This window comes from Amphiprion ocellaris, chromosome 23, assembly GCF_022539595.1.
Source record: "Amphiprion ocellaris isolate individual 3 ecotype Okinawa chromosome 23, ASM2253959v1, whole genome shotgun sequence".
In the NCBI taxonomy this organism is placed as follows: domain Eukaryota; kingdom Metazoa; phylum Chordata; class Actinopteri; family Pomacentridae; genus Amphiprion; species Amphiprion ocellaris.
Window position 1 is genome coordinate 18,512,190 of NC_072788.1, and position 144,179 is coordinate 18,656,368.

At 40.5% G+C, this 144,179-nt stretch overlaps 4 protein-coding genes, 3 long non-coding RNA genes and 1 other non-coding gene across 13 annotated transcripts in view; 7 read left to right on the forward strand and 1 right to left on the reverse strand.

The window, feature by feature from the left end:
- The first annotated feature begins 1,191 nt into the window (after positions 1–1,191).
- Positions 1,192–1,263, forward strand: trnaa-cgc (transfer RNA alanine (anticodon CGC)). Its single transcript has one exon. It is a non-coding gene; the product is annotated as a tRNA-Ala (tRNA).
- A 264-nt stretch (positions 1,264–1,527) lies between these two features.
- On the forward strand, positions 1,528–23,247 carry dtx4a (deltex 4, E3 ubiquitin ligase a). 2 transcript variants are annotated; one of them, XM_023294140.3, is made up of 9 exons: positions 1,528–1,744; positions 2,322–2,536; positions 4,019–5,189; positions 18,303–18,364; positions 19,090–19,251; positions 19,365–19,426; positions 20,513–20,833; positions 20,941–21,030; positions 21,122–23,247. In XM_023294140.3, exons 2-9 carry the CDS (start codon positions 2,329–2,331, stop codon positions 21,350–21,352), a joined length of 2,307 nt encoding a protein of 768 aa, XP_023149908.1. In that variant the 5' UTR covers positions 1,528–1,744; positions 2,322–2,328; the 3' UTR covers positions 21,353–23,247. The 2 variants fall into 2 exon arrangements, with proteins under 2 accessions (XP_023149908.1, XP_023149907.1); XM_023294139.3 differs by lacking the exon at positions 1,528–1,744 and adding an exon at positions 1,951–2,108.
- Positions 23,248–23,872: 625 nt separating this feature from the next.
- On the forward strand, positions 23,873–30,459 carry msantd1 (Myb/SANT-like DNA-binding domain containing 1). The gene is made up of 4 exons (XM_023294151.3): positions 23,873–24,865; positions 28,231–28,514; positions 28,598–28,891; positions 29,777–30,459. Exons 2-4 carry the CDS (start codon positions 28,261–28,263, stop codon positions 30,084–30,086), a joined length of 858 nt encoding a protein of 285 aa, XP_023149919.1. The 5' UTR covers positions 23,873–24,865; positions 28,231–28,260; the 3' UTR covers positions 30,087–30,459.
- A 2,716-nt stretch (positions 30,460–33,175) lies between these two features.
- Positions 33,176–79,438, forward strand: rgs12a (regulator of G protein signaling 12a). 4 transcript variants are annotated; one of them, XM_035940922.2, is made up of 18 exons: positions 33,176–33,225; positions 36,546–38,421; positions 39,858–39,950; positions 59,847–59,868; positions 62,658–62,827; positions 64,121–64,213; positions 64,656–64,799; positions 65,422–65,604; positions 66,076–66,226; positions 66,596–66,693; positions 66,857–67,048; positions 68,025–68,098; positions 68,199–68,325; positions 68,995–69,091; positions 69,411–69,469; positions 69,918–70,029; positions 70,248–70,811; positions 76,694–79,438. In XM_035940922.2, exons 1-18 carry the CDS (start codon positions 33,191–33,193, stop codon positions 76,975–76,977), a joined length of 4,374 nt encoding a protein of 1,457 aa, XP_035796815.2. In that variant the 5' UTR covers positions 33,176–33,190; the 3' UTR covers positions 76,978–79,438. The 4 variants fall into 4 exon arrangements, with proteins under 4 accessions (XP_035796815.2, XP_023149914.2, XP_023149917.1 ...); XM_023294146.3 differs by lacking the exon at positions 33,176–33,225 and adding an exon at positions 33,593–33,777; XM_023294149.3 differs by lacking the exons at positions 33,176–33,225; positions 36,546–38,421; positions 39,858–39,950 and adding an exon at positions 45,370–45,618.
- A 392-nt stretch (positions 79,439–79,830) lies between these two features.
- Positions 79,831–86,517, forward strand: LOC129348182 (uncharacterized). Of its 2 annotated transcripts, XM_055007962.1 has the most exons (4): positions 79,835–79,995; positions 80,076–80,148; positions 80,825–81,003; positions 82,361–86,517. In XM_055007962.1, exon 4 carries the CDS (start codon positions 85,591–85,593, stop codon positions 86,500–86,502), a length of 912 nt encoding a protein of 303 aa, XP_054863937.1. In that variant the 5' UTR covers positions 79,835–79,995; positions 80,076–80,148; positions 80,825–81,003; positions 82,361–85,590; the 3' UTR covers positions 86,503–86,517. The 2 variants fall into 2 exon arrangements, with proteins under 2 accessions (XP_054863938.1, XP_054863937.1); XM_055007963.1 differs by lacking the exon at positions 80,825–81,003 and having other exon boundaries at positions 79,831–79,995.
- A 6,276-nt stretch (positions 86,518–92,793) lies between these two features.
- LOC129348088 (uncharacterized) lies at positions 92,794–94,570 on the reverse strand. Its single transcript, XR_008600504.1, has 3 exons — positions 94,507–94,570; positions 93,017–93,158; positions 92,794–92,932 (listed from the first exon to the last, which is right to left on the reverse strand). It is a non-coding gene; the product is annotated as an uncharacterized LOC129348088 (long non-coding RNA).
- LOC129348087 (uncharacterized) lies at positions 92,840–93,916 on the forward strand. Its single transcript, XR_008600503.1, has 2 exons — positions 92,840–92,964; positions 93,061–93,916. It is a non-coding gene; the product is annotated as an uncharacterized LOC129348087 (long non-coding RNA).
- Positions 94,571–117,810: 23,240 nt separating the features above from the next.
- Positions 117,811–144,179, forward strand: part of LOC129348060 (uncharacterized) — a 27,499-nt gene continuing 1,130 nt past the window's right edge. The window contains exons 1-3 of the long non-coding RNA XR_008600476.1: positions 117,811–118,425; positions 138,933–139,013; positions 139,583–144,179. The exon at positions 139,583–144,179 is cut by the window's right edge and continues 1,130 nt beyond it. This is a non-coding gene — a long non-coding RNA (uncharacterized LOC129348060). The remainder of the gene's footprint in view (positions 118,426–138,932; positions 139,014–139,582) is intronic.

Below are 144,179 nucleotides of genomic sequence, written 5' to 3' on the forward strand. Positions count from 1 at the left end.
GTTATGGTTAGTCTGAAGTCTTTGTGTCTGTGCAGGGAGAGGGGGTGGTGATGGAGGACACAGCTCTGAGGTAGAAGCAGTTCCTTAGTCTGTTAGTTTTGGTCTTTATTGTTCTGAACCACTTCCCAAAAGGTAGCGGTTGAAACAGAGATGTACCTAGGTGTGTGCTGTCCATTGAAATGTTTCTGGCCTTCTTCCTCAGTCTGCTGGTACAGAGTGTGTCGAGGTGAGGGAGCTGCCGCCCAACGACACGCTGGGCTGCCTTCACCACTATGCAGGGTCCTCCTCTCAGCCACTGTATAGACAACCACACAAACCACACACTGACACAGTTTGATAGAAACTGAGCATTAGTTTCTGGGGGAGGTGGGCCTTTCTCAGCTTTCTGACAAAGAAAAGTCTCTGTTGGGCTTTATTTACCAGGCATGAGGTGTTGGCAGTCCAAGACAAATGATTTGAGACACTGACTCCCAGGAACTTGACAGTATAGCTACTTTCCACAGCTTCTCCGTGGATGTGGAGGGGTTTTGTCCTCCTGAAGTCTTTGTCTTGGAGGTGTTAAAGGCCAGGTTGTAGTCCTCACACCACCCAGCCAGATGTTCCACCTCATGCCTGTATGTTAACTCATTATTGTCCGAGTCCCACCACTGTGGTGTCGTCGGCAAATTTAACTGTGCAGTTAGATGTATGGATGGGGGTACAGTCCATTGTAAACAGTGTGAAGTTGGGTCTCAACACACAATCCTGTGGGGTTCCTGTGTTCAAGGTGAGGACAGAAGTGGTATGGTGTCCTATTCTCACCCGACGTGGTCTTCCTTTGAGTAAGTCCACAGTCCAAGAACAGAAGTTATGGTGTGTTTTCAAAATAAAAGCCTTTTGCTTCGTTCATACTTAATCTCACACTCATACACTGTATATACAGTCTATGCTCACACTACACCTGTCCTGTATGTATGGTTATATATTATTATGTATTATTGCTAGTTACATGGCCTAATATGTAAGTAAAAATGGTTACTGCCTTAATGAAAAGCTATATATTGGGTCAATATGTATATATCTTTGCTGTGTTAACATAATCATCGTAGAAAAAGACCACAGCAGTGTCACTATTAAAACTTACCTAAAATAAACTGTACTTTTGTTATCCAAGAGACTGTAATCCATTTACTAAGGGAATTGGGAGTAGATGGGGATGTAGCTCAGTGGTAGAGCGCATGCTTCGCATGTATGAGGTCCCGGGTTCAATCCCCGGCATCTCCAGATTCTCAGGAAGCGTTTCTTTTTCTGCCCATACAGGAAACCAGCGGTAACGACTGAAGGCAGTGAACCGTGGCAAAGTAATCCCTTAAAGGAAGCATTTTTCAGCACAGCACCGTATGGCACATTTTAATCGTGAGCGCTGAGAGACGCTTTTGTGATTGGAGAACAGGACAACTTGCTCGAATCTGATTGGTCGCTGGATACTCTCGAGGCGTGGTCCATGCACGCGAATATCATTTTTTGCCGGCCGAGTTTGCTCCAGTAGTGGATGAGCCACTCGATAGAAGCATTATGGTCGAGCCAGTGGGTAAACCTAAGTCAAAGTAGGTTAACTGGACTGAAGAAAGTCATCAGAGTAATTATGTAACCAGGGTCTGGACTTTACCTCAACACTGAAGCCATTCTGACTGACACATGGATTATTTCTGAGACACCAGAACTGTTCTACAGAGCTTGACAGGACTGGAACCGATCTAGCAGGGTAAATATTTAAGTTACTTTCCCAAATTTAAGCTTCCCTTAAACTGATTTTCTTTAACACAAGTGGAAGGAAAGAAAGAGGGACAGGAAGAAAAAGCAGCCTTGCAGAGCTCGATCAGATGGTTTCCTTCCAGTTACCTATATTTCACGTGTGCCGCTCCACCGTGAGCATCCAAGTTGCATCCTCTACTCTCACCCAAACTTGATTGTGGCTGAGAAATGATTCAGTAGACGTCACTCATCTGCATAGGGAATAAAATGCACCCAACCTGCAAGGCTTTATGCGCCCCGAAACCCTCTGTTTTTTCCCGTGCGATAAAAAGGACCTACTGATTGTTGCATGTCCGAAACTACAAACATGGAAGGTATAGTATGCATGTGTTGTCAGACACAAATGTAGACTTAGATCCAGATAGGAGACACATCTGGGCTGCGAACTGTTCAAGATGGATGCAGCGCCGCTGTGCGCAGGGATGCATGGCGGAGAGGCAGCGGGGTATCTTTAAATGCCCATCACCCCCGCGGTTTCTCTGTCTTTTATTGCACAACGTTGTCATTTTGTTTTTCCACCCTTGCAGGAGTAGGATGTTACTAGCATCCGCGGTAGTGGTATGGGAATGGCTGAACGAGCACGGACGCTGGCGGCCCTACAGCCCCGCTGTCTGTCATCACATCGAGGCGGTCATCCGGAGCGACCCGCGGAGTGGTAGTCTTGTCCTCGGCCAGGTGGACTCTCGCCTCTCGCCGTACATCATCGATTTGCATTCCATGCACCAGTTCCGACAAGACACAGGTGAGGAGCAGGACAGGGGCAGAGGCTCCGGTGGAGGGTGTAGCGGTGGAGCCGGGCCTGAGGTAGAGGCCTTTTACTGCTCAGCACTGTTTATCTTTTGCCTGGGGTGATTGTTCTCCACAATCTGATGCTTTGATGAGAGGGCTTTGCTGCAAAGTGGCCTCTTGTTGCTGTAATTATCTTGTGTATTGACATAAATGGCATTGTTTTATTTTAAATTCCCAAATATAATCTCTCAGAGGTTCCACCTGTTCAAATGTTCCAGTTTAACATTACAGACATGGAGGTATGTTGTACATCTGTGCTGGTGAAAGATGTCAGCAATAAAGTGAGTAATTCTGGTGGGATATGTCTATGTGTGTGTTTGCATGTAGCACCAAGGCCACAATAGCAGCTGAACTGTTTAGTCATACAGCGTTTTACTGTAAATACCGCCATCAGTGATGGAGAATATGGACACAAGAAGTCATCCTCCACAGCTTTATGAGCAGGGCAGCAGCAGACAAAGAAGGGAATGATAGACACCCCGACATTGCCTTTCTCTCTCAGCACTGGCTGCCAAATGCCATTGTGTAGTTTGTTTTCCCAACTCAGAGCAGCCTGACATGGGGGTACCCCAATCTAAAGGCAAGAGCTGGGGGAGGAGGAAAAGGAGGAGAGGAGTGTCGAGGATTTTCAGGAGTCTGAGGGCATGGAGAAAATGAAGTTGACAGAAGCAGACTTCATGAAAGAGGCCCTGTTATTTAAAGTGTAGAAATATTTACACATATAAGATAGAATTTACAGTTAAGTTCTGTTTTGTAGTATATTTCATGTATTTCAGTCACTCACTGAAATGTTTTTACATAAAACTACAGACACAGAACAATGGAGTGTTTGTCATAGGAAGTTTAGACAGTTTGTAGGTTGATTTTACTCATGAGAGAAAAGACAAAGAATACAGACCCAGATGTAGAGTATAAAAATAAGATGCATTTTTTTTACTTTCATCTTAAGCTCATCCATCTTATAGAACCTGCACTACTCATGGAGAAATAATTGATATGTGGAGGCTTTAAAGTACCAAGACTCTGTAGAGCTTCTCTAGACACCCAGGGAAAGCAAACACAGCCAGCTTTGGGTCAAATCAAGGCTGCAAGCCAATCAGAATTCAGAACACCGTGTGCTGTTACCAGGGGCAACCTGTTTGCCCAAATTCTTTGCAAGCAAAGCCAGACATGTTGAATTGTTAGTGTGGTAAACTACTTGTGCAGTGAAAATATTAGAGCTTTCACTTACCTTTTCTTGTAACAGCCCATCATCACCTGTTCAACAGAGAGGAAGATGCTCAGTATGTGCTCCAAAACCTTCTGTTTACAGTCTTCTTGTACATGTAAACAAATATACATTGACATGCAGTAAAGCCACCGAAACGTCATACCAAGTTCAAATATTCATATGTGGATTGTGGATCTTTTGCTTTTGTTGTGACCCCTACTTCAGGTACCCTTCGACCGGTACGACGCAGTTTCTACGACCCCACATCAGCACCAGGCCAGGGTTGGTTGTGGGAGTGGGAGAACGACGCCGGCAGTTGGACAGCGTACGACACGGAGGTGGGCATCGCCATCCAGGCAGCACGTGACCGTCAGCAGCCCTGGCTGGACCTGGCACCGCTGGGTTTCTGCTACCTCATTGACTTTGAAAGCATGACCCAAATCAATGGGCAGACGCAGCGCTGCCGACGCATCCAGCGTCGGTCTGACCTCGCGTACCCACTGGTATCTGGACCCCTACCCAAGTCCCATCATGCCTGGGGTCCCACGTCCATGCCCGCACATGGAGGACTTCTAGGCATTGATGTATCTGGAGTAGGAATGGGGCTCAGGATGAGCAGCAGCGGGACTGGAAATGGGAGCGCCTACCCCAGCGGGGCACTCCCCGCTTCAGCCATCACCTCCCTGGGACAACCCTGTGCCTGCCAGCAGTGTATGCTGGTGCTAAGTGTCAAAGCAGGCACCATGTCGACTGCTCACACTCTGGGCCGAAGACCACTGCAGACCAAGCCACCTAGTCCCAAACTAAGCAGTCACCCCATCCCAGGAGGGTCTTACTCGTTAACCCTCCCTCGACCTCCAGCCCTGTCGAGGTCACTTTCTCCCCACAGGACCTCCATAGTTGGGGCGACAGGTGGCCTCAGTATGGCTGGTATGGGCGGTGGAGGAGGTTTGAGTGCTAGTGGTGTTGGCAATGCCAGCCTCGGCTTTGGAGGAGGCTTCACCCACTCTCTTTCCCTTCTTGGGTCAGCCACTGCCGCCCTCTCCATTTCTTCCACTCGCCCCCCACCACCTCCTCTCCCACCTCCTCCACCACCTCCTCCCCCCCTCTCCACCGTACCCTCATCAGCCACCACCTCCCCACCTCACCCCTCCACCTCCTCCCTCTCCACTTCCTGTTCTGCTCTCACAGCATCCGCACAAGGCCCACCTCTGATCTCCACAGCTGCCTCCACGTGCACACCCTCGCCTTCTGCCCGTGTCCTGGGTCCAGTGTCTTCATCTGGTGCTGCTGCCTGCACAGCCCCTCTGCCACCACGGTCTAGTCTCGCAGGGCTGAGCCGTCCTGCACTGCAGCGTATCGCCATGGCTCAGTCACGTGCCCTTATCGCCTCTGGGTGAGTAAAAAAATCACTGTATCAGCATCAGGTTTTAACAGTAATTACCTTCATTGTGAACAAAACATACTACTTTCCTCACCCATGAGAAGAAAATGTCTTGGTCTGCCTTTTACATTTTTTTTTTCAATTTTAGCTCCATAATTGGATATTTCTTCACAGATCACAGTCTTGTGATCTTCCATTCTATTACTAAAACAAACTGTGTGACTTTCCTCTGAAGGCACTATATGGAAATTTAGCATATAACTTCCCAAGACATTTTATTTTCATCAGAATGCTCCAATACCATTCCACCACTATGACAATGAATTAAATGACTCTTTGTCACTTTTTTAGGAATGAGTTGTTTGTAGCCAGCCCACAACTCTAATGAGGATTAAGCAGTGTATAGATAATGGATGGATGGATGTTTGTAGCCAGCATCTTTCAGCACTTTGTTTCTTTCTGATGGAACTTTACTGTTTTTGTTCAGAGAACTGTTCCACAGTCTTCCCTGACATAAACATTCCACAGCAGTATGTAAAGCAGATGTATGTTGTACAGCAGCTTGCACGCTCCAAAGACTACTTTCAAGCGCAAACAGAATATAAATAGATAACTATTTTCTTAATAATAATACTGATTTGAGATATATTAGCAGAAGGTTTTGTTAAATATTGTATTTGTCAGATGAAATGTTCCTGTGTTTCCCATCCATGTCAATTTACAACCAAACAAAATAGGTGCTACTAATCAACAACAAATGTAAAATGATCTAAATTGAACTAGAATTTCTCTTTTGTTTGAAGCGTCTTTACACAACATCTGACGTCATGCTCATTGGCATTTATGAGCCTTTAATCCTTGTGGCCATAAGGATTAATCATTTCCATGAAAAAACAATGAAGGACATTCATACTGAACAAGCCAAGCTCTCAAAAGTTTTTGCACACATTCCAGACATTTGCCATGTGAACACTAGATGATGATAATACTTACAGTAGTGACAATATTACACATTACACGCTTTTAATTTATCAGTTAGACCTAGCCTAGCTAAATGTAGCAGTTTCAAAGCTTCTTAACATGGTATTTATCTCATTTGTTTTATCTGTACATAAGCCCAGTTGTAAAAGTATCACTCGATTGTTTAACTAGTTGTGGACCTTTGATAGGATAGAACCACCTGTTTAGTTTCAAATAGTCTTAATGTCAAGCTAACCATTAGACTGCTGGTCTCAGACACATATACTCCTGTTTAAAAGTTTGGGATCACTTAGAAATGTCCTTATTTTTGAAAGAAAAGCAGTTTTTTCAATGAAGACAACATTAAATGAATTAGAAATACAGTTTAGACATTGTTAATGTGGTAAATGACTATTATAGCTGGAAACGGCTGATTTTTAATGGAGTATCTCCATAGGGGTACAGAGGTTCATTTCCAGCAACCATCACTCCTGTGTTCTAATGCTACACTGTGTTAGCTAATGGTGTTGAAAGGCTGATTAATGATTAGAAAACCCTTGTGCAATTATGTTAGCACATGAATAAAAGTGTGAGTTTTCATTGAAAACATAAAATGTTTAGGTGACCCCAGACTTTTGAACAGTAGTGTATAAATGAACCAAAACCACAGTTTGCTGTAATTAGACTCTTTAAAAAAAAACATCAATGCTCCTTGTTCAACCGTGAAATGATTAGTGACTTAGATGCGACCAACAGTCATGTGACAAAAATTCATACTGGTTTCAGCTGAGCTGGGCTGAACTGCAGGCAGTTTGCATTGAACAGAGAAAAGACAAGCATGGAAACAAATTAAAAATGCAAATAATAAAATATATTTGATATGTAGAGTCACCATTTTTGTCCAGTATCGCTAACACCCGTGGGCACTTGGAAAAATTTGTACATGTTGATTCCAAGTTTTGTTTTTGTTTTTAATTTTTGTAAAATAAATAATCAAAGAAATTTGACTTTCGGTTTTCTTTTTTGTAATTGATGTCATCATAACTTTCCTATACTTCACAAAAGAGATTCTTGAGTCCTGTTTACTTCTTGCCATGGTTATCCTGTTTCCATAGAGATGCAGAAATCCATATTGCAGTGAAAAATGAGCCCATCGTGAGGAAAGATGTGACAGGAGCAAAAAATGCTCTTTGGAGTGTAGAGGTCTCGCATATGTGACTTACAGTTAATGTAATGAATAATTTTGCTGAATAAAAAGTTGACTTCTATCAAATCTATAATGTAGATCAATATTTAGCACAGTTTACATTTTACTCGAGAAATTGCATTTTGAATGTATCTGAAACACGTTCTGATTGTGTCAGTCAAATCAGTTGGGATGTCTAAACAACACCTTGGATGTTAGTGTGTAGATTTAACCCAAAAACTGTGTAGTGCTACTAATAATCACACATGTGCACAGAGTAGCTTTAGTCAGCTGTATTGTAAAATGTCATTCACTGTGAAATACTTTAAATATTTGCAACATGTCAATATGGATGGCGTCACATCAGCAAGTGTTTAAAAATAGGTTTAATATATCTTTGTTTACAGTGCTCTTCTTACCTTCATTAATAGCAGAAGAATATGTCTTGAAAAAGTGCTATGAAGTCCACTGTAAACTATGCAGAGTGATGTCCGTGCAGAGTTCGATGCTAGAAGACTGTTTTCACTTTCATCTGTTGAGGGTGAAAGTAGGTTGTGGAGTTTCTGATAACGGAAAGGGTGTAGGTGTAACAATTAGACTTTTTTCCACGTGGTGTTTAGGTGTTAAATAATGAGCTGTGCAGGATTCCAGCATCAGAGAAAGATGATCAGCGAGGGAAGTCTCAGTATCCATGTCTGATAGCCAGAGGGCGCTGTGTAGTAAAATGTCTGGGGTCTGAGCTAGAGGGAGGTTCACTCAAGTTCACTGAATTAATTACACTTTCTATAAACAGTCATTTTCTGTTGTGCAATTGGTTCAGTTTGTGGTGCATCTGCATCTGCTCTTTCCTATTATAGCATTCCTTTTTGGAACAAGTTCTTCACAGTCATTAAGTCTCAATGACCACACATTTGTTATACGCCGATCAGCCACAACATTTTGACCACTGACGGGTGACGTGAATAACATTGATCATATTGGTACTATGTGATGTTCTGCTGGAAAACCTTGGATTGGACACCCAAATAAACATTGTCTCAGAACAACCACACTCACTCATGCAAATGGCAATCCTAAATGTCACCGGCCTACCCCCACAGGAAAATGCACCCCACCACATCATGAAAACATCAAACAATCACAAACATCTTGAGAAACATGACAATCGCCACCTCCAAACTTCCAAGATCCAAGTTTGATTCAAAGAGGCCCCACTGTACAATACAGAGAACCCAAAGGATCCACTGCCAATGTCCTGGTCTAGACCCCATAGGACACCCCGAGAGGTCCTCTGGTCCAGGTCCAATGGTTCAGAGCATTTTTGATGACAAAAGGGGGACCAACACAATAGTAGGCAGTGGTCATAATCTTATGCCTGATCGGTGTATGTTGAAATGCATGCAAAAGTCTCATATTAATTAACTTACATTTAATCTGTTAGCAGTACTGCATGAAACGAGGTGCCTGTACTGTGATCAAATGTAACAATACGACCACATACTGAGGATCATTTTCATGTGACTGAATCCAACAGTGCCCCAGCCTAGTAACACAACATTTTGATTCCTCACGTTAATTAAAACCCCCTCCATAAAACACCAGTTTAACAACTGCTAAGCCTCAGATTAATACAAAATGCTGCAGGCATTTCATGTTTTGCCACAGTAATCTCTGTATTTTGAGTCAGGTGAGCTGTGTGACAGACTGGGCTTTACACACAGCAGGTGAGAGTATTCTTCTGTCCAACATATGGTTGCACCTGCTGCTGTGGTAAAACCACCAACGTCACAGATCTAGAGTCTCTCTGATTCCATCTGCTTTGGATTCTTTGCTGCTTTATCCCAATGGTCATTTGTGGTACCGCATGAACACTGATGCACACACGGAAAAACCCTCTAAAGCTAATGAATCCAAAGTAAATGTGCGTAGTAGGCCTCACTCACTTAAAAGGGAAGTAATTTAAAGACGATTTAAAAAGTGGGGTGAAGTTCAATAGGTGATGAGTTGCTGTTTTTGTGTCCCAATGTTTCTGCTGCTGCTGCACTTTTCACTTGCTGTGTTTGAAACTTCATTCATATTGTCACAAAATTCTGTTAAATGCAGGCAGTAATAATTATCTCTAGCACAACAATAAAATTGTGCTTGTTCATTTTAGTGAAGAAATAGGGAAAAAAATTCTTAAAATTTCAGTACTCTATCATTCAAAGTTCCCAGTGTTATTCAACCACCGCTGGACTCTGTAGTCTACAGTTAAATTCAAACATTCCTGGCGCATTTTTGTCTCCTTCCTCTGTCAATGACAGTAATTACACAAACACTGCCAATACATGCTTTTGAAGCATGCATTGCTGTTGATGTCTTTCTTTGTAGGACTGTAATCCTACCTCTGAATACGAAGTTTCACTTAAATATGACTTGTCAGAATTTTTTGGTAGACTCTTCCTCAATTTTCTGTCAAAATCCTAGTTGCAGTGCCATGGTTCATTTCTAATATCACAGTTGCTCCCCTCTTCAGCTCTGAGAAATACAGAGAGATTTAGCTAGCACTAAGGCTAAAGGCCAGTTAATGCTTTTTGCATCCTCAAGGGAACACGTGACCTAAATGTTGTCATCCACGCAAATCCAAACAAACAAATGGTGCTTGAAACAAATTCTTGTTGAGTATGAGTATAGAATAGATTCTCAGCCATCCACACTGTTATATTCCATCATTAAAAGAGTTGTAATTGAAGTCGTCGCTACAGTACTCTGCTTTGATTTGTTTTTCATCAGCGGAGCCCAAACACAGTGGAAAGTTCTACATATTTCAGAAGTGTTTGCTGTGTGTGCTTACTGTCCTCAGCAGACCTCGAGAATATTCAGTGACACAGTGCTACAGCTCAGTTTGGAAGCAGTTGCTTTATCCTGTAAAGATTGCCTGGTGTGTTTTTTGTGCTTGACATGGGTGGCAATGGGATTGTCTATGCAGACCAATGTGGACCTGTTCTTGTAGAAACAGAACCATGTCTGCAGGTCACTAAGCCCACATTGGTCTGGGCACGTTGACATAGACAGCTTGAGTTGGCCCGTAATCAGCATTATGTGAGCTTGATTGGCAAAAATGTAACAAACATTCATTTGTATATGCGCATATGTAGTAAGTCCTACTCTCTGCCTTTGGTCAACATCAAGTTGTTTCTTTGTACCTTTTGTCCATGTGGTGTGTTTTATTTGCTGGAAGACACATTCTGAGCAAAATAAGTAACCAGTGCTATTTTGTGGCACGTACTGACAACAGTCTCAAAAATACAGATTCAGAGGAACGTGGTTTCATATGCAAACAAGAAAAGCACTCATAGAGCGCAGTACTCTGCCATGGCTGGTCGGTCGTTGTTTGATTTCCGACGGATGAAATCTTTAAAAAATTCGTCGTCTGCAGTGGTGGATTTGTAGTAGGATCGCAATCATGTGACCATTAGCAAGCAGCTGACGTAGTACTGACTTGTAATCATAGTTACAATGATGCCATGCCGCTATCTCACAATGATACAGAAATCTTTAACAAATCCATGGATCCAGACTGCAGCATCACTGCCAAAATCTAATCACTTGGTCCTTGTGTTGTTTCTGACCTTCCCTGAAAATTTCATCCAAATCCGTTGGTTCATTTTTGAGTAATGTTGCTAACAGACAAACAGACAGACAGACAGATGGACAGACAGACAGACTGATGCCGATCGTCACCTTCCTTGGTGGAGAAAACATCAAAATCAGTTTTGTCAACTTACAGAGTGGGGCTTTCTGCATGATTATTTTTCTTCAAAGTCATTTTCTGGTTCGAATGTGTACGGCTAAATTACCCCAACATTACAACTTGCCATTGTGTCGTGTAGAGTAGTTTTCCAGAACACAATCGTTGGTGAGTTGGTATTTTCAAGCTGCAGGGAGGGGAGACTGGAGAGAGAGGCAACGTCTAAATGGATCTAGAGGCGACAATGGTGAAGAGCAACATGTAAAACACTTTTAGGCATTAAGGGACGACTTTGATGGAAAGAAATTCGAACTTTTACATTTTGATAGATATTTTTTAGGGGTTTAAACAGCAACAGAGAGATGTAAGGACAAGACTTCACTGAAACATATTTCTAGCAAAACAACACAATTTTGCTCATTCATTTTGGTAAAGTAATAATATTAGTAATAGTAATAGTAATAGTAATATTTCTTAAAATTGGAACATTGTCATTCAAACGCTCCTACGCAGTGTGGAACCTCTTCGGTGTCTGACAGTGAGAGTAGTTACACCAGCACAGGAACCTTGTGTTTATGATGTATGCCTAAACTTTGACTGCATTGTTTTTGAGAAACTTCTTCTGAACACAGAGATTTTTTATCTGGAGGACCGGAAACTTTTCTTGGATGCTTCCAAGGTTTTTGCCACCATAGTCTCCTGTAGCCTCCTCTGTCTCCACCCTTTCATTTGCATTCCTCTTCAGCTCTGGAAAACCAGTCATTGCTAGCTGATGTGAAGCATTGCTACGAGTCCACCAGCGTCAGACAGCCATGACAGACACCAGATTTTTAACTCCACCATGGAATACAGAGAGATTTGCCCACACATAATCAGCACTGTGTGAATTTGATTGGCTTGAATGTAACAAGCATTCTGTATGTAGGCTACACTACCATTCAAAGGTTTGGGGTCACCCAGACAATTTCATGTTTTCTATGAAAACTCACACTTTTATTCATGTGCTAATGTAATTGCACAAGGGTTTTCTAATCATCAATTAGCCTTTCAACACAATTAGCTAACACAATGTAGCATTAGAACACAGGAGTGATGGTTGCTGGAAATGGACCTCTGTACTCTTATGTAGATATTCCATTAAAAATCAGCCGTTTCCAGCTAGAATAGTCACATTAACAATGTCTAGACTGTATTTCTGATTCACTTAATGTTATCTTCATTGAAAAAAACTGCCTTTCTTTCAAAGACAAGGACATTTCTAAGTGGCTCCAAACCTTAAAACGGTAGTGTATTAACATTGTGCACTCTAACTTTAATTTTAATATTTTATTTGGTCACTCAGGCTCAGCAGAATAATCTTTGAACACACCTCAGATATTTGATCACCATATTAAGTTTAATTATTTTAGCAAATAATTGGAGATTTACAGATCCAAGACATGTGATACCATGGTGCTTAACTGTGACTTCAGCATTTAATTTCCTTTTTTCTCTGTTTTGGTATACACCAAATCAATGGAAACCATTCAACACTTCTTGCTGACTGAGCAGTTAAAGGGTGTTTTTAGTGGGAGCTTTTGCCTAGAGAACATTGAGTTTGAGGCACAACATTAAAGTTAGCATGATGTAAATTTAAAACAGTGAGCTGAAAGACCTTCAGTTATCTGCTGAGTTGAAGAGATAGCAGCTGAGTAATAATTTTCTGAGGGTTCATTACTACAGTTCAGTGGCTTACACGTAGCCATTCATTGTTTCCCATCTCTTTGAGGAAATTATTACTACACATCTCAGCTATAAATAGAATAACTCTGTTGGCACAACTTATCTTAATGTAGTGTTTTGTGTTATAATGAAGTGCAATAAATGTGTTGAACAAAACACTTCATTTGAATGTTTTTTTTTTCACATTTCTGCACAGAATGTGATCCTGAGGCAAAGATGGTAACATGAGGACATGAGACGTGTACATAGTCAAATATTCGTTTTCATAGTAATATTGATTTTGAGTCACTGGGTTGTCAATTATTCGGAAAAGACGGAGGCAAAAATTCTATCAGCTTGTGATTGTAGTCAGTGATAGGGATACACAATGGTATCATCTATATCATCAGTAACAGCCAATAAAGGCTGAAGAACCAAATATCAGCACAATGTTTCTACTTTTTTTGTAATCCTTGCTTCCAAATGGCATGAAACACGGTACAACAATTACAGCTTTCACAACTGAAAACAATTCCTTTAGACTTTTCTCCAATTTTTTTGAAAATTATCAAAATATTTTTTGCTTCTTTTTCCTCTGCCAACTACCGTAGCAATTGGCAGACAATTGTGCCGCATTCAAAACTGCATACTTTTTAGTTTTTATTTTATTTACACTATCGTTCAAAAATTTGGGGTCACACAGACAATTTCATGTTTTCCGTGAAAACTCACACTTTTATTCATGTGCTAGCATAATAAAAGTTAGCACGTGAACCCTTGCAGAAGGGTTATCTAATCATCAGTTAGCCTTTCAACACCATTAGCTAACACAGTGTAGCATTAGAACACAGGAGTGATGGTTGCTGGAAATGGCTCTGTACCCCTATGCAGATATTCCATTAAAAATCAGCTGTTCCCAGCTAGAATAATCATTTACCACATTCACTATGTCTAGGTTGTATTTCTGATTCACTGAATGTTATCATCATTGAAAAAAAAAGCTTTTCTTTCAAAAACAGACATTATTAAGTGAGCCTAAACTTTTGAACAGTATTGTGTGTACCACAGCCACCTTCCCAGAGTATTTACTGTTTCGTACAGTATGTATATGTACAGTTCGAACATAATACATCATCATGATATGTAAAGCTTGACAATAGTTGCGCGAGACACTGCGACGTATGTGATGTACCTGTATTTAGGGTTTGCGGGTGACCAAAGCATGCTGGCTTGCACACTACTAAATCCGACTATGTAGTACTACATTTGACATACTATGTACTGGGACATGCTAAACTTTAGTCTGGCATGGGACTATGTACTATGACAGGATGGATATTGAAACACACTCTTATTTTTTTTCCAGGTACTTGTACTTTCTCTATATAAGCATGGGTAACAAAGCCTACACAGAGACTTTCTATTGACACTACGCAACCTGGTATTAGTAATATTTGCTTAAAAGTATAGATAGTTCCAGAGCTATTAATGGAAACACACCTCATTTACTTTTGTTGTTGTTGTTGCAACATTTCAAAAGATGCCCTCAAATTCACCTGACCATTTCATGAAAACATGCCTAGGGTTTACATTTGAAGATAATCACACTTTATATGGGCCTTCATCATAACAGTGGACAAAATAATGTGTTACATCCACTTGATGGAGAGACCTGATGCTCCCCAGCAATTTATTGGAAAATATACACAACCATTCAAAAGTTTGGGGTCACTTAGAAATGTCCTTATTTGTGAAAGAAAAGCATTTTTTTTCAATGAAGATAGCATAGACATTGTTAATGTGGTAAATGACTATTCTAGCTGGAAGTGGATGATTTTTAATGGAATATCTACAGAGGAACATTTCCAGCAACCATCACTCCTGTGTTCTAATGCTAATGTTACCTAATGGTGTTAAACGGCTAATTGATGACTAGAAAACCCTTGTGCAATTATGTTAGCACATGAATAAAAGTGTGAGTTTTCATGTAATATATGAAATTGTCTGGGTGACCCCAAACTTTTGAACAGTAGTGTATGTGCATGTATCAGCAACCAACCAAAATTATTTGAAAAATATCATAATAGCAAATATCATGCACTCCTAATTGATAACCAATAAATATTTGAAAAAGATGGATCTTTTGCAGATGTGTTAGTGAGTTCATTGTCTACATTTTTTTTTATTGCTGAGAGAGTTTGCCGGCAGTGAAATGGAGCAGATGGTTTTTAAGTGAAGTGTAACATCCAAGGCAGCGTCACAGATTATCCCAGTCACCAGAGCTGTCTTTGGTCCACACGCCTGTTGTGGTCCTCTTGTTGCACTGTGTGTGATTTTCTTCACAGAACTTCAGGTAAACTATTTGTGTTTGATCAGAGGTTTTACTTTTTGCTCCAAGGGTTTATCTTTTGCTTTACACTTGATTCAAGGTGTGAGCTTGCATCTGTAGTGTGTAAGTGTTGCCTGGTGCAGCAGCTTGAGCGCTTCTTCCTTCCAGATGGAAGCTACTCTAATACCACCAGCTTAACTGGGATCACAAAAACGTGACTGACAGATCTTTTCTCTTCTTGTTTCCCAGCCTTTCTTTTCGTTCTCCCACCTTCATGGTTTGTGGCTTTAAGTCAAGTAAAGGACACGCACAGAGGGAGTTAATACGACAACTAGGACACTTGGTTTGTTGGTAAACAAACAGATATAGTGACTAAGTACAGTGTAAGCTGATTGACCAATACAAGAACTGGACATTACAGTGAGTCTTAATGTTCCATGTCATTATTACATCATTTATTTACAGAGGGAAAACTGTTGTTGACCAATAATAGCACAAGTAAACAAAAGAGACTGTTTCTCAACTTTCTATTAGCATAATAGAATGGTTAAAAAGGTTTTTTTTTTTTTTTTTTTAGGTCATTTGCTGTAAGATAACCTACCACAGTGTGAAATAGGAAAACCTCCAGGCAAATTTTGGCTTCTTTCCTGCAAAAATGTAACAACTGTCATCTATTCATTTAAGATAAGCAGATTTAACAGCAGAAACTTCTCAATGAATTGATCTAACACAGGGTTGCACAGTGGCTTGGTAGTTAGCACTTTCACCTTGCAGCTAGAAGATTCCCGGTTTGCGTTCCAGCCTTCCTGGGATCTTTCTGCATGGAGGTTGCATGTTCTCCCTGTGCATGCGTGGGTTTTCTCCTGGTTCTCCGGCTTCCTCCCACAGTTCAAAAACATGCTGAGGTTAATTGGCGATTCTAAATTGTCCGTAGGTGTGAATGTGAGTGTGACTGATTGTCTCTATATGTAGCCCTGGTGACCTTCCAGGGTGTCCCCTAAGTTCACCCTAAGTCATCTGGGATAGACTCCAGCCCCCTGTGACCCTAATGAGGATTAAGTGGTGTATAGATAATGGATGGATGGATAGCTGTAAGATAACCTACCACAGTGTAAAATAGGATAACCTCCGGGCAGATTTTGGCTTCTTCCCTGCAAAAATAACAACTGTCATATATTGATTTAAGATGAGCAGATTTAACAGCAGAAACATTTCAATAAATTGATGTGACTCAAACATTTGGCTTCCTTTTAGCTGTAAAAGATCCTTACTTCACAGCACTCTTACAATAGTCCTGGCTGAAAAAACAACCCAAGGTCTGGTAGTCTTATCTGTTTAAAGCTTAGAGACATAGATGGTTAAAAACACGAGACTTTTTAGTATGACATTTTTGTAAAGGAAGATCCGCTCGAAAAAAACAATGCACAGGAAAAGCCAACAGCATAAGTTAGCAGTATTACCTTGAAGAACAAATGAAAGATAAATAGTAGTTATCAGTGTAATGATAGAAAAGCAATTTGGAACCGGTTGAAATTCAACACAACAACAGCAAAGATGTAATGAGGTTAGAGAAAAAAAGAACATACACCAGACAGTCATGAGCAAAATGAAAGTACAAGAAAGGGCAACAGACACACTATTTCAAAAACAAACTGACTCACTAAATAAATCAAAGTTTAGTGGGTTTTTATGAATATCTCAAAAATACATTCAGGCTTTTGCTAGATTGTCAAGTAAAGGAAAACAAAGAAGATGGAATAAGACAGGTTTGTCCTTTTCTTGACAAAAAATATTCAAACCAATCAATCAATTATCTACACTGCTGTTCAAAAGTTTGGGGTCACTTAGATTGACTGCTTTTCTTATTTTTGAAAGAAAAGCAATTTGTTTTTCAATGAAGATAACATTAAGTGAATCAGGAATACAGTCTAGACATTGTTGATGTGGTAAATGACTATTCTAGCTGTAAACGGCTGATTTTTAATGGAATACTTTCCAGCAACCATCACTCCTGTGTTCTAATGCTACATTGTGTTAGCTAATCATGTTGAAAGGCTAACTAATGATTAGAAAACCTTTGTGCAATTATGTTAGCACATGAATAAAAGTGTGAGTTTTCATGGAAAACATGAAATTGTCTGGGTTAGCACAAACTTTTGAATGGTAGTGAAAATAACTGACCATTGATGTAATATTTAACAACTCATTGATGAATCGTAGCAGTTCCAGTTGGTACTGCATACTGTCATGTCTGTCACGTATGTCAGCCTTATGGCAGCGTGACGTGGGAACTCACAGGTAATCCGTCCCATGGTGACTGTTTGGCCTACAACCAGAGTTTAGTCAACAGATGGAAACAGGTGGATTAGCCCTATAAAAGAGGGAAGAGACCTGACAGCAGCTCACAAGCTGAGGAAGAGAGAAGAGAGACAGAGGGACAGAGACACTGAACTTCAGGATTGATACGAGATAGAAAAAAAGAGGAATTAAGTAGGAAGACAAACATTGGAATATTTGTGCTCCCTGGTGTTGTCCAGCAAGAACAATGACTGTTATCAAAACTGGCAGACCGTAAGTACACACCTCTAGATGCTAGACGTTTTTAGTGGTATCATCAGTGCTCTTGTGTGATTGTGTGATTTGCTTGGATTTTTCACCTGTTAAGGAGCAAAAGATCCTTAAGACAGCTGTGGTTGAAAATACTGCGGCATTTAATCAAAAGAAAAACATGTTTAACATCTATGTCAACAAATTTTTTTGTGTTTTAAATCACTAAAATTAAATTGGATTGCGCTATAAGCTTTTACAGCTATTTTAACTGGACAGGAGTTTCCTTGTTTTAAATTGAAAATACCTGCATTGTTTTAGCTCCTCCATTCTACAAGCAGCTAAGTGTCTCGTGGTGCTAACATTCCTGACCTTAAGCCTCACATGGCAGCAAACTGTATCTGGCAATTATAGGACAGTATGTCAAGTTGTGATGAGCAATATCTTGTTTGTTTCTCCTCATGACTCGGCAAAAGCTGCTTAACCTGATGACATGAACCAAAGTAGAAACTAGCATATGCTGCCGACAGCTGGGTGTAATTCCACCTGACTCATCTCATTTTGACGGCTTCAGACCGGACTGGGGTGACCTGGATGGTGGCATGTGGACTTACAGTGTGTCTGCACTTTACAAGTTAATACAAATTATTTTTTTGTGTGTGTGTGTTTCAGAGTGCCAACAGTTCCAGTGAAGAACCTGAATGGATCTAGCCCTGTACACCCCGCACTGGCAGGTAAGGAAAAGTTTGAATCCTTTATTACTATAGTTAAATCAATCAGAAATACTTCAACTAGAATATTATGTGTAAAATTTGGAAACATTGAGGCATCTAAAGTTTGTTCTTTGGTAAAAATAAACAATAAAACTTTGACTTGGCACTCATTTCTCAACACAGCTAATGACATTTAGCCTCATATTTAACTTGTATTTCAGTGAACATACTCGTGATGAATAGATCATTCCCAGGATAAAATGTTCATAAGATAGATAGATAGATAGATAGATAGATAGATAGATAGATAGATAGATAGATAGATAGATAGATAGATAGATAGATAGATAGATAGATAGATAGATAGATAGATAGATAGATAGATAGATAGATAGATAGATAGATACTTCCTTAATCCAGAGGGAAATTCAAGTGTTCAGCAGCTTACATACAACAACATAGAATTAAAAAAAGGCAGGTTAGTAACATTAACATTAAAGGTTAGTATATACTCTGAAAATCTTGCTGTACAATTCCATACTATAAAAAACACTTCTAATTTTAAAATCTGTAGAATACTAAATGTAATTAAAATTCAATATACAGTATTTACACATTTCAAGGCACAGTGATTTAAAGTGAATTTAAGTGACTGTGCAACTACTGAACAATGAAAACTAGTAAATAATGCAATTAGTAAACAATTAGTGAGTGTGACAAATCCCCCCTCTGCTGGCTGTACTCAGGAATTACAGGCATCCTGATGAGTGCAGCAGGACTTCCTGTCTGCCTGACCCGCCCTCCCAAACTGGTGCTTCATCCTCCACCTGTCAGCAAGAGTGACATCAAACCTGTCCCCGGACTAGGCCACTGCTGTCGTAAGACTACAAAGAAACAGGCACGCAAAGGTGGGTTTGAGAATGGTTCCGTATAAGTGTGCTCACAGTCACTCCTTCACATATGCTCATACAGTACTATAGTTCATGAAGTGATGACTAAACTTTGTGTTTCCATCTCTAAGGCAAGACCCCTGAGGAAGTGGTGAAGCGGTACCTTCAGAAAGTCCGCAATCCTCCAGAGGAGGTGAGTTCTTCTTTGCAGAGATTAGTATTGGAAGTGATTAGTGTGGAAAAGGCTTTTTTTCAGATTAGTTTGTTCACTTGGTGTCACTGAAACAGTGAACAGCTTTCAGCAGCATCTCCTACAAAATAGGACAACAAAACAGAAAAGTAACATTTAAATTAAAGATTTAAAAAAGCAGTCAGAGATCATCATGTCTTTGTCTCTAATTTTGATTGAATATTTTCAGTCAGCTTTAAGAAGGGCAGCTATAATAGGTTTGTGTCCCCACTGAATAAACAAAGCAGCAACTTTAGCTTGAAAATAGCAGTTTAATAAAAGTCTTTCACAAATATGCTTTTTCCCTGAGATTCTACAACATTTCATGGCCTTCATCAACTAATTTAGCTTGCCCAGTTGGCATTGAAATGGTTTAATTATTGCGTAGCGTCCATATTAAATGTGGCAGGTGGTTGAACTCAACTGACGAAGGCAATGAGACGTGGCAAAAAGCCCTGATAAAAAAAAAAAAAATCAGACTTTTGTATCTACTCTCAGATATACGTCACTTTAAAGTGTCTGCTAGCCGAAATTGTTGAATTGTAGAACTTTGTTATAAGAAAGCCTACACACACTACTACAACACCAATTTTAATACAAGAATTAAAAGATTTCTTTGTTGGTCAGTACCCTGCCAAACCTGCTCAGTTGTTGCATGATTTCCGACAGATAAGATCTTTAAACAATTCGTGATCCACAGCGGTGGATTTGTAGTAGGATCGTAATCATGTGATCGTCACCAAGCAGCTGACGTAGTGTTCACGTTGTCATAGTTTCAGGAACACCTTGCCGCTATCTCACAATGACACAAAAATCCTTACCAAATCCATGGATCCAGACTATAAGCGGCATCACTGCCAAAATCTAATCACTTGGTCTTTGTGTCATTTCTGACCTTCCCTGAAAATATCATCCAAATCCATTTGTCAGTTTTTGAGTAATGTTGTGAACAGACAGACAGATCACCGCAGATCATCACATAACTCTGCTGCGTTACTTGGCAGAGTAACAATCTATCTGACACAGATTGTTCTTGTCCTTCCATGTCAGGACTGCACCATCTGCATGGAGGCCCTGGCTGGACCATCAGGCTATAAGGGCCCCGGCGTGGGTGGCATCTCCCGGGCTGAGTCAGTGGGCCGCTTGGCACAGTGTGGTCACCAGTACCACCTCCAGTGCCTCGTTGCTATGTACAACAATGGCAACAAGGATGGCAGCCTGCAGTGTCCAACCTGCAAGACCATCTATGGGGTCAAGACTGGCAATCAGCCTCCTGGCAAGATGGAGTACCACGTCATCCCCCACTCACTGCCCGGCCATCCTGACTGCAAAACCATCCGCATCATATACAACATCCCTCCTGGCATCCAGGTACGGTCAGACAGTAGTGTTTCTGTGAAATTTATTGAAACAAGAAGCGTTAATGTCCCCTTTTAAATTTTTTGGATAAAGTAACAAATTGTGCTCTTGTTCTCCAGGGCCCAGAGCACCCAAATCCAGGCAAACCCTTCACTGCACGAGGGTTCCCCAGACACTGCTACCTCCCCGACAGTGAGAAGGGGCGCAAGGTAAATGACAAAATATTTCTTCTTTCTCATTGTGCAAGTAGCGTGATGATCATGCAGTGACATCCTTCTTTATCTTAACCCCTTTGTTCAGGTTCTGAGGCTGCTTCTCGTAGCGTGGGATCGCAGACTCATTTTCTCCGTTGGTACTTCTAGCACTACCGGCGAGTCTGACACAGTGATCTGGAATGAGGTGCACCACAAAACTGAGTTTGGCTCCAACCTTACGGGCCACGGGTATCCCGACCCCGGTCACTTGGACAATGTTCTGGAGGAGCTGAAAGCTCAGGGCATCACTGAGGAGGAGTGTCTACCCAGAGACTGAACACACAGAAAACCAGTCTGTAAACAAGTGATTCACAGCTGGACAGACAAATTGTTTTATCTGATGGCATGAACTGAGGGAACACGCACACCAGAGATGGAAAACAGCTTCAAAACAAGAAACTTTACATAAATAGTTTCAACAGAATTTCTCTTCTGACTGCATGAGTCAGCTTCGATATGTGGGAGATCATTTTCTTTCTTGATGCAGTAACAGTGTTGAGGTTGCAGATGTTATTCAGTGAGAACACTGTGCACATACAAGTCATTGTAAGTTTAAAAAAAAATCGGTCGTTTATACTGTGAGACACCATATCAAGAATGTAACAAAGTGAGTTATTTCTGAATCGAAAAAGTGTTTGTCACTCCTGCTGCTACATGGAACTGAAAGGAAGTTAAACTGAACAAATGAAGAGTTTTTTTTTTATCCACATGCAGATAAATCTTTCAAGTGTGTAACTGGATACCTGAGCATGGATATTTCCTGACCTCTAGTGGTACTTTTTGAGAACTACATTCCTTCTTAGGTTTGATTTTTAAATGGTATTCTTGTATATTGATTCGATTTATTTATGTTTCTATATTTTTTTTCTTTTCTATTGTGCATTGTTTTTGGAGTTAGGCTTGACAGAATGAGACATGGGTTGAAATCAGCTTCTGGTGTGCTAGAGTTTGCCCAACACTTTATATACCATTTACCAGCACCTTTCTTTAAAACAATCATTTTGTATTTGATAAGCTCACAAACTGACATTCCTTCATTGTTTGGCCCTCAAGGCATAGGCGCATTTAATAGCTTTCTATGTCTTCTTGTATCTGCGTTAATCCTAAAGACTGATAAAGAAAAACCTACTATGGAGGAGTAAATTCCCAAACAGCTAGGATTGGACGTCCTGCCGAGGTTCAGATCTGCACAGCGGTTTCCACTGAGTATCAAAGGGGAGCAGAAAAGCTTGTATTTACTGTATGTTTGTGTAGGACAGACACACCAGCCTCAAATTCCCTAATTACACTACAGGAAGTGGTCATCAGCTGTTTTTTGTCATGTTTAGTTTTTCCCATGAGCAGGTGCAAAAGACTATCTTGATGTGGATCCAACTTTGGTCAAAGTGGTCCTGTCATTCAGTCCACTGTGGACCGATTTATTATGAGATATGTTAGAGGAGATATCCAACTGTTGACATACTAGTGTAAGCCAACAGTGAAAGCATTTATACTTTATGATACTTTATGTGTGCACTGTACCGTATGTATGTGTTTTATGTGCACAAATTTGCATTAAATGTTTTTCTAAGGTTCAAAGAGAGAACTAAACCCCACTGTGGTTTTTATTTTATAAAGTGCTCGTTTGCTTAAGTCCACAAATAAAAGTAAGATCATGTAGCTAAATACTGGAGAATAATAAATGCTAAAACAGTTGCACAAGTAGATCAGATTCAGCAACAAGATCTGCAGTGTCTTTAAGTTTGCTATGACATAACTAAGTAAGAGCCAGTTTACTTGACAACTGTTTTAGGATGAAATGCAAAGGAGTTTTTTTTTTTTTTTTTTGCATTGTGGCCTCCTATTTTAGACAACCTAATATGGAATTTTTTGAGTATGGCCTCCAGAGTGGCATTTTTCTCCAATGCAACAGCCGCCATCACCATGTGAATCAGTAGCCTGCATGGCGGTAAAGCCCCTTGCCTATTTGTTTACTTACTTCTTCAACTTTTCATTTGTAAGAGCACTGAGCTATTTCATCTTTCACAATTTAAATAGCATCCCTTTAACATAAGATCATGTAAACCTGTGATCAGTACATCACATATCAGTATGAAAAACCAAAAAATTAAGGTCTAAAAGTCAAACTGTAGTTTTAAAATGTATGCAAATGTCTTCATATTTTTATTTTAGTCCCACAAGGAAAGACCAGACGATTTCCTTCATACTTGATGGAGGTTTCCCCAAGGACATGAAGTGAAATCAAATGAGTATTTGAAATGTTAATACAAAGATTATAGCACTGTAATGAAGTTATTAGATTACCTTTAAAAAAAAAAAAAAAAAACAACTTTGACCCTTTCATTACAATGCAATGTTCTACTGGGAAACACTGGGTCCTGAAATATAAGTGAATGTTACTTTGACACATAACACTCCCTTAAACATTGTTGCACACCAAGTAACCCCTGATAGGGACGACACTTGAATTGCAGCTGCAAATTCTGCTCACTAATGTCTCAGGGAACACAATAAAGAGACCAAGCGGTTGACCTGGCTTCCAAACTCTCAAGGTCCCATTCTGATAAAGCATCTGTAGGTGGGCCGAAAAAGATCTCGATCCATAGAGATACCATGCCGCAACCAACAGAACCTGTCAACAGAATGTTACGATTTCCCAGGAGGCTCAGGCGCAGGAAATGAACAGGCAGGTTAAATGCAAAAAGGAAGTTTATTTACAGAATCTCAAAAAAGGGTTTCAAGACAGAAACTTAAGTATTCTACTAGAAATACTACAAACCGGAAAAAACGTAAGCCCTCTGAAAATCTCCTGGCGACTACTTGAGGCAGGGACAACTAAATACAAAAACTCAAACATATGGACTCACGTTGGGTATAACCCAGGCAAGAAAGCTTTACGAATATGAGGAATGAAAATACAAAAAAGTTAAACTTAAAGCGAGGCATCAACTAGGAAGCCTGAATGATAGTCAATAATAACCAAGATTAATTGGAAGATCGTTACTAACCTAAAACTAACTCCAGGAACAAAACCAAATTCAAAATCTTCAATTCACGAAAACACTAGATACTAGGTATTAAATCAGAAGTCACTACTTACTAAATTTGAGACTCTAGATTATTACTTGACCCGATACAAAAATTCAAAAGCTGCTACTCAAATAAACAAAGCTAAACTCAGTTTTCTAGGACAGACTCACGGATACAAAATAAGATGCTCGGACTGGGCTCATGACTGTAAGCGGCAGGTGGATCTAGACAAGTGGTTCTTGAGTCAGGATGATGAATGGCGAGTTGCAGAGGCAGGTGAATGTGGAAGGACGCCAGGATGGAGGAGAACGACACAGGTAACTATTTCCAGAACGCTGAACGGAACAGGATACTAGAGGTGACGAGGAAACCAGGAAGAACTGAAGCAGGAGCAGGTGGAACCGGGACTGAAACGAAGGAGGACGAACAGAGTTACCAGGAGAACGAGAACACGGAACTTGGGACAGGAGTAACATGCAGAACTCTGTACTGGCTGTGTCACAATCCGGCTCTAAGAGGTGAGTGTCGTCTGGTTATATTGTGGCGAGAGTGGAGCTTGATTGGCAAATCTCCACCTGCTCCTGCACCAGCTGATGATGATTGTCAATGAGAGACACCTGCCACTGCAACTGCACTGCTGACAAACCTAAAAAGGAAAAAAAGGCGGAGAAAAGAGGGAGAGGGCACTATCCAGGCCTGGCAGATGCCACCCTGACACAGAACCCAACAGAACGTCTTGGTAACTTCCATAACCCAACAGGTAAGAGCAGTTCTGATGGCACAAGGAGACGGACACAAGATTAGGCAGGAGGTTTAAGATTGAACAGTGTTTGTTTGAAATAATTCAATTCAATTCAATTCAATTCAATTCAACTAGAATATTGTGGGGAAACGCACAATATTCTAGTTGCTATAGGTGAATTTAATTGAATTGATTACAAAAACGTTGCGATAAAGCACACTGAAGCTATGATAGCAGAAAAACAACAGATGAAAACTTTTTCTTCTTCAGTTATACCCTGTATATATATATATCCTGTTTTCTGTAGATGTAACTAACCAGCTTTACCCATTATCTTCAACAAAGATTTATTTATTCTTGCTAAGAGTGGAATTACTGTTGTTGAATTGACCATGCAAGCTCTTACTAATTAGGATGATAATACATCTAAATCCTTTTACTGCTTAGATCTATTTAAATGTATTGTCTAAATACAAATTTTATTAGTTTTCCAGTATGCAGAAGATGAAATTGGAAATCTATAAACAATTTTTAAAAAACAGATCCAGGTATGTTTAATCATATGATTAGATTTTTTCCAGGTGGATACATTTTGTAGATCACTCACAGGAGTAACTTCTGCTGCTATGGGTAGTGCTTGAGCAGTTTATTGGTAGATTAGTCTGGTCCCTGGATTAGTGGTCAACACCGTCACGAATGAAAAAATATACAGAAGTAACTAAACAAGATAGACCCAAGCAAGACGATTCATTTGAGAAAGACAAGGGTTGGCAAGTGACCAAAACCAAAGAAGCAATTAAGTTACTCTAAGATTCATTCAAGTCAAGGAACTGCTCAGAATCAGAATCAGCTTTAATGGCCAAATATGTACACAACATAGAAAGAATTCATTTTTGGCTGTTTGTGTCACTCTAGAAATAAGGAAAAGAGAATTTAAAAAAAATAATAACTGTAGAAAAAATGTAAAATACATATGGATATTTACAGATCTAGAAAATAGTATATATAGACAGTAATGCAAAGCAACATTTGTTAAAGTGAGGATAGTGCAAAAAACAAGAATATTGTTCTAAGTACAAAAATATTGTACAGGTGCAGTATTGTACAAAAAGTTAATAAAAACTCAGCAGAATTTTAGCTGAGAACGGCTCAGCTGTTTGGTAGGGTTATGGCAGTGGGGAAAAGCTGTTCTGGTGGTTTTAGTGGCTCTGTAGCACCTGCCAGAGGGTAAGAGGGAGAACAGTTCATGTCCAGGCTAAATGGGTCTCTGACGATGTTCTCTGACCTCTTCCTGGTTCTAGTGGAGTACAGCTCCTGGATGGAGGGCAGGGGGGCTCCAAAGATGTTTTCTCTCATCTGTTTTTGTCGTGCTCTGTTGCTGAGGTGCACAGGACAGATTTAATGACTGCAGTGTAATAGTGGATCAACAGCTCCTATGCTGCAGGAAATACATCTTCTGCTGAGCCTTTTTCAGGATGGATGGATGTTCACTTCAGGTCCTGAGAGATTGCAGTCCCCAGGAGCTTGAAGGACTCCACAGCTGACACAGTTATTGTTGCTGATGGTGAAGTTGAGCGGCGAAGTCTTGAGCGTGTTCAACTCCAGGTTGTTCTGGCTACACCAAATCACCAGCCACTCAACCTCCCGCTGATATGCAGACCCATCACCATCCTGAATCAGGCCGATGATTGTTGTGTCATTTGCAAACTTCAAGAGTTTAACAGTGGGGTGCTTGGAGGTGCAGTCGTTGGTGTAGAGGAAGAAGAGTAGTGGAGATAGGACACAAGGGTTAGGTGTGATGGAGGTTGTTGGTGTGGTTGTGATGTTGATGAGAGGTGGACTGTGGTGGGTGAGAGGTGTGGATGTGTCCCTTTCTAACGTACAGTAGAAGTTATTGAGGTTGTTATCCAGGTCTTTGTTTGCCTCAAGCAGGGAGGGAGGGTCTCCTGTAGTTGGTGATGTCTCTCAGTAGCTCTTTGCCACTCTGGTATTTGTTCAGTGTGTTTCTGGCTTGTTGTTGCAACAACAATAATGTTACAAAAATAATCAGTCAAAGATACCCAAAAAGACTACTCAAATTTCTTTGCACACACCTAGAAACCTTTCATACCAGCTTTTGCTTGCTCCTCCATTTCTTTCATTTCTTTAACGATAGAGATTAACATTTGTCAGAAGCTGCCAATTTGCAGTATGAAAACGCACCAGCTCCGTCTCACCTTTTAGTGAGAAGAATATGGTTTAAGGATCTAATCTAATCTAGCAACCAGTGACACTAATGAAGTAAGAACACATTACTTAAATATTTCTGAAATTTTCAGTTGGCAAAAGTAAAATTCAGTGTCAAAGCAGGAAGCAAGATGCTGCAGAGAAAGTGTCATTTAGGATTTTACTGTCTTTGTATTTGTGTGAAAGATTTAAGTGCAAAAATGCTCTTGAGAGAAATTTGAGAGCATAGAGAGGGGTAGAAAAAAAGGAGCAACAGACAGGGGAAAAATGCGCATTAAACTGTGGATTAAGGTGCCTGAGAATAGAGGGAGATCTTGCAGAGACCTGAATGGGGGAGGGTATATCTGGTCAAAGAATCCCCTCCTCCAGGGATCCATTGTCTGCCACAAACTGCTAGGAAAAGACAGCAGATTACAGCCGGCAGCATGCTGTTTGTACTACAGCCTACACTTGATCACAACACGTTGTCATTTTGTCTGATTTCTCCTTGTGTTGTTTCCTCTTAAAGTGCTGCCCAATTTTTCAGTGAAAAGCTTTTGCTTGCTTTTTAGGTCGAACTGCAGACTAGAAGTGCTTACTTATTTTCTCCGTCATGCCAGAAAAAGGAAATTCTCCTTCTCCCCATCTCAAAATGACTTCTCTATTATTAAAAGCTTTTAAATGGAACAGTATGTTGGCTGACTACCAAACCCACTGCCTTGTTGCCAGGGAAACACATCCCCGTGGTCCCAGCTCTCTTTTTTCCTCCTCTCTAGAGGCTCATATTTCAAAACTGTCAGCAATCTTGTACGCTCACACTGCTGCCTTTCAACTAAAAGCTTTTTGTGCTTCCACTGGAGCAGAACAGAGAAGAGAGCGGATGGGAGTGGTTAGACGAGAGGGGAGGGGAAATGAAGGGCCTCCCTCACTGTTGCCACGGCAACTTGATGTCATGGTGACATCATGCAGTACTAAAAGCTTTTAACCGGATTCCTCTCCTGCCTTAGGCCCCATTTTGAGTCCTCTTTCAGCTAGGCTAGGGGGAAGGGCACAGGCAGGACGGTGGTGTGTGCGCCTTCTTGCATGTTTCCCTCCCTCACTTCTGCTATTATCAGTCTATCAGCACAGTAAAAGGCTTTCAAAATCAGCATCTAAAGATCCTATTTCTGCAAAAACAGCCAGCACAGGCCAAGAGAACCATTTCAAAAATGGGATCAGAGGATGGTTTCAGCTACCTAATTCCAGGCCACAGTGAGAAACACAGGCGGGCCCCGAACTGGACTGATGGCGAAATGAAAGCCCTCCTGTATGTGTGGGAGGAACACCACAACGAACTGAAAATGAGCAAGAGGAATGCTAAGGTTTACGAGAAGATGTCCCAGAGGTTTTTCCAGCTGACTGGAGAACAGCGTTTCAAAGAGGAGATCAAGATGAAAATCACCAACATGTCTTTTCAGTACAGGCAAGTGTAGAACATGCAAAGTTATGACTCCAAACTCTAGCCGTTGCATGACTATAAACATCCTTTCTTATTTGCTTTTACAGGCGACTGAAAGCCACAGCTTGTCAAAGTGGGGAGATGCCGGATTGGCCATACTATAAGGCCATCGAAAAGATCCTCTCCAAGCCACTGGAGAACGGCAGGGTGAACTCTTTGGAGTATCAGGCCTCTGCAGCAGGTCCCTCCACGTCTTCCCAGTCCACAGATAACATGCTGCCCCAATCAGAGGAGGGAGTGATAGGATTCCTGCCAGAATACACAGGATCCTCAGATGAGATGGAGATAAAACAAGAGCTGGACTCCTTGAGCTCTGACAGCGAGCACACACAAGACTCCAGGTAACAGGAAATAAACAAGACACATGTTGTAAGGTAGTGTGTGCATGTGTTCTAATCAGTGCTAAAGGTAATAACAATTTGATAAAACTGACCTCTGTGTTTTGTTGTTTCAGCAAAGCCAAAACTGTCTTTTCCATTTAGAACACATCAGTTAAAAATTTGGTACATTTAAACTGGACGAAACAACAAGAAAATAAAACACATTTAACCTTAGCTAAGGCTAACCATTTCTATCTTTAGCTTGCTAGCTACAGCCCTCTTGCTATGGCTGTGGTGTTTGGTATTTACACTAACGTTCAATAGTTTGGGGTCACTTAGAAATGTCCTTATTTTTGAAAGAAAATGAAGATAACATTAAATGAATCAGAAATACAGTCTAGACATTGTTAATGTGGTAAATGACTATTCTGGCTGGAAATGACTGATTTTTAAAGGAATATCTCCATAGGGGTACAGAGGAACATTTCCAGCAACCATCACTCCTGTGTTCTAATGCTACATTGTGTTAGCTAATGGTGTTGAAAGGCTAATTGATGATTAGAAAACCCTTGTGCAATTATGTTAGCACATGAATAAAAGTGTGAGTTTTCATAGAAAACATGAAATCGCCTGGGTGACAACAAACTTTTGAATGGTAGTGTAGCATATAAATATCAGCATAACTACAGTTTCACTTTTAGTTTAAGTTTAAATCAGTCCCAGTTTCACAACAATATAACTTTAGTATGTTGAGTTACTTTAGAAATGCTTTTATTGCTTGTTGAATTGCGAAGGTTCAGACATTGCAGTAAAGTGTTGCTGAAGACCATGCTGCTAAAATGTGATCTTTTGAGGCCACATGTGATCTGTTCTGTCTGTTTCAAACGTTTCCCCTCTGTTCTCTAGCTCCCATCATATTTCAGCCCGGAAGAGACATGGCAACAAGCACATGTCCATAAAGAGAAAGAAACTCCGAGTTATGCAGGCCATGCTGCAGCAACAGAAGAGGTCGAGCCGGGCCATAGAGGAGACGTGCAGGGAGGTCCGTCGAGTCATGCAACAGCAGAACCTCCTCCAGGTCCAGTGTCTGCAGCTGCAGGAGCGCATGATGAACCTGCTGGAGAGGATGATTCAGTCTCCCTCCAGCACATCTGGGTCAGCCCCTCTGACCCACTCACAAGGTCAGAGTGGGGTAAAAGATCTGGGAACATCATGAAGCATAGAAGCGGTTGCTGTTTGGGAGATATCATGATATTGCAGCACCTATAGCCTTGTTGAAAGAAAAAAATAGATTTTATTTTGGATATGAGTTAAGCATCAAACATTTTTAAGGTTCATTATGCTAGATGTATGGCTGTTATCAGTGCAGAGATGGTATGGACAGACAGAAATGTATGCTTTTGTCATTACTTAAGGTGTCTGATGATCATTATTATTAGAAGATGACTATGTTAATAACTGTAATGAATTATGTTGACACAGCAAATCAGGCTCCAATGTGAGTTTTCATTTTAAGGATAGCTGTATCAGATCTTTCTTGATCATTTGCCAAGTATCCTAATAAAATAACTTTGGGAACACCAACCATGCAAAAACTTGTCACATCATTGCATCCATTATCTGTACACCGCTTAATCCTCATTAGGATCGTGGGGGGGCTGGAGTCTCTCCCAGCTGACTTAGGGTGGAGGCAAGGGACACAGATAAACAATCACACTCGCATTCACGCCTTCGGACAATTTAGAGTTACTAATTAACCTCAGCATGTTTTTGAACTGTGGGAGGAAGCCGGAGAACCTGGAGAAAACCCACACATGCACAGGGAGAACATGCAAACTCCATGTAGAAAGATCCCAGGAAGGCAGAATAGCGAGCTAGGGGTCTTCTGGCTGCAAGGCAAAAGTCCTAACCTGCAAACCACTGTGCAGCCCCACATCAATACATTTACAAAGAGTAACGCCAAAACAGGACAATTTGCAGCATTATAATCTCAAACTTTGCAATAATCCCTACCGTTGTTGAAGTATTTAGAAAGGACAGAGCTACCAGCCAATGGCAACACAAACTGCATCAGACTTGTAGGGAAAGGAAATTCTTACAACTCTCAAATATGGAATTTATGTGCAAAAAATAGCAGTACCACCAGTTCTGGTAAAACATGTTGACCTTCTATCTAGTGACGATGTGACAGAATGTAGCTCCACAGAAAACTGACTGGGAAAGACAGATGACCCTGACAGTGACTGCAATAGGTTTGTAAAAACAAGCCATTAAGGTGAAATAACATACTCAAGGTGACACTTATTCAGCTGTAATAAATGAAAATCTGACAAACGTTCAGTTGATTAGTTCATATCAAGAAAATTTCACATTTTTAGAATTAGTAGGTTTTCAATTATGAGGAGTTTGACTTGTTTTGGTACATAACATTAAGATGGAAAATACGATATCGACAAGTAGAGAAAATTTAAAGGATTAGTATTAAAGGTGAAATTGACAGTAAATGTTACAAGACAAATAAAAAGCAAGTGTAGCAATGCAAGATATTTTTAAATAAACAGAAATATTTACAATGTGAAAAACTGTTTGCCTGAGAATGTACAAGACTGCATAGTATGTAATGTAACTTGAAATATACAAAGGAAAAATTAATCCTCTTCAAAAAGCTGTGCATTAAGGTAAGGCACTGAATGTGAGTGGAGGTGGGTTCCTTCATCTTTAGAGCATTAAGCTCCAGTTTATTCTGACTGCACCAGGTCACCAGATGGTCAGTTTCCCTTCTGTAGGCAGAATCCCCCACCAATGCTGTGAGTCCGAGGAGGGTGTTGTTATCTGCAAAATTCAGGAGGTTGACCCACTGTTTACAAAAGTTGCAACCTAGAAGGGATCTGCTGCTGATGGTCAGGGAGTCAGAAACATGTATTCCCAGCTTTGCATGCCACCTTCTGTCAGACACAAAGTAAATGGTATCTATCAATCTGCAGCTGGAAGAGCCGATGGGATTGACGGCAAAGCTGAAATCCGCAAACAGAACCCTGGCATAGACTCCTGCAGATGCTGAAGGGCAAAATAAAGATGAATGTTGACAGCTTCATCTACAGATCTGTTGACTTTGTAAGCAAACTGCCAGGGATCCAGGAGTGGGTCTGTGATGGATTTGGGGTACAACACAATTCACAAATGATTTAGAGGCCAGGGTGATGGATCCGTAGTCATTCACTCCAGTGGTTCCAGGTTGGTGGTTCAGCTACTTTTTGGGGGTCTGTCTTGAAAAGTCTGTTGACCTATTTCTTCAGGATGGTGAGAGTTGTCTCTGTGGTGGGGGAGGAAGGGGACTTTGAGGTGGGTAATTTTGAACAAGCCCCTAGGCCCTGCTGAGATGGGAGAAGTAAAGCTGAAGGTGCAAGGACTGTCCCAGTGTCTTTCAAAAGGACAGTAAAACTTGTGCAGATCATTGGCCAGAGACAGGTTGTTTATGGAGCAATGGGTTTTGGGATGAAATTAGTTATCTGCCTGAGCCCTTTCCAGACAGAGGCAGGGTTGTTGACTTAGAAGTGGTGTTGAAGTGTCTCAGAGTGCAGTTCTCTTCTCATACCTCCTTGCTAAACCTGCACATTGACTCCTTAAACCTTTCTCTGCCTCCATTCCTCAACGCTTATCTCACTGTGACCACACTACTGGGAGTAACTGAGTAATGTTAAACAATTACATTGCACACACTTGATCGTAGGTAGCATTATGTTTTTTATAATTACATAAAATGCAGGCTTCAAAATAGAAAAAGAGAAGCGCAGGCTTTTTTTTTTTTTTTTTAGATTTCTACTTTATGTAAAGATGAGAATTTTCCTTGCTTTTAGCAGCATATGATCCTGCCGTGTACTGAAATGCAAAACACAGAATGTAAGGAATGGTAGAGCTGAAACATCAAAGTCTTTGTCTTTTAACCTATTTTAAGGTGATTCACAGAAATGGTGAATTAGGTCAGTTCCATCACATACAACACCAGCTCAATGGAAAGCCCTGCTGCTTTTTGTACACTTCAATATGCAATATGTAACTACATGTCACAGTAACACCAAATAATGAATGAGAGCTGCAACAGTTTACCAAGGTCCAGCATTAGATGATCAGTAATTCTGTTGTCACGACCTTTTATTCCTCCCCTTTATGCAAATGTGTAAACTGTGCTATACTTACTATGTGTAGTAAAGCCATGTGTGCAACCGTTGCAGCCCTTTGACCAGAGTTAACAACACACCAAACCCTGTTAAGTGCTGCATTAGTGTGAGGGAGGCAGAGGGAGACACACATGCAAAGGGAATGAGGGATATTGCAGTAATAGCGAAGTCCTATTGGTAAGACACACTTTAGATTTTTAAATTGCTTTAAGTGCTTACTATTGCATGTATTGTGCATTTTACATTTATTTTGCTACATCGTGACATATTCTATTACAGTATCCACAGTGTATGTTTAATCTCGCTATTTGTATTTCCACGTGGAGCTGTTTTGTTAATAGACGCAGGCTTTTAAATTTAAAATATATATATATAATTTAAAAAAAAACAAAGCTTCCAAACAGCCGTCGATGTCAGCCAATAACATCGCTCCAATCGTTTGAATATTGAATGTGACAGGCGTTTTGATTGGTCAGAACGAGACGTCACATGTCCGGGGACGTTACGCTGTCATGGTTACAATGAAAGACGCTTTGTGAGTTCCGCGGAGGGTGAATGGAAGAGGAGGTGCTCCCGTACAGGCTACCAAATCACGGCAGAGAAGTGCTGTTTTGAATAATTAATAGACAAATAACTATGTAATATTAAAAGAATGCAAACGTGTGGACTTCTATCAACGTGAACGTCAAACTGCGGGCGCTTTTGTGGAACTTTCCACGGCTGGAACAGGTATCTTCGTCTTCATTGTTGTAATAGTTTTGTGTAAACGTAACTTTGCTTTAATGCTTTAAAGGCAAATAAAGGAGCGGCTAGTCAGGAGCTTCATGTGTTGAAAGCAGTTCATGTGTGCGCTAAGTTGAGTTTTGAGACGTTTCGGTAAAGCCGCTGACCGAAGACAGAGCGTGGTTGTGTTTAAAGTGTGGGTGAGGAGGGGGCCAGCTGGCACTCTGTTAGGGTGGTCTCTGCTGGGTCTGGTCCATGTATCATCTCTGACAGATCTCAAGCAAGCATAAGTTATGGCAACTGGACTAACCTCGTGTGAGTCGAAAACGTCTCTGACAGATAACTACCAAAATACGATTAATGTCAGTAACATCACTTGGTTATTAAATTACTTTGTTGAGTTAGTAAAATAGTAATAGCAGAGTAAAACAGAGCTAGAGAACATCCAGTCACTTAAGTACTTTTAAGCATTTTGCAATTATTTTTTCCAATAAATGGTCTTAAAGATAGTATGTAGCGTCCTAAGACCCTAGCTTTGGTTGGGCTTGCATTTTAGATTTCTTCTAGTTATTTGGGATAAGGAGTAACCAATATATGTAATAATTGGATATTATCTAATATGTGATTATTATGTTTATTATACTTATATTATATTTATATTGTTATTATTATTACAGTGATATTATTATTGTTATCATTAGAATTATTATTATTAACAATACATTCTTTTAAAAAAAAATTTACGTCCCACCCATCAAATTTCAAATAATCCAGTTACAAACTACTAAAATGTGCAGTTGGATCAATATAATATAAATATAATTGCAGTACTTTTTGTAACATAGTTGACAGGTATCATAGTTGACATTTTTGCTGTTTACAGACCTAAAATCAACATGACCGTCTATAACCAAACACCACATGGCGTTTTTACAGAAATATTCTTCTAAATTATTATATATACAATCGAGTAGAATTGATATTGAAAGTTATTTATAAAGATATTGTAGTAAACCTGTTGACATGACAAGAGTCTTGCCATTCTTTTCTTCAGGAGGAAATGACATCATGTGGAGCAGGTCATGTGATCTGGAATTAATACACTTCCTTGAGAGATGTTTTTGTAATGGATAACTTAGTTGAAAGTAATTTCTCGGACACAGATACAATTAGTTATTTTCCATAAAAAAATTGATATATTGCCAAAAAAGTAATAGCTTTCATGATTATCTCAATTTAATCAAAAGAAGACAATCAAAGCAATTTCTGAATAAGCTCATTTTATTTTTGTTTAGCTAATTAGAAGGTGGTTGTTAATAAATTTGGACAATTATTTAGTTGACATTTTAATCATATCCAGTCATTTTAATAAGTGATTATGAATAAGTGATTGTTTCCATAATAAAGAATTATGGAATTTGTAAAGACATGATCATAATGAACAGAAAAAACATTAGTGTTTTTACTTTTAATAAAAAAATGTACGCAAGATATATCCCATGGACCTCAAAAGTTCCTCAATTATATATTGACTCAGTTGTTTTAAATGTACTTGTCCTGAGACCCAATTAAAAAAAAAAAACTAGGAGAAAAGAATGTTTGAAAATATTTTTAAAAATATCGAATAAATCTGGGTTCACCCTAAAATGCCTTTTTCCTGCAGTAACAGCAGAAAAATGGCATCAACAGCTACCTAAATGTCTAGCTTATACTCTGAGAAAAAGCTAACATTAGCATGGATTAGCAACCCTGTTACTGTGATTAGATTAGGGTTAGCAAACAACAAATAAAACATGGAATAAAAATGGTACCATTGATGTGTAAGCTGAGCCTATCAAGCCTTTGATAATTTATTACCTAATATTACTGAATAGGGAGCAGAACACTGCAAAAGACAAGGTTTATTTTTCAAAAATTTTGAAGCCCAAATGTCCTCCAAATCTGGAATGACCCTTAAGACTAAACTCCTTCATGTAATTAATATGCTGTTAGAGCAGATCAGCACCTACAAATGTTATCAGACATACTTTCAAAGTGTAGATTTTCCACTTTATTATTAATATTTTTTTCCTGGTGATGTAGATTTAATATCTTTGTGTGTTTTGAGCAGATTATTGGACAGAGACAGTAAGTGTTATTTGCGTCTAGGGCGGAACAACTAACTGGCTTCAGATTGAAATCATAATTTGAAAGTGCAATTAGTAAATCCCCAAAGGCTGCAGTTTGGTCTAGAATAGAATAGAATAGAATAGAATAGAATAGAATAGAATATCCTTTATTCGTCCCACAAGAGGAAATTTGCCAAGTCACAGAAGCAAAGCGACAGAAGAAAAAAGTAAGATGATGTATACACTCAATATATAAATATAAGTAAGAGGCATGAACAAGGTGTGGGTTTTAAACAATCAGACTTATGTGGTAATGCAATCCTATTTATTAAACTCACTGGAGCTGCAACTGACGAATATTTTCATTGTCGAATAATCTATGGAATATTTTCTTTCGTATTTGACTGTCATGCTTTTGATGGTACCTCCTGTGATATTGCTCCGGAACGTTTTAAATCAGTTACACGGCAAATATTGAACTGAAGCTTGACTTAAAAAATTGATCGCAAATCAAATGTTTGTCAGCAAAATCATTACTAAATATTTTTTCTGAAATCTTCAGTCTGGGTTGCAACAATTCTTCCAGTCATTTTATAATTTGGTATGTTGCAAGGAAACTATTTTACAAATTTCTTTTTCCCTTTTGATAATTGTGTGTAACTTTAGGATGACAACAGCACAAAAGTGTTGGCAACCTGCAAATGCTTCAGTTCACCCTCACTGGATCTCACAGCACCCAACAGCAAAGATGAGGATACAGGGACAGCCTGAGGACACGAGGAGGCGTCTGGATTTAAATGCAGTGGGTGAGGTCAGGGCTGTTGAGGTCATCCGTGGACGGACCGGATATGGCTTTACTATTTCAGGACAGAGGCCGTGTCTGTTGAGTGGCATCCTGGAAGGAAGCCCTGCTGATCGGGTGGGACTCAGACAAGAAGATCGCATCGTGGCCATCAATGGAACTGACGTGTCTGCTGCTTCACACGAGGCTGTGGTGAAGTTGATTGGCAGCTGCCGTGGACCTTTGCGTTTGGTGGTGCATGCTGTAGGTCGAATGAAGGGAGACCCCATCCTCAATGAAGCAAAATGTGGGTTTGGGCAGAGAAGCGGTATTTTCCAAAATGCAGGTGTTCTCAGAACTGTCTCACATGATTCAAGCAAATCCTCCTTAAACTCTACTCATGCTGATTTTTCCAAACAGAGGCCCGTTTCAGAGCCTGATCTGTCACAATGGTCCCAACAGTGGAGTGTTTTAGCTGAGCAGCGAAAGAAGGAAGCTTCCACTTTGGGAGACAGAGACTCTGTTTTTACAGACGCAGAAGAGGCCAATCCAGACTGGGGGATTTTAAATATGACCTTGGTTGTGGGCTACCTGAGCTCCACAGAACTGATTTTAAACACTACTGAATCAGAGGATGACTGTTTAAAAGCCATTCGGGAGAGAATACGACATTTGGGTACAGAGCAGAGTACCCATACTCTAGTGATGATGAAGATCATGTTTAATTGCATACGACTTTGTGATGATGTAGGTGCTGTTTTGGCAGCATTTCCTGCTGAGAACCTTGTCTTGGGGGCTGTATGTGCTGAAGACCCACGTTTTTTTTGCCTGGTCACAACAGCACATATTATCAATGGCCATGTACCAGACAATGGTCCACTGCGAGCCTCCTGCCATGTATTTTTCATTGACCCAGACCTGGGAAACCATGAGGACCACGTAGGGATTGCTGGCCGTTTTGGCTTTGTTTGTTCTCCAGACCCAGATGCCTCAGGCTGCCTGGAATTCCCTCTGACTCCCTCAGATGTTCTTCACTTTGTAACAGTCCTATACAGTGACTTGGGAGAGACTGTGGAGAGGCTTAGAGTTAAACTGGACACAGAACCTCAGCAGCAAGCCAAAGAGAGCGACAGCACTGTCAAACAAGGAAGTGCCAGCAGCAATGGTGACAGTGGTTTTGGAAATGCTTCTCCCATTGAGGAGAGAGCAGACAGGGATTTCCCTTCTGCAATCCAAAACCATCCTGGGGCCCGCCTCCCCAGCTGTCCATGGGATTATCCTCTGCCTGTAGACCTCACTCCAATAAACCTCTCCAAGAATGGCCAAAGAGTTAATCTGGAAAACAGTGCAACCACACATTCTCTTTCAGAGTCACTACCTGGCCCAGATTCTCTAACCACTTTTTATGGAGGTCCCCCACCTAGGCTAGAGTTCCAGTTTAAGCCCCCACCATCTCCTGTGCCTTTAAGTAGAAAAAAGAACTTCTTTGGAGATCATCTCAGGGGTAGTCAAAGGTGGTTCTCCAAGCCAAAGTGGCCTAAAGTCCTAAGTACTGATCCTGAACCTCAAGAAGTGTCCACCAATGGGTCTCTCAATGTTAACCTTAGCGCCAGCACAAATAACCTGCCCCCTCCAATGAGCCAGATACCTTCAGACAGGTACCAGTCAGCTGAGGTCCTGATGCTTCCTCCCAGGGAGGAATGGACCAAAAGGTTTCTTGAACAGAGGCAGAAACAGCGGAAGGACTGGAGTACTAAACATGTAAGTAAGGCATCTTTTTCATTTTAAAGCTGGGATCAGAAGCATTTAATCTGAAACATTTGGAGATACTATCCTTACTCTGCCACTGGTAACTTAACCTGTTTGTGTGTCAGAGTTTTTTATGTTATTAACTTTCAAGAGTAGACAATTCCTCAATACCTAATTACCAAAAATGCAGGAAAAACCTGAAAAATCAACACAGCTTTTTAGCGAAGATATATTTTATGATGCCTGGGTTAAGTTTTCAAGTTACTATGTGATTTTTGTTTTTGAATTATTATTGAGTTAGTTTCTTTTGCCATTTGTATCTTCACAGATTTCTCAGCGTCGTGCAAATAAGAAATCTTTACGCTCAGTAACATTAAACAGTTTGAATACAGGTCATGCTGAGACAAGAGCAGAGTAGTTTTTAACACTTGATACAGAAAGTATTAAATGTTCACAGGGAGTTCAGCTTCCAGACACTGAGGGAATTTGTTCTTGTTAGTAAGTCTATTTTAGGTGAAACCTAAAATACCTGTAATTTAACAATCAGTTGGTGTGGGAATTGAGGTCAGAAAACACCTGCTACAAGTCAATGATTGTAATACTAGTAAACTTGGTCTGTTGGTTTCCTCACGGCCCACAAGATGTCCCCATGTATCCATGCAGTCCTGGAAATTTCTCTCAGGAAAACCACAGTGCATGTACAGTTTCTCTGCAGTTGTTTTTGTCATTTGGCCACAAAGAGGGCTCTAATTAGTCATGTTGTTAAATTAGGCACATAAATGAATGTTTGTAAATGGCTTGGCAAAAAAAGAAACATGTAGGTGTATCGGATGAAGTTTGGTTATAATAATGTATTGCTTTTGAACTCACATTACTGAATTCATTGGGGTTTGGTACCTTATTTAGTTTAGAAAAATATTTGTATTTCATACTCAGAGCTGGAATGCATCCATTTCCCTTACCTTGCATTACATCAGAAATCTTGGACAGGAAGTCAAACAAATTACAGGGAAGAGCCCTTGTCCTGCAGTGGTGATTATCTGCAATTCTTAAACTCTTGTTTAAACATCCGACATAACCTCTCCAAATGTTATAAAATGGTGGCTTGGTAAGACATTGTCTTAGGTCAAAACCATGGTGGTCCTGTGTCATCTTTTATGGTAGGTTTTGACAGACTGTAAAGCTTTAGCCAAGAAATCAGTCAAATCTAGTAGAAAATTTGAGACCATTTCTTTGAAGTATTCACATTTCTCACTGTGATTTTGCTGTCACGTTTTCATTTCCTCTTACACTGCACGAGTGACTCATTCTTGATGAATGTATCGATGTGGGCACTAACAGATTTAATGAGTTTTCAGCTTTACTTTGTGAGAAATTCCAGTAGATGATAATAAAGTTGTCATTATTGGTCTTCGTGTGTGTGCTGATCTGTCTGCTTTTTCTGACAGGGATCCAGGTTTTGGGGTATCGGTGCTGTCCGTTCCTCCAAACCTCATTCTGCCAAACGTCTCAGCCTTGCACGATCACTGGATGACCTTGAGGTAAGCTCAAAATTCTTTTACTTGTCAGAATGTTTCCCCCAGAACTTTAGTTGGTTTTGTACATTTTCAAAACACATTTAAATCACATTTTTAAAGTTTTAGATTTTATTCATTTTTATTTTTTTCAAGTTAATTTAAAATGACAGTTTTGTGGAGTGCAGCATTTGGTTTTATTTTTGGTCTTTTGTACTTCCCATCTAGCTAGGCCTGTATGCAGTAATGTTGACATGCTTAAATAACGTGAACATTCAGTTTAACCATCCATTCTTATCCTGCTCCACTTACAGCTCTTTTTTAACCATTGTTGCCCTGAACTCTGTGTTTGCTACTACACTTGTGACAAGGGGTTTCACAAAAGTGGTCTTTGTGCGGGCCAGAGGCATGGTCCTGTTTGACTGGTCTTGCTAATGAGCACTGCTGCATGCCTGAGTATTGTGCTTACATTCTCTCATAATCAATGTTGCAGAGGAACTGATTTGAACACTGATTTATAACAACAAACACACACACACTGTCACTACATCTTGTAATTGCTCTGAAGTACACCATAAGCACAAAATCTAACCAAAAAATGGAATACTGCATTGTACCTTTACGCACACACAGACACACTCGCAGACCACACATGGCACTCACAGGGGCACACCACAAATCTGCCTCTCCCAGCATGCACTGAACAGTGCTCCATGTTTCGAACAGGTCTCCCTCAGATGCACAGCTGCAGGAATAAAAATGGCTATAAAGGTTAAAACAGCTGCAGAGTTACTGCTTGAATAGCACAATGTGTGTCTATCCCAATCACCAGCCACATTTGTTCTCCTTTACCTTCCTCATTGTATGTTTGAATGGTCAGAAACTGGTTTGAGTTGCATTGTTTCTATTCATTTCTGGGTGTCATGTCTTGTTAGCTTACACAATTTAAACAATTAAAAAATCATGTATTTTTGTTCTGTATCTTCGCTCTAAGTTCGTGGACATGTACAGCTCTCCTTCAATGCCTTTTTTGTTAATTTTGTGATGTATTTTATTGCAATTGCTTTCTATGGCTTCCCATTAATTGCCAATTATGTTGCATCAATCAAGAGTAAAAAGACTTCTGAGTTTACCATTACCACTCCTAGCAACTGATGCTGCTGTCTTCAAGATTAGAAGTTTGTATTTATCACATTCTCGTGCAGTTTGGGCAGTGAAATGCTTTCCAAGCAATGACATGAGAGATTTGTTCTTGTTCTCTGTTAAATTTTGAGCTGCTGCCATATTTTGTACTACAAAATAGCATTGGAGGAGTTGAATTCTTTCACACTTTCAGCAAGAAATACCCGAACTTCACACTTCTGTTCTATCATGTCCTGCTATAGGACAGACAAGTAGAGGCAAGTTTAGGCTACTCTAATATATGTTGAGTGAAGAATAAATGGCCCGCATTTTAAACAGGTGAAGTAGGCTGTGTTGGGTTTAGCATTTCAGTGTAGTGGAAAATAGAAAGTGCTTTTTTTTGTGTGTGTTAGATTAAAGAAGACTTAGTTTGAGATACTAAAATTAGAGCTTGACTAATACTAGATTTTTGGGACAGATACTGATTTCAGGGAACAAGAAATTCTGACACTGATATATTGGCTGGTGATGTTACAGTTGCTCGAGACTAAATAACATGACCTTGGTGGTGAGCTACCTGAGCTGCACAGTGTTGATTTTAAACACTACTGAATCAGAGGATGACGGTTTGAAAGCCATTTGGGAAAGAATAAAATAGCTGGGGACAGAGCAGAATACCCATATTCTACTGATGGTGAAGATTGTGTTTAACTGCGTACAACTTTGTGATGTAGGAGCTGTTTTGTGTGCTGAATACCCATGTTTCTTTGCCTGATCACCACAGCTGACAAAGCAACTATGAGATAAACTAACATGTCAGTTTCATTACTGGAAAACTCTATGCTAGATATGTCATGACCAGATCATTTCAATGTTGGAATAAACTTGTCAGTGGACTGTCTATGTAGATTCCAGATTCTAATATATATTCTAATATAAGTTTCTAAATAATTTTGAACATACATTTTGCATTTCTCTAGTATAATTTATTGGTATATATTTTATTTATTGGCCACAATCTGCTGCTATGACAAAGCCCATCCAACATCATTTCCAATATGTCTTTATATGGACTTACACTCAAAGAATGGTGATTTTACTTAAGCATCCAATTTTGTGAACTACTTATTTTTGTTAGAAGTCATACTTCTTTGGGGCTGAAAAATTAAGCCAACATGGAAGTACTAAAAACTTCAGTTTCTCAAATGGCCTTTTGAATGAGTCTCCTGGTTAAATATTTATTAAGTAATGTATAATTAAGGACATGGCTACATTGGATTTCACTGTTAACTCATCAACACTGAGACAGATTTTTCTCACTCACCGTCCAATCAGTGGTACAAGTGTTTTGAAAGACATCGGGATAAAATGTAAATCAAAATGAGAAACACAAGGCCTACAGTCCAAGCACCGACTGCCTGGGGTCTCAGACTGTCCACGAATCCATGTGTTGTAGCAGTAACTGCAACACATTGTTCTGACGTACCTCTGACAGTGTCCCAACCACTAAATGAGAAACCGGTCCAGGCATCACATTCCTGAGGTATGACCTGCCACGGTCAGGTATGACCTGACGAAGACACTGCCAATAAACACCCCCAAGGAGGGCGGTGAAGGCAGCAACGTCTCCGGTAGTGTGCACCCTGAGGCCCACTTTGGAGGTACATCCTTGGTCTCATATCCTCTGTGGATAGCACTGTATATGCAGTGAGTCAGCAGCTGTGATAGCAGTGACTCTCTGACTGTGCCCTTCCTACCATATGAACAGTTAAGTGAACCACCTCAGTTGACACCAGCTCCAAGCTCACCTGTTTCAGAGTCTCAAAAGATGGGCCAGCCATCCCATCCAGCACTGTCCGCAGGTCCCTCTAGGAAACCAATCACCCATGACTGGCCATCCCCCGTGGACCCCACAGAGGAATCACTTTACAAGGAGTGACTTCTGGCTGTGAAGCAACCCCAACCATTATGTCCAGCTGTGACAGCTGCTGTAAACACCCGCAAGGTGATTGCAGCATGGCCCTTCTTGGTTGGCTGTGTCTTGGGGCATGAGCTGAATATTGTTGACAGCTATTTCAGGCAGTCCCAACTTGCTTAGTCTCCGTCTCTCAATCGTTACACCATAAGTCACTGCCCCAGGATTGTTTGCAACCAGAGTACGCTCCCTGCTTGAAACAAGGCTATGGACAGATCTATATCTAGACTGCCCACGATGTTGTGTGTGCCATCTTTGCCAGGTCCTGAAACCTTGCGCTCTTGGACTCAACAGTGCCACTATGATGATCAACAGATGCTGCAACTGAACTTTGTGCAGCAGTAGGTGATGGATGGGAAAGCATACAACTCGGTCACTTGCCCTTACAGAGAACTAGGGTGAACACTGAGCGTTCTTCTTGCTTGCAAAAATGTCAACTACTTGTGGTTAGCTAAAGCACTACCAGGCTGTTGCACTGTTTCTGATGAGATGCATCACTCCTCTTTAAGTGGGCCCCCTCTATACATTCTGTCCTGTCTGCTGCCACATTAAGGACCTCGGGAACATTTTAGGCCCTCAGTGAGTCAAGGTGCTGATCTGCCTCTGTCAAAATCTCTGCATCAGCACTGTGCCAGTGGGGGAATTTCATGTCCCCCTTGCCTGTTTAGATATATCACCACCGACGTGTTGTCCATCCTCTCCATGATGCACTTGTGGTTTTGAGGTCTGCAAATCAGCACTGCAGCCATTGTAAAGCAGTCCTAGGTGCACCAACTGGGTGAGCTGCTGACATTATCCCAAGCAGTGACATGATCCTCCCCACTATCACCGCTGCAACTGTCTCCACCCAGCTGTGAGCCAGATGCATCACTGTGGAGATGCGTGGCACACACCGGTGCACTCCATGCCAATGAGTCATGAACACAACACTCATGGAGAGAGAATTGGAAGCGAGTGTTTCCTTACCTGTTATGTTTGCCTCTTCTGCAGCTGCTGATAAGGATGGAGACACATGGAAAACACAGTCTATGAGAAAACATGGCCAAAGAATAAGAGCTCCTAGCAGCAGAAGTTCAGAAATACAGGCATTTATACAATTCATCACACAGAGATCACCGTGATAACCAGGTTATGAACAATTCATGGTGTGCAATTGGCATGGTGTGTAAGCAATGGCAAAACTTCTTCTACTCTAGTTTGGTACCGTGGTAGACGTGTGTTTACGCTTACACTGTGCCCTGCAGTTTGGGAACAGACACCGCACGGAGTATAAAAGCTACACGAGTTTTTCCAGATTCAGAGTATCTCATTTCCACGCGTCACCTTCGTGTGGAAAGCAAAACCCAGGCTTTTGGGCGAAGGCTGGGGACATCCTGGACATGTCGCCAGTCTGTATTTAGAACTTGAACTTAAAACCATTTCTTTACACAACAAACATGTAGCTATTTTTGAACTTGTAGGTCAGATATGGTCTTATAAATCTATAGCGAATTCTGGATATTTAAGTCTTGAAAAGTATGAAAATTTGAAACTGCTACAGGCAGTAACAAGTAATTGTTTTTTGTTGTTAGTTTCTTCATACTCATGTAACATGTTGTCTGTTGCTTATTGATATGTGCCTTTTTGTTTCAGTAGAGGGAAAAAATACTGCTGATGTGTTTACTTGCATCTTATGGTGAAGACTGTTTTGATGCACGCTGAGCTTTTGTTGTCAGATCTCCTTCATGTTTGGGCATGAAGAATTTGCTGCTTTGTTCCTCCTCGTTTTATTTCCGTGTGGAGCTTGTCAGTGATCTACTGCAAATGCCCCCACTGTACAGCTCTACCACTACTAGACTACAGTCTATTTCTTGCTCATCACAGTAGCTTCAAACAGATGCTTTGTGCTTACAACAGTCAGCAGATGTGTGTTTACAGTGTGTTCAACTTTGCAGCGATGACACCATTAGCGAGCTGCTGTGCCTATGTTCACACTGACTGCCTTCTGAGGTGTTGCTGCATATGAAAACATCTGTTAGTTTGAGCCATTAGTTAAGGCACATAGTTTTATTCAGGCATACCCAAGGGTCCCTGCTGGGCAATTTGGGGCACCTCTTTTACTGCATGAGTGTGAAATTTCTCCTCTCCTTTTAGGTTTTTAGGTATGGAGATATTAGCAGCTCTTGTTTGCAATAGATCTATCCTGTGGGCGTAGCAGATACTAAGAGAAGCCATCAAGACACAGAGATGGGGAGTGAGGTAAATAGAGAGGGAAAGAGGAGGAATTCAGAGCAGAGAGAGAGAGGGAGCGAGAGAGAGAGAGAGAGAGAGAGAAAGAGAGAGAGAGGGAGGGAGTCGGAGAGAGAAACCAGCAGCAGAGGAAGAGGAGGGAGCTTTTGAACTCTCAGTAGCTGTCAGGATTTTTCGGTGCTTCTGCATGCGCTCTCCTCCCCCGTTCAGCTCTGTCTCTCTGCACTGCAAACATAGACTCGCACACACACTGCAGGGATTCAGTGGATGGACTCTTTTACATACACCAGGCGTGCGGAGCAGCGCTGAAGACAAGCCAAACACACGTACCCAGCACCATACATGGAGCAAACTTTAACTCTCAACTCTGTGAGTAATGAAATTTAGAGCGAATTATTATTTTATGTGTCTTCACTTCTCTATTTGGTGATGGCATCTTCATCTTTTATACTAGTGATATCTTCCTTGCCACCATTGCTTTCCTTCTTTGGGCTCTTTGTAGCTCCTGTTGTAGCCTTTGAGCAGCATACAGTGGTTAGCTTGTGTGGTCTGTCAGAGGAATGTTTTGACCGGTGCCAGCTGAACTCCCATGTGCTGTAGGACACACACTGCTGTATAAAGCAAAGGGATGCACACTGACTTTAAATTAGATGCTATACTGAAAGGGTTTTGTGAGGGTGACCTAGGATTATTCTTGTAAACTGCATGGGCTTTTGAATGAACTGCACTCTTTTACACTTGACCTGGGGAGTGACCCTTTATGCAGTCAACAGGTGGCCTTGTGAGAGGTTAGATACAGCCTGATTGGCACAAGACCTGGTTATTGTCACCAGATAGAGTTAAAATCTCAGTGAATGTTTAGTAGCAATGCATTCTGAGGTGATCACGTAACAGCCACAGTATAGTTTGAACTTGAAATGGTTTCTTGTGGTTTTACCTTGCCCTTATTTGCTTTGTGCAGGCATGTCTACAATCTGATTCATCAGCCCTCTTATTCATTTTTCACGAACAATCTTTGCTAAAATATCTTTCCTAAAATTATTTTCATTTCATTCCATTTCATTTAATGCTTTTGAAGCTTCATGACTACTGCATAAGCTTTGTTATTCATACGATAGTCAGAAAGAACTAATACTCAGTATATTGCCAGAGTTAGGTGCCATTCATGATATGAATTCTTCCCTGTGTTTTGGATGCGGGTGTTTTGACTCGAGAAGATGAACAAGAATGGTGTGTGTGTGTTCCCAGGGATTAGCTGTAGAGGCATGAGAACACGACGCACTTTTATCTCTCTGACATCACATGGCCAGCTCTGGAGAGTGGGTGGACAGCCCAAGAAGTGTGTCCTCAGGCTAGCATTATAGGATGCGAAGACTAACCAGCCTGACATTTTCAAAATGTCTCCACTATGATTCCTCTCCTTCTTTCCGCTTCCAACAAGATGTTTTATTGCAATTACATGGACTGCTCTCTCCAAACCCACAAAGTGGAAAAACAGCACACACACAGTTGAGTCGCAGTCATTTAACTGTCCAGCTGCTCAGTGTATGAATATGCAACAGCCAATAACTAAATGACCAGATGTGGCTGTGGTTGCTGAGTTTGCTGTTTGACCAAACTGCAACCACGGAAAATACCCACTGCCTCACAATCTCTGGACGGAGATTTTTGGGCAGTTCTGCTCTTGGCTGTTGCTACATTAACACTATTACATCATCTATTGACATTCAGAATTATGGTATATTTTTTCAGTCAATAACACAACTCGTCGTCATCCCCTATTGACTGGCTATATCTGAACCTGGACATCAACTTGTGGAAATTATTCATTCGCCACTCTCTGTTTACCTTCCTCACTACTACTATTATTATATTTCTCTGCTTCATTGAAAGGGAATCTACTGCCAAGGGTGTGGAGGTTACTCAACAAGGATTGGCTTCAGGACTGCTAAAGTCTTTTATCACCTCTCTGGTAACAGTTTAGACATGTCTGGCATGGAATGAATTGCTCGTCTTGTTAAACTTTTTACCTCACACCTGTAGCCAGATAATGCTGGAGCACGTTTGCTTTATGTCTGAGACATTGAGCAAGACAGCCTGTCTTGTTTAAACTGGAGGGGGGTTGTAGGCAGGCTCAGGAAGTGAATGTAGCTGGTATGTTTTTGGATTTGTGTTGCTGTAAGATGCTGCAGAATCAGGTCAAGGTCTTCTCTACTTCACATATAGAAGTCATAAACACGGATTGTTTGGGCAGCCAACTTACTCTCCCTGTAATATTGTGAAGGACTAGTTGTTACTCTGCTTTGGCAGTCTAAACTCTAACTGCCCCTTGTGAGTTTTTTCTATAACACCTTTATCCTGTGTTTAAACATTGGCACTTATGTTGACATAGCTTCTTCAGTGTGGGACCTGAGACCTACTTTACATTGTGTAAAATGCCACTTACTGTTCAGTTTGTGACATGCCCTGTTTGTCAGGGTTTCTAAAGGCAACAGAATAAAGGCTTGCCCTGAAATGCTGTTCTGTATTGCTAGATGAGTGCCATATCATGAAATATTTGCTTGAAGGTCTAGTGTGTAGAATTTTACTGAAAATGCAAAATGTCCTCTGGTGTTGGGTTTCTCTTTTGTGGGCTACTGTAGAAACATGGCGGTGCAACATTGGGGACTGTGGTGAAGAGGAAGCCTTCCTGTTGTTGATATAAAGGGCTCGCTCTAAAGTAACAAAAACACAGCGATTTCTAGTTATAGGGGTTATACACTAAGTGAAAACATGATTATGAATGTTGTATTACATTTCTGCCAGTAGATCCCACCTTTAAGCACATAGTGAACAGCAATTAGTCTTTTAGTGTCTTTTAAAAAGAACATGTATTGAAAAAAGTCATAACTTTGTTAGACTCAAATGTAAGAAATTCTGTTTTTTTTTTTCTGAGCTTTTCCATGACTTTGTGACCAAAAATGCATCGAGACTGTGCTGTAGCCCTTTGCCTAGAGGAATGAACTTAGCCTAAACTTGCCCCCACATTTTTCCCATCTCACTAAAATGGCTCAGGTTCCATGCATGGTCAAAGGGTTTAGAAAGTGGGGTGTTAGGTCAGTAGGAGTGTAAGATTCTTTTACACTTCAAAATTCAGATACTGTTTCATATCATGGTCTTGCCATCATACAACAAATGTAGCCATGCACCAAGACTTTTAAAGCACTGTACATTAAGCTTTTGTGTAAGCTAGTTTGGTGGACAACCAGTGGGTACTCACAGAGTTAATTGTAGGTATCATGTTTCAGGTTGGAAAGTCCATTTCTGTCTTTTTTATGGAAAAGAAAGGGACAGTAGGAGGGTGTGGTTGCATCTTATGTGGTTTATCCACCTCAAGTCCTCCAGGCTCATGTGAGCACAACCCTTCTCTATGATAATAAATTGCAGTGGGTGGGGTCATGCACGCTAGTTCTAGTTTCCCCTCTATGATGTTCTCCTATTTTTGTGGAGTTCAGCTGTTCCTTTAAAATAAAATATTTTTCCCTCATTTCTTAAAAAATTGTTATTCATTTGCATATAACATTTCCTCCAACCGGCCCACCTGTGGCATGCCATGATTTGTTTTTGTTACTTAATCACAATAAATGGAGTTAAGATTGTGGGGGTTTTTTTGTATGCTTTTAGGCTTAATAATTAATTCATAAATAGTGAGTCTTAGGAGTGAGCAATGTGACTGTCCTTTATCTTGGCAACGTTAAAGCTGGGGCAGGCAGTAATACTTGGTGTAATTGGTCAAAAATTTCACGACAATCTTTGACCATATTGTTTTCCAGTGGTTTGAGAGAAAACTAGACTTCTGCGCCTCCTCTTTGTCCAGGCTTTGGAAAAATTTGTTGAGAATGGGAAACTTTGGATAATCACAGATCTTTTCATAGAGAGGGAGTTCCTGTTGCCTGTAATGCTGTGTTGGTCTCCTTTATGCTGCTAAGGGTCCTCTGACCCAGTGGGGCATGGACACAGGACCTCTCCGTATTCGGGTTGCTAGCATACATACCTGGTTAGGAATGAACTACGAACCCAGCAGTCAAACCTTGTATTCCTTTGTCTGAATGTGATAAAGTTTTGCTGAATTCTTTTTTCTTCATCAACTGTTGTCAGGTGTAATATTTCTTTTGGACGTTTGCCTCTCTCCTTCATCGTCACCTGTGTGTGCCGTTCGAAGCTACTCAACACCTCTTACACAAGGTGTTAAGTCAGAACTCTGTTTTGGATTTGTAAAAAAAATGCACCATTGACACATATATTGTTGTATTGCAACACAACTTTCTTCTATGTAATATATTTAAAAATTGTATTAAAAAGATTTGCGCGGTGCTCATTAAATAAAGAGGCTTGGTATCCATCCCTAGCTGTGGGAGTTGGGACATACTAATTATGGTTAAAGGACCATGTTAATAATCCTGCAACAAGTGAGGGCAGCAAAGAGAAAACATAAACATATCCATTTAGAGGAACACTCCCTGTTAGCTTTGTTATAAGTAACCAGTGATGAACACCCACTGTCACCACTACACAAACCATAGTAATGGCAGTTAAGTCCAGACAGGAGCCAAGCTGTACCCATCTGCTGTGGCTGACCGGTTAGAGTTGGGGAGCAGGCTGTAGATTACTGCTAATCAAAGGGATTAAGAGATGAAACGCAGTGTGCCGATGGCTTCTGTCGGCATGCAAATCACTCATACAACTCTTTGAACAACTGATTTGTTCGCCGAAGGGATTACGCTAAAAAGCCACTTCAACACATGTCTCTTTTACATGGCTCTTGGCCAAGGACCAGACATGTTTCCACTTAACATCATTACAATGTCTGATACAAGATCCTTATCTGTTTAAGAGAAAGCTCTTTTATTTGATGAGCTGTTTAAATAGACTTCTTGGAGATCAGAATCATTGTTAAAAATGTTCCCACTTAGGTCCCTAAATCAATTTTCATCTTTATATATTAAATATCCACAGTAAGAGTTTTTGTAAATTATTTAGTTTCTGCTTTTCATGTAAATCTTTTCCCTGAATGAAACACCCAGTGAGGTGTGATTTTCCACTCCTGCATCTTTGTCATTGTCACTGTTAGTAAAATCAAAATGTTGCATGTTTAGAATAATTTGGCCAGTGTTGGTGAAGGTTTAATATCATGTGTTTTCCAACTTCACCTTTTTTGAGTCAAAGCAAAAATTTGCTTGATTTAAAAATGATGAAAAACTAAGACAAGTGGAGTTAAAACACTAACATCAATTCTGAGGCTGTCATGGAAAAGGATGGGATTTCTCAAAAGAGCATGACGATGGGTCACATTAGAATCTGCTATGCTTACAGCATGTGAATCATTACACATTTTGTCTGAAGGGACTCAGTATAGATTTTCACAGCCCTTGATCTATGCACATAATGTAGATAGCAAATCTAAGTGGACACTAATTGTGTTCATATTGTTTACCATTCTCATTCTCCAGTAGCATCACATAAGCATGCTGACCCGATCAGATCCTTGCTAACAAGATAGAGTTGATGCTATAAACAAGATTTCCCACAGTAAAAACACTCATTCTCTGAAATCAAACCCAAGGTTGTCTGTCTATGCTTAGTCAGAGGAGTTTCATAATTCTCCAAATCAGCCTGTCTCCTTTGCTCTACACTCCTTGGATGGTTGAGGAAGAAATGTGTTTTCTATCTTATCAGTTACCACACCCTCAACCTCCCTCCCTGAAAAGGAAGTTGCCTCCATGCAAAGCTCTTTCTTGATATTATTTTTAGGGAATAGTTTCTCGTCTGCTACAGATGGCAGGCCTAGATTATTTTTGTCTTAGGTCAAGATTGCCTGGTGGAGAATTTACCATGCAATTAGCCTTGTGACAAGCAGCACTTATTGTTACTGCGACGCCTGTCTCAAAGTGTTTCGCGAATGGATTAAATCAAGTAGAGGCTCCAAATTCAGGTGAAACCAAGTCACTTTGTGGCAGTGGACTGTTTAGTTAACAATGAAGCAAGAAACACAAAAGTGCCTCTCTTGAAGACATCTAGATTTTTGGGTTCAGACTTGCTCTACTCTTGTTTTGGTGCTTAGATAAGCTCACTTGGCTGCAGTTAGTTTTTTGCCTCAGGGAGGTCAAAGGACAGAGGTAAACCAAAAGGACTGAAATGGGCTGCTGTGTGTCTTGTGATTCTGTGACCTCAGTTATGAATTAGTCAGCCCAGCGCCAAGAATAGCTTATAGTTACTGCATGACGCATTTTATCTTCACATGAAAGCATATACATTCTTCCTTTTTGTGTCACAATTCTGCAGCAAATTATTACACAGAGAATGATACACTAAAACCCCCCATCTAATATTATATTTTTGAGGTGTTCCTGGAGTGAACAGCTGCAGCTTTTCTTTCTTTTGTTTTGCATTGCTGGACAATTGGGTCTATCAAAAGCATACTCATAAATAGAATTAACTGATTATGAAAAGATAACGTCGCCCTTTTTCTTTGTACGCACATAATGTATCTCAAAATACAATTTAAAGGAGTGAAAAAAGGCTTTTCTTACTTTTGTTTTAGTGAGACTGCTCCATTAAGACTTTGGGGATGCTGATGTTGAGATCTCCAGCAAAAAAATCATTATACTGGCAAATGTGGATTAACTAGTGATCAGCCAAATGTAACATAACATGCAAGTGCAATTCTTGGTGGATTACTTTGCAACAAAGTGGTAGATCCTCAAGGCTGTATAGGTGTCCCCTGTTATTGTAGTTAATATATGCACATCTGTGCAAAATTCAAAATAGCTTGGATTAGTGGGATATAAGTCGTAGGATGCAGTAAATTATATTCACTCTAAACCAGTTAAAACAGTTCCATTGCTTTGAAACGGTTGTGCCAATTACAGTGAAGCATGATGATAATATCTTAACAGATAGTATGGTGCTTCCCCATAATTACACCGCCAAGGAACATGGAAGAGTTGTGTGATGACCACCATTAATTTGTCTGTTTGTTTGTCTGTTAGCAACATTACTTAAAAACGGACGAACAAATTTGGATGAAATTTACAGAGACGGTCAGAAATGACAGAAGGACTAAGTGAGTAGATTTTGGCAGCAATGTGGCTTATAGTCTGCATGGTGTCACTGTAACTATGACTACAAGTGAACACTACATCAGCTACCTGACGATCACATGACTGAGATCCTACAACAAATCGACTGCTGCGGACCATAAGTTTAGTACTGTGCTCTCTGAGTGCTTTTCTTGTTTTCTCTGTGATACATATCAAGAATAAAATACTAAATGCTACGTTGCTCAAAAAACAAACACAATATTGGAAAGGAGGCAAAAAACACAGGAGGAACAGTGATAACAGACCGGCTGACGTGTACATTAGTTATGTCACCATCCAATCTCAAAGATCAGGATTGAGAGCAAATCATGACACTTTTTAGCTGATCAGAACAAACTTGAGCACAGCAAGGTACTATAGATCATCTACAATACATTTTCTGATATGCATATAGAGCATACAGGTTTTTGCCATCTTGTGAAGCCACGGTACACACCCTATTACCTCACACTAAATTTAAGTCCTACCGGAGCTTTACGGCAAGGTTTGTGACCACCTACATAACATTAGGGAACAGCTTAGATGTGGATATGCAGTTTTTTGAATGTATTGCAGAGCTACTTAGTTGTCAAAGCTATACACTAGATTGATTTGAATAACTTTAATTTACTTTAAACATTTCTTGTCTCAGAAAATGGTATCAGATTGGGACATGGTAATGGCAGACACAAAATAATAACTAAATATTTTGCAAAAAGAAAACATGATTGGACCATTCAGAGTGTGTAATATAAAAATAATATAAAATAATTACACAGCATTCTGGTAACGCACCTTCATCTGCGGTCTGCAGAAGGCTGTATGAATGCATTGAACTACAGAAGAAGCTTTTCACTCTGTGTAAAGCAGTTCTGGACAACAGGTAGTGGAAGAATCATTCAGACTAGTTTATAGATGAAGCATTGTTAACATTCCAGCCTCAGATACAATAAATGCTCATTTTAATGAGATTTTAATGCATTGTTGTTTTTTTAAACCCAGGATTTTTAGACTAAGCTTCTTTTGTAATGACAGATTTTGAAAATGTGTGACTGACTATTTCTATATCTGTCTAAAATCCACAATTTGAAAATCACATCAGGTGTGTTAAGGTATGAAAGCAGGGTTTGAACTCTTTTGTGCATTGTACCGGGTGCAATATACAAAAGACTTTGAGGAAAGACTGTCCAAAGGCATGTTATTTATCTGCATCTGTGCAATTGTCCCTCCTTCTCCATGTATTCTTTTTCACTAAATGTGTTTCTATACATAAACACTCACATTCCTGATGTCAATAGAGTTCCCACTCCAAGCTGTTAATGTAGCCAAGCAAATAAAATGAACATTTAGTTTCCAAAGTGATAGACTATGTGAAAGTCTAGTGAAACAGGGGAAATCTACCATCTACCACTAGGCTATAAATAAATACTGAATCTCATCCACTGTATACAGCAAAATGAGGTCCAAAGAATGCTAGCTCATTTGCCACAGAAAAACCTAAAAATGAGCCACCCATTCTTTCAGAATAGTAGCTGGTCTAAAAACAGTTGAGATGCTGATAGTAGAGATTTGCCAGAAATGAGGACAGCAGGACAGAATGCCAGAAAAAAGAACTGTTCTCTTTCTCTGGTACTTTTCTAGAAAAAAAACCCTACCGATTTACATGACAACCATTTGCAGTAAGAATGGTTCTCAGTAAGAGTGGATAATGAAGCTCAGAGTTTAACTTGTGGGCTACCAAACTTTTATTTTGATTAAACTTAACGCATATGGTCTCAATTTAAACTCACAAGGTATTTCTTCTCTCTTTCAAGAAAGCAGAGAGTGCCCCAACTGGAAACAAAAAGGGGGATGGTTGATGTGGTTTTCACATAGAGAGTGCATCTTTTTGTTAACGGAATAAAGGGGGGGTCAATTCATCTGATTCCTTCATGCCACTGTGGCATATGCTGTATGTATTGCCAGCCAGGTGTCCATGGCAACAGCTGCAGAGCAAGAAAATTCCCCCCTTCCTTCCCTTTTTTTTCATTTCTGTCCCGTACCTTGTCAAATTTCTGCCTCCTTCTCCCTCCCTCTCTTTCCAACTTGTACAGACATGGTTCGTGGAGTTTTGGGTGGGGAATGTTCAGGTATGCGTTCGCACATACACACACACATATTCTGTCTGTGTGCTGCTGGTGTAGCAGACTAGGGAACAATGAGTCTCAAAAAGAGACTTTCCTTCAAGAAGACCTGGAACTTCAACACTGTAAGTAAACAGTGGCTTACTAGCCGAGCCTCCTCTTTTTCCTCTGTATGAAGCGAGGACACTCTTTTTGTTCACTCAACTGTTTTTCTCATTAATATCCTTTTATTTGTTGCTTGTCTTTCTCCCACTTAGAACAGCTGTTTGAAGCGGTAGGTACTCATGCTAATTAGTTTGCGGGGTGCTAGAATCGGCCCTGACTTGTGTAAAAGTTTAAAAGAGGCTTGATAAAGTACTGAATAAGTTACATCTCGATTCAGTTTCTGAAGGCAGGGACATGTCTAAACAAGCCCAAAAGATAAAATAAGTCACTTTTCAAACATCAGAAATGTACTCTGTGAAAGGTGTTAATGGGTGACATTAGTATTTATGTGAATGAAGCAGGTCTTTTAACTGATTAAACACTGATGAAAGTTTGTTTTAGTTGTGGTACCTCACCTCACATCATAACTCTGTCTTGCTGTGATCATATATGTGTTGCTTCAGCATGTGGTATCTTGAGATGTTGTTGTATGGCATGTGGGGCTGTACCACAGCACAGCTGTTCTTCTCAGTGCCAAAGTCAGTCACCGCTGTGATTTCAATTGTGATTTTCTCTATTTGGTTAACAACTTTTAAGTAGAGTAAGGAGACATTTGCCATTTAGCCGCATATTAAAGGGATCAAAGAAGACCTGTTGTGCTCAGAGCCACCCACAGTGGACCAATTTGTCACCAGAGATGTGAACAGAGGAAGAAAGCATACGGACATGAGGTGATGGTCTGCCTGAGTCATCACCATGGCATCATTGTAGGAGAACTGAAGGCAAGGAAGCAATAATGAGTTGAAAAACCCATAGTTGTGTGTGTGGTCTAACCCCTGCCGCTTCATACATGCAACATACACTCAGTCATCACCTTCTGTGCATTTGCCAGCCCTGCGTGGTCTACTTTTACAAGTATAATGCCTAATGATGTCTTTGTATTTGAGTTTAAACAGTCAGTTTATTGATTAGTCTATCTATAGACTGACAACAACAATATTTTAATGGTATCAATATTTATTAAGCTAAGCAGCCAAACATTTGTCGTTTTCTGTCCCTCAAATGTAAGGATTTGCTACTGCTGCTATAATTTAAACTGCATACCTTTAGTTATTACAGTTGTACAAAAGTAGCTATTTCAACATATCACCTAGCATTCTGAAATGTTGTTAGCATTTTTTACTTTATTCTTTTTTATAACTTTCTATCAATTTATTGAGAAATTCATTGAAGAAATGCATTACTAGAAATACATGCACGCATGCACACACGTGTATGTATATATATATATATATATATATATATATATATATATATATATATATATATATATATATATATATATATATATATATATATATATATATATATATATTCATTTATTTGATCAGGGACCAGGCAATTATCATAGAACACATAAAACTGATGCATTACATATAGAGTGTGTAGCATTGAGCTAATTTTCAACTCCTGTCCATGGTTGGGCTTTTAAGTAAAAGTAGTCAAAGGATCAACAACACAAATAAAAACAGCACAGACAACATTAAAAATCTATAATACCCACCCAGCCACGCACACACACAAAGACGCACAATGACACAATCCACAGTCAGTCAGACCTTTTAGATGTCATAGGTGGGTACATTCTTGTTTTTCTTTCAGCCAATACTTAACTTTTGCTGTAAAAGTTTTTAAATCTGCTATCCCATTAATTTCATTTGGTAATGTGTTCCAAATGTGACAGCTTTGATTGAAAAGGCTGTCTGTCCAAATGTTTGGCCCACCCTGTACTGTCTATACATATATATATATATATATATATATATATATATATATATATATATATATATATATATATATATATATATATATATATATATATATATATATGAATAGGGTGGGCCAAAAGTAGGCTTACACTTAGTAGGGATGCCATCCATCCATTATCTATACACCGCTTAATCCTCATTAGGGTCGGGGGGGGTGCTGGAGTCTATCCCAGCTGACTCGGGCGAAGGCAGGGGACACCCTAGACAGGTCGCCAGTCTGTCGCAGGGCTACATACAGAGACAAACAAGCACTCTCACATTCACACCTACGGGCAATTTAGAATGATCAATTAACTTCAGCATATTTTTGGACTGTAGGAGGAAGCCGGAGTACCCGGAGAAAACCCACGCACGCACATGGAGAACATGCAAACTCCATGCAGAAAGATCCCGGGAAAGCCGGGACGTGAACCAGGGATCTTCTCACTGCAAGGCGAAAGTGCTAACCACTACACTACTGTGCAGCCTTAGTAGGGATGCACTTTACATTTTTAAAAAAACATTTTCTTGGGAGGGAGGGGAGCGTTAAAGGCTCCTTGCCATAACGTGTGCACCTGCTCAGCATTTTCACACTTCAAACAAATACTCCGTTAGTATCCACTTTATTTGCTCTTGATTTAATTTGTTTGCCATTGCTCACAATCCCTGTTAAAAAAAAAAAACAAACATAAAAATCAAAGCCAAAACTTTAAGAAATAGCTTATTAACATTTCAAAAATGTGAATAAGGGATATGGAATACTGGTTTGGAATTATGGTTTGGATAAAAAATATCTAAAACGTGAAACAGATAGTGAAACAACTGTAAGCCTACTTTTGCCCATCCTGTGTATATATACACTACCATTCAAACATTTGAGGTCACCCAGAAAATTTCATGTTTTCCATGAAAACTCACACTTTTGTTCTTGCGTCAACATAATTGCACAAGGGTTTTCTAATCATCAGTTAGCCTTTCAACACCATTAGCTAACACAATGTAGCATTAGAACACAGGAAAAAATCAGTTGTTTCCAGCTAGAATAGTCATTCACCACATTAACAATGACTGCACTGTGTTTCTGATTCATTTAATGTTATCGTCATTGAAAAAAACAGTTTTTCTTTCAAAAGTAAGGACATTTCTAAGTGACCCCAAACTTTTGAACGGTAGCATATGTGTGTGTGTGTGGGTGTGTGTGTGTGGGTGTGTGTGTGTGTGTGTGTGTGTGTGTGTGTGTCAGTCGTCAGTGTATATCAGTAGTAGGCCCAGAATGAATTAGCAGTAGAATGAAACATTACATCGAGTCATTTCTGTCACAGTTGGTCAGATTAACATTTCAATTTATTGAAATGCGTGCGTGTATTAAAAAGTGTGTGTGAGCAACTTCACACTTCCCTTGTGCGTGTCAAGACAGCATGATTTATTGTAACTCCCACTCTTTTCCATGAATGAATAAGTAAAAACTCTGCTCTTGCATAAACTAGATATTTATCATATTTGCCAATAATATAGTTTCAATAATAAGTATTGTAGCACTGACCCATGAAGCATTACCAATGTTAAAACAAAACTTCATAACTAAAGTACTTTTGCTTGTATATATATATTGTGTGACACAATGTCTTGTTCTTCAAAGGAACATAAATCGCAACACTCTATGTATGTAGGGTTTGAGGTATGGCTGTTTTACACCCAAAAGGGCAGACAGATGGAGTGGGTGTTCTTTCTTTTCTCTCTCTCTTCTGTTCTGGCTTCATGTTGGTCCTCGTTCCACCCACCCATGAGTAGTGTACACATGCAAGCCACCACAGAAGGGGTGGCTTTTGGGTGTTGACGATATATATATATATATGGGTGGACTCAGCAGCAGCAACAGCAGAACTGTAAAGACGCTGTGACAGGCAATTAGTGGTTTTGTGGTTTGTGTCTGATAGAACTTTTACATGTGGTCACTCCCAAAATGGAAGCAAGTGTCACATCAGTGCACATAACCCATCCCATGTGTCTTCAGATGGCCAGTTCTGTTAATAAACAGGGTGATGCACAATATGTCTCGACTTGTTCTACAGCTGATTGATTAAGCTGAAAACTACCAATTAAAAAACAACTATTTTGAATATATATTATGAATTAAATCATACTGGAAAAGGAAAATATGATAATGGTTCACTGTCAAAAATAGTTCCTTCAGCCTCAACTATTTTTGTTACCGTTCATTATTCTGATATTGCACCTCTACGGGCTATATGCACTGCTCAAACCACCACTCAAGCCCAGCAGTGAGAATCTTGTTTTGACATCTTATCAGCGTTGAATATTAACAGCTCACAAAACACTCAGTCTTACCTTGTCAAATTAATTCTCCAACACACAGATTTTTTTACTTTTCTTGGACCCAGATTTGTAGATGTGCCTCTCATACTCCCTTTGCTTGTGTGTTTGTGCATTAACGCTGCCTTTATTAGCCTTACCAAAGTGATGATTTGCAAACCACTAACGCTTTTTCAAATTGAAGTATTGCCAAGTTAATATTTGTTGGTCCTTCATACAAACTTTTAAGTATGATTCTTTGGCTATAATTAGAACCAATTGGGGCTACAGCTAACATTTTCATTACCAGCTAATCTACAGATTGTTTTCTTGATTAACCAATCAGTCATTTGTCTATAGGAAACTGCAAATAGTGTAAAATGGAATCAGGAATTCCCAAAATCCACAGTGACAAATTTAAAAGTTTTTTATTTTGTTCCACTAACAGCTTAAAATGCAAAGATTTTCAGTTTAGTGTCATGTAAAATCAAGGGAACCAGAAAATATGAACAGGATTTTCTATCATTTGAATAATCCGTTCATTTTCTAATTGTTGCAGCTCTATTTCCATGCTTGGACCAAAGGATTTGCATGCTCACTGGAGAGGTGTGTGCTGTCTGCCTATTGTTCAGGGACATCTACACATGCATAAAGCACTCGCTGCAGAGTTAGCAAGTGAAAAGAGGAGCATTACGACCAGTGATGGCCTCTTAAGCAGACTGCCCTGATAACTTCTGATCTTTGTGACTGCAGTTAGCAGGAATGTACACATTCAAGGCTGTGAATTTGTGTGTGAGAATAATGTAAAATGAAGGGTGGGTCCCAGTGTGGAGGTGTGAACAGTTGTGTGTGGTAGAGACAAGGAAGGGGTCCACCCACTTACCACTTTATGGTCTTGTGTAAGGTCCCAAGATCCAACCCTTTCCCAGTAACACACCCACATACAAACCAGAAGGACACGCACACACCTCCGAGTCACTGGTGTAATGTCTGAAGAGACGCTGCTAGCAGCACAGGCTTTGTCCTCCTGCTTTAGCACAAGAGGTCATGAGGGCAGCTTCTCACTCATGTCTTTCTTTGTTCTCTTCCAGTCTGCTGCTTCGTCTGATGGCGGTGAGTGCAATTTGTTTATTATCTACTTCAAACGACAGTCTTTAAGGGAAATTGAAAAAATCCAAACACCACGCTGAAGTTTGGATGAGGTTTAGTCAAGAATTCAAGCTGTTACTATTTATAAGAGTGCTATAAGAAGTTACAGGTTTGTAGAAGGCATTTTAAAGCTTTACCTCAGTCATGCCATTGTACTAACACAGACACGTTTTGATCTTGACTAGCTTGTTGTGCTTTGTCTATTGTTTTAGTGCCAGTGTTTTTATTTCTCATTTTGTTTTCCACCCTCAACGCAGAACTTTGTAGTTGCTCAATAAAATTATCTCATAAAAAGTCTTTTAGCGAGGGCTCTGTATTCACTGCATGCCTCATTAACAAAGGATGTTTGTTGAGCGTATTTTGGGTTATAGTTCGGGCTAGTGGGTGTGCTGTCTGGACCTCTCTTTCATAGCAGCTTTAACGACATTTGCTAACAGGCTGACGGTATGATTCAGTTGAATTAGAGTATACTGTACATTTGAAAGGTTATACAGAGCCTTAGTCATTCTCTCTTTGTGATGTCATGTACTATTTACAGTGCTTTTATTTCACAAAGTCACAGCTTAACTACAACTGTTGGTAAATCCATCCCACTTACACATGATTTGATCAGCTGTTCTTAAATGTAACAATTAATACTGTTACTTCCAGTTGCCCATGCCAACAAGTTGCATGTACACAGATAGACTTTTTTTTCCCCCTTTTTACTGTGCGCTTCTTGCTTGGTCTGCACACAGCTCTACAGTTGCCATCTTCTTGCAGGTACTGTGCAAGCCGAGGTTCCACTTTAGTTAACTAATCAACTGTGTCCTCTCTCTGATAAAGTAAACATCTGCAGTTTCACTTTGTGGGATGCAATCAGATATTCTGGTCCTGTGCTGCACACTTAATCACACCATAGGTTTTGAACTCTGACTTTCACATATTGTGTAATATTTACTTTGGAAAGGTGTAGCAGCTGGTAAAGATAATAGGCCTTTGTCTTATAGCCCCATCAAATTATCCTCGTGTCTAAAAAATTGTTTCCTCTTTCAACTCCAGCAGTGTAGCATCATTAGATCTAGTACTAAAATCCAATAAACTGTTCCAAGAAAAAATCATGGACATGACAATCTTTGTGAGGGCCTTTTGAGTATGGGTTATTCCATCTCAAATCATCAGGGCCCCTCTGCCTGACAATTTCTGACCCAGCAGTTCTTGCCATTTTACAGAAGACCTACAATAAATTTGTGAAAGAACCAAAATGCATGACTGTTTTAATGACCAAGACAAATGTTTCAATAATTCACTCATCAAAAATGAAAGGGAACCATTGGAAACTCAAGACTTCTGTAATAATCGGTCTTTAAAAGCCAGTGTAAACTTATGATCACACGAGAGCTCGACTTAAGTGATGAATTGTCTTCCTATAAGAATAATAAGTTCACTGTGTTTTCCAAGCCTACAAATGGGATCTGAAAAAGAAAAATATCCCCACATTAAAAATAACATCTTAGTTATATTTGGAGAACCATTTTGAAACTCCAGAACTCTGTTTTACTTCGATCATGACACTTATCAATATTTTTATTATGACTTGTCTTAACTGCTCTGTCAGTTATTAAAGTTAAACAAAAACGTTTTTTTTTTGCCATCAGGTATTTCATATCAAAAAGTATTCTACATGTCTTGTCTTGTTTTCCTGTGACGTGACAAATGGCTAAGAAAAAATCATTAGTTATCGTCTGCATCATCAGTTCTTTTTAATGTGTCTTTAAAATGGGACTTCTTTTTTTTTCCACATTTTCAACTTACCCATATTTAGAGATTATTTCATCTAATCATCATCCAGTATCTCTTATTCAGAATCAATGGCATGATGACAAACAGTAAAAGTTTCAGGCTTTCATTTGACCTTTACATGTAGCCCCAAATTTTAATGAGTTACCACCAATAAGAAAAAGATCTCGGTAAGTTTTAAATATACACTAACGTTCAAACATTTGGGGTCACCTAGAGATGTCTTTATTTTTGAAAAAAAAAACAAAAACTGTTTTTTCAAAGAAGATAACATTAAATGAATCAAATACAAATACAGTCTAGACATTGTTAATGTGATAAATGACTATTCTAGCTGGAAATGGATGATTTTTTTCATGGAATATCTACATAGGGGTACAGAGGAACATTTCCAGCAACCATCACTCCTGTGTTCTAATGCTACATTGGTAATGGTATTGAAAGGCTAACTGATGATTAGAAAACCCTTGTGCAATTATGTTAGCACATGGATGAAAGTGTGAGTTTTCATGGAAAACATGATATTGCCTGGATGACCCCAAACTTTTGAACAGTAGTGTATATTATATCTAAAATTTCTCAAGTATGTTTTAAAATATTAGGAAACTCAGAAATCTTTGAGCCAAAATTACTTTATAAAATTTGCTGATTTGTGATGGAATGGCCCATATGGGTCTTAGTAGTGTCTTTTTGTCAAATTGATTGACAAGTTGTTACCATATAGATGTGAATAGTTTCTTTGATGAGAAAAAAAAACACAAGAGCTCTGTTCACTTAAGTGAAGTAAATTCCAGAATAGCTGCAGTTTGCCTTCTGAAACACTCAGACCTGCTAACAACACACAAAAATCAAGTGAAATATTTAGAAGTGATGAGAGGGCATGTGGAAGAATGGCTCTAACATTTCTTCTGGCCTGAATTACCCTTTACCGTCAGAGCTCTCTAACCTTTGCACTGTGCTCTTCCTTCTTGCAGACTATAGTGGAATCCAGTTGCAGGGATGCTGCAGCCAGAGCAGTCTAAACAGTAATGGCAGTCTACCGGGAGCAGGCAGCTATCGAGGGGCTCCAGAGCAACGTGTGGCTAGCTGGGCGGCCTGCTTCGAGCGTCTCCTCCAGGATCCTGTAGGTGTGCGGTACTTCTCGGTAAGCACAGAAAAGTTTCATTTAATTTGTTACTTTAAAAGGCTGTCAAAAGTGTTGTCAAGCAGCTACTCTGAAGCTTTTCTGTATTAAATTTGTAAGTAAATGGGCTGGGTGCACAAGTCTTAGTAAGGATTTTATCAATTCTGTTTGGACATTAAAAGATTGATGTGGCCTCTGGATTTGGAAAACAAAGCCAATGTTGAAGTCTTTCAAATATGCATTCTCTCAGACAGCAGGGGAAGCATTCACTGATTGCAAAAAAAAAAAAAGTCAGATTCTGTAGAAGTCAATGAGAAAATAAACCATTTCTACTTGCTTTGTTGCCTCAGTATGCTATTTCCTTATGTGTTTATGGACTCAGTTGCTAGTTTTAAGTTATTGCCAATACAGAATGGTGTTCATTTGGTAAATTGTGGTCTCTCTAGAGAAAAATAAATAAGAAAGCACAGTATGCTTTCGGGCATGGTTCCAGCGTGATACACATATCGGTATTTATGGATGAGGATAGTTTCTTCAAATTCTCAGTCAAAACCACTCACAGGTCATGTCTAGTTTCAAAAGACAAGATGGTGACAAACTTAAGGTTTTAACAGTGGTCCACAAACCAGTAGGTGATGTCACAATGGCTATGTCCATTTCTTTCTTCTTAGTTCATGGTTTTATTTCTTGGCAACCAAAATACCTTGAATGCAAAACAGTCTTTATAAAGTCAAGGTGTGCACTTGGGAGCAGTGGGAAGAAGTTGTAAATGCAACACTGACACTTTGGCACATTTGTTTACCAACACTTGCTTATTACATATCCATCAGATTTGGCTTTCATCCAGAGTTACACTCCGTAGAGGTAACTGATGATGCTTGCCACAGGAGCAACACCTTTAACATGTATGTAGATATAACGTTTGGTATGTAACTTAATTAAAGGTTTATATAAATGTACGACTGATTCTGGTTCAGAACTGCAGTGAGTAAAGCACCTCCTTTTGTATTATCGTGTGCCATTTCCTCCCACATAAAAGATGTGTCTTTTGATTTTGGTCCACAACACCTTCAAAAAGCTCAATATTAAGTTTGGTATCATAAAACCACCTTCCTCTTCACCTTTCTTTAACGCTGATCAGAGCTGTACTCGCCTACACCAGTCTGCGCCTACACTTACACCAATCTTGTTACATTACACCTAATAATTTCTGTCCTTCCTACAGGTCTGAACAGTAACAGCAAAGGAAAGAGAAGAAATCAGTATCGCTAGTTTGAGATCATATGAAACCTCTTGTGCTGTGTGTTTCCACAGGAATTTCTAAAGAAAGAATTCAGTGAGGAGAATATCTTGTTCTGGCAGGCCTGTGAATACTTCAGTCATGTCCCTGCAACTGATAAAAAGCAGGTAAGTCCTCAGTGTGCAGCTACAGATGCAGTTAGTGTTTTGTATCGTGGTAAATGATGCTGTAATGCCCACTGTGAATAGGTGGATCATGTGAAAAGATTCCATTAAAAATCAGCCGTTTCCAGCTAGAATAGTCATTTACCACATGAACAATGTCTAGAATGTATTTCTGATTCATTTAATGTTATCTTCAATGAAAAAAGTTCTTTTCTTTCAAAAATAAGGACATGTCTAAGTGACCCCGAACTTTTGAACAGTAGTGTTTATTACCCATGTACCCATGACATTCATCTTGTGACACCATTTTACACTTATTACACTCCTCTAATGGGGATAAGAGTCTGTCCATATCAGATGACACGTTGATGCTTATTTAGTTGCATGTAATCCCAGTTTTTTCTACAGTTGTTCTTGAAATTCTCATCAATCCTTTTTACTGCAGCTGTCCCAGAGAGCTGGAGAGATTTACAACAGCTTTCTGTCCAGTAAGGCCACCATGCCAGTTAACATAGACAGCCAAGCCCAGCTGGCTGATGACGTCCTCACCTCCCCACGGCCTGACATGTTCAAGACCCAGCAGCTCCAGGTACCAACAATACAGCTGTTGACTTTATTTATTAGGGCTCCTCACTCTGTTACTTGATAAATAATGTGGTGTTCCCAGTTATTAAAATATTTCATATCTCTAGTTCGTCCCACATTTGAATTATTTCAGTTGTGTGATATCAAGCCTAAGATCAAGACGTTTTCTAGACAGTATTAATGGAATTCTGTGTAGTAGGGGGTTTGTTCTCATCTAGCCTTTAGTCGCTTTGCACAGCATATTGGGTTTTTTTGGTGGCCATCTGGGTTTGTTTACAAAAGGGCTCTGAGGCTTTACCACAGAGATAAACACAAACTGGCATACACCCACAAATAATCTGGCACATAGTGTACACACAGACCCATAGACATGCACTCAAAGATCTGTATGTTTTCAGGTTGCACAAGATTATGATTACATCCTTGCTGTTAGGACTCCTGTCGTAACAGCAGCTAACTATATGTTAACATTAGTAGATCCTTATCTCTTGTTTCACTCTGGTTCATTTTTGTCACAACCAAATGCCTCTTTGTGCATTTTCTTTTCCTACTAATATTTTCTCAATTTCACAAACCATCTGTCCTCAAGTCTTACTGTCTGACATCCATGTTTGCCACATTTACAGATCTTCAACTTGATGAAATTTGACAGCTATTCACGATTCCTCAAGTCCTCCCTCTACCAGGAGTGTATGCGTGCTGAGGTGGATGGTCAGCCGTTGCCGGACCCCTACCAAATCCCCTGCAGCCCCGCACCCTCAAAACACAGTGCTAGCTCTGACCGCTCCACTCTCTCCACTCCAAAAAAGGTACCATTACAGAAAGGAATTTTGCACTTTGATATACACTACCATTCAAAAGTTTGGGCTCAACCCAGACAATTTCATGTTTCCATGAAAACTCACACTTTTATTCATGTGCTAACACAATTGCGCAAGGGTTTTCTAATCACCAATTAGCCATTCGGCACGATTAGCTAACACAATGTAACATTAGAACACAGGAGTGATGGTTGCTATAAATTGGCCTCTGTACCTCTATGTAGATATTCCATTAAAATCATCCATTTCCAGCTAGAATAGTCATTTACCACATTAACAATGTCTAGACTGGATTTCATTTAATTTTATCTTCATTGAAAAAACTGCTCATCTTTCAAAAACAGGACATTTCTAAATGACCCCCAACTTTTGAACGGTAGTGTATGTGTTTGCTGGCATTGGTCCCATCTGTCTAGAATGACATATAAAATAGATTTTTTTTTGTCTTCCAACCTCCAGGAAGGCAGGAAGCACCGGTCAGGGAGGTCACTGAATGAGGAAAGCAGAGATGAAAGTGCCGACAAGAAACGTGGCATCTTCTTCTCATGGTCCCGCAACAGGAGCTTTGGGAAAGGTCCAAAGAAGAAGGACATTGGAGACATTAACCTCGGTAAGAAATTATTTAACAATGCTATAGCCTTCTGGTTGCAAAGTTCAACACTGTTTTATGCTTGTGCAATAAACAGTCACTGCCAGCTGCATGGTTGGCATGAGCTACATGCAGGAGAGACATGTAGAAATGCAGCAGCCCTACAGTGAGCAGGGCTATGCATCAACATAGTGATCTGCCTTTCTAGCTAAATGTAACTCAATCTGATGGTTTTTCAAACTACAATTATAAATCCAAAACATTGGTATTTCTCATGTTTAATCTTGACACTGTCTTGCTGTTACATTTTCTAAGTATCCTTTAATGTGAGTAGTGTCCTAGTGTAGCTTATCTCCATGAAATCATCATTCTCCATGCTGTTTTGTGCAGATTACTGGGGAAGTAATGGGAGGAGGGAGTCCCAGGGCTCCTTGTCGTCCGGCACCAGTCTGGAGATGGCCACTTCCTGCTCTGCTGGCAAGATTGAGGTAAGATTCCTCTAGAAAGATCACCATGGCAACACAGAGCCCGGTGCCTGCTGAAACCATCATAATAGGCCAGAGTATTTTTTTTCTGCTTGTCAACCCACTCATGTTTTGTTTGTGGATAACATAAACGAAAATGGTTAATTTATTATACCTGTGTCCTCAGACGGATAATCGCCACTCAGTTGGAGCGTGGGAACGTTCACCCAAACATTGTAGCGTGTTGCTACCTGATGGTTCCTGTTCATCTATCACCCTTCGGCCCAGCGCATCCATTAGAGAAGTCCTCCAAGACCTCTGTCACAGCATTAGTGTCAACGTTGCCGCCGTCGACCTGTTCCTGGTGGGAGGAGAAAAGGTAAGGAGGGTAGATGATACCAACACATAACTGAGAGATGCTAAGAACATCTAGTGCTATTATTATTAAGCTACAAAAAGCTTTTAAATGAATTTAGTCGACTGTACTTATTATAAATCAGTTAATCAGATATAAATAAAACTATAATCTGTGTATGGTTCATTCTTTGTTTTTTCCATTTCAAAATGAAATGAGAAAAAAAATAATTGTTTTGTTTTTTCGTTTAAAAATTAAATTTGAAAAACGAAAAATAGAGAAACGAAAAAAGGCTGTGTTTTTACCAATTTTGAGGTTTAAACAAAAAAAGGCTTTTCCCTTTGGAAGCTACCGGGCGCCATTTGGAAGCTACCGGTGGAAATCAAATTGTTCTCGATGCAGAACCTCCTGACACTCATTATAGAGCAATGTGGAGCTCCATGGCGACACGAAGTGTCGCTGATTTCTGCGTGAGTTTTGCCACTCTCAAAGAGCTTGCGAATGAAATTGGAAAAGGACTCGAGTACAGCCATTCTTGATATGTGTTTGCGGTCCAGATCAGCTCAAAACAGTTCTTTCTCGGCGACTTCTGGCATTTCCGGTGTTGCACCAGATTAAAACAACTGCCATATTTTTTTATTTCGGGTTTAAAAAGCTAGAGCAAAAATCCAACACTGTGGTTTTTTCATTAGTTAAATAGTACATTTCTACATTTAGGTTTTAAAAACTGAAAAACAAAAAAACAACGTGGTTTATAGTTTATTTTTAGATTTTATTTTGAAACGGAAAAACCATACACGGATTAACTACACTTCCCATTTAGCATGCTTTATGTTGTGAGGGCTCCTTGACCTTAAGGTGAATCTAACATTGAAGTGAATCAAGAAGAATTAATGATATGTCTTTAGATTACTGTATATAGATGGTACAGAATGCAGCTCTCTGTTGATTTGTAAAGTTATATGTGTTGCTAAGTTTCATGCGCTTTAATCCCACACAGCCTTTAGTGTTGGACCAAGACTGCATGACCCTCAGCTCACGGGACCTAAGGCTGGAGAAGCGTACCTTGTTTAGGTATGAACAACCAATCAAAGTTCACTTCATTTCAGTTTCTCATTTTTTGTTTATGCTTTTAATCCTGTCACATTTACTTATGCTCTTTGTTTGCTCTTAGATTGGACCTAGTACCCATTAACCGCTCCGTGGGGCTGAAAGCCAAACCTACCAAACCAGTCACTGAGGTCCTGCGTCCCGTGGTGGCCAAATATGGTCTCCACCTCAGTGATCTTGTGGCCAAAATAGTAAGTTGCTCCCAGTGGTTACAATGGGCTTTTGAAGCTCCCGTGTGTCTAGAGAAGAGCCTGTATAGCGTATGACAGGCCACAGGGTGGAGTATTATGGTTAGGGGAGGGAAACAACCGCATCCTTTTCCATCTCTACATGGTGGTTAGCACTCTGACTCAGCCCAGCCTGTGAAGATGGATCACAAGGGCTATAATTAAGAATGATGACATTCCTCAAACATGCCGACTCGTTCCTCCTCCCCTTAACCCCTGGCAGATTTATTTTAGTCCTATGGGTATGCAGGCATTATAGCTGTATTATACAGTATACCAGAGCTGAATCATTATACCACCCCAAACCATAAAATTTGCACTGACATTCTTGCACTGCACATCTCTGCACTTTTAAACTTTATTTTTATTTTTATTTTTTCTGTTAAAAAATTCTGCCACCCTTGTATATATTGTAAATAAAGCTGCTGTAACAATGTAAATTTCCCCTGGAGTGGGGAGAAATAAAGAACTTTATCTTTATCTTTATCTTTAAATTAAGCAAAAGCTCATGCACTCAAATATCAGCCATGTGCTGAGATGTAGTAAATAGCGCCACACTATGCTATATTTAGACATGTGGCCAACAGGTAGAGATACTAACATGCTAACCATGAAATTGTTTTTTTTTCTCAGAGTGGAGAGACGCAGCCTTTGGATCTTGGTGCCCCCATATCGAGTCTAGATGGCCTGCGAGTTGTGTTGGAACGAACGGACCCATCCTCAGGGAAAGGTAAAATACTGTAACCCAATATTTAATGCAAAATATTACAAATGGTAATACAGTTTAAAAACATATGTTTCTCAATGCAACCTATAAACAACTACACTGGGTTACCCTTTCTCAACTGGACACTAGCTTTTAGAAATTTTAAATTGCAAATCAAGTCTACCTCTGTTATTCCGCTGATGAACATATTCAAGTTTTGCACACTTTATCTCTTAGGTCTTGAGTGTTCTTTCCTCTCCTCCCCTTTCACTCACTATCTTCTCATCATTCTTAACCTGATGAATTTTTCATGTACACATTTCTCTGTCTCTCTGTCTAATAGACAAATCTAAGTCTTCCTCCCTAAAAAACCACCCTCCGACCAGGAGTTTTTCTGCAACAGTAAGTACTCCAGACTTCTTTATTCTCATCCATTTTGCTATAAAGTCCACGTGTTGGGGTTGTGTCCTTTTCTATTGCTATGCTGCTTCTGCGACATTGAGTGTCATTTTTTAGTGACTCACATGCCAGCCAATACTAAGCTATCAGTTGGTGTTCAATTCCTGTGTTTTTGGTGTTCTTCTCCCTAACACTGCCTGTCGCTGACTCACTCACTTATGTTTGCTGTGCTTGGGTTATCGGACCATATGAAGACAGATCAAACTTAGTCTGGATCATATCAAAGATGCCCAGTCAACAGATGGACCAGACTCATTTTGCGAAAAGGTTTCAGTAAATCTGGATAATGCTGAGGGTGCTTAGCAGCTCATGCTTAGCCTCCACCACACGACCCGCTACCCTCCCAACCCTCCATCTCCTAACAGAGTGCATTTTTTTGTTGCATCTGCAGGGAGATGAGAGGTCAACACCAAAGGACTTTTCTGTGAGAGCAAGTGGACCAGACTCTGCACTCCAAGGGGGAAACAGAATACAGAAAAAGATAAATATAGATGAAGCTGAAGGTAAATCCCCCTTATTCTTACTTGTCTTTCTCTCTTTTAACCTGGGGTGACTCTCTTAGCTTTGCTTTGCCTCAGCACAAACTAATATCTTTGGCAGCTCCCAAGTGTGTTTTTCTCTGTCAGGTGAGGCTGCTATGCTGCATGTTAAAACTAACTAATCCTGTTTGTACATTTCTTTGGAAAATTAAAATGAGGAAACTTGTCTGACCTGTTTCTAGAATTCTTTGAGCTACTGAGCCGGGCACAGAGCACCCGAGCCAATGACCAGCGTGGACTCCTGAACAAAGACGATTTGGTGCTTCCGGACTTTCTGCGCCTGACTTCAACCACTTCCTCCCGCTCCGTCTCCTCTGATCTCGCCTGCTCCACCCCTGACTCTCTGAAACAGACCAGAGAGAACGGCATGTCCTCGCGGGGGGCCTTCATCTCCAGCCTTCGCTCAGAGAGCCTGGACTCTTCCCTCAGCTCCAGTGCCAACGGACACTCGGGGGTCAGGCGGTGCCTGCTGCCCCCTCCTCGCCACCCAACCTTCGGCACCCACTTGTCGCCTATTCCCCGGCCCTCAGACACCCGGCCAATCCTCCGCACTGTGGAGGAGGACACCCACACCGACCTGACCCTTGTGGGTGAAGGTGATATCAGCAGCCCCAACAGCACTCTGCTGCCTCCTTTACCATCCCCCATGCGGTCCTTCGAGAGCAGCTTGCCTGAAGCCAATTTCACCCCACCACCACCCTGCTCCCAGCCACCAGACGCAGGTGGCGAGGAAAAGTCCAGTTCAGGTATTTCTGAAGTGTAACAAACCAGTGCTGTGTGTGTGTTTGCGTGTGTGTTTCAAGTGTGCATGTGTGTGCTCCCTGTGGTCAAAACTGGACCACTGTTATGATAAAACTCCTCTACACTGACTCTGATGCACTTTAATGACAAATTGATATTATTTCTTTCTCAGTATGCCTGATTTGTTTTTATTAAAGTCAGCAGCATGTGTGTTATTGATTTTATTTTCACTCAGATCGATGTGTAAATAGTGATGTGTATATTTCGTTCCGTGAGTTACTTGGAAGTTACTTTCGATGCTACAAATTGTTGAGATGACCATGTGACTGGCAATAGTTCGCTCCCGTTAAACATTTAGAGTTTCTTGTGTGGTTTTGAGTGGATGCAAATGTGACTGACTGCAGAGCTTATGGATATTAATAACATGCATAATACAGATCAAACATCAATATTTGGCATTACTGTAGTCAGTCAGTCAGTGTTGTACTGAAGATTAGAATTCAAAACAAACTGAACAGTACACAGTGATAAGATTAGCATTATGTACAAACATTGTAGCAAGCCCTGATGCTGTATTACAATGTTGGACCTGCGAATGCTAATCAGTAATAATCCCTCCACCTCCAGGAATGAGCAATTCAACGTCAAAACACTCTTTATCTTATTCGACTATATAAAACCACTGACTCATTAAACATTGTCAGCTCCTAATGTAGCAATTTGAGCAATGGTGAAAATAATTAGCCATTTGAGGACAAGTGCTCCTTAGTGCTAGTGACATTGTTGAAGTGCCTGTCACCCTTTATCTGTCTCATTCGCTCCCTCTCTAGGTGCCTGTTGTAGATAATCACTGCCAATAAACTCTGTATCTGTGATTGAATGGATCTAATAAATGTTAGAATTGGAAATCACTCTCGTCTGTCTTTTTACACGTCTGTGAGATTCTTCCTCCACCACCTCCGCTTCTCCTCTCCTCTTACCTCCACATGCCTTTTTCTTGCTCTACCATAATTCTGTCTCATGTTGTCCTTTAGCTTACCCCTCTTATCAGCTCCCACTCCTTTGTGTACATCCCTGTGTGCGCTTGTTTCATGGTGTCGCTACTCTCTATGTGTTTGCTGCTCAGATTGCTCAATGTGGTGGTTCAGCCACATCGCTTGGCTGACCTGCTGGTTGTATTGTGTTTTTTATGAGGGCACTACTCTGACCTGTGCAGCTTTATCTTTTTTGTGGATCTCTTGAGTCAGTCTCTTGTGCTTGCGATGCTTGTTGCAGTGTTGGTTCATTGTGCATGGACTGCAAGGTCATCTGCAGATGGTTTTCCTCTTCCATTTTCCACGTTTTGTGTCATTGTTTAACAGTCAGGTGTGATTTGTGGTGGTGATGATTAGATATTGTCAGAATCTCTGTGCAGTTGCAGTTCAATTAGAGACATGTTTTGACTCTGGCTTGCAATAAAATCCCTCAAAGCCCTTTATGAAACACTGTAAAGCTGACAAATGGGAAAAAAAATAACACACTCAACATGTTTGTAACAACAAAACATACACAGACATCACCCCACTGTGACTAATAGCTGGCTTTACGGTATGGAGATGTGTAAGCAAGATGATGAGGAAGAATCAAAGCCTTCAGCCTTTTTACAGTCTCACTCCTCTTATCTGGTTGCTAAGTGCATCAGGCTGGTTCTTCCCACCACCCGGCACCATGGTAACCTTATCCACAAGTTGACTGAGCTACAGATATAAACTGTCACTACTGGTTTTCATCTGTCTCCTTGCCTGTTTCTCTTCTCTGCCTCTATTTCTCCCGCTTGCTTAAACAGAAGCGTAGCAATGATTTAGCAGAGCAGTCGTTTTAACACCATTGTCACCGTGGTATTGTTGAGTCTGTGCTGGAATCTGCAAAATCCTGAAATGTACCAAGTTAACACGCCTCCACTTTCTCACTCTGTAGAGACTTTTTGAAGTTGTTCCATTTTAATTTGCGTGTAAAGTTTTGCTCATGGGCTTAATGACAACTTTAAGAGACAAACACCCACTGAATGGGCTTAAGTCTCTAATTACAGATGAGTCCAAATATGGCTTAATAGCATTTCTCCTCTTTTACTGACATTCTGTCTGTCATTCAGTTTGGTTATTACTGTTAGACTGACGCCCTCTGCTGTTACAAGAGAACAGTAATTGCTTGTCATTTTCATAATGTCATAAACGATGCGGTGCTTCCAGTTGTTTATTGCTCCTCACATGTAAGGTGGATTACACCAATATAGTTTAGTGAATTTATAATGCCTGTAATTCTCCTGCTCTGTCACCAATGTGCACAAATGCATTAAAGATTATGGGAAACCTTGAGGTATACGTATCAACAACACATCACAAAAGAAAAACGACATAATACAGTAATGCACATTTGGATGAAGAGGAGTAGTTTTAAGGCACAGGTCCTCTAATGATGACTCCTGGCCCTAGAGGTGGCGCTCTGCCTTTACTTGGCATGCTAGAGAGAACATCTGGTCTGTATCTAGAGAACCAGGACTAAGACCTGCTGATCCCTGTTAGCGAGATCATTTCTGTAATCACTACTCTGCTCTGTGGCGTCCACTAGGGGGCGACATCACATAATGTAAGTCCATTCACATGGCACTGATTCAGACTTAATACATAGTATGTTAAGTCAGAACAAAAGGGTGTTCTGCTCATAAAAACCGCAGGTTGAAGCATTTGGTTGGATACTAAGCCAAGGATTAAAGCAGTGATTAATTCAGTCATGTCAGTCGCCTAGGTGTTGGATAAATGGAATGTTTGCCATTACAGAGACAATAAAGGATTCCTCAGAGTGACTGGGGCTCTGTTTTATAACGATTAAGCAGTTCACACCTGAGGCAGCACATGCCTCAGTTTTCCTTCCGGCCTGTTTTACTGTCCTTCCCCTTGTGTCTAAAAGTCAGCTCTCAAAGGCAACAGCCGCTGACCCTGGGCCAGCCTTATCATCCATCTGGCAGTCAGAGGAGGACTTAACTCAGATATGTGGCAGTGAGCCTCAGTAAAGACTGTAGCTGGGAACGTTTCAGTCTGGCCAGTGTGTCTCAGCTCTCTGTTGCTGCTATGGTTGCTGACAAGACGGACCACAGGAGGCTCAACAGGTTGAGTGGGTGACCCATAAACAGTGGCTATAGTCCCTGATGCAGCGGTCATGGGTTTGAGTCCAACCCATGGCCATTTATTGCAAGTCTTTCCCCCACTCTTCTCCCCACGTTTTCTCTCTCTCTCTCCACTGTGCACTATAATAAAGGCCAAAAAATAGCTTAAAAAAAGACTGTCAAGACATCTTAAATAATAGTTCAGAAGCCACATTCACCCCAATTTGATCTCAAGTGGGCCGGACCAGTAAACTCACAGCATAATGACCTGTAAATAATGACAACTCCACATTTTTCCTTTGTTTTAGTGCAAAGAAGTAAATGCTGAAAATGTTCGCATTTAAAGAATTATCTTTTTATGAAAGATTATGAACAACCTGAAATTTATTACGAAAAATAAGTTCAATTTCAACAACATTATGCCTCATTTTATCATTTACACATTACAACCTACAGATCACAGTTTATCTGCAAAGGAACAAAACATTTAGTCAGCTATCTGGAACTGAATGATATAGTATTTTACTGTATGATCCAAACTACAGAAGTCAGACAAAAAAAGGACAAAACATTACAAAAATGAGACGCAAAATGACAAAAAATGAGACAAAAGACACAAAACAAAAAAGAGATAAAAAAATTTGACAAAAAAGTCACAAAGCGACAAAAAATAGACAAATGACAAAAACAAGACAAAGAAGAAACAAAATGACAAAAAATAGACAAACAACACAAGCGAGACAAAAAACAGAAAACGACAAAAATTATAAACAAAACAATGAATAAAGCAAAACACAAATTGACAAAAATAAGACAAAAAACACAAGCAAGACAAAAATGAAACACAAAACAACAAAAACATGAGACAAACGACAAAAGTCAGACAAAGAAACCAACAAAAACAATACAAAATATTACAAAAATGAGACACAAAATGACAAAAGAACAATGAGCAATCTAGTATTTTACTTGACGATCAAAACAACTTGTCATGATCTAGAAAATATTTTAAATTTATAGTTTTACTAATTTACAATCTGCAGTTAATATCTTCTCTGGAATTTTTACACTTTGAAGGTCGGATTGGATCCTCTGGAGGGCCGGTTTTGGCCCACGGGCCTCATGTTTGACACCCCTGGTCTAGACATTGTTAATGTGGTAAATCACTATTCTAGCTGGAAACGACTGATTTTTAATGGAATATCTCCATAGGGGTACAGAGGAACATTTCCAGCAACCATCACTCCTGTGTTCTAATGCTACATTGTGTTAGCAAATGATGTTGAAAGGCTGATTGATGATTAGAAAACCTTTGTGTGGAAACAGTGGGCTTCTAGCTCCATTAGTACACTTGCATGGGAACAATCTTAGAAGATGGCATACTTATCTTTATGTCCCATCCCTGATGAGATCATGCATCTCTGAATAGTCAATGCTCAAGTATACCACACCTGACATAAACAAAATGGATGACTAAACGTGACCCTGTTCCAAATTCATTCAGTTCTTTTTCATGGCTTGACAAGGTGGTAAACATATCTGAGCAGAATTAGTCATCAAATTTGTCTAATTACACATACTCTACAACTCATACCAACATATTACACTGAAGCGTTCATTCAAGGATCGTGGAGTTAAAATGCATCTGCATCTATGCAATGGGAGATAAAGTTTCTTCAATCCAGTCTGAAATGTAATAGTCGAATTAAACATCTGGCTGTCATGAAGTATAATGAGAATGAGTAAGGAAGAAGTGAAAGCAAAGTATGGTGGGCTCTTTACTCTGCCAAGGAACGCGGTGGAGTTATGTGACGATCGGCGGTTTGTCTGTCCGTCTGTCTGTTAGCAACATTACTCAAAAACGGATTAACAGATTCTGATGGGATTTTCAGGGAAGCTCAGAAATGACACAAGGACAAACTGATTAGATTTTGGCAGTGATGCAGTGATTATAGTCTGGACCCATGGAATTTGTAAAGATTTCAGCCACTGGAAATGATACGACTGAGCAACCCTTGGCGTGCCATCACTTCTGTGTAAAAGGACATTGCTGATAACAACATGACTAATGGAGATTGTCAGGAATTGCTTATTTAAAGATGCAGTAATCAATATTTTTGCCGAACAACAGATGAAATTACGAAGTGTAATGCTGCACATAGATTTATCTATCATTATATCCATAATTTTTCATTTTAGCCTCTTTAGCTTATTGTTTTATTTATTTATTCTTTATGATGTAAGCTCATGAAATGCAACATTAGCTTTCAGTTGTTTAGGCGAGATGTCACCAAATACACTACTGTTCAAAAGTCTGGGGTCACTTAGAAATGTCCCTATTTTTGAAAGAAAAGCTTTTTTTTTCAATGTAGATAACATTAAATGAATCAGAAATTTCCAGCAACCAACACTCCTGTGTTCTAATGCTACATTGTGTTAGCTAATGGTGTTGAAAGGCTAATTGGTGATTAGAAAACACTTGTGCAATTATGTTAGCACATGAATGAAAGTGTGAGTTTTCATGGAAAACATGATATTGCCTGGGTGACCCCAAACTTTTGAATGGTAGTGTATATGTATGTCTGCATGTAACTTCTGCTGCCTGCAAGTGGCCAAAATAATGTGTTAACTGTTTGCCTGTGCTACATTTTCCCCAGCCACCCTCAGAAACATTCAAATAGCTATATTAGTGATCCATATTGTATGACCTCATCTTTACTCTTACATGTCTTTCTTTTTTCCCAGCGGGAAGAGTAGAAACATCCAGCACCAAATCACCGACCGACCAAGCCAATGTTACACAGATGATTCAAGAAGTGATGGATGTTGAGGGAGTCCATCTAGAAGAGGGAAGACAGGAAACATCCCAGGGAGAAGAGTCTGAGCTGAGTCTGAGTTTCCAGGGCTACGTCGCCGAGCTGCGACAATGCCAGAGCAAAATGAGGAATGCCCAGATGCCACAGAATGGCCACAACCCACCAGCAAGCAAGGATTGCAAGACAGACCTTTACAAGGCCACAATTGTCTAGAGGGAACCCCCACTGCTGCACTTTTTGCACATGAAGCATTGTCGTTTAAAAGTAAATTAATCAAACAATTTGCTGCATGTACAAGCTGTCAATTGAATCTAAATAAATATATATATATATATATTATGGTGATAGATGTATATTTGCTACAAATTCTGATGTCTTCTTGTTGAGTTTTTGTAATGCTTGTAAATTTTGGACAGTGATATGTTTTTGTTATTGGTATGGTTTAATTATTAAGTGAAGAGCATTTCTATTATGAATCATATTAGACTGAAGACAACCTCAGAAGAAGCCTGAATCTCATTTTTGGGCAGTTTCTAGTAATTCAAAGTAAACATGATTAAAAAGTTGTAAATAATGGGTTTATTTTAGGCCACTGCTTGCTAATAAGTCATCAAGATAAATTAAAGAACTGGCTTAAAAGTGAGTCGTTACCAGCTAAAGGGATTAACCAGTACAACAATTTGTAGCATCAGTGTTCACTGAGTAGCTTTTAACTGGAAGCATTCTGCACAGGAAGACCATGAGTTGAAAGTTACAGAAATGGCTAGAAAGTGTTTCCCCAGCCCTCTTACGTAATACTAAATGAATTATTAACCATTATTTAAGCTATTCTGAAAAAACTTACGGGCACATCTCGTCTGACAAAAAGATCTTTACATCTGGATATGTGGTTAAAAGCTCCAGAAAACTTAAGAAAATCTAGTAAACAGTCATTTCTGACTATTTGTTAAATGCGACTTCTAGACACCAAATACATTTGGACAAAAAAGAGCTGAACCCAGTGTCCGTTTGCCAGTGTTTTTCTCAGTGTAGTGTAGATGAAAGCTCTGGGGAAAAGCTTGTAAATGTTTGTTTTTTATTTATTTTTTATTCAATATTGTATAACAGATTTTAGTATTGACAAATGATTTAATGAGATATTAATTAGTAAGTGAAACTTAAGGTATTTTTTTGTTGTCCAAGTGTTGTTGCCCTGTTAGAAAGTTGTACCGACCGTATGTTAACTGAAGTCTTTTGTTTTTAGAATCAAATGGGAGGCAAACTATCATTTTCTTCAAGATCCGACTATTTCTTTTTTTATGTTGTCTTCTTATGTTTTGCAATTAATACATGATGGTACCTTTATTGCCTGTACTTTTTGCTTCTGTGGTTTTGAGATTGTCCATACTGGTGGATATAAAGCTTTAATGAATGTAATTCCAACAAATTGACACTTTTGACTTTTGTACTACATATTTTACTAATTTAAAAGTCTGTTGAAGTTTGGAACCCAAAGTCTTACATTCACAGACTTAGATCCTCCTCCTAGGCATATTTGGCCAGCTCATTGTATTTGCTAAGTTAGTCAGCATTGTCAATAATTAACGGTATAGTTGTCTTAGTTGAACAATTTCCTCTCTGGAGACACTCTGTCTTCACATGGAGACCAGCTATTTACACAACCGTTGAAAAGTTTGGTGTCACTTCAAAATGTGCTTATTTTTGAAAGAAAAGCATTTTTTTCAGTCAAGGTAACATTAAATGAATCAGAAAAACAGTCTAGACATTGTTAATGTGGTAAATGACTATTCTAGCTGGTACTAGCTGGTCTAGCTAGTTCTAATGCTACATTGTGCTAGCTAATGGTGTTGAAAGGCTAATTGATGATTAGAAAACCCTTGTGCAATTATGTTAGCACATGAATAAATGTGTGAGTTTTCATGGAAAACATGAAATTGTCTGGGTGACCCCAAACTTTTGAACGGCAACTGCTAAATAGCACACATGCTATTTAGCAGTCCAGCCTCCTCTGTATTTTTAGCTTAGCATCTGGAGTGTGATTATTACAGCTGGGGAAAATTAGAGGTTAGATTCTAGGACTGGTGAGTTTGTCTTGTAGCAGCATGCCACTGCTGGAATGCTGATAACACATGAATCTTAGTTAGTTGGGCCATTTACTTTCATGCTCATGCCCTTATTTCAAACATACCGTGACCATTGAGTTGGTGGTTTCAACTGTAATTCCCTCAGATCCTAAACTCACCCTCTGACCAGATGTTCTCTCATCTTAAGAACTTACAAATACAACATACCAAGAGATTCTACGCAGGAACTCACCAGTAAATGTTTTACTGTACAGACTGCTTTCACCTTCTGTTTCTCTGCCTGTCATAGGCTAGCTATGGTACCGTGGCACAATGCATGTTTGGTCTCTTACTTTGAAAGCCAGACACACCTGTGTTACTCCATTCACATTTTGTAACAATTAACTGCAAAACTCATTATCAATATTTCATCACTTAACATCTTACATATATTTATTGAGGTCTAATGGATTGTAATGTTGATATTCATTGATGAGATAATTTATCAGGAAGTTGTTGAAGTTGTGTCGCTTAATTAGCCTTAACTGACTTAGCTTTGTGACATGGGTAAGTTCTGAGGGTCTAATAAATGTAACAGGAAATTCCATGAATTAGAGGCTGGGAAATTTTGCCTTTTGTCTTTAGCTTCAAAAATGTAGTGGTATAAATATTTTGTGATGCAGCAGAGGCGCAGATATACCACCGTTCAAAAGTCGTCACTTACAAATGTCCTTTTTTTTGGTAGTGTAGCAGGATAGTCCTGCCCAAGGTCTGTGTCTGTGTTCTTCTAGGCTGCACGGGGCCATAAGCCAATCGGGGCACGCCCACCAGCTATAAAAGCTGGGGAGCGGCCCCCTATACGTTGTCTCTCTCTCTCTCTCTCTCTCTCTCTCTCTCTCTCTCTCTCTCTCTCTCTCCCTCCCTCCCTCCCTCCCTCCCTCCCTCTCCCTCTCTCTCCCTCCCTCCCTCCCTCTCTCTCCCTCTCTCTCTCTCTCTCTCTCTCTCTCTCTCTCTCTCTCTCTCTCTCTCTCTCTCTCTGTCGCTCTCTCTCGCTGAGGCTGAAGCCACGCCCCCTTCCGGTTGCTCGCCCTGGTTTGTTACCGGTGTTTAGAACTTTCGGCGTGTTATCTTGATTGGCGTCGGGTAGCTCCGTTTAGTGTTACCAACGGTAGGTTGTATTGCTTCTTTTGTCTGGTTTATTCCAGCCAGCAGCCTGCCTGTTTGGTAAAATGTTCACTGCAATTGTAGGAAGCTACAGCGGCTGGAGCGGCTCCTGACGTGCTCTCCCTTGTGTGTATGTGTGCCACGCAGCTGCCCAGAGGTATGCTTGTTTTTTTTGTTGAACATAATGAATTGCCACATTCTTCTAACACAGCCTTTCTGTTGTGTCCCCATGCTGTTTAGTGGCAGCGTCAAGGACCCGCTGCTGTTTTGCCTTGCTGTTGTTTTGCTCCACTTTGGCCATGTATCTGTGATGGGCTTGCTATACGGCTAACTGCAGCTAGCCTCCGCTATTTCTCTGCCTCATCGGCCTGGTCTGCTTCCCCTCGGCGTCAGCCGGGTTAGACCAGGCAGCTTGGGAGTTGGATTTCTTTTGGAATTGAATATTTATGTTCTTGTTTTTAACATTCGTACTCTTTGTGTTTTTATTTGTGTCCACGTGGGGACACAGCTTTATGGGTAGATATTATTTGGGGTTTAGTTTCTTTTTGTTTGGCCTCATGGCCTATATTGGTTTGATTAATTAAGATCAATTTTCTATTTTATTTGTTATTTGGTTAGCTGTGTCTAAAGGATTGGTTTAGTTTTTTTTTTTTACTTTGAACTTTAAATGTCCGTGATTCTTGGTATTTTTTTGGTATTTTGTATTCTGGGTTTAAATGTTTCTTTCGTGATGTTTAGTTTATAGGATTTTTGTTCTTGTTTATAGTTTAATTTCTTACTTTGTTTATTGTTTATTTTGTGTTCCCACTAATCCCCCTTTTGTTTGGTTTCAGAGGCTGAGCACCTGTGGCAGGGAACGTGGTGTTGTCGGTGGTGGTATCCCTCCCTGTGTGATGTGTGAACCCTGGGTATTTTTCATTTAATCCATCACGTGTGTGTGTGTGATTTTATTCACCTGGTGACCTCTCCCTGGGCCCTGTTCCTCCCCTCCGGTGATACATCCTGCCACATGGTAAGCAACAGCCTCTGCCCCTTTGCACCTCCCTCCCTTTGTTTTATCTAGTTGTTTTAATTGATTTTAACTTGATTGTCTATAAAATTTGATTACTTAATTGAGCGACCACGTCTCTTGCCTGGTGGTATACGGACCTGTGTGCCTCAGATAAATTATTAAGAGGCAGAACTGTCCTTGGGGTCCCCCCCCCCCCCAAGGTGGTGTTGTCGAGCTTAGCTTAAGAGCTACTGGGCAATTTGACCCTGGCCCTAGCTCTAAGCGCTCCCTGTATTCTGCAGCCCTCCTAGCTTGCTGCTACTACCCTCGCCACAGTAGAAAAGCAGTTTTTGTTCAATGAAGATAACATTAAATGAATCAGAAATACAGTCTAGAGCCAATCAGGTCTTTCTTTCTCTTGATTCCCAAAGGAATAAAACCAGCCATCCATTCAGAATTCCAGTTAGGAAAATCGGGATATCATGCTTGGAAGATGGGGATGCTATTACAAACACTGTGGGGTTGGAACGGATCAGCTTACACTGTGGAAAAGGACACGACTTGCGGGGCGCAAAGGGGATATATTCTGTAAATTTTGTACACCGTCATGATAAAACACAGATAAACACAACTATATCGGACTGTTAGGTCATAGTTTCACTGTAAAACTACACTAAACTCTTCAGTAAACAGCCTTGTTTTAACCCCTGTTCATTTACCAGGACACGCAAAGGAGTAGTAAGTTCACTGTAGCTGGGAATGAAATGTCTGCTGAACCCCGTGAGTCCAAGAAATGACATGTCCTTAACAGTCAAGGGCTTGGGATGGCCTAGAATGGTCTATCTGTGGGAGCCAGAGAGTCCTGAACCTCTTTTGGAGATAATTCTACCGAGGAAAGAAACTTGTTGACGAGTGCATTGTAATTTAGAGCGAGAAACTCTAAAGCCACATTGGTGAAGGTGTAGAAGCACCCATTTGGTAGCTTCTAGGCAGGAACAGCTAGTTTTAGCAGCAATCAGAATGTCATCAACATACTGAACCAGGACTACATCATCAGGGAGGGAGCATTGTGCAAGCTGTTGCTTCAGAACTTGGTTAAAAATCCCAGGAGATAGGATAAAACCTTGTGGTAGTCTGGTGTATCTGAAACGCTGACCACAAAATGTGAAGGAGAAAACATCTCTCGGGTGTTCCGCCAATGGGAGGCAGAAGAAGGCGTTTGCTAGGTCAATGCAAGAGAACCACTGGTGCTCAGGTGTGAGAGCAGATATGGCAGTGTAAAGGTTAGGAACTGGAACTGTAGGAGCAGAGATTACACTGTTTATTCTCCTCAAATTATTTGCCATCCTGTATTTGCCTGTGTTCTGTTTTTCTACAGGAAGAATGGGTGTGTTCCAGGCTCCAGCAGAAGGTTCTAACACTCCAGCTGTTTGCAGCCCTGCGATAGTGTCAGCTATGCCTTCTTCCGCCACAGGTTTATGTCTGTATCGTGTCTGCCAAACTGGTGTGTGATCTGTCAAGGAGAAGGTGATGGGTGCAACATTGTGACAAAAACCAACATCTGTGCTGCTGCGTGACCAAAGAGTCTCAGGTAGTGTAGATAACATTTGGGCACTGTCCTCATGGTCACAAGATTCCTTACCATGGTCACGAGATATTTGTCTGTGTTCTAGCAACACAGTATCAGTTGCTGTAACCTTGATTTTGTAGGCTTTATTCGTGGGAGAGAAGAAAACATTGGGAATCTGCGTATGCACCCAATCAGTGGACTGAGATAAGATTTTAGACATGGGACCTAAGTCCTTGGCCTCATGTCCACTGTGTATCAGTAATGTTACATGAGGAACAGCTTCTTCTGAAATAGAGTACCAAAGTAGCTGTTCAGCAGTCAGTGCAACATCAGCAGCAACTCCCTGTTGTCCCACAGAGATATTATTGGAAGTGATGGGCCATGTTACGCCATCGAGTTCAGACATAAAATTCTGATAAAATTCTGTGCGGTCATAATTAAGAGTGACATGATAAGGATCTGCAGGAGGAAGATAGGGAGCCAGAGTGGAGATCCAAGGTTTCCAGGCCAAGAAGGACGACACCAAGCCAGAGTGGGAGCCCGAATCAGACTCCAAGCGACCCCAATAGATGCCAGCCCAAATCTTTGGTGCAGCTGGTGTAACGTCGGCTATGAGTAACATCTGTTTGCCCACCTTGATGCATTGGGTGGAGCAATTTATGGAATGTCCATTGGGGAACGTCAGGACGACACCATCAGGGGAACAAAGAATGGATGCACCAGCCTTAATCAAAAAGTCTCTGCCACATAGATTAGCAGGTAAAGTTGGTGAGTGAGCATAACAGTGAGTAAACTGCTGTTCAGCTACACATGTGATCTGCGGCTTGGTGATAGGCAGTCGTTCAGTATCCCCAGAAAACCCTGCGACCTCAACAGAGCGTCGAGAAAACATGTCAGGAGTGGTACAGCCAGTGTGGAATAAGTGGCTCCAGTATCAACTAGAAATGGCAAATCATGTCCATTCACTTTCATTTGAACCACAGGGTCTGCCAGCCCTAGGTTCTGGGTCCTCTGTGGGCATCTTTAGGCTTCATAGTAGTCAGGCTGGGCTATAACAGGATATTGCCCAGGTGGGGGCGCTGATGCTGCGTTTGGCGCCATGTATGTGCCTCTGCCTCGTCCAGGTGGACCCGCTGGTTGTTGGCCTGCATGTATGTACTGACCGTTGGGACAGTCTCTGAGAAAATGACTGAGCTAGCCACACCCATGGCAAACATACGACCCCTGACCCCGTCACCTATAGGTCCCACGGGCTCTCCAACCTCCTCTGCCTCTCCTATTCTGACCATATCCCGCTCTCATGGTTAATGGTTATGTGGAGATCCCATGTAGATGTACATTAACTATTATAAGCAATTTAGCAGTAAGCATCCAACATTATCAAACATTAATGAGTATATATTCCCACATAACGGACTTTAATATTTATGACAGCTATAAACTGTAATTTTTGCATATATGTCATTGCTAAAAGTACACATATAAAATGTTAAATATGCTAACTGATAATGGAAAAATGCACACAAACCTTATTTTGTTTTCATGTAAAAACAAACTTTAAGGTTGAAACTTTTGTAACAATTAAAGCTAAAATTTATTGTTTGTAAACACCTACTCCGGCTAGTTAGCTGAATATTTTTGTGTAAAATAAAAGACTTTTCAAAGCTGGTATGTTCTGATATGTTCTTACATCATGTCTTTAGTTCAAAATAGCTGGAAATTGGTTTTCCGTCAGTCCATAATGGGTTCACTGACTTCTGTTTTCAGCTGAAATTGATAGAATTCAAGAGTTCCACTTCTAAAAAAAATATATGAAAAAGATTTTGTGCTCAAAACTTCTGACTGACATTTGAATTTCAGCTTTTAACTTCCTCATATCTTCAGTTCTTACCTGGCGCTCAACAATAATAATAAACCTCCATCACGTTTCAAATCAGCTTCACAGTGAAAACAGACTTAGACAGACTTTGTTATTCAGACACAGAACGAAATTTCATTGCAATTTGCTCAGCACAGATTTGGGATATAAAAATAAAAAGTGGTGAGTATAAAAGCATTTATTAAAATATAAGCACATCAAAAATATACAGCAGCAAAACAGAATAAGGTGCAAGTTATATGATAAAAGTAAAAATGACCTTTGGCGTTAACGGTAGTGCAGAAAATTTCTACAAGTAGAAGTTTGTATATAACAAGAAAGAATGTAATTGAAGAGGTGGTGAACGGCATTTTTGATGATTATTCAGTATTTCTGGACAAGTTTCTTACATTTATGAACATTAATGGTTTACTTAAAACACACTTTGGGTCATTTAGGTCAAATGTCAAGTCATTTTGGATGATTACAGAGTATTTGTGAACAAATTTTTCACATTTTGGGACATTAATGGTTCATTTAAGACTTTGTGAACAAATTTGTGATAAATATTTGTGAAATATTTGTGAACAATTTTTTCACATTTTGCGACATTAATGGTTCATTTAAGACAAATTTTGTCTCATTTAGGTCAAATTTCATGTAATTTTCCATAATTATTGAGTATTTTTGGACAAGTGTATGATCATTTTAGAACATTTATGGTTCACTTAAGACAAATTTAGGGTCATTTAGGTTAAATTTCAGTCATTTTGGATGATTACTGAGTATTTCTGACACGGTTCATGTCATTTGGGACATTCCTCGGTCATTTTGGAAAAGTTTGTGTCATTTGAGTCGTTGTGATTCATCTTAGACATATTTACAGTGTTTCCCACATGCTGAGCACTTACTTGAACTTGGAGTTCTTCACTGTTTCGAATGGATGCTGCTGACGTCTGACGTTACGGTGAGCGTATTGCGTCACTTCCTGTTGTAGCGCTGTGTTGTGTTCTGTGACTGTTGTAGCTTGTCCACTCCATCTAATTTGATATTCATTAAATTTGTGTAGCGGTAATATTTGAATCGGAACATACACTCGTTTTCTTCACGTACCCTCTCAGTACTTAATTCTAAGTTAATCTATTATCTCTGTCCTCTAGCCTAGCACTTAGCAGTTAGCATGGCTTCTCCCGCTTCCTCTCCTTCTCTTTCCTGCTCGGTGTGTCACGTGTTTAGTTACTCCTCTGCCTCCTTTAGTGATAACGATAACTGTAATAAATGCAGTCTCTTTGTAGCTTTGGAGGCGAGGCTCTCTGAATTGGAAGCGCGGCTCCGCACCATGGAAAACACCCCGCTAGCTGTTAGCCAGGCCCCCTTAGCCGGTACGGACTGCAATAGCATAGCTGCTAGTGTAGCTTCTGCTAGTGTAGCTTCTGCTAGCGGTACCCTAGCAGCTCCCGAGCAGCCGGGAAGTCAGGGTAGCTGGGTGACAGTTCGTAGGAAACGTAGTCCTAAGCTCAAGCCCGCTGTCCCGGCACACCACAAACCGCTTCACGTTTCTAATCGTTTTTCCCCACTCAATGACACACCCGCTGAGAAACCAACTCTGATCATTGGCAGCTCCATAGTCAGAAACGTGAAGCTAGCGACACCAGCGACCATAGTAAAATGCCTCCCAGGGGCCAGAGCGGGTGACATAGAAGCAAATTTGAAACTGCTGGCTAAAGATAATCGTAAATACAGTAAGACTGTTATTCATGTCGGCGGTAATGACACCCGGTTACGCCAATCGGAGGTCACCAAAATTAGTGTGGCATCGGTGTGTAACTTTGCCAAAACCATGTTGGACTCCGTAGTTTTCTCTGGACCCTTGCCTGATCTGACCAGCGATGATATGTTTAGCCGTATGTCATCGTTTCGCCGCTGGATGTCTACGTGGTGTACTGCAAACGACGTTGGCTTTATAGACAATTGGAGCTTTTTCTGGGGAAAACCTGGTCTGATTAGGAGAGACGGCATCCATCCCACTTTGGCTGGTGCAGCTCTCATTTCTAGAAATATGGCTGATTTTATTAGAACTCCTAAAGCATGACAACCCAGAGTTCAGACCAGGATGCAGAGTTGTAGTCTTCCACACCTCTCTGCGGTTTCCTCACAGCTGTCAACCTCTAGGAATTCAGTTAGCTTTATTGAGACTGTCTGTCCCCCGACCACCAAATTTCAATAAATTAAGCAAATCAAAAATAAACAAAAGACATAGTAACCATAAAAATCTAATTAAAATTAATACCACTATTTCAACTGAGCGAAGAAACAGGACAATTAAATGTGGTCTGTTAAATATTAGATCTCTCTCGTCTAAATCTCTGTTAGTAAATGATTTGATAACTGATAACCAGATTGATTTGTTCTGAATATGTTAGTCTAAATGAATCAACTCCTACTAGTCATACTAACTGTCATGTTCCTCGAATCACAGGGCGAGGAGGAGGAGTGGCAGCAATTTACCTCTCTAGCTTAAAAATGAACCAGAGACCTAAACCTAGTTACAGTTCATTTGAAAATCTTACTCTCAGTCTCTCTCATCCAGATTTAAAAGCTCAGAAACCAGTTTTATTTGTTGTTGTATATCGTCCTCCTGCTCCTTACTCTGAGTTTTTATCTCAATTCTCAGACTTTTTATCTGATTTAGTGCTCAGCTCAGATAAAGTCATTATTGTGGGTGACTTCAACATCCATGTTGACGTGGACAGTGACAGCCTTACGACTGCTTTTAATTCAATATTAGACTCAATTGGGTTTTCTCAACATGTAAATAAACCAACTCATAGTTTTAATCATACCCTTGACCTCGTTCTGACTTATGGCATAGAAATCAAACAGTTAACAGTATTTCCCCGGAACCCTCTTCTTTCTGACCATTTTATGGTAACATTTCAATTTACAACAATAGATTGTATAGGAGTTAAGAATAAATATCATTACAGTAGATGTCTGTCTCACAATTCGGTGACTAAATTTAAGGAAATAATACCCTCTCTATTTAGTCCAGCACCACTTACTGATATAATGGAAGGGAAATATTATAATTTTACCCCCACAGAAGTGGATTATATTGTTAATAATGCTGCAGCCTCACTGCGTACAACACTTGATAGTGTTGCACCTGTAAAAAAGAAAGTTCTATCTCAGAGAGGACCTGCTCCTTGGTATAATTCCCAGCTGCGGACTTTAAAGCAGGCGTCCCGAAAGCTGGAAAGGAAGTGGTACTCCACTAATTTAGAGGAAGTTTACGTAGCTTGGAAAAATAGTCTAGTAATTTATAAAAAAGCTCTTCGTAATGCCAGGACAACATATTATTCATCTTTAATAGAGGAAAACAAGAACAACCCCAGGTTTCTCTTCAGCACTGTAGCCAGGCTGACAAAGAGTCAGAGCTCTGTTCAACCTTGTATTCCTTTAGCTTTGAGCAGTAACAACTTCATGAGCTTCTTTACATATAAAATTATTATGATTAGAGAAAAAATTAATCTGGCCCTTCCTGCAAATGTCACAGATGTATCATCGAGTACAGATACTTTAGAATTGGCTGTAAGACCAGATGGATATTTAGAAATTTTCACTCCCATACATCTCTCTGAACTAATTTCAATAGTTTCTACATCCAAACCATCGACATGTCTTTTAGATCCTATCCCAACTAGACTGTTCAAGGAGGCGTTACCTTTAATTAATTCCTCAATGTTAGATCAGAACAGTTGCAAATCAATTATGTGAACATTTACAAAGGAATAGCTTGTTTGAAGAGTTTCAGTCAGGCTTCAGAGCGCATCATAGCACAGAAACAGCTCTGGTGAAAGTTACTAATGACCTTCTCATAGCGTCAGATAATGGACTGGTCTCTATACTTATTTTATTGGACCTTAGTGCAGCATTCGATACAATTGACCACAAACTTTTATTACAGCGACTAGAACATTCTATTGGCATTAAAGGGACAACACTGCACTGGTTTAAATCCTACTTATCAGACAGGTTCCAGTTTGTGCATGTCAACAATGACTCTACTGAGCATACTAGGGTTAATCATGGAGTTCCTCAGGGTTCTGTCTTAGGACCAATACTGTTCACATTATACATGCTTCCCTTGGGCAATATTATTAGGAAGCACTGTATTAATTTCCATTGTTATGCTAACGACATTCAATTGTATTTATCTATGAAGCCAAATGAAACTAATCAGCTAGCTAGACTGCAAGATTGTCTTAAGGACATAAAGACCTGGATGACCTATAATTTCTTACTACTAAATTCAGACAAGACTGAAGTCATTGTATTTGGCCCCAAACATCTTAGAGAATTGCTTTCAAAGCATATAGTTACTCTGGATGGCATTACATTGGCCTCCAATACTACTGTGAGGAACCTCGGTGTTATCTTTGACCAGGACATGTCCTTTAACTCGCACATAAAACAAATCTGTAGGACTTCCTTTTTCCACCTGAGAAATATTGTGAAAATCAGGAACATCCTGTCTCAGAGTGATGCAGAAAAACTAGTCCATGCATTTGTTACTTCTAGGCTTGACTACTGTAATTCCTTATTATCAGGTTGTCCCAATAGCTCTCTGAAACATCTACAGCTGATCCAAAATGCTGCAGCCAGAGTACTGATGGGAGTTAGCAAGAGAGATCTTATTTCTCTTATATTGGTTTCTCTTCATTGGCTTCCTGTTAAATCTAGAATAGAATTCAAAATCCTTCTTCTGACATATAAAGCTCTTAACAACCAATCTCCATCATATCTTAAAGACCTGATAGTACCATATTATCCTAGCAGAACTCTTCGCTCTCAGACTGCAGGCTTACTTGTTGTTCCTAGAATCTCTAAAGTAGAATGGGAGGCAGAGCCTTCAGTTATCAGGTGCCTCTACTGTGAAACTAGCTCCCAGTTTGGGTTCGGGAGGCGGACACCCTCTCTATTTTTAAGACCAGGCTTAAAACCTTCCTTTTTGACAAAGCTTATAGTTAGGACTGACTGGGGGACCCTGACGGGGTGAGCTGGTGTTTTCATTTGCAAAACTGACTTCCCCTCTTGACGTCCCTTTAGTCTGCCCCTAGTTATGCTGCTATAGGCCTAGGCTGCTGGGGAACCTCTCTTGATGCACTGAGCCCTTCTCTAACTACCTATGTATTTACTATATATACCATTATTGCATTACATTCACTCTGTTTCTGTCTGTGTCCTTTCTCCGAGTGTCCCTGGTCCCAGAGCTGGATGCTTCAGATGTGTGGCTGTGTTTTATGGTCCTTGTGTCCCACCCCCCACCTCTCTATCTCTACCTCTACACCTCTATCTCTACCCCTCTACCTCTTCCCCTCTACCTCTATCCCTCTATCTGTATCCCTCTATCTCTACCTCTACCCCTCCATCTCTATCCCTCTACCTCTTCCCCTCTACCTCTATCCCTCTATCTGTATCCCTCTATCTCTACCTCTACCCCTCCATCTCTATCCCTCTACCTCTTCCCCTCTACCTCCATCCCTCTATCTCTACCTTTCTACCTCTTCTGTCCCTCTCAACCCGCCTGGCCAGCAGGCAGATGGGTCCCCCCACATTAGAGCCAGGTTCTGCTCGAGGTTTTTTTCCCTGTTAAAAGGGTGTTTTCCTTGCCACTGTCGCCTTTTGGCTTCCTCTGGGGGTCAGGCATATGGGTTCTGTAAAGCGTCTCGAGACAATTTGACTGTAATTGGCGCTATATAAATAGAATTGAATTGAATTGAATTGAATCGAATCGAATCGAATCGAATCGAATCGAATCGAATCGAATCGAATTGAAGGTGGCCGAGAGGTGCAAACCAAATTTACATAATGCAAAACACTTTTACAACCTCCAAGACAAATTTACAAGCGACAAAACACTTTTACATAATGCAAAACACTTTTACAACCTCCAAGACAAATTTACAAGCGACAAAACACTTTTACAAATCCAAATTTAACCGGAAAGGGAATGTCCCAACTCCGGGGTTGAACCGGAAGTGACAACGAGGAGCGGCTAATGCTAGTTTTGGTTGTTGTTGATGGTGAACCAAGCGAGCGGGTGATGTTTTGCCCGTTTTGTGGGGAACATATGAACCGATTGACGCGGTTTTGTTTTTTGTGTGCTCGGTCTTTAGAGTGTTTAAATGGCGCAGATCAGACCGACAGAGTGCATTAGCCGCTCCTCGTTGTCACTTCCGGTTCAACCCCGGAGTTGGGACATTCCCTTTCCGGTTAAATTTGGATTTATAAAAGTGTTTTTGGACTTGTAAAAGTGTTTTGTCGCTTGTACATTTGTCTTGGAGGTTGTAAAAGTGTTTTGCATTATGTAAATTTGGTTTGCACCTCTCGGCCACCGTAATCTTCAGACAACCTGTTGGTGACAACATGTATCCTGAAGTGAGCAAAGTGACCACTAGGTGGCAGCAACAGACACCTAAAACAGATAAACCCTTCCTGTACTAAATTCGCCTTCTTTTCTTTCATTTTGGACATATTTGAAGACATTGTAAACAAATTTAAAGTAATTTTTGGCAAGTTTATGCCTTTTTGATCAACTTTTAAATAATTTTAGATAACTGCCAAGTTATTATGGACGAATTGCAAATAATTCTGGAACAATCTGTCAAGCCAGTCATGAAATCAGCCATCATTGACCACTGCAAAAAGAAACAACCACATTATGAACTGGGACGAGGGCAGGATTATAGCATCGGAGGCCAACAAACATAAACGATGGTTATAGCATGAGTCAATTATAAATCACAGGTTATAATATCATACTGTGTTCCCTTAATTTGCTGTTATTCTGCCAGAGCCCCACACCTATGGCTGACTCAGGGATCTCATACCTCTATGATTCTTGACAGACTCTCTCTAGAACCGGAGCCAACAGGAAGTGGGTTGGCCGGGCCAAACGTCTGATTTAGCAGGTGACTCAAGGACTCACTGTGCCTGAAAACTACCTGTATTTGGGTTCCTGTTAAATGTTGCACTGTTAACGCTAAATGAACCCAAAAAAACAAAAATTAATAAAAATACAAACTCTTGTAATGCTTTCATTACTATTCTGATTGAGGACTGTGTCTATATACTTATACATGTATATATTACAGTATAGAAATATCCATTGTTTATTGTTTTTGCACACAAAGTCATGTGTCAGCTCAGGTCATGATACTATGGTATTGACTGAAATGTAAATTTGCCCAGCAGATGGCAGTATTCACTGCTTCAATGAGGTCTCCAGTAGTGAACCTTTAGGGCTGGAGAGCCTCAGGTTCATGGGGTTTCATTTGACCATCACGAGTGTCAACTTCTGTCTGCTCCATCGAGAGTCATTCTCTCCTATCTGTCCACCAAATCTCTCTTTAGGTATTTCTAGCCTCAGTCGTTGTCCAGCCATCTTTATCAAACACCATCATGACCTTCTGGTTGCACTTCTTCAACATAGCTACAGTGGAAGATGATGGGTTCATGTTTAGTTTTTCTAAAAGCACTGGTGTTTTGATTTTTTTTTTGTGTGTGAACCTGACAACTACTTGCAGCAAAATGTTTGAATGTCAAGTGGTCACAGTGCAGTAAAAGTTAAAGTTTTTGACTTTTCAGTGTCAGTTAAATCTCTTTGTTGGTCCATTTTAGTTGGGTAATAAAGTCATTTAATATTTAATCAGATCTTTATACAGTGTGTTAATTGTTTTAGGGCACGCCCTCCCTAATTATACAATCAGCAGGTTTTTATGGTTTGGACTTGGAAAATTTGAACAGAATAATAATAATATTCAATAAGTTTTGAATACTCACTTGTCTAGGAAATGTGCACACTGTACTTTTTTTTGTTAATGCTTCCTTTATTTTTTCTCTTACTCTTGGCCACTTTGTGACACACATTCTTAACCAAATGTCTTCGATTCATCTAAAATCCATCCTCTTTTCTTTCATCATTGGGGATAAAGATTCCATGTCAGTCTACTTCAGATGGTCTTCAGGCTCTCTGAATTTTAGCTAAAGGACCTTATCAGTTTGCATCAGCTCGGCTGACCTTCAGGCTTATATATAATCAGTTACAATTAGCATAAACTGTTTAAACTGAGCAATAAACTAAAATACGAAGCAAAAAGGAAGAAGAAGAGCAGGCAGGGGGATGATACCTCACCAATAAAAGACCATAACCACATTTAAAAGAAGTATCATGTCTGATTAGGATTTCACTGCAGAAAAACACCTTCCCACTGGCTGGATTTGATACGCATCTGTATAAAATACTCTTTAGAAAGAGCCACAACTGTATAGAAAACTTTTCCATCAACTGATATTAAACCTGTAAAACAAACAACAAAATAAAACAAAACGTGTGTAGCAGTTCTTGGGTATCACAGATCTCTGGTTCATGTATTCACAGTGTTGGCAGCAGCAAGGACGGAGGAGAACATGGAGTCTGGTCGTTGCTTCAGCACATCTGGATTGCCGAACTCTACTGCCTGTTGGACACAACAACACAAAGAAAGCTCAGGTTTACCATCACGTGTATTTAGTTTCTCTGTATAATCATGTTAGTCTGTTACCTCTCCGTTGTCCATGACCAGAATATGATCTGCTTGCATCACAGTGTTGATGCGATGTGCGATGGTGAGCATGGTGCAATCACTGACGGCGTCTTTGATGGTGTTCTGGATCAGAGCATGTGGCCTCATCCAAAAGAATGATCTGCAGGACAACAGGAGGGACGATTAGTGTGGAAGAAAGGACTGGTGAGGGAGGAGTCTGCCGATCGGCAGACATTATTAAATACATAACATGTTTAAAAAACCAAACAAGCAATCATGCTGCTTGAACATGTTGCTGATGGAAATACTGAAGAGGAATCCCAATCATTAGTCTGATTGGTGAACATTGTGCAGCCTGTAGCAGCAGGGACGCAGCAAATTCACTGTTTTAGCTGTCAGACTTTCAGACATTTTACACTGAAAACCCACTATAACATCAGCCTTAGAATAGAAAATCACTGAAACAAGTAAATTATGATTTCAACCATCATGACTAGTGAGTAGATAAAAACACACCTGCCAAAGTCTGTAATAGATCTGTGTCTGTAATAGATGTATTGTAATAGATAATAGTCTGTAATAGATAAATGTGTCTGTAATAGATAAATGTGTTGTATTCTTGTTTTCTGCTTGCTTCAGAAACATAGTTGAGATGTAAAAGATCCCTAAAATTCATCCCAAAACACAGATACGTCTGACACATTTTGAATGGGTAGAAAATTTAGAAAATGAGCCGAAAACTCTGTGAAACATATTTAAGCTTTCAAAAGTCCAGGGGTCAATGAATAATTCAGATAAATTAGTTTAACTATGATGTGAATTGTCATATTTAAAAAGACGACAATCCCAAATTCAGCAGAGAAAAAACTCAAAGACAAAAGCTGATCTACAATGGAATAAATATTTGAAATCAACACAGTTATGCAATAGATTTTATTATTTTGAATACATTTTGTCTCATCTTTCTGCATGGAGTTTGCATGTTCTCCCTGTGCATGCGTGGGTTTTCTCCAGGTACTCCAGCTTCCTCTCACAGTCCAAAAATATACTGAGGTTAATTGGTAATTCTAAATTGCCCATAGGTGTGAATGTGAGTCTGACTGTTTTTCTCTATATGTAGCCCTGTGAGAGACTGGAGACCTGTCCAGGGTGTCCCCTGCCTTCGCCCCAAGTCAGTTGGGATAGACTCCAGCCCCTCGTGACCCTAATGAGGATTGAGCAGTGTTTAGATAATGGATGGATGGATGGATGGATGGATGGATGGATGGATGGATGGATGGATGGATGGATGGATGGATGGATGGGCATTTTGTCTCCTGGTGCCTGAATTTTGTTTAAAAAAATAAAGACAATTCCACCATAAATTGATGCAGGAGAGGCACAAAGTGGTTCATAAAATTTGATCAGAATGCAGAAAATGAAGTGTTTGTCCCTTTGGTGGGAGTGAACCCCAGACCTCCCAGTTATATTTACATGAAACCTACACTCATGCATAGGTGTGCACAGACCTTGGAGTTACGGAGTAGTGCTCTCACCATACCCATCAGTTGTCTCTCGCCTACGGAGAAGGTCCAACACCTCTGCTTGTAGCTTCCCCTCCAGTCTGGAGATCTGATGACATGAAATCATATTTAACACCAAACATAGTTCAATAACAAGGGATGAAGAGGACAGACTACAAGCTTTAAAAAGAATTAACACAATAGTTTGCATCAATGTTATGACAGCTTTATGAGTTATGACAATTTCTGGTGAAATTATGTTGAACCAACAAAGTACACCACATTAGAAGAATTAATTCTAATTATTTTTTAATACCAAAGACAACCACCTGAAACTGTCCAGGGACGTTAACATCAGGGAGGGGAACTGAAATCCTGAACTCAAGGTGATGAAAAACTAAGTTATCAAGACAATTTAGGTAAGTAACCTCAACTGAACCTCAACAAAACACTTGACCATTTTTCTTTTCCTGCTCCTCCTCTTCTTCCTCCACCTCCTCCTCCAGCTCCTCTCCTTCCTCCCCATTCTCTAACATACAAACATTCAAATTTAGATTTGAATTAATGAATGCAGAAATTTGACTTTAAATTAACATTAATATGATATTATATAAGTCGATGAAATTACCAACATTATGCATTATGTCAACCCAACTTATCAAAAGTTTGCAACTCAGATAGTTTCTAAATCAGTGAGTGATTTATCTTACATAGTTTTGACGAATATATTTCTATTTATAGATTTTTCAGATTAAAATGGTGAAGAATAAAACAAGTTCTTTACTAAGTTCTATTTAAAGAGGATTTTTTTGTCTTTATGTTTCATCTGACTAACTGTTACTACTAGAACTATTTCTGTTTCTTTATTGGCTGGTTTTAGACAAGATTACTATTCACAAATGTACAGTGGTGGAAAAAAGTTTTTGGACACCCCATACATTTGCATGTATATTGCATTAAGAATCACTCTTCAAGTGCCGTTTCTTTTAGGTCAGTTGCAGCCATAATACTAAACAAATCCTAAAAAGCCATGAAAAACTTAAAATTGATTGGTTCCATGAAAATAAGAAATTTGAGTACTGGGTCATTTTGGTAGAATTTAGTTTTGTTAGTTTTTCTTGTAAACAATGATAAAAAAAATATCATTTGTATTTGTTTGTGTCTGTCTAATGCAGCCACACCTTTTGAAACACAAAAAGTATTTTTCCACAAATATTTCATGGTAATATTTGAGACTGTGTAAAATTTTAAGGGCATCTAAAAACTTTTTTCCACCACTGTATAAGATAAGATACACCTTTATCCACTTGATACAACAGCTACAGTTGAGAAAGAGAAATATTTTTAAAAATTTGAGTTCAATAAAAATAAAGATAGAGTGCAACACTACTGTTCAAAAGTTTGGGGTCACCCAGACAATTTCATGTTTTCCATAAAGAAAAGTGTGAGCACTTTTATTCATGTGCTAACATAATTGCATAAGGGTTTTCTAATCATCAATTAGCCTTTCAACACCATTAGCTAACTCAGTGTAGCATTACAACACAGGAGTGATGGTTGCTGGAAATGTTCCTCTGTACCCCTATGGAGATATTCCATTAAAAAACAGCTGTTTCCAGCTAGAATAGTCATTTACCACATTAACAATGTCTAGACTGTATTTCTGATTAATTTAATGGTATCTTCACTGAAAAAAAATGCCTTTCTTTCAAAAAATAAGGACATTTCTGAGTGACCCCAAACTTTTGAAGGGTAGTGTATACACAGAACATAATAAGGGAACAAATGTACAAGTATTGCATAAATTTCAATACAAACTGTGCAGATCGATTGTCATGGATGTTGTGAGCAGAGAAGGGGATAAACGTTGTGCAAAAAACAGGCAGGAAAAAAATTATTATTCCTGAAAACAGTCTCTGCTGTTAGGAGGTTCTGGGTGCTGTGGTGCTGGTCAAATGGCTCATGGGATGAAGGTGCTGCCCAATCGCTTTGAGGCTTGAAGTAATTTGGTATCACAAAGAGATGCCATTGTGGTTCTGTGCACTTGGATGTCTAAAGTCAAATGAGACCAAAACTTTGCAGTTTCTCAATAAAAACAAACAGATTAACCCAAACAATGTGCTGATAATGTGTTGTGCTTCATATTGTACTGGTAACATACTGTGTCCTTCATGTAGGTCTTCTCCAGTGTTGTCCAGATGTCCTCATCAGTGTAGTCATTAAAAGGGTCTAGGTTGTACCTGTAAGCAAGCACAGTTGGTTACTGAGTGACTAACTCACTCAACACTTTGTGCTTGTGTGTCAACAGAAACCTCGGTGGAGTTCTGGGCTAGCTCAGGTTATCTGACTGTACCACTAAACAGCACAGGGTCCTGGGGGATGATGGACAATTTGCTGCACAGATCCTGCAGGCCAATGGTCATAATGTCCACTCCGTCTATCAGGATGGTTCCTCCTGCTGGCCCCACTAGTCGGAATACAGCCACACCTCAAGAGGATTTCCCTAAATACACGAAGCACCGAGTGCAGTCGCTGAAAACTGAACTACAACTGCTGTCACAGTGTGTCAGAGTTACATAACATTGTGTCTGACATCAGGACTGGGAGGGATTCTGCTCTTCAGTCTAATCATTATCAACACTTTGCTTCAGCCGCTCAATTATATAATAATGTCTAAATTAACTTGATATTCTTCAAACATCCCAAATACAGCAGGTGAATGAATAACAAAGATATAGGCAACAAATAAAGGATTCAGGGCCTCACCAGAGCCTGTCCTTCCCACAATGCCCACCTTCTCTCCAGCTCGGATGAAGAAATCAAGCCCGTTCAGTACAATGGGTGTATTCTCCCTGTACCTCATCTTATAGTCCTGGAAGGTGACGACTCTACTCTTGGGCCAGTCCTCTGGGATCTGAGCATCCTTTATGTGTCTTGGGGCCTCACATTTGCAACCCTGCAAACACAGCAAACAAGAACTTTACGTGAAGGAACAGAAGAGATCTAAGAAGATAACTCACTGCAAATGGAAACTTTTTTGCCTTGTGTTTAAGAAGACCAGGGGTCCGTTTCACGAAGCAGGTTTAGTGAAAACTCTGAGTTTGTTAACCCTGAAATGAGGGAAACTCAGAGTTTTCCGTTTCACAAAGGGAGGTAACTCAAACCAGAGACAGAGGGGTAACTCTAGCCTGTTTCACAAAGAGGGATAACTTAAACTCTCGGTCAGTTACCGTAGTAACAGACTCTCTGACTCTAACCTGGTCGGGACCAGGTTTTTCTCAGTAAACCTCGAGTTTCTCTCAGTCACACACGCCATTTCATTTCCTCATTCATTCAGTCAGCTGGCGAGTTTTGGCATAGTCTAGTTCTGCCGTGTGTCAAAATGTCATGTCCTTTTATGAACGATCCAGTGGATGAAGGAGCAGCATTACTGCACAGAGAATTAAATATTCGTCGGGAGATTGTTATCAGACCGCGCATAGATGTTCTCGCATTTCTCGACAAGTATCTTTTAGAGCGGTACCGTTTCACGTCACAGTCCATAATCTACATCCAACCTCATCCGTCCTTACATTTACAACTTTACCAACCGCAGTCATGCTCTCACATCCCAGCAGATATTGTGTGTTGTGCTGCGGTTCTTTGCAAATGGAAGTTTTTTATATAATATCGGAGATGCAGAGCACTTCAGTAATGCAACTGTATGCAGGACGGTCAGAAAAGGAGAAATAAATGCTTTTAAAAAATATCTATATATCTATATGTATATCTATCTATCTATCTATCTATCTATCTATCTATATCTATATATCTATATCTATCTATCTATCTATCTATCTATCTATAGATATATATATATATATATATATATATATATATATATATATATATATATATATATATATATACATATATATATATATATATATATATATATATATATATATATATATATGTCACTCTGCATGTGAAGGTTCTGCTGGTCCTGTACAGTGTCTGTTTGGGTCTCTGGTGGGTCTGCAGTCTCTATGTCCACTGGCGCTGTTTGAGGTACTCCAAGAGCGCGCCTTAGGTGTCTTCGGTTTCTCCTGAGAACTGCACCCGAATCCATCTCAATCTCATATGATCTTGAGTCTATGGGTCTTTTCACTTTGCCCAGCCTCCATTTGGTGTGAGGCTCAAACGGCTGTACTCTTACCTCTTCACCTGGTTGTAGAGCGTCCAGATCTCTGGCTGATCGGTTGTAGTAGGTACATTGACGTAGTTGGTTGTTTAAGAGTGCCTGCTCTGCTTGAACTATTTTAGGCTGGAGAAGGCTGTTTCCCACCGGTAACAGAGTCCCTGTGTGGCGGCTCAGCAATCTCTGCGCTGGGCTGCTTTCCAGTCCTTGTGATGGTGTGCTGCGATGGTCCAAGAGTGCAAGGTAAGGGTCTTGTCCAGATGCTTTAGCTTTAGAAAGCAGTCTCTTTGCAGTTTTAACAGCAGACTCTGCTTTGCCATTGCTCTGTGGGTAACCTGGAGATGAGGTTTTGTGGTCAAACTCCCACAGCCTGCTGAATCTTTGGAACTCTTGGGATGAATATTGAGGTCCGTTGTCCGAAACTACTGTGTCGGGAATGCCGTATCGAGCAAACTGTGCCTTTAGCTTCTTTATCACAGTGGTAGATTTAGTGTCTGCCAAAAAATCTATTTCCCAAAAGTTGGAGTAGTAGTCAACCGTTACATGGTAGTTCTTGTTGTCAAACTGAAAGAGGTCGACCCCAACTTTGGCCCATGGCCTGCTTGGCACATTGTGTGGGTATAGAGCAGGGATTAAAGCAAAAAAATTTCATTTGACTGAAATTTTTTTTTTCATGTCAAAATCACTGGCCACTTCTAAAAATGTGGCAATACAATACTACTATAGCGTATAAAAGTTTGTATAGTGAAATTTGGCTGTAAAACACACTGAATGGAAGAATGAACAGGAATAGAATATTAATAACATGAATATAAAAAGTGTAATGAATGATATTGGTCGGGGGTCCTCCCCCAGAATTTTTTTAAAGCTAACAAGCCAATTTTGGTGCTCTCAAGTTAATTTTAAAGGGTTTGAAAATCTTTGAAACAAGTGAACATTAAATAGGGAAAAAAAAAACAAAAACTTACTGCACTAATTGAGTTAGGAAAAACTTTTATTTAGCAATTTACAAACTCTTAAAAATAAAAAAAACAAATAAACAAATGTAACCTGAACTAACTAATATTTTTTTCTAATATTTTACTTTCTATGCTTTTTGGCACTGAAACCAAAAGTTTCAAGTTTGGCCATGGCTGGAACAGTGACTGGAGAGGAACTGGAAGCTTTGTTTACCTTTTTTAATCTAATAGCTTGCAGTACCTTCACAGCTTGTTTTAGTTTCAGCTCCTTTTGTTTAATCACTTTCTCCCTTCTTTGCTTTAGATGCTCTTTATATCTTGTGTATGAAGAGAGACACATTCTCCTCATGGCAGCACTGATGTCAATACTGGGAGATTTTTTCCCAGAGGCCTTAATATGGGACTTAATAATGGCTAAAGCCTCATATGACTCAATATGTAGCCTAGCCCTGTCTGTTTCCACAATGTCATCCATTAAGTTGAAAGAGCCCTCCACAAGAGGGCCTGAAAACACAGACAAAAGAGCCTTTACTCCCCATGGTGGGAAATTTCACTTCCCCATTTGGCATCTTCTTGGACAGAATGGGACTCCACCAGTCAACATCAATCCGAGCATTTTCCTCCTCAATATGATGGGCTTTCTCAATAAGATCGAGATCAATCTGGTACGTCTGAACCTCTTCCAAAAGCTGACCAAGTTTTTCTGGCTCCACCACATTGGGCAAGGCTTGACCTAAGGTCTTGAACGCATCCAGGGTGTTATCTTGAGAAATGAATGATGGCACTAAAGCAGACATCGAAAGAATCACTTTGTTGTTTAGAGGCAGGTTTTTGAAAAGAAACGTTGCTGCCTTCACATATCCTGCTCTGAGACATTTGTAAACATCTGAAACCCAAGGTTTTCGATCAATCTTTGCCTTGTTCAACGCATTAAGACAGAAACGTCCCACACACATCTTTTTATCAGGGTAGTGCAGAGCTCCATTTCCAACATCTAATTTCAGTAAGTCCTTGACAGTGACGGGGATGGAAGACGGCCTCATGAACTTTGACAGCAGCTCCCTGATAAGGTTCACCATCTCCGCATGCAAGACATGCACAAGTGGCTTCTCACTCTGCAGCCTTTTGATGAAGCCTTGGAATGTGGGAAGTAGTCCTAAAGAACACACAAGAACAAACCAAAAGTAATATTTAATACTGTGGCCTTCTCAATATTAGTTTTAGGTATTTTGACTCAAGCTTTATATAAATAAGCACAGTTATATTTATGCATTAATAAATAAAAGCAAAAATGGTATACTCTAGCCAATTAACATTGAAGGTTTTATCTCTTCATACAGTCTGAAATGGGGAAGTAAGCTTGCATTGGTAACTTTTATATTTGTAACTTTTTTCAACGTATATGTTAATCTAAGACTGTGTAACTGGAAAATGTATCACAAAAAATTGCCTTTTTTTCCATAAAAGTGAAACCTTAATCTGAAAAAGTTATAAAGCTTCATAATATATATTTCATGAGTGTATATTATATTTGCACTCACACCCGTACCTCTGTACAAGTCGATCAACGTAGTGAGCTTTTCATATTCCCAAAAGAGAACACATATGCTTTCTTTTCGCCTCTTGTTCTCATTGGCTCCCACTCTGGCAGATTTCTGGATGCTCTGTTGAAGGATCCTGATTCTGGCCCTCTCATCCGCTGTAACTTCATGCTTCTGAAGGACGCGGTGAAGGAGCCCTCTGTAAATATACATCCATCTTAGCTTGGGAGTTTTTATCTTAACAGGGCATAAAATCTTCAATGGTGATACAATACTCTGTATACTGAAGTTTAAACTAAAATACCACAAGGTCAAGTCTAAGGTCTAAGTTATAATAAGAATATTACTCGAATATTAAAGTTATATTTTAGTGGACTTTAAAAAATGAAAGTAAGAATATTGTTTAACAGTAATCTAATAAAATACAGCTATTATTAGATAGAAATATTACCTGTATTTGTGCTTCTCCGCTGGTGCCAAGATGCTGTGATAGTGAACTATCAGTGGATACAGAAGCTCGTGGACTCTATTGCAGACATCAAGCATCTGCAGAAACCTGGTGTGGATTGGACGTATAAGAGACTTGGGCTCCAAATGCAGCAGAGACTGAAGTTCAGAAAAATGTTCTTTTTGTTTTGGGAATTTTTCAATGTCACAATAGACATGTCTGCAGAAGTCCTCCACAAATCCAGCAAATGGAGCAAATAGGGCCTTGGCACCATTTTGAAACCATATGAACTGTATCTCCACTGATGTCAAGAGGGGAAGGATTTTCTTTTCTTATGAGAGTTTCCACCCCAGATTTTTTCCCTCGGGTCACATTGCAGTTGTCCAGCAGAACTGAAATTGCCTGATCCCATTTGACAAAGTAAATTGCAAGAATATCTGACACTATATTAGTGATTGTTGCAGAATCTGCCACATTGGCCTTTCTTGAGCCAAGATGAAGAGTTAAAACTTTACCTTGCTCTTCATCAAAATATCTGATCAAAGCATTAAGAATTCGATCCACATAACCCTAACCCTAACCCTGCCTCATCAATATTTAATGAGAAATGCACTCCCTGTAGTTTGGATGACAGTTCAGCCTTGTAACGTGCGGCTAGGCCATAAGTGCAAAGGTATGAGGCATGCGAATTGGAAATTGACAATCTTGACAGTGCACTCCTGTCAGCGGCGCAGGACTTGATCAGATCCACTAGTGGCTGTGACATTGTAAGCGACAGATCATGTTCAGCAATGAAAGCACACACCCTCACTTTCAAATCGCATACACGGTCAGTCATCGAAGCATGTGCGTTTGTTGTTGTCTCTGAGGCGCCGGGTAAACGTGATGTGTGCTGCAGAGACCTCACAGCAGCCTTATGTGAAGCATCAGACTGATGGCGGATCAGGACTTTTTTACCATTGGAACCGTACGGAATAGTCTTGTGGCAAATTACGCACATGCACACACCAGGTTTCTTCATTTTTTTGCACCATGATCTAATTGGAGTTTCATCGTCTCCCTTCTCATCAAGCCATGCCCACCTCCATCTATTTTTCACGCTTTTATCGATAGGCCCCACGTCAGTCCCTTCCTCTACAAACGTGTCCATGCCTTAATTGCATGCTAGCCAAAATAATCTGTGCGTCGTCAAACCTGGGTCCACAACCCCCTCCCGCCAACAATATCATGTGATCTCTTGATTGGAAGAAATTACATGTAAAAACAGAAATTGTGATGCCGCCTTCAAGTGGTATCATATTTATGGTACCACTTAAAGTTGCACATGAATGCTCCTCGTCTCGTATTTTCTATCGGGAAACTGTGGATTAATACCCGATTTTACTAGAGGAATCTTTGACCTTTTTATATGGAATAGCCTACCGTGGAAATATTTTTGTGTTTGCTTTAAAGCCCATATATTTTATGTTGACACGGAACTGAACGAGTGTTTTCTTAACTTTATGGTAGTGTCACAAAAAATAAAAAGGCAATATTATGTTTTATCTAGAAAATACAATATTGAATTGTAGATTAGCATCTGCGGATGATTAATTACGATAATGTACTCTTTTACACGGTTAGCTATTGTGTTTGAGAGATGTTAAAATCCCCAAGCACACTGAAACGCACTCGCATTGACAACTGGACCTTTACCGAGGCTTCTGAGGTTATTTAAAATACAGTCGGTTTGCAAATATCAAGGGATTACATGTGGTATTTAGATTTATCTTCGTATTGTACCACACAATGCAAAATGGATCAAAATGCAAGATGCAAAATGGATCAAAAAAGGGGAGCTTACCAATACATCCCGGGCCCAGTAGATCCCCGCTGGCTGCTCCCGAAGTTCTATAGGCGGGGATCTACCGGACCCTAGCTCAATGGGAAACTCCTGTAGGCTATTTCTACATTTAGTTTAGACTAATCCTGGCGTTCCTGCATCTGTCTTTGATGTTAAAATAAGGGCAAAGACTCACTTTTTCCTCTGCTCATTCTATGTGCCTTTTAGCTGCTTCCCCCCCCCCCAAACAAGCCAAGGCCAATACAATTACTACAATTAATGTCAAGTTATCAGAGTCAATCGCAACTGACATAGGCCTACATCTCAAAAATATTGGCAAAGGAGGAACTGTTTTTCTGACCAGAAACGGTTTCATAAAATTAGGGAATATTAGACAAAGGCTGCTATTTATTATGTGTTGTTGTCTTGCTATTCTTACAGAAGTTGTCCCGCACTGCAGTGCGTAAAGACGCAAAGGTTGTTATATTGCAGGAAAATGATGAAAATACGTAGGACACACCAACTGTCCCTGTGGAACAATGTATTAATCAAGTACAAAATCACTATGTTGGGCTTTATTCTGTGTAAGAAGAGGTTTTCATTATAGGAACTGCTTCACTGCAGAATGTTTCCTAATTTATCCAAATTTCTACTATTTCAAGCAAATTCCGTGAACCTTTTTGGTTTTATAATAATATTAATTAATTAATAATCTACATATTTTTGTGATTATTATAAAGGCAATATATACTGCAAATTCTGTTTTTATGAGTTGTTATCATGGTCTGTATGTCACAGACTTTTAAGCATTAAACGGTTACGCACTGGCCCCAGCAGCTGAAGCTCGTTGGGTTACAATGAAGTATAGGCTTTATCCAAGAAAGAATTTTGCAATATCCTACCTTTAAAAATGCGTTGCGTCGTGTCTCTGTCATTATGTGTACTGTAGCTACGACGTTCATCCTGCGCGTTATTGTGAAGACAAAGCGGCGTCAAAAAGTAGCCTATCCTGATCCCGATATTCATAAAAGGCAGCTGAGGAAATCCAGGTAAATCCTTGTTTGTTCGTGAGCTCCTGTTTATCCACACGATCAAGGAATACGCAGGAAATGGCCATCAACGAATGGTCTGTGAAGCGTGGAGCTCTCATTGGGAGCTCTTCACTGCGCACCTGCGTTGGCGCCACTGGCGCTCCAGCGCGCGCTCCAATCAGAAGCACAAGGCGCAGCTATGACTAGCCTATCAGTGCTGCGCTCTTCACACACCTGATATCTTGGGCAATAAGCAGAAAAACGATCTGGGCACAAACTCATGTAGAACTATCCACATTGTATCACTGTTTCCCCCTCAATTTTTCCATTTGACGGAAATCCGTCAGGTGACGGAGGACTTTAATCCATGGTATAGAGTCTCTTTGTATTGTTTGTCATCCACTGACCTGCAGATATCACAACGAGCAATGTGTGTCTTTATGTGGTCATTCATGCCAATCCAGTGGACACATTCTCTGGCACGTCGAAGGCATCCTTCAGCACCAAGATGAGAGGAGTGAAGGCGGCGGGTGATGTCCTTCTGCAGAGTTGCTGGAATTACCGCACGTTCCCCTCGCAACACAATGCCATCCTGATAACTGAGTTCCTCCTGGAATGAGAAGTAGGGTTTTATTTCCTGCGGTATCACTGACGGCCATCCCTGCTTCATCATTTGGATGACAGTTTGAAGTGTTTTGTCATCTTTTGTAGCAGTCCTGATTTCCACTCAGACTGTCACGTGAGATAGGCAACTGCTGCACCATATTAACAGTCTCTATATCTGCTTCTGCTGAGCTCTGAGATGAGCATTCTGGCATTATGCCCTGCTTAATGTGTCAGCCAGTAACATGTCTTTACCAGGAACATAGACTACAGTCAGGTCATATTTTTGAATTCGCAACATCATTCTCTGAAGTCTCTTGGGTGCACTCAAAAGTGGTTTCCTCACTATGGTTTCTAAAGGCTTATGGTCTGATTGGACAGTAACTTTGCGACCATATGTGTACTGATGGAACTTCTCCAGACTAAACACCATAGCTAGAAACTCTTTCTCAATCTGGGCATAACCTTGCTCAGTCTGTGTAAGTGCTCTGCTTGCATACGCGATGGGCTTACCCTTCTGCATGAGTGCTGCCCCCAACCCTGTGTCTGATGCATCACATTGCACCACCAGGTCCTCCTCAGGGCAGTAGAACTTCTGGACAGGAGCCTCTGCAATAGACTTCTTTAGTTGCACAAACGCATTCTCATGCTGTTCTGTCCAGTCCCAATCTGTATCTTTGTGCGTCAACTGTCTCAATGTTTCACATTGGTCTGAAAGGTGTGGGCAAAACCTAGTCAAGTAATTTACCATACCTAACAGTCTCTGTACAGCTTTCACATCTGCAGGTCTCGGCATCTGTTCAGTGGCACGAACCTTGTCTGGATCTGCCTTTAGTCCATTTGCTGTCAGGCGGTGCCCAATGTATGTGCACTCATTTTGTCTCAGATTGAACTTGTCTGGGTTCAGTTTAATGTTCTTTTGTCTGCACCGCTCTAGGAACAGTCTCAACTTCTCATCATGGTCTCGTTCTGCAGCTTCCTGAGTCTCACCCTGACCTGTAATGAGCACATCATCGGCAATGATGTACAGACCAGGTAACCCGTGCAGTGCTTGGTTCAGTTTTCGCTGGAAAACCTCTGGTGCCGGACTTATTCCCATGGGCATTCTTAGCCATCTGTAGCGGCCAAATGGGGTGGAGAATGTTGTCAAATAGCTGGATTTCTCCTCGAGCTTGACATGCCAAAAACCACTTTTGACGTCGCACGCTGTGAACACTTTAGCTTTCGACATGTCGGGGAGCACATCCTCAATGGTTGGTAGTGGGAAGTGGCTGCGCTTGAGTGCCTTGTTGAGGGGCTTTGGATCAATGCATATTCTTAGTTTACCATTTTGCTTTTGCACGACCACCATGCTACTGATCCAGTCTGTGCTACAGTCCACTGGTGTGATAATACCTCTGTGCTCAAGATCGTGAAGCTCCTCTTTCAGCGGCTTCATCATGGAAACTGGAACACGTCGCTTTGGTAGTTGCACAGGTTTCACACTCTCATCCACTTCCATTCTGTATTCTCCTTCCAGACACCCGTCTCCTGTGAACACATCTGCAAAGTCTGTTTTTATTTTTTTCAGTGTCCATTGTCCATTTGTGTCTCTCTCTGTTGTCACAATACTGTCAATAGCCATAATATTTTCATAGTGCACTTTTATGAGTTTCATAGCCTCACTAGCTCTCTTACCAATCAGTGGTACAGTGCAATCTTTGTCAACAACCTGGAACTCTAGCCGGTACAGATTTTGGTTTCTAGGGTTTCTTTGCTTCACCTTACATTTGCCCAATGGCTTTACTTTGCTTCCATTGTACATCACTAACACGGTGTTTGAATCTTCGAGCTTAGCATCTGTGTTTAGCAAGTGAATAGGCAAAACATTACATGAAGCGCCACAATCAATCTGAAATTTCACCACATTGTTCCCTAAGAGCATGCCTGCAAACAACTTGGTGTCTTTACCTTTGTTAGCATCAACAGTATTTACATTTTCTGGTTCTGTTACCTCTCTAACACACAGTATGTCCTCATATTCACTTTCACACTCTGTAACATTATGCACAGATTTCTTCTTCTTTGGTACAGAGCGGGCTTTACATTTAGCCGCAAAGTGGTTTTCTTTTCCACACTTTTTGCATTTCTTTCCAAATGCCGGACATTTCTGTTTGTTCCTCTCGTGCAACCTGCCGCAAAACTTGCAATCCACTGTGGTGTCCTTCGTCTTTAAGCGCGAAGCTCCTTGCACAGCGTGAACTTCTTCCACGGTGTTCCCTGCGATGGCCTTGCATTTTTTCCGCGACAACTCGGCAGCTCTGCACAGTTGAATACATGCGTCCAATGTCATGGCTTTCTCCCGCAACAGTCTCTCTCTCATGCTGCTGCTGTCTATCCCACATACGATTCTGTCACGAATAAGCGAGTCTCTCAAAATCCCAAAGTTGCATGTTTTAGCGAGCAACTTGAGTTCAGTAACATATCCATCAATAGATTCGCTGTTACCTTGGTTTCTTGTGAAGAATTTGTACCGCTCCACTGTCTCGTTCACTGTGGGACTGCAGTAGTTAACAAACTTTTCAACAATGTCCGTTATCTTCCAGTCACAGATTGCGCTGTGTCTCCCATTAACGTGTCCAGTAGCTCTCTGCCACTCTCACCGACCAGGTAACTGACCTTCTTCTTCTCGTCAGCTTCAGCCACAGTTAATCCAACATAGAGTAGAAACTCGTATCTCCAAGAATTCCATGTTTTCGACAGATTAGCGCTGTCCAGACACAACGTCTGTGGAGGTCTCAGTCCGTCCATGCTGTTGCGTTAGCTTGCTAACTTCGATGCTAACTCTGCTAACCGTAGCACCTCACCGTCCTCGGACTCCGCAACAAAATCATTCAAAAGTTGGGCAAAAATCCGCTGCCACCATGTTTCAATGTGGGTTTTCTCATAAAACAGGAGTCCATACTCTTTAGCTTCCAACCGTGGTCGGCATTTATTGAATGTATAGCCATGAACAAGAAGTCTTACTCGCCGGTGCACATTGTCAGAAGCGCTGTCTCGCCCCATGGTGGCGGTAATAACGTAAACAATGCAACGCAATATTACATATTGTTACAGCTTTAAAAATGTTTTTATATTTCATCTTAAGCTTCTGCCACATGCGCTTCTCCCCCGCGGGATTGCACCTAAATGAAATAACTTAATAGTCTACTATTCAAATAGTTTTCCTGTAATATTATTGTGATTTAAACTTACGCATTGACCCGGGCAGCAATGTTCTCCCACACCGTCTCCCTCTCTTTTGCAGCTGCAGGTGCTGCACTTCTTTCTAAAAACGTGTTCAAACTCGCTATATAAGCGCATTAAGATTTCCAAATCAAGCGGTGTAGTCCTCCGCTTCCCCGTTGCCATGGTGACTTGTCGAATCGGCGCTCCATTGATACTGGCTTTTCAGAGTTGTGGTGCACGCGCTTAACTCCGGGTGAAACTACTCCGAGTTGATTAAACCAACTCAAATCAGCCGCTGTGAAACCGAAAACTCAGAGTTTTCTATCTCAGAGTAGATCAACTCAGAGTTCAGGGTTAAACTCAGAGTTTGTTGAACCTGCTTCGTGAAACGGACCCCAGGACAGATGATTTGATGGAAGGAGAGAGGTCTGACCGTGATGTATTCCTGAAGTCGCTCTACAGAGTTGAGCCTTGCCTCCACTTCTGTTGCCTGTCTCACTACATACTGAAGCAGGCCTGTCAACTAGACAGAACATAGAACAAAATCTGTTAATACACCTGCTGCAGCATGTCTTCGAGCAGTTGAAATGAGCTTCCTCCGTAGTGTGGCTGGGCTCAGCTTTAGAGATAGGGTGAGAAGCTCTGACATCAGGAGGGAGCTTGGAGTAGAGCTGCTGCTCCTTCGCACTGTCTGGGAGGAGACCCCAGGGCAGACCCAGAACCCGCTGGAGGGATTATATATCCCGTCTGGCCTGGGAACGCCTCTGGATCCCCCAGGAAGAGCTGGAAAATGTCGCCAGAGGGGAGGGACATCTGGAACGACCTGCTTCACCTGCTGCCTTCGCGACCCAACCCCAGATAAGTGGAAGAAAATGGATGGATGGATGGATGGATGGTGCAATATGTATGAGGTTTACTATAAATATTTCAGAAATATAGCTATCTGCTGTGCAGAGATAAAATGGAGTAACAGCGTCCTTGACAGTGGTACTCTGGCTGCTCTAACAACTGTGTTGTTGCGTATTAATGCATGTGAGGTCCTTCCTTTGAAACTGTTGGCTCTCGCTACAGCTATGAACAGACGTCCCACACTGCAGGTAAAAAATTAAAATGTAGTTCTGACACTCCTTCTCTGCTTGTGTCTGTTCTGCATCAGTCTTTGTTGTGTCTGCTTTCACACAGTCCACCAGACTGTTTTTTTTCATTGCAGTCCAACAAACCATCGAAACACACAGCAGAACGGATACTATTGGTTGTGGCTGGATTATCATTTGTTGGCTCTTGAATACACAACCTTTCTGGTTGTGTATTCAATGCGGGTCAATACAGCTGTTTGTTTGGGTCTAAGATGCTGCTGCTCTAAACAATGTTCAGTATTTCTAAACACTTACACAGCAATTTTTTATCTTTAGGTTTTAAAGCACTAAGCAATGAGTTTTTCATTCAGCCAATTAATGCACACATTTACACACCACAAGGTGCAGAGCTGGCATTGGAACACCAACCCTGTGATTAGTAGACAACCCCATCTACCAGCTGAGCCCTACATGAATGTTGCGCACGGAGCCTTTAAGGAACTCTGGTATCTTACATTTTGATGTGGCTGTCTCTTATGTTGTAGGCATGGATGGTGCTGAGGCCCTGCAAGGTGGAGATGGTGAGAGAAATGCAGGGAGAGCGACTGGTGTTCTCCATCTTCTTCATCTGACGAATACTCTTCTGGAATACACTGCAGATAAATCACAACAGACATTCAGCTGACCCAGAACCTCTCTTTACTGTCACAAGCCTGCTTTAAGACATAAAATAATTTTAGAAATCTCGCAGATTGCACACATTTTCTGCAGTCCCCATCGTAATGAATTTGATGATGTTTAAACTTAACTGGTACAAACTCACAAGAGAACGAGGGCAAAACAAAACTTCCCTGTCTTGCTGGTGCAAGACAGGGAAGATGACCGTGATGATGGCAATTGCGAATATGACAAGCAGACAAAACTGTAAGAAAGAGTCCATGTGGAGGGGAAGCACAGTGTAACCTCCTCCTGGTCTTTAGAGAAGCGGTTCAGGATGCAGCCTGTTGGCGTTGTGTCAAAGAAACTCATTGGACTGGCAATAATCTGAGGGAGGAAAACAATAAACCCTGTTCAGCACTCATTTGCTGCTACTTCATGCTCTTTTTTTAAATTATCATGTATTCAGTTTACTGGTGATGAATAAGAAGTATGTTTAAAATTGAAATCTGTGTTGTATATAATTTGGTTGGGTTCAGACAGGAACAGGTAGTTGAATAACTACCTTCTTGAACATTGTGTCATGGAATTTGCAGGCAGCATTCAAGGTGACATTAGTGAACAAGAAGCATTTGATGACCACAAGCACCACCATGGTAATTATCACCCGCCATAAATCATTTGGTAGAACTCTAGGTCAGGGTTTTGTGAGACGTCACCCTGGTTTGAAGTTGTGTTGCTGGATGACTGGGACAAAACAGAGAAAACATATGATGTTAGTGGTGACCAGGGTTGGAGAGAAATGAAACAACTCAAACCATGAATAATTAAAGAAACTATTTTGTCTTATTGCGGATATTGTCACCACACACACGACACAGACTTAGAAACATTGAAACTCTAGTTATGACCTGTAAAATGAAAATGAAACATTCTGCACTGTTTTTGGTCAAAAATCAAATTCATGCCAATTTGTGACATTGATCATGTGACCTGAAAAAGGTCACATTTCTTTGAGATGCATCCTTCAGTTAAAGCAGAGAGACACTCAGATGGATGTGATCGAGTCATCAGAGGCTTGATAAAGTAAAAAAGTGATGGTCTGAAAGGACCACTGGCATCTTTGTACAACTTTTCAGGAGTGGAAACAAGATTAAAAGCTTGGGGAGGGAAACACATACCAGGATTTTCCAATGGAAAATCCTGGTATGTGTGTGTGTGTGTGTGTGTGTGTGTGTGTGTGTGTGTGTGTGTGTGTGTGTGTGTGTGTGTGTGTTCATGCTCTTGTTCATAGCATTCATTTGACAGTTCGTCATTGTCACAGTGTTTTCTTAATGTAAATGAAACATATTTGAATTGAACTTAGAGAGAGGTGGAGTGTGGCTGTAATTTACAGTCAGTACAGTAAATTTGAATTAAATACTCAGAGTCCACCAAGGAGAGACACAGAGGGAGGAAGCTCAGAAACAAACACTCAGAAGGTTGGTGGTCTTTTCACTTTGAAATCAATATGATTTAAAATTATCAATAGTGTGAATGTGTGTAATACACCGAAAAGCTCTTTTGGACACTTGAACAGCTGATGCAGTATTTCCTAAACATGCCAACCCCTGATCTATTTTTTTAAAAATTTGTTTTTTTCAAATCACATATTAGACTAAAATCCCCAAAGTATTTGCAAAGTTAAATGAAATATCAGTGCTTCAGTAAAGTTGAGAACATTATCTTTTCTTGTTGATCATGTTTACTTGCCTGGTTTCCTGCCAACTGGTGGATTATTTTTCTTCATTTGTGCCCGTGTGTTTTGCCCGTGAAGGTTATAGGTTCACTTTGGTTTTCTTCTGTTGGGTTCTGTTTAACGATCACAACTAGATGGTCCACTTGTCTGTTACTTTTGTGAAACTGCATGTTCATTATTTTAGTTAGAAGACAACTTCTCTCAAATTTAACTGTTTATTTTCTAATATCAATCTCTCAAAAAGCTTGTACAAGGACCTCTTCTGTTTGAAAATCGCCAAGAAAAGGATAATGTCACTTGTGAACACAATATTTTACTTGGTATGGTGAAATGTGACTGGCTATAGAACACAAACATATAATTAAAATATTGAAATGTGATTGGCTATAAGGTGGGGATAATCCGTGGTTTAGACTTAGTTCTCTCATTTGTTGGTGCCCAGACAAGTCCACACGATTCATTCAATCTGCAGCAGCCACACCCTGTAAAAAGAAACCACCTTGCAAACATTTCCAGCTCTCTAACTGCCAGTTCTGTTCCATTGTTAGCTGTTGTGATGCAGCAACTGCTGATATCTCATAGGGATGATGTTATGGTTACAAATCTTAAAACAACCTTGAAAATTCCGTTTCAGTGCAATTAGTTACTACCTTAAAAGGAAATAAGAATATACTGAGACAAAGCAGAAACTCTATGTTTTGGTGTGTGTGTGTGTGTGTGTGTGTGTGTGTGTGTGTGTGTGTGTGTGTGTGTGTGTGTGTGTGTGTGTGTGTGTGTGTGTGTGTGTGTGTGTGTGTGTGTGTGTGTGTGTGTAAGTAAACACTACGTTTTGGTGTGTGTGTGTGTGTGTGTGTGTGTGTGTGTGTGTGTGTGTGTAAGCTGCTGTAACTCTCCAGCGTGACCGTCATGTATTCAGTCTTTCAGAGCTCGAGACTGATGCTTGATTCCTGTCTCTCCCTATATTCAGATCAGCACAACTCATGCATTAATTGCATCATAAATGGTATTAATATCAATGCTATATTATTCATAAATGATGTCAATTTCAGTGTTAAGAAAGCAGTGCCTTCAAAAAAAATAATGAATCCTAACACTTTCCTCCCTTGTAGCACTTTTTTCATTAAATTTTTGTTTTTAATACTACAACCTACCTTCTGTCAGTCACTTGCACTTGGGTCCTTCCAGTGTCATCACAGGTAATATTAATAGCCTACATGATGGCTTACCAGACATTTAGATACAGGGATGATCCTGCTTCAAAGTTATTAACAGGTGATGTTATTTTTGTACAGGCCAAAAACATGAAATTGTTTTACAAAACATAATCTCTACAACATACAGCATCATTTAACCCGAGACCAGTAAAAAAGACTAAACGTTTACTGGGAAAACAACTGGATGAATCACAATAATGTACGTCCCTCTTCTTTCCCATATCGGAAGATAGATGTAATTAATAGATTTAATCCATTTGATTATCTCATTTTGTGTTCCAGACATGTCAGTAAAATTCTCTTCATCATCCAGTCCATCCTATCTTCAGACAAACTCTTCCTCCATGAACTCCAACAGCCTTTTTTACATAAATTGCCTCAGGTCAAGACCAAGCTCCATCCACTTCACCTTGTATACCATCGTCAAAGTCCTCCTCCTCCCTCTCTCCATCTTCATTATCAACCATGGTCTCCAACAATGGAAGCACTCCACCTCCTCAGCAGCAACCATGAGTCACTCTGACAGCTTCATCTACAACATGGTCATCATGGATCTGCTTCGTGTCTTTAGTTGTATCTTCTGCTGTTGTGCTATCTACAGAGAAGATTTAATCTTAATAGTCGCAGGATACTTGCTTCTATGTTTCACTTGGTTTGGAGAGATCTTCTTCCATGTCTTGACCTGTGTGGAACGCTACCTGGCTGTTGGTCATCCCATCACCTACATGAGCCTGAGAAAAGAGAGAGGGATCAGAATCAGAAACATCAGCATTGGCTGTGTCTGGTTGTTTTCTGTTGTAGGGGGGAGTTTGATGCATGTTGAAATTTTTATCACCATTGCAAACTTTTTCATCACAATATTTCCTTTAACAGTTGTCTTCTTCTGCAGCCTTTCTGTTCTCTGTGTTCTTCCAGGTCCAGGGGAACAGGGTGGGCACAGGACAAGGGTTGACCAATCAAAGCAGAGAGCATTCTACACCATTGTGGTCATACTGGGAGTGCTGGTGTTGAGGTTATCTTGGAATCTGGCTGAGGCTGCACTCTCTGTTTTAGGAAGAAATGCTGATTGTGTGCTAACGACAAGTTCAATCTGGTTTAATGTTCCCAGTGCTCTGGTTTCACCTCTGCTGTTTCTATACAGAGCAGGAAAATTAGTGTGTTGTAAGAGCAACGTCCAGCAAAAATAAGAGTAAGAGTTACATTCAAGAAGATACAGAGAATGGCAGAAATAAATGATACAGATTTAGTGTTGATTAAAAAAAAGAGAGAGAATGAATTGAGAATGTCACAATCGACTTGGTACCAGAGTGTCAGTTGTCATGACATCCCTAAAGTGGAGCATAGTAAGTTAAATGTGATTAAACTCAGGTTACAGCAGTTTAAATAGGCCTCATAGGCAATACATTATTTTCAGGCCTCATAGGCAGTACATTATTTTCAGGATGGATTAGTCTACTATTAAAAGCCACGAATTGCCCATACATACTGTGAACAATCACCACAAAATAACACGTTTTTTTCATATCCAAATCTCATTGGGTCATAACCATTAATGCAGGAATAACTGTTTTCACTTCAAGTTCTTATTCAGCTGGTTTTGTTAAGACATTTTTCAACTCATCTGGGTGCGTGTAACATGCAAATATATCAGGTAGAAAGGCGCTATGTAAGTGTAGACCATTTACCATATATACTTCCATCCATCCATTATCTATACACTGCTTACTCTTTATTAGAGTCGCAACCATATATACTTAAGAGAATTAAACATTTATAAATATAGAAAATGTTATTCTTGCGCATACATAATATTTCAACGCTTCCAGTTGGTTTGATTCCACTATTATTTATTTATTTGTTTTATGGAGAAAATAGTTATACAATATTAGAAATGTATGAGTGCATAATAAATTGATTACATTCATTAATCAATTAATATAAAATATATAAACATACTGCATGGCTTTAAAGAGTGCATGCTGGTTATGTAACATGCAAACACACAGACAAAAATTCAAATATGAACAGCAAAATTAGAACGAAAACTATGGACAAAGTGGGAAAGTGCATTTTAATGACCCTACAGATTGATAAATGGAATTAAATCATATTTATCATGTTAACATGAATATTCTTATTCTGGGTAGTCTTCAACATTCAGTCTGTTGTTGGTCATTTATTGTATAACATACAGCTTGACAAGACTGTAATGTACATAAAGTCAAGTGCTTCTGTAAGTTGTTAACAATTCAAATAATCTAAAAAAAAAATATTGTACTGATGTACATGAAGGCCATTGTTATGTAAAATATATACACTGCAAATTTCCCATCAAAAAAAGAAGCTCAAGCACATGAAAAACACCAAGAAATAATCTTTATTTGTACAAAGTGCCAATGTTGCTAAAATGTGGCAGATACAGAAATCCAAAGCTTGACAGATCCACAGAGCAGTTGTTCATTTGATTGCACAACAGGGTTTGTACACATTGTCATTTAAAAGTGTCTGACAAATGTTAAGATTAATGCTAAATTTATATAAGAACTTCTCAGTTTGAATGTGATGATTAGAGATCAGTAATGATTAATAGGACTGTTGATCTCAGACACATTCTGTCGATGTTGAAGTTGGCAATGTAGGAGATTGCAGAGTGCAGATCTGCATATATTGTGATTAAAACAGAACTATGTAATCTTGTGTGAGAAGTGCTATTTATTGTCCTAAAAATGCAAAACTTACTACATTATTATATTATTACTGTTAATTCAGTTTGGGTTTTTGCAAAGTTTTCTCTATTCATGTGGTGTGGTACATAGTTATTTAACTCTCCCTTTAGTTTGTTGAGAGGTAAACTCAGGCGTTAGTGGCAAATGAACCAGCAACACATCAGGCCGATACTTGATTGTTCAGCATTTTTTTGTTTTGAGGTAATCCTGGACCGTCACATGTCCTTGCTGGAGGTTTAGTGCAGAAATGATGGTTAGGCATAAAGTCGTTTTCTGTACAGGTGTGAGGGACTATGGCTTGATTTTCATTAACTTTTTGTTGACAATATGGCATTGTTTACTGTGCTTTTGCATTTTTATTGACCATACTGTTGTTCATACTTGAGTTGATTTGTGTGTATGAACTTTCTGCATTACCATGTTTTCCTTTTATTAGTTGTTATTTCAGCTAATTGCTTAATCAGAAGCTAGGGTCAGCAACACAACAGCACCCCTGAAACAGGGTTCAAGGTCTAATTGTGGCAGGTTGGCGGTGCTTGGTCTTAAACCATCGACCTTCCAGTTGCTTAAAACCGTCACGCCCCCTTAAAGTTACATGGAACAATGAAAAAAAGCTGTTCCACTAGGGTGTAGTTTCATTGTCCTAGGTTATCCCAGCTGTAGGATCCAACCACCTGGACCAGATTTTGCTTCTCATGTGCATCAATAAACCTTGGGAACTATACTGAATATTTGCCAATGCCACTGCTGTACAGCTGACCCTATGAATTCAGCTTCAAACCTACATGTGTATTAGTCTGAAAGAAAATTTGTCCAATCCAATAATGTATTAGATATTTTCGCCTGCCCTCATCTTTCTTTTGCATACATAGACAAATAAGACATTTCACAAAGACATGCATAACTGCAATTACTTGGAGTAGATTTTCTTGCACACCAGTCCAGTGTCTTTGAACGCGCAGATGTCAAAATCTCCTGGAAAGGTGAGTTCCTCTTGTGAACCACATAGGCAGCTGAGTAACTAAGAAGCTGCGGGCTCACACAATTAGATACTTTTCCAGCATCCAAGACATAAGAGAGAAACAAATTATCTATGACAGTAAGAAGGAATAACTAAATGCTACTATGTCTTATCTTGTGCCTGTTTATTGATTTCACATTTGGAAGATGGAGAGAAGACATCCGGCAAGGGTGACAGGAACATTGTGAGACATTTGGTTCAACAGAGAAGGTGACTGTTTAAACCTGTCAAACACTGAAAAAAGTTTGCATGTATTAATTAATTTCAGGCTTTTCTCAGTTTCATCCAAATATAAACACTCTACAATCACTGTATTTTTCTGTTGCTACAGAAACAGACACACAACAACGAGATCTCACTACTTTGATCACTGTGAAAAAATATTAATTAGAAAAAATATTAATTAGATCAGACACATTAAAGCTTCATCGGAGACTATACACCAGGGGTATTCAAGCTTCTTTCACCAGGGACCACATATGGAAATATACACAAGCAGCCGGGCCACGCTGGAATATTTTGCTTTTGCCATGCTTCTGCAGACAGGGAGTCATCTTGTCAGCCAGTGTTTTAGTATATCCACGGGTGCTCACAATACCATCTGTAAATGTATTACCTCCCCAACATTTTTTGCACTCAAGCAGGCTCATATCATCACACTGCCTCCCTGTTGTACACTGTTGGGACTGTGCATTAACTGTGATAGTGCTGGCTAGGTTCACGGCAAACATACTGGACTCCTTCCAAGCCATACAAATTTATGCTGGTCTCATCGAACCAAAGAATTTGTTCCCAGTATTCATCAGGCTTCTTTTTATGTTCCTTAGAAAAGTTTCATCTTGCAGTTTTGTGCTATAGAGCAACTAAGGGTGTTGTTTCTTGGACATTGTCCAGAGAGTTTGACAGTATGCATCATCCAATTGTGTTGGAGCCAAAATATGGTTACTTTGTTTTGATTGTTGATAGTGTCGGTATGACTGTGTGGGTGTGGCTTCAGGAGCCACAGGGTTGCCCACTGTTGGGAGTGGACTGCATATATGATGGCTAATGAATGAATGAATGCAGGTGTGCAGTTTGGAGAGGGAAACCGAACAGTTTTCGACCGTGCTCAAACGCCGTGTCAAGCAGGTGAATGTTGTCAGGTTGTATAATATTGGTTTATTGGAAACTTAATGTTGACTGAATGATAACTTACCTGCAGTGCCGTAAATAAATGAAACATCAGTAAAACGAGCAGAGACACTGTTTTAATTTGAAGCCACACGCGTCAGACTGGAGGACACTAACTGCCACCTCAGTGACTACAGGTAACTACAAAAAAAAAAGTCACTACAAAAAGTCGAAAACTGGCTTATTGTTGAGACATGAACTATTAAGTTTAAAGCCAGGAAGAGGATCAACGTTGGACGTTTCAGGCTCCAGAAACTGCCGATCGCTGAGGACATCGCTGGATTTATTGTCCTACAGAACAACTGCTGATCGCTGAGGACATCGCTGGATTTATTGTCCTATTGAACAACTGCTGATCACTGAGGACAGCGCTGGATCGGAGCAATTCGGAGCCGCGTTGTGTAGCGGTATGTGAGGACGACGCTGCTCGGCCTGCTGTTTACTTCAGATAAGCGCCCGCACGCATCGTTTGGACGACGGTAAGCGCTGGTTTGGACACGGACAGTCGGCACATACAGCGTATGGACAACAGGTATGTTGCGCTACCAACACAATACATGGCCATAATTAACTATAAACAATTGTGTGCACACACAGGGCCGTTTTCCTGAAATAAAAGGAAAGAGACAAATCCAGTGCATTGGTATCGAACTGAACTCGAACTGAGATAATTGTGACTTGTTCTATTTGTGAACTGAGGTGTGTATTATATGGGTGAAGGTATTTGTGATTCAAACTTGAAACAAAAAAAGTCTGGTGTAACTGATCCAATGAAAGGTGGTGTTTATTATATTTAATTTGAGGGTATTGTGACGATGGAGTCAGAAAATGTACAGAGTGAAACAAATGATCAAGCATTGTTGGTTGAAGCCACGGCTGAAACACAGTCCACGCAAGCGACAAATAACGGTGGAAAGGAAACACAAGTCCTTAAAAAACGCACAATCAAACTAACCCCGAAGGCCTTAATGGAAAAGTTGACCACACTACAAGAGGTTCGAGCCTCCAAACTAAATAAGGCAAGTAACTTGCAAAAGGTAATGCGCGAGTTAATGGAAGACGGAGGATGTGAAACAGAGGTGCGATGCTCCTTTCAGAAATATTTGCATGTATGCAAGGAAGCTAGAGAGGCACATGAGTCTCTTTTACCGTTATTACCTCCGGAGGAAAAGGACAAACACGGAGTATGGTTTCAAGCAAAGATGCTCAGTATTGATAAATTTATTGATGACATGGATAAAATGTGCAGATGGCCGGGAATCTGTGGAAACCGTGAATGAGGAGGACGTGGAATATGAAATTAATCCCCATGACAGCATTTCTAATGTGGGCAGTAAAAGGTCTACTGGGAAAAGTCATACAAAATCGTCATCCAGCACATCTAGCAGATCCTCTACGTCATCAGCACGCTTACAGGCGGAGGCAGAGAGAGCTGCACTTGCTATACGTGCTGCAGCCTTAAGGGAGAGGCACGCACTGGAGGAACAGGAAGAAATGCTGCGAAAGAAAAAGGAAATGCTGGAACTTGACACACAGATGGCTGCTGCTGAGGCTAAGGTAGCAGTACTAAAACCCCCCAGTCACCAAGCTCCATTAACCACACACTCGGATGGAATGGACTCATATTATAGAACAGGAACAAGGCCAAAGAAACCTTCAGGCACACTCAATCCTCATGCCAAGGATTACCAGCCATCCCTATCACAACCACCTGAATCACAACAACCACCCATTCAGCAACCACCCATTCAGCAACCACCCATTCAGCAACCACCCATTCAACAACCACCTTGGCAAGAACAACAATACCAACAGCATGTATATTGGGATACAGAACAGGACAATAAATTGAAACAATACAGAAAACCCTTGAGCAAACTTCCTGTGGACCCTCCTGAGCAGTCAACCAATCCAACCAATATTTGTATTAAAAACAATGATGAAACATCAACTGTATGGAACTTACTACAAAGACAAAATGATATAACAGCATTGCTAGTGGAGCAACAAACTTCTCATCTGCTGCCACCGAGAGAGATTCCATATTTTGATGGAGATCCTCTCCAGTATAGAACTTTTGTCCGAGCATTTGCACATTGTGTAGAGCGTAACACGAGCAACAGAGGTGATTGTTTGTACTTCCTCAATAAATACACCAGGGGTCAGCCCAGAGACTTAGTACGTAGCTGTCAACACATGCCACCTGACAGAGGTTATGAAATGGCAAAGAATCTGTTGGAACAACATTTTGGTGATGAATACAAGATCACTGCAGCCTACATGGAAAAGGTGCTCAGCTGGCCACTAGTGAAGGCAGAGGATTTAAAATCTCTTCAAGCTTATGCTCTGTTTCTATGTGAATGTTGCAACGCCATGGAACATGTACAATACATGGGAGAGCTAAATATGCCAGCAAACATGAAAACATTGATCTCAAAGCTTCCATACAGGCTAAGAGAAAAATGGAGAACCTCTGTTTGTGAAGTCATTGAAGAATACAATCGTAGGCCACAATTTACAGACATCGTCACATTCATTGAACGTCAGGTCAAAATCATTTCCGATCCTGTCTTTGGAGACATTCAAACCACACCAGCAAATACAGGAAGTAAATCTGTGAATAAATTAAGGTCAAACCCACAAAGCAAACCCAGATTCAAAGGAGACAGCTTTGCAACTGTTACCACCATTGAAACACCAATAGTGGAAGATCTAGGAAGGTTTAAGCAAAGCAAGGCATCTGCTCACACTCCTAACTCTTGTATATGCTGTTTTAAAGGTCACACATTGGACCAATGCCCACAGTTTGACAACAAAGCACACCGGGACAAGATTGCTTTTATAAGAACGAAAGGAATCTGTTTTGGCTGCCTTCACTTTGGACACCTAAGCAAAGATTGCGAGAAGCGCTTGACTTGCATAAAGTGCAACCAAAACCATCCCAGTGTTCTGCACATTAATCAAAAGGAGAAAGCAAGCAGCACAGATACCAACCAACAAAGGAAACCATCAGTAAGCAATGCACTAGTCTCTTTAAAACCATGTGGACAAACAGGGGCCGGCAACAGTGATGGGATTTTGTCAATCTTGCCTGTACAGGTGAAATCTAGCAAGGGAGGCAAAATAATCCAAACGTATGCTTTTCTGGATCAAGGCAGTACCGACACATTTTGTTCAGAAAATCTCATGCGAAAGCTGAACCTTACTGGAAGGAAAGCTCAAATTAGCCTGTTAACCATGGGAGCAAAAACATCAGTATCCAGTTACATGCATACGGACCTGGAGATCTCAAGCCTCACTGGAAAGCAGTTTTATGACCTACCCATGGTTTACACCCAGAAGAGGATGCCAGTGAGCACAAATAACATTATAAAAGAAGAGGAATTGGCCAATTGGCCATATTTGAAAGATGTTATATTTCCTTATATTCAAGCAGAAGTAGAGTTGTTGATTGGAACCAATGCTTCAAAACTGCTTGAACCATGGGACGTAATTAACAGTCGTGGCAATGGGCCATATGCCATTAAGACCCTATTGGGATGGGTTATTAGTGGTGACCTTTCAGGACACAGAGAGGAACAGTGTAAGAGTGGCTACCCTGTTGCTTCTGTGAATAGAATCTCCATTACAAACTTGGAGCAGTTGCTGATGAATCAGTACAAACATGATTTTAATGAACGGTCATCAGAAGACAAAGAGGAAATGTCAAGGGATGACATGAAGTTCTTGGAAATCATGAAGGATTCATGCGAGATTAAAAATGGTCATTACACCTTGGAACATAAAGATATCTCTCTGCCAAACAATAAATGTGTTGCTGGGCAACGCATTCTTGGATTGAAAAGGAGGTTTGCGAGAGATAAGAAGTTCCACCACAAAGTCTCAAAAGGAGTCAGAGTGGATGACTTGCTGACCAACAGAACATTGATTGAAGGCCCTGAGTTTCTGTTGAACCCAGAGGAACAACGGCCATCTATTAGCTTGGAGTACAACATTACTGCTAATGACCCTGAGGTCAAAAAGAAGCTCACCACCAATGCAATTGTAAATACACTAAGTCCCACACACCAACTGATCACATACTTCTCCGACTGGAAGCGGTTGAAGAGGTCAGTTGCTTGGATCCTGAAAATAAGGAAGACTCTATTGGAAATGAGTCAACAACGAAAGGAACTGGGTCATGAAGATGCAGATAAAGTGGAACAGGATATGCAAAGCATTAAAGCGAAATTAAAAAAATCAGAGTTTGACTCCAGACGACCTGTCAAAAGCAGAAATGGCAATCATTCGCTTCACGCAGCAAGAAAGGTTCCATGAGGAACTTTCTGTGCTGTCCTCTGGAAAGGGTGAAGTGAAGAAGGAGAGTTCCATCTACAAGCTGGACCCCATCCTGGAGGATGGCTTAATTCAAGTAGGAGGGAGATTGAATAGCAGCAATGTCTGCAGAATCTAAACATCCTGTTATCCTCACAAAAGACCTCCATGTATCCAATTTGCTACTCAAGCACATCCACGAGCAGGAGATCCCAAGGCTCTGGAAGCTCTCACTTCCAATCATATTCTCACCATGAAAGGAAAGCCAATCCTACCACCCAGCTTGTTCGAGAAGTCTGACCTTTACCTCAAAAGGAGGGGGAGACAAGTTCAGTACATCTCAGACCTTTTCTGGAAACGCTGGTTGAGAGAATACTTACCTTTGCTACAGGAGCGGCAGAGGTGGAGCAAGAAGAGACGGAGTCTTGTCCCAGGAGACATTGTGCTTATCGCAGACTCTACAGCGCCACGTGGTTCTTGGCTGCTTGGAAGAGTCCTGGAAACCTATCCGGATAGGAAAGGATTGGTGCGTTCTGCAAGAGTAAAGACTAAAACTAGCACACTGGACAGGCTAGTAACCAAACTTTGTTTGCTTCAAGAAGCTGCAACCAAAACAGTTTAATATATACAAGACTGTTTATGAATTATTGGCTCCATTATGAAAGTAATTTATGTTGAATTGTTCATGCCTCCTGCATTCTCAATTAGGGGCCAGTGTGTTGGAGCCAAAATATGGTTACTTTGTTTTGATTGTTGATAGTGTCGGTATGACTGTGTGGGTGTGGCTTTAGGAGCCACAGGGTTGCCCACTGTTGGGAGTGGACTGCATATATGATGGCTAATGAATGAATGAATGCAGGTGTGCAGTTTGGAGAGGGAAGCCGAACAGTTTTCGACCGTGCTCAAACGCCGTGTCAAGCAGGTGAATGTTGTCAGGTTGTATAATATTGGTTTATTGGAAACTTAATGTTGACTGAATGATAACTTACCTGCAGTGCCGTAAATAAATGAAACGTCAGTAAAACGAGCAGAGACACTGTTTTAATTTGAAGCCGCACGCGTCAGACTGGAGGACACTAACTGCCACCTCAGTGACTACAGGTAAAGTCACTACAAATTGTGTCAACTGAGCTGTGAGAGAATGCCTGATTTCCAATGATAAGGGTTTATGCCAAGTCTGAGGTACATGCCTATCTGTTTTTCAGAGCTAGATTGTGCAAGTAGTGCACTGTACATGGTGTCAGTTTAGGAGGACGACTACTGCGGCACTGATTAGTGGTATGATAGCTTGTTCTGTACCTTCTAATTACTGCTACAACCGTGCTTCCACTAAGCTTTAGTTGGTCACTGATCATTTTGTATCCATTTCCATCATTGCAAAGTGTCACAATCTGATTTTTTAAGTTTTGTTTCATTTTATTTTTATTTAATCATTTATTTTTAAAATGGGACAATTCGTATTAATGTAAATACGATAGATTGTAGCCATATGGCTAATTTCCATCTCAAGTCCCATTTGCAGATCAAAAATAGAGAACATCATAAGTATTTATGGTTGGTTGGTTAATCTACTGTTCTCCTCCTCCACGTCGCTGATCAGCTTTCTCAGAAGCTGAACCATGCTGAACCATGCTGCCAGGCCCACATTCAAAAGGTCTGATATCAAAGTCGTGTATGGTATTTATGTTCTATTAAGTTACTCCGGCTTGTATTTTCTATATGTGGAGCCATGATGCACACATGCAGATAAACACAACTCACAACTCAGTTCTGCTGTGCAGTTAATTTTATTGTCACGTTCAAGCAGTTAGGTTGATTGAAACTACACTGGATACATTTTGGAGCTTGTATTTATCAATATTGTCTTTCAAAAGGTTTCTCTTTTGATTATTCATATAGGAGAAAATATTTTATTCATTAACATGATCATTATATAATTGTAGCGTAACCACTGAAGTAGTTACATTTGCACTCGTTAATAAAAGGGGACACCACCTCAGTTTGCCTGAGGAAATTATTAAATTAAGCAAAATCTCAAAGAAACTCTGATGAGAATACAGTTGATCTGTCAGATATCTAAAAGTCTAGAATTCTGATTTAATTGACTTAATTGAGTTCCCACACACAGAAACACACAAGACCGTGAATTGGTCTAAATGAAGGTATTTATGAACTATTCTACTAAAACAATACAGGTGAGTTATATACAGTGAGAAAAGAATATACTGTGTGTGTGTGTGTGTGTGTGTGTGTGTGTGTGTGCGTGTTGGCTGCGGGAATCAAATTAACATATTAAAGGAAGAGAATGATGGTGAACGAGGCCAGATGGGGGACGAACTCTCGCAATGAGCTGGTAATTTGGATTATAGTCGATACGTTAAAGAGTGATTAGATTTAGTTAACCAAGTTATTACTGGCATCAACCCAAAATCAGGAGTAGCAAGACTTCAGCGATTCTTACTGTTACGGAGGGCTGTTCAAAACCCCCGTTCGGGTGGGACGTGATATGGACCAGAACCGTCTTCACAATGTACCTAGGCTTTCCTTTTCCCAGAGCGTTGTGTGGTTGCCAGGCAACGAGTCGAGTCTTGCCGAGAAGATGGTCCAGCGCGGTCGGCTCTTTCCGCCGACCTCCGAGGTGTTGGCACACTGGTGATGGAGATCCGGTGCTGTTCTTCCAGGACTGATGAAGAATGACTTGTTTAACGGTGGCTCTCGTTCTGTTTTGAGAGGGCGTCCGCCGAGTGATAAAACGGGATGTTAAAACTTGAGAGCCGAGCCGTGATGTAATTTAGAAAAAGTAAAACTTTGATTCCAATTAATTCTTAATGGCAAAACAGATTAAAATGTAAGCTCAGGCTTGTATTGAGAGTGAGCAACGTCTAAATTATGCCGCAAAAATGAAAAGGGCGACAAGAATACGTTAGCAAAAAGAAACGGAGAAGAAAAAAATTTCAAAGTAAAGTTAAAGAAAACGACACGTGTCTAAAGAATGGAGATAAGGCGTTGAAGCAGCTGTGTGGACGAAGCGTTCTGTGTCAGAAAGAAGAGGTTAAGAGAGTGAACAAAGGCGTTGTCCGGCCTTTATCCTGGCCGAGAGACCTGGGCGTGGAGAGAAATTTTGGCGCGACTTTTAGTAATCTGACTACTCTGTCTTTGGTCTCAGAAAGAGAGGAGACCGATGTTTATTAAAACGAGTTAAAAACGTGATATTATGCGCGCAAACGCGATCTGTCCATCTCTCACCATGATCTATCAATAGAGCATAATCAACAGTCGTGGTTATATATTTTAATAAGCATGGGAGTTAGCATATGCTCTAGATACTAAACTATATGTCATTGTGAGGATATGTGTTACATTTCATGCGTACGGTTATGAATGGTACCAATTTCATATTTTACACTCTTAATTGGAGACAATGCAAGGGTTAATATATAGAATTCGTCCCAACATCGTCGTGTCCTCCGACGTCGCTGGTGTTTCAATGTGGGTTTTCTCATAAAACAGGAGTCCATACTATTTAGCCAGACCCAACGTGGTCGGCATTTATTGAATGTATAGCCATGAACAAGAAGTCTTACTCGCCGGTGCACATTGTCAGAAGCGCTCTCTCGCCCCCTGGCGGCGGTAATAACGTAAACAATGCAACACAATATTACATATTGTTACATCCTTTCACTTTTTTGAAAGTTTTCCCTCTCGTTCCTTTTTTTTTTTTTTTAAATGCTAGGACTGAATATTTTCAAAGATATATATATAACAGTGCTGAAACAGTTGTAAACTCTTTTTTTTTTTCCTTTTCAACAACACTTTGGTACAATTTAAGTAGTAAAGTCCTTGTAGCGTTGTGGTTTATGCACAACTCTGCCGTATCTGGTCATTGTCCCCTTGCTGTTACAGGTGTCACTCTGCATGTGAAAGTTCTGCTGGTCCTGTACAGTGTCTGTTTGGGTCTCTGGTGGGTCTGCAGTCTCTATGTCCACTGGCGCTGTTTCAGGTACTCCAAGAGTGCGCCTTAGGTGTCTTCGGTTTCTCCTGAGAACTGCACCCGAATCCATCTCAATCTCATATGATCTTGAGTCTATGGGTCTTTTCACTTTGCCCAGCCTCCATTTGGTTTGAGGCTCAAACGGCTGTACTCTTACCTCGTCACCTGGTTGTAGAGCGTCCAGATCTCTGGCTGATCGGTTGTAGTAGGTACATTGACGTAATTGGTTGTTTAAGAGTGCCTGCTCTGCTTGAACTATTTTAGGCTGGAGAAGGCTGTTTCTCACCGGTAACAGAGTCCTTGTGCGGCGGCTCAGCAATCTCTGCGCTGGGCTGCTTTCCAGTCCTTGTGATGGTGTGCTGCGATGGTCCAAGAGTGCAAGGTAAGGGTCTTGTCCAGATGCTTTAGCTTTAGAAAGCAGTCTCTTTGCAGTTTTAACAGCAGACTCTGCTTTGCCATTGCTCTGTGGGTAACCTGGAGATGAGGTTTTGTGGTCAAACTCCCGCAGCCTGCTGAATCTTTGGAACTCTTGGGATGAATATTGAGGTCCGTTGTCCGAAACTACTGTGTCGGGAATGCCGTATCGAGCAAACTGTGCCTTTAGCTTCTTTATCACAGTGGTAGATTTAGTGTCTGCCAAAAAATCTATTTCCCAAAAGTTGGAGTAGTAGTCAACTGTTACATGGTAGTTCTTGTTGTCAAACTGAAAGAGGTCGACCCCAACTTTGGCCCATGGCCTGCTTGGCACATTGTGTGGGTATAGAGTCTCTTTGTATTGTTTGTCATCCACTGACCTGCAGATATCACAACGAGCAATGTGTGTCTTTATGTGGTCATTCATGCCAATCCAGTGGACACATTCTCTGGCACGTCGAAGGCATCCTTCAGCACCAAGATGAGAGGAGTGAAGGCGGCGGGTGATGTCCTTCTGCAGAGTTGCTGGAATTACCGCACGTTCCCCTCGCAACACAATGCCATCCTGATAACTGAGTTCCTCCTGGAATGAGAAGTAGGGTTTGATTTCCTGCGGTATGGCTCTCTTAGCTGACGGCCATCCCTGCTTCATCATTTGGATGACAGTTTGAAGCATTTTGTCATCTTTTGTAGCAGTCCTGATTTCACTCAGACTGTCACGTGAGATAGGTAAGTGCTGCACCATACATACCAACAGTCTCTATATCTGCTTCTGCTGAGCTCTGAGATGAGCATTCTGGCAGATATGCCCTGCTTAATGTGTCAGGCAGTAACATGTCTTTACCAGGAACATAGACTACAGTCAGGTCATATTTCTGAATTTGCAACACCATTCTCTGAAGTCTCTTGGGTGCACTCAAAAGTGGTTTCCTCACTGTGGTTTCTAATGGTTTATGGTCTGATTGGACAGCAACTTTGCGACCATATGTGTACTGATGGAACTTCTCCACACTGAACACCATAGCTAGAAACTCTTTCTCAATCTGGGTATAACCTCGCTCAGTCTGTGTAAGTGCTCTGCTTGCATACGCGATGGGCTTACCCTTCTGTATGAGTGCTGCCCCCAACCCTGTGTCTGATGCATCACATTGCACCACCAGGTCCTCCTCAGGGCAGTAGAACTTCTGGACAGGAGCCTCTGCAATAGACTTCTTTAGTTGCACAAATGCATTCTCATGCTGTTCTGTCCAGATCTAATCTGTATCATTGTGCATCAACTGTCTCAACGCTTCACACTGGTCTGAAAGGTGTGGGCAAAACTTAGTCAAGTAATTTACCATACCTAACAGTCTCTGTACAGCTTTCACATCTGTAGGTCTCGGCATCTGTTCAATGGCACGAACCTTGTCTGGATCTGCCTTTAGTCCATTTGCTGTCAGGTGGTGCCCAATGTATGTGCTCTCATTTTGTCTCAGATTGAACTTGTCTGGGTTCAGTTTAATGTTCTTTTGTCTGCACCGCTCTAGAAACAGTCTCAACTTCTCATCATGGTCTCGTTCTGCAGCTTCCTGAGTCTCACCCTGACCTGTAATGAGCACATCATCGGCAATGATGTACAGACCAGGTAATCCGTCCAATGCTTGGTTCAGTTTTCGCTGGAAAACCTCTGGTGTCGGACTTACTCCCATGGGCATTCTTAGCCATCTGTAGCGGCCACATGGGGTGGAGAACGTTGTCAAATAGCTGGATTTCTCCTCAAGCTTGACATGCCAAAAACCACTTTTGACGTCGCACACTGAACACTTTAGCTTTCGACATGTCGGGGAGCACATCCTCAATGGTTGGTAGTGGGAAGTGGCTGCGCTTGAGTGCCTTGTTGAGGGGCTTTGGATCAATGCATATTCTTAGTTTACCATTTTGCTTTTGCACGACCACCATGCTACTGATCCAGTCTGTGCTACAGTCCACTGGTGTGATAAGACCTCTGTGCTCAAGATCGTGAAGCTCCTCTTTCAGCGGCTTCATCATGGCAACTGGAACACGTCGCTTTGGTAGTTGCACAGGTTTCACACTCTCATCCACTTCCATTCTGTATTCTCCTTCCAGACACCCGTCTCCTGTGAACACATCTGCAAAGTCTGTTTTTATTTGTTTTAGTGTCCATTGTCCATTTGTGTCTCTCTCTGTTGTCACAATACTGTCAATAGCCATAATATTTTCATAGTGCACTTTTATGAGTTTCATAGCCTCACTAGCTCTCTTACCAATCAGTGGTACAGTGCAATCTTTGTCAACAACCTGGAACTCTAGCCGGTACAGATTTTGGTTTCTAGGGTTTCTTAGCTTCACCTTACATTTGCCCAGTGGCTTTACTTTGCTTCCATTGTACATCACTAACACGGTGTTTGAATCTTCAAGCTTAGCATCTGTGTTTAGCAAATGAATAGGCAAAACATTACATGAAGCGCCACAGTCAATCTGAAATTTTACCATATTGTTCCCTAAGAGCATGCCTGCAAACAACTTTTGTGTCTTTACCTTTGTTAGCATCAACAGTATTTACATTTTCTGGTTCTGTTACCTCTCTAACACATAGTATGTCCTCATATCCACTTTCACATTCTGTAACATTAAGCACAGATTTCTTCTTCTTTGATACAGAGCGGGCTTTACATTTAGCCGCAAAGTGGTTTTTCTTTTCCACACTTTTTGCATTTCTTTCCAAATGCCGGACACTTCTGTTTGTTCCTCTCGTGCAATCCACTGTGGTGTCCTTCGTCTTTAAGCGCGAAGCTCCTTGCACAGCATGAACTTCTTCCACGGTGTTCCCTGCGATGGCCTTGCAGTTTTCCCGTGACAACTCGGCAGCTCTGCACAGTTGAATACATGCGTCCAATGTCATGGCTTTCTCCCGCAACAGTCTCTCTCTCATGCTGCTGCTGTTTATCCCACATACGATTCTGTCACGAATGAGCGAGTCTCTCAAAGTCCCAAAGTTGCATGTTTTAGCGAGCAACTTGAGTTCAGTAACATATCCATCAATAGATTCGCTGTTACCTTGGTTTCTTGTGAAGAATTTGTACCGCTCCACTGTCTCGTTCACTGTGGGACTGCAGTAGTTATCAAACTTTTCAACAATGTCCGTTATCTTCCAGTCAGATTGCGCCGTGTCTCCCATTAACGTGTCCAGTAGCTCTCTGCCACTCTCACCGACCAGTAGTGATGGCTGGACGAGGCTTTGTTGAAGCTTTGACACTTCATTCAAAACATGGTTCATTACTCGAGGCCTCAATGACACACAGTGCTCGAGTAGGACATCTAGTGGTCAATAAAATGAAGTGCAATCAAGACGTGGTCGTTGGTTCATGGATTGTTTTGGATTTGATTCGCCATGCACACATTCCTGTTTGACTACACTAGATGATTGTATGGGTTCTAGTGGACACAAAAATAATATTACTAGTAATAATAATGACAATAACTATTGAAGAGCATGTTTCTTATTTGCCATGTTTGTCTGTAACCCTACATACTCTTCACTTATATTCTGTGTTATGAAACATTTAAACGGTGCTGCTACATTCATGCTCTACAAATACAGACTGATGTCATTTTCACATGGGGCTGGTGCAAATAAAGATTATATGGATTGTTACGGATTTTTGGCAAAGTATGTCTTGGGGTTTATTGGTAAAGAGGTCAGTGAAGAGGGTGTGTTTATGTAACTGGTTATGAGTTTTTATTGAGAAATAATTTATCAACAGTTTTGGGACTCAAGCAGTTCCTTCTTTTACTCACTATCTCCCCAGCCTTAGAAAAAAAAAACCTGTTCACACGGCACAGATGAGGCTGAGGTACACAGGAAATGTTTGGCTCCATTGTACAAGTTTGGGTAAACGGTTTTGTGGGTGGCCCAACGGCGGGTCTGCCGTTCTTTCTACAATTGCATTCGCTGTGGCGCTTTGCATTTGCCAGGCTCTACTTGCGTCTTCGTCCAATAGGCTCCACAGTTGAACTGAAAAATATTGAAGATCATCATCATCATCACCAGAAATGTCAGTCATTCCCTATTCAGAAGAGAAAAAAAATACCTGTGGAAGGTGCTGCTGGTGGTGGAGGACGAGGCTGCGGTGGTGCTTGTGACGTAGATGACTGCTGCTTGGTATTCTTTATGTTAATTGTTGTGCATTCTGTTATTAAACGTTCTTTCACACTGGCTGCCACTCTGATTGGTGAATCCAAAAGTTTTGAACTGCAGAGCCACAAGTGTAAGCACAACTGTCAGCTAAGCACCTGACAAGGTTCTGTGCCAGGTGTTGTGTCATGGGGGTGGTGAGTTGGGAAAAAAAAAAAAAAAAAAAAAAAAAAAATATATATATATATATATATATATACATATATATATATATATATATATATATATATATATATATATATATATATATATATATATATATATATATATATATAAGGGCTGCACAGTGACGTAGTGGTTAGCACTTTCGCCTTGCAGCAAGAAGGTCCCTGGTTCGCGTCCCGGCTTTCCCGGGATCTTTCTGCATGGAGTTTGCATGTTCTCCCTGTGCATGCGTGGGTTCTCTCCGGGTACTCCGGCTTCCTCCCACAGTCCAAAAAATATGCTGAGGTTAATTGATCATTCTAAATTGCCCGTAGGTGTGAATGTGAGAGTGCTTGTTTGTCTTTGTATGTAGCCCTGCGACAGACTGGCGACCTGTCCAGGGTGTCCCCTGCCTTCGCCCGAGTTAGCTGGGATAGGCTCCAGCACCCCCCGCGACCCTAGTGTGGATTAAGCGGTGTATAGATAATGGATGGATGGATGGATGGATATATATATATATATATATATATATATATATATATATATATATATATATATATATATATATATATATATATATATATATATATATATATATACTGTAGTGGTGCAAACGTCATGAGTCACGTGACCAAACCACGCCTCGGCACAGTGGCTCGATGTTTGCTTCATGAGCTACAGCGCATGTGTCGAAACCTCGGGTATCAGAGGACCATCACTACCGACCAGGTAACTGAAGAGCCTGACCTTCGTCTTCTCGCCAGCTTCAGCCACAGTTAATCCAACATAGAGTAGAAACTCGTCTCTCCAAGATTTCCATGTTTTCGACAGATTAGCGCTGCCCAGACACAACGTCTGTGGAGGTCTCAGTCCGTCCATGCTGTTGCGTTAGCTTGCTCACTTCGATGCTAATTCCTGCTAACCGTAGCACCTCACCGTCCTCTGACTCCGCAACAAAATCATTCAAAAGTTGGGCAAAAATCCGCTGCCACCATGTTTCAATGTGGGTTTTCTCATAAAACAGGAGTCCATACTCTTTAGCCAGACCCAACGTGGTCGGCATTTATTGAATGTATAGCCATGAACAAGAAGTCTTACTCGCCGGTGCACATTGTCAGAAGCGCCCTCTCGCCCCCTGGTGGCGGTAATAACGTAAACAATGCAACGCAATATTACATATTGTTACAGCTGGGGGGCACTGTGGGTCCATGAAAGAAAACTGATTATTTCATTAAAACATCAACTTTGTCCCTATATCACCTACAGTTGAATTTTGGATATGCGATACAGGAACTCCTTACTGTAACTTTGGTACGTCTCAGAAACACTTAATTTGACCATGTATGTTTCCAGTTTAAACAGTGACACTCTTAACACAAGATTTCGCATGTGGGTCATAAAAATGTACGACCCGTTCTTATCAGATGCCCCTCTGCAGAGGAGGTAGGAACTACCATTCCCTAGAGGAAGGAGGGGGGTTAGACATGAGGTGAGTTAGATCAAAAATATTCACAGCAGAAGTGAGAGTCTTTTAAGTGTTCCTGCCAAGGTGTTACTTTTCGGAGAGAAACGCCATTCCTCTCCAGGAAGTCTGAGTGTCACTTTTCTGTGAAAGGAATATTTTAACTTGGTTTTCTTCCAGAAACTGAGTGCTACGAAGCAGATCACAGCCGTCCTGCTGTAATTTCACTTGTGACATTAATGGAGTCTCTTTCCTGGGAAAGAAGAGTTCCTGGTCCTGCAAACTGTCTAAAGTGACAGTTTGATGTGGGCCTAAATAAACACCCAAAAAGGAAAGGATTCCTTATCTGATTTGGTCTCTCCTCTGGCATTCCAAAGACCAAGTTGTGTCCGCTACATAATTATTGTGAGGCGATTTAACTATATAATTTGCTAATTAGTGTCATGATAGTCAAGTATTCTCAATTCAGTTGTCTACTATGTATCAGTTACACTGAAGTTTATTTATTCAGCCCATGACAATGAGCAGAGGTTAATATTTAAATTTGTGTGTGCATTTTAGAGATGCTTGTCAATAACATATTATTATCATATTATTATTGCTACTATACGTTTTAGAGAAAGCTGAAGTTCTTGTGAACAAAAAGTTTAACAGTTACTAGTTAGACAAATAACCATTCAAGATCGGTTTCGAAGTTATTTATTCACGATTATTTATTGAAGCAGAAGCAACATAACAGGTTTCATATTTCAACAGCTGAAATCAATTAAACACAAAATAACAATGAGTCAGCAAAAGGTCATAGCAGAATGACAATAAGTATTTTTATACAAACAAAGACAATCTGAATCACACCACTTTCTGCCATGTGATCATCATAAGTTTTAAACAATAACGAAACTACAAAGACAGATAAAGAGAATGCATTTTATATGTACAGATATGGGAGCAGCCGGGGTTTGGACAAATGATGGACAAATGTAGGTTATTTTCTAGTTTAAGCGGCCAGAGGGTGTTAAACAAAAAAAAAAAAAAAAAAAAAACATTTGTCAAAACAAAATTGTAGGACACTATTACATTCAATTTGTGTCTGTCTCCTTTTTGTTAAATCATTGCCCCCTCAAGGCAAAACATCATTACCATCTTGTAATGCGTTTTTTCTGTCATACTCTGTATATTATTGGAAGAAAATCTCACTGTTATACTTGTTGAATGTTGTTCTTACAACAGACTGATTTTTTTTGCGCTATGTAGAAACAGTAGAGGTAACACCAGAATACCAGGCAGATTAAACCAGGTACCAATTGTCCTCCTCACGCAATCAGTATTTTGTCCTGACACATACAGTACAACCCAACCCAGATTCCAAGCAAACCTCAACACCAGCTCTCCCAATATAACCATAATAGTGTAGAATGCCTTCTGCTGTGATTGGTCAACCTTCTTTCCACCCTGTTCCCCTGGACCTGGATGAATTAGAACACAGAGAACAAAAAGGCTGCAGAAGAGACAACTGTTAAAGATGATATCAAGAGACAGAGATCCAGAATGATGAAGATGTCATCGATCAGCAAAGTACTCATCGTTACAAAACAAAGCAGCTAGACACAGCCAATGCTGATGTTTCTGATTCTGATTCCTTTCTCTTTTCTCAGGCTCATGTAGGTGATGGGATGAACCAGATAGTGCCCCACACAGGTCAGGACATGAAAAAATATCTCTCCGAACCATGTGAAAGTCAACAGAAGTGACCCCGCTAACATTATGTTTAAATGATCGCGGTAGATACAACAGCAGAGGATACACCCAAAGACACCAATCAGCTCCATGGTGACCATGTGGTAGGTGAAGCTGTTGGAGTGACTCATGGTTGTTGTTGAGGAGGTGGGACGCTTTTTCCTCCATTGCATTACCATGGTATATGATGAAGATAAAGAGAGGAAGGTCAAGGAAAATAACAGTGATGAAGAACGTGGTGAAGGTGAGGGTGCCTGGTCTGGACATGAAACAATACTTTCTAAAGGGAGGTTGTAGTTGATGGAGGAACAATTTGGACGAAGAAGGAAGTCATTGGAGAATGAGGATGAGATTACTGACCTAGCTGGAGGAGAAAAAGATTTGACAGTGAAATCAAATCATATGATTACGTTGTCTTTTTTATCCATTTCCACACTCATCCCTTTGTACAGAGGTCTGGCTTTGTAGAGTATACATGATGTACACTACCAGTCAAAAGTCTGGACACACCTTCTCATTGAATGGTTTTTCTTTATTTTCATGACTGTTTACATTATTGATTCTCACTGAAGGCATATAATGATGAATGAACACATATGGAATTATCTAGTAAACAAAAAAGTGTGAAATGAGTCAAAACGTGTTTTATATTTTAGATTCTTCAAAATAGCCACCTTTTGCTTTGATTGCAGCTTTGCACACTCTTGGCATTCTCTCGATGAGCTTCAAGAGGTAGTCACCTGAAATGGTTTTCACTTCACAGGTGTGCCTTTTCAAGGTTAATTTGTAGAATTTCCTGCCTTCTTAATGGGGTTGGGACCATCAGTTGTGTTGTGCAGAAGTCAGGTTGGTACGCAGTTGACAGCCCTATGTGACAACTGTTAGAATCCATATTATGGCAAGAACTAATCAGATAAGTAAAGAGAAATGACAGTCCATCATTCCTTTAAGCACTGAAGGTCAGTCAGTCTGGAAAATTGCAAAAACTTTGAATGTATCCCCAAGTGCAGTCACAAAAACCATCAAGCGCTACGATGAAACTGGCTCACATGAGGACCGCCCCAGGAAGGGAAGACCAAGAGTCACCTCTGCTGCTGAGGATAAGTTCATCTGAGTCACCAGCCTCAGAAACCACAACAAGTTAACAGCACCTCAGATTAGAGCCCAGATAAATGCCACACAGAGTTCTAGTATAGCAGACACATCTCTACATCAACTGTTCAGAGGAGACTGCACCAATCAGGCCTTTTTGGTCAAATAGCTGCTAAGAAATCACTACTAAGAAAAAGCAACAAGCAGAAGAGATTTGTTTGGGCCAAGAAACACAAGGAATGGATATTAGACCAGTGGATACCTGTGCTGTGTTCTGATGAGTCCAAATTTGAGATCTTTGGTTCCACCCGCCATGTCTTTGTGCAACACAGAAAAGGAGGTGTGATGGTGTGGGGGTTGAATTGAAGGCACACTGAACCAGTACAGCTACTACAGCATTGTTCAGTGACATGCCAACCCACCCGGTTTGCGTTTAGTTGAACCATCTTTTTTTTTTTTCAACAGGACAATGACCTCTAACACACCTCCAGGCTGTGTAAGGGCTATCTGACAAAGAAGGAGAGTGATGGAGTGCTGCGTCAGATGACCTGGCCTAAACCCAGTCCAGATGGTCTGGAATGAGATGGGTCGCAGAGTGAAGGCAAAAGGGCCAACAAGTGCTCAGCATCTCTAGGAAGTCTTTCAAGACTGCTGGAAAACCATTTCAGATGACTACCTCTTGAAGCTCTTCCAGAGAATGCCAAGAGTGTGCAAAGCAGTGTCAAAGCAAAGGGTGGCTGTTTTGAAGAATCTAAAATACAAAACATGTTTTGATTTATTTCACACTTTTTTGTTTACTATATAATTCCATATTTCAATTCAATTCAATTCAATTTTATTTATATAGCGCCAATTACAGTCAAATTGTCTCGAGACGCTTTACAGAACCCATATGCCTGACCCCCAGAGCAAGCCAAAAGGCGACAGTGGCAAGGAAAACACCCTTTTAACAGGGAAAAAAACCTCGAGCAGAACCCGGCTCTAATGTGGGGGGACCCATCTGCCTGCTGGCCGGGCGGGTTGAGAGGGACAGAAGAAGTAGAGAGGTAGAGATAGAGGGGTAGAGGTAGAGATAGAGGGATACAGATAGAGGGGTAGAGATAGAGAGGTGGGGGGGTGGGACACAAATATGTGTTCATGCATCGTTTTGATGCCTTCAGTGAGAATCTACAATGTAAATAGTAATGAAAATAAAGAAAAACCATTAAATGAGAAAGAGTGTCCAAACTTTTGACAGGTTATGTATGTATGTATGTATGTATGTGTAATATATCTTAAAATCTAAAACTGTTTAACTGTTTAAAATCATATCATAACCAGAATTTTATCTCCTATCATGTTGATTTAAATTAACTGCATGCACCACAGAAAATTAAACATCACTGAATCCTGCAGAATATTGACTCAGATTATCTGCAGTTGTGTATCAGAACCACTAGATGTCAGGAAACAACCACATTTCAGTCTGCATCAAAGTCATGGCGCCGTACCTTGGTCACATGACTTGAAGATCTTATTTTAACATTAGCTGTAACTTTAATACAAACTCAGTAACACAGTGCTTCACATTGTCCAGCATCAACACAGATGACAGGCTGTTTTTGTTTCATATAATTATTATTATGAGTTAAAAAATAATTACAGTATTTGAATTCTTCTCATTTTTAAAGATTTATTGTGATTCTCCCTTGACTTCCTGCAGGTCTACCTCAATAGAATGCAGTTCATACTAAATACCTAATGTTAAGTGAGTAAGCGTCGCCTTTTTCACAATTTATGGGATTTAACAAAATTACTCAAGTACTGGACTTAAGTGCAAAAAAGTATAAAATAATTAAAATTGGCTGAAGCAATAACTCTAAGTAATTTGTATTATTTTGATGTGAGCAGTTTTACAAATGAGTCCTAAATGAGTAGTAGATCTGGAATGCAGGAGTAACTCTTTTGAGTACACTGTTTGATTACTACTTTTAATTCAGTAAAGGATCTTAATCCTTTATATATATTTTTTATATATATGTGTGTGTGTGTGTGTGTGTGTGTGTGTGTGTGTGTGTGTGTGTATATATATATATGGGCTGTCAAAATCAGCGTGTTAACGCGGATTAATCCGGCACCATAATTAATCAGATTAAAAATTTTAATGCAATTGACGCATTTGCAGTACAGAATGACTCAAAATCCCTGAAACATCTCTGGCAACGCATTTTGGGTATTTTAAATTTGGTGGGTCGCTTCTATTTCACCGGTGCAGCTTTTCCAGTGTTTACGGCATTAGTTTATCAGCTCAGGAAACACACAGACCAATTAGGTACAAGTTCAGCCATCCCATGTGACGGTACTCAGCCAAATGAATTGGTTTCTGCATTCCAGCCGCTAAACATCGCAGCTGAGTTCAGAAAACAGGTGAGGGACAGACGAGAGGAGGACGGACAAAAAGATAAACCCATCTGTTCCGCCCAGACTGTTCATTCCTCAATTTGTGTATTCAGAAATCACAGCAACATAGAATCTGTCCATTTAGTTTTTCTCGATTGATAGTTCCTGAAAAATAGCACACATTTCCCAACACACTCATAAACATCACAAACTATGTTTTCTCTGGCCAGGCAACGTGGAAAGAAAGACCTAGTGTGTCTGATCCAGTTCTGACATGCATCAGCAGAAACATCACCACATGCCAAGACCATTGATTGCAAGAGATTTTCCCGAATGTATGGCTGCCGCTCATATACCTTCCACCTCCATGTAGAGAAGAATTCTTTTATAGGATTGAGGAAAGGAGAATATGGTGGCAGAAAAACGACAAAAACTTGAGGGTTCATATCAAACCATTCGTGAATCAGTAGTCTTCTATGAAAACTTACTTTGTCCCAGACAACAAAAACTGTGTCTTTTCACCAAATGCCCTGCTGCACCCATGTCAGTAGTCCCTCACCAAGTCCATCTAGGAAAGTCAACAAATGCTGGGTGTTCTATGGGCCCAGAACTGCGTAACGGTCAATTACTCCAAGATTGCTTATTGCAGCACAGAGGGTTACGTTGCCCCCACGCTGACTATAGCCCGTTGTCCAATGATGTGTCTCCCGCTTTTCCTCTTGGCCAGGATGAAACCAGCCTCATCCACATAGTTGTATTCATGTGTATCATCAGAATCCAACTGAAAAACTCTCTGAAACAAATGCACACAAAACAGAGAAAAAGTCAATCATGTACACTTTCTGTAATTTTACTAGCATTTGTGAACCAGAAATATGCATTAGATTTTTGACAGTATTCTCAGAACATTTCTGACTACTTGTATTGTTCCAGTATAGACATGTCACTGAAGTGACAAACAACATTTACATACCATGTAAAGTGGTCCAGGATCAGGTGCATGGGCAGGTCCAGGTTCTGGTTCTGGCTGTGTTCTGGGTCGTTCACGTCCTCTTCTTCCAACATGATCTCGTGCTACTCTGACATCCATTCTAAACAGCTAATGCTATTTCCCAGCAGGTTTTATAGTGTGCACTTCATTGGCAAAAGTGTTTTCAGTTTTGACCTGTTGTGTCTTAATTGTGACAGCAGTGTTGGAACAGTGTCCCAATTCTGCTTCCTAGTGTTCACTTTTTGAAAAATGTGTGCTATGAGTGAAAAAGTTTGTTCAAATGAGCAAAAAAACGTGTTCAGTTTTTTGAATTGTTGCAGGTGTTACCGACCCGATTCTGCCGGCCGCCGACACCGCAACCTGCCTAGGTTAAAGGAGAGAAGGCTTGGCCTGCAACACAGGTAACTGACACAGTGTTTACTTGTTGTCATGGTTATGGTGACGCTGTCCCGGCTGCTGTATCTTGCAATTGTGTAGTATCTGATCTGAGACATGTATTAGTTGATAAGTTAGTAGAACGGAATCTGTTCTGTCTGTTCTATTAGCTGACAAGCAACTTGCGGGAAAACATATGTTTCCTTTTTCCCTACGTAATCAGGTAGTCTCTGACAGGAGATATAGGTCTTTCTGGTTTGGTTCTGGGAATGTTTATGTTTAACAGGCTGAGGTAATGTTTATGCAGGGGTCCCCTGTCCAGATATTGATGGATGGCCCTATAGAATTGAGGGGTCTGGTTGACAGGGGGTATCCTGTTTTTACCAAGTTTTCTAACAGAGACTAGATGTTGTGACCTCACGTCACCAACGGGTATAAAATGACCACCAGCCCTTTGTTCAAGTGGGATTTTCACATTGGCTCTGAAGTCTCCATGGCGCCTGAACAGATGCTGTCTTTATTATATAATAAAATCATATTATGTAAAAGTAACAGTGTCAACGGACGTTTTCTTCAACATCTGCACATCCTTGAGGTCTAAGAGAAACTACGACAAAAAAGTGGCGACGAGGATGGGATCAGTTTGTGGTCTCCTTTGAGGTCACTGACAGCTCCAGCGCACTCTTCCACCGCTTCAGAGAAGGAGAGAGAGAAAAGGACCGGTCAGAGAGAAGTGAGTATGTTTCTCTCACAATGTGGGGTGCTGGTTAGTGCGTGGAAGCTGGGGGTGTTTGGCTGCACTGTAACGGATCATGCGTGCATATTCCAGGATGTGTTGAGTTTTAGAATAGCGTTCGGTCTAAATTGGGGGGTTTATTGTGCATAGATAGAGTTGAGGTTAGAGTTAAAAGAAAAAGAGTTTATAGAGTTAAAGAGAGAAAAAAGTATAGAGAGAAGAGAGTTTAAAAGTAAAGAAATGATGCTGCAGCAATAGAGAAGAGAAATAGAAGTTGAAGAGAGATAAATGTTGAAGTTTAAGAGGTAAATGTAGAATAGCAGAACTAGTAACGATGAAGCAAGCTAAATAACCATGCAAGATTAATGAAACAGGCCTGAATCTTGTTAACGGTAAGACGTGTAAATTAGACGCTTTAAGTGCAAATTGGCTTTTGAGTAGTTGAATTGGTGTTTAGAAACAAAAGAGGATAGAGTAGATTTTACCTTTGGGCCCAAAGGTCAATTGGCAAAGTGAAAATATAGAGAGGAAGAGATGAAATGAAGAGAGAATAAGGGAAAAAGGGGAAAAGAGGCCTGAAGGAAGATAGAGTTTTGGAGGAAAATAAAGGGCTCAAGGAGCCGATGAAAAAGAGGAATGAGGAAAAGGAGGGAAGCCGCAGATTTGGACAAAGCCCTCTGGGAGGCAGGTAGCACTGGCCATAAACCCTGTTATGTGAATAGCCTACATGTAATGGGTCAGTTCATAGAACTGGAGATGTAGATGATAAAATGTAAATGTTCCCACTCGAGTTCCCACTGAGACGTCCAGTGTCTGAAGAAACAATCATTGAATCTCTACATTCTCAAGGTAGCAGAACTTTAGATGACATGGAAAAGGAGTTAAAGGAGCGGCTTAAGCATGCTTTTAGGATATGTGTGAATGACTTGACGCTGGGATTGGATGCTGAGAGTGTTGTGGATGAGGTTGAGTAGGCCTATGTGTCTTATTTTGTGAGTTTGATTTGTTTGATAGTGTGTTGAGTGTGGGTGCTTTATTCTGTGAGTTTGGTCGGCACCTATGTCTGCATATGGGTCTGGAGTGCACGCCAGCCCCTCCCTGATGTGTGTCTGTCTCTGCTGCAGAGACTGTGTGTGTGTGTGTGTGTGAGATCTCTGATATTGGTCCCTGTGGTGTTTGTTTGGGAAAAATTTTGCCAAAACGAAACAAATAATGAGTGAATAGATAAATATGGGGGACATTTGTGATTGAGTAGACTTTAAAATTGAGGATTAAGTGTTGTTGGGGGTTTTTGTCTGTTTAAATGTCTTGTCTGTCTGTCTGTGTGAGTGTGTGTGGTGCTAGCTGAGTCCGGAAGGCTGTAGTGTGTCTTTGTTTGATATAGAATAGACTTCCTATTGAATAGGTATATAGAGAGGTTGTGATTGATTATAGATTTAATGATATATTAGGAGAGTTTTGCCTCCTCAGTGTTGAATACCTATGATCCCTTCTGCAGGGGGGACGTTTATGAATTTGCTGAATCCTTATGAGCCTTATAAGAGGACTATTGTGAATTGATAATATATCTGAGCCTTATAGTGGATGTGTGTACATCTGATGAATATATTGGAGCTTTTGTTGAGTCTGAGGAGAAATGGAAACCAGTGAGGATATTCTGTGAGCATGAGCATGCATGAACACTTGAGATGATGAATAGTGACAGAGGAATCTCTTGATAGAGTTTGTCAGAACTGGGGAAATAGATTCTGATGTTACATAGGGGAGTTTAGCAGATTGATTGGCTGATTGATTGGTGTGCAGTTTCTCTCTGGTTATGGGTTTATTTCTGTGTGTGTGTGACTGCATTAGATGAGATTTGGAATAAAGAACATGAAGTCTTATTTAGAATGGAGGAGTAGAGGGAGTTTAACTGTTAGAGGACACATTCTGAATTCTGTAGTTCAGCTGCTGAGGGGGAGGACATTATTCTGGCATCTATGTGTGATTTTTGACTTGGTGCTTTTGCATGGGGTTAATTTGATTTATAGAGCTGAGACTAGATGTTCTCTCTGTGATGTCCAGTGAAGACTGGAAGTGGTTGCTAAGTTTCAGAGGAGGAGCCAGGAGTGGTGTTCCTTTCTGATGCTGAGAAGTTCTTTCTGTGTGTGTGAGGAGCAGTGAGGGAGCCCCCTCCTTTTTCTTCTCTCCTTGTGTGAGAGGAGAGAACAGTAGGATGTTATGCGACTAACAATAGATTAGCATACTTATTCCTTTGATTCCTGAGACTGATGATGCATTTTGTGTAGAAATGAGTATGGTTAATGTAGGATCCTTGAGAAGAAATCTGTTTGAGCCTGTTAGTAGTTGTCTTTACAGAGACTCTTGAGGGAAGTTATTTGTTGGGGAAGATGAAAATGACCTAAATGTTGACAGATGTGTGCAAATTGCAATGAGTTATTTTTTGGGTGATGTATAAGATTGGTGGTGATTATGAAACATTAAACTGTTGTTTGTTTTCTCTGTGTTTTTCCTGTGATGTGTGAGAATTGTGGAGGAGACTGAGGAGATGGAATGCGTCTGAATTCCGATCTCCAAGAGGACAGATGAGAGGACAGCTGATGGTGCTCTACATGAGCTGAGATTGTGCGGATGACAACATGTGTGGCTCTGGTGTCCGACGTCATCAAGGCTAGTGTGATTTTATCTACAAACTGTTTTTTGATGTTGCTTTACTTATGTACACACACATAACCATTTATTGCTGATATTGCTGACACATATTTAGCTGGTTTTCGCATATAGGACCATGGTGTTTCTTTTACAGCAGTGACACAGTTTTTTGATTTGGGGTCAATGAAGCACATCAGTGTATACATAGAGGGGATGGTTTGATTATTGGGGAGGAAGCTTGACAACAGACTGACCATCTGAGGCATTTAATTGATTAGTAGATCATTATTGATTTAGAGGATTATTAAACATTTGTAGAGAGGTTGATTTGGCTTAAAGGCTGTTGAGTGCATGATGTCAAAGAGGGACCGTATAGTTAGGAGAGTGATTACACCTGTTGATGTAGTCCAAAAGAACAATCCGCTTGTTGAAGGTATTGCAGAGATGTCGCGGAAGTGGAGCAAGCGGTGGCCTGATTATCGACCGACCTTGGCCAGTAGAGGGAACTTTCAGTCCTGATGTGATAGAAACAATGCAGGTGTTGGTGTCCACCCATAAGACAGGTCAGCAGAAAGGCTGCAAGTAGAGGTTCAGAGGAGAATGCGAGGGCCTATGTGTCGAGGGCTCATCAGACGTGGAGAAATGTCACAGGAAATGACCCAGAAGTGAACCAGATGGAGAAGTCGATTCTGCGAAGTAAAATACAGAGGGGGCTGCCCCTACTACCAGAAGTGGTTTCTCTGAGGAGCATGACTAGAGCTGCCTACACAGATCATGTGGCTCATCTGGTGGAGCTACACCGGAAGAAGGAGCGTGCCCAGAAACAGCAGGATGAGGAGATGCTTAGGAAACTACATCAGATGCAGCTGGTGGAATCTAGGAGAGAGGTTTGTAGTGAGTAGTGGTTATAGAAATGAGTCTGAATCCTGAGAGCAACATACATCTACAGCCAGTGAAACAGCCAGAGGATTTTTATTGTGTGATATACGATTTGAGTATAGAGTGCCTGATTTTTCAGTAGATTTTTCAGTATTCCACTAAGTGTAGAGAAATTACATAGTTCTCATATTTGCAATAAATATTGGAAGATGTTTTGGATACTCAGTCTGTTGCTAAGTTTTTGCTAAGTTTTTGTTAAGTTGGTTGTTAAGTTTGGTGTTGGGGTTTTTGTTCAGTGGGGCCATAAGCAGGTAAAAGGGTAAAATTAGTCCTACATAATTGAGTATTGAACTGCATTTGGGAGTTATTTACCATTCATAATGTCAAGGTGTTCGCTTAAAAAAAAAGAAAAAAGAAGAAAACAGAAGAAATTAATGGTATGTTGATATCCTGCTCTGTTGATATCTGACAACACAGGGGTGTGATTAGGTGATGAGTGTCATCCGAGTGAGCTGACTAATTTACATTTTCCATATCTGACTTCATTGTAGTCTTCATGTTTATTTTTTGGGGTGTCACTTACAATAGTGATGTCCAAACTTTAAGGGGAGTAAATTTGATCAAAGGTGGGATTGCACAATGTCTGATGATAATCTGATGATAATCTGTTAAAGTGAATTATAATATATGATGATGCATGATGTTGTTGGCTGCAAGATACTGGTGGATGATTTGTTTCTTCCCAGAACACCAAGGGGAGAGAGTGGCTGTGGTGCAGAGATCCCTACAGCCGAGTGGACTCAGATGTTCACATGTGGACATTGAAATGGACAATGAGAAAGGAGGGAGAATCCTGAATGAGGACATTGCAGTGAGAGCATACTACGACACCAGAAGCTGCTGAAGAGCGACAGTTTGATATATT

What these genes read in the sequence shown, in the direction of transcription:
- dtx4a (XM_023294140.3), top strand. Translation starts at nt 2,329, where the DNA reads ATGTTACTAGCATCCGCGGTAGTGGTATGGGAATGGCTGAACGAGCAC. An exon ending in AAAGAAACAGGCACGCAAAG is followed by an intron (nt 19,252 to 19,364) that starts GTGGGTTTGAGA and finishes TCCATCTCTAAG; the next exon opens with GCAAGACCCCTGAGGAAGTG. An exon ending in ACAGTGAGAAGGGGCGCAAG is followed by an intron (nt 21,031 to 21,121) that starts GTAAATGACAAA and finishes CCCTTTGTTCAG; the next exon opens with GTTCTGAGGCTGCTTCTCGT.
- msantd1 (XM_023294151.3), top strand. Translation starts at nt 28,261, where the DNA reads ATGGGATCAGAGGATGGTTTCAGCTACCTAATTCCAGGCCACAGTGAG. An exon ending in AACATGTCTTTTCAGTACAG is followed by an intron (nt 28,515 to 28,597) that starts GCAAGTGTAGAA and finishes TTGCTTTTACAG; the next exon opens with GCGACTGAAAGCCACAGCTT. An exon ending in GAGCACACACAAGACTCCAG is followed by an intron (nt 28,892 to 29,776) that starts GTAACAGGAAAT and finishes TCTGTTCTCTAG; the next exon opens with CTCCCATCATATTTCAGCCC.
- rgs12a (XM_035940922.2), top strand. Translation starts at nt 33,191, where the DNA reads ATGAGGGATATTGCAGTAATAGCGAAGTCCTATTG. An exon ending in TCAAGACCCAGCAGCTCCAG is followed by an intron (nt 64,800 to 65,421) that starts GTACCAACAATA and finishes CCACATTTACAG; the next exon opens with ATCTTCAACTTGATGAAATT. An exon ending in TCCTGGTGGGAGGAGAAAAG is followed by an intron (nt 67,049 to 68,024) that starts GTAAGGAGGGTA and finishes AATCCCACACAG; the next exon opens with CCTTTAGTGTTGGACCAAGA.
- LOC129348182 (XM_055007963.1), top strand. Translation starts at nt 85,591, where the DNA reads ATGGCTTCTCCCGCTTCCTCTCCTTCTCTTTCCTGCTCGGTGTGTCAC.